General features: G+C 36.0%; 2 protein-coding genes across 3 annotated transcripts; one reads left to right on the top strand and one right to left on the bottom strand.

The window, feature by feature from the left end:
- Positions 1-24,744: 24,744 nt before the first annotated feature.
- On the bottom strand, positions 24,745-72,168 carry LOC150084080 (ubiquitin-conjugating enzyme E2 S). Of its 2 annotated transcripts, none has more exons than XM_090375023.1 (4): positions 55,384-55,392; positions 50,802-50,949; positions 35,283-35,473; positions 24,745-25,674 (listed from the first exon to the last, which is right to left on the bottom strand). In XM_090375023.1, exons 1-4 carry the CDS (start codon positions 55,390-55,392, stop codon positions 25,366-25,368), a joined length of 657 nt encoding a protein of 218 aa, XP_090231149.1. In that variant the 3' UTR covers positions 24,745-25,365. The 2 variants fall into 2 exon arrangements, with proteins under 2 accessions (XP_090231149.1, XP_090231148.1); XM_090375022.1 differs by lacking the exon at positions 55,384-55,392 and adding an exon at positions 72,036-72,168 and having other exon boundaries at positions 24,748-25,674.
- Positions 72,169-72,402: 234 nt separating this feature from the next.
- Arl6IP1 (ADP-ribosylation factor-like 6 interacting protein 1) lies at positions 72,403-118,615 on the top strand. The gene is made up of 6 exons (XM_090375021.1): positions 72,403-72,521; positions 99,512-99,642; positions 108,693-108,812; positions 112,769-112,886; positions 113,138-113,222; positions 118,162-118,615. The coding sequence occupies exons 1-6, from the start codon at positions 72,468-72,470 to the stop codon at positions 118,275-118,277; spliced, it is 624 nt and encodes a 207-aa protein (XP_090231147.1). The 5' UTR covers positions 72,403-72,467; the 3' UTR covers positions 118,278-118,615.
- Positions 118,616-120,570: the final 1,955 nt, after the last annotated feature.

Genomic DNA, 120,570 nt, shown 5'->3' with positions numbered 1-120,570 from the left:
TTCAGTAGGCATGGCAGCTGTTGACTTCTCCACAATCATGAATTTGTTAGAAACATCATTTTTAAAGGAAATGTTTTCAAGTTATTTTCTATATCAAAGTCAAGTATTTATTCAAACCATGTTTACAAAATGGAGGGAAATGTAGTGATACCACTTATTTGCATTATCTTATTATTTGTCTAATTATTATTTTGTATGGATAACTTAATGCTCCTTTCCTTTGTAAAAACTCCTAGCCATTTTGGGCTGTATTAGTTTAAGCATTATATTCTTATTTTTACAAATGAATTGTAAAAGAAATTCAGGTGAAGTTCTTGCAACTCATCACTTCTGCAGTTTTGAGTTATCCAACTGGTGGTGAATAATACACATGAGTGTATTAGTGAATAATTATTCATTCATTCACTTAATTTATCAGTTATTCAGCCATGCAAAATTTTTTTTGATAAACAGAATTTTAAAAACTGCAAGAGGGTTCGAATTCTTACACTCCCAATGGAACTAAGGTATAATCACTAAATTTCTGGTGCAGAAATGTTACCTCAATTTTTGGTTCTTGATATATTGATACAAATGCCGAAGCTGCTCCAAAACTCATAGAGGGATAGTGATGTTCATTGAAGACGACTGTTCTGCATACTTTGGAATCTTTCATCTGTACAAAGGGCCTTCATTTTTTTTAAATTAAATTACATCATATTGTACACACATAATTTTATTATGAGGATGTTATTTTGTCCATTTGGTGCCAGTGTTAATAATTTCCTTAAAGCTTCCCACATCAGTGTTAGCAAAGGGCCTCTGTGCTTTGCTGAGTAGGAATCTGAATAGAATGAATAGACAGGGAAGCTGAATGTCAGGGTTGGTGTCATCTTCATCTGAATGACCACTCATCACATTAGTATTGTCTAATGAGTTAGCTAGAACTCAGATCTGAAGTTGGAGCCTTTTCTGTAAAATATTATTGCTCACAAAAAGACTTCATTATCAGATATAGTGCAATGGGAAGCATTATTGTGTTTTATACACACACACATATATATATAAAATTTGTTTTTAGTAACTAAACACTACATAATGTTGTTTCATATATGATAATGAATATGTGATGTGACAAAATGACTAACAAAATAGAACAGTGCATGCAGTATCTTATTGATATAAACAATCTTCTTCCTCACATTAATATCCATGGATGCCTTGACACCTCCGTAGCCAGGTGGGCAGGAGCAGCAGTGCATAGCACACGCTTCTTGATTAGACCGGGGTTCAAGCCTGTGCCCACCAAATACGGAGGATGCGGAAAGGTCAGGGAATGACCACCGCATATCCCCTTAGTTGCTAATGCTTCTATAAACCAAATAACAAACAAACCATGGATGCCTTGAATATCTGAGGATTTTTAATGATATAAGCAGTTTCTTTTTATATATATATATATATATATAAATGAATGCACCAACTTGCTACATTACACACTATATATAATTGGTATATAAAACTCTTATAAATATATTACCCAATTTGACTAGTAGCAAAAATTAACCAAGTGGTAGAAACTAGGATGTCCATTGACTCTTCCATCTGATTACTTTTAAAATTATGTAATTGCACACAAAAAAATAAAACTGAGACTTGAATCATATCACTCTAAATTATATATATATATAAATCATTGTCATATGATCTTCAGTGATATGAGGAAACATACTATTACTGGAATAAATAACAAAGTGCTCAAATGGATGGCTGCTTGAATTAATTTTTTTGATTTCCATATATCATTAAAGGTTTAATAATGATACTAGCAATGAACTTCTGAAAGTCATTATGTATAATCTTCAATTAAATATATGCCACAGGTCTTTTTTGCTAATTTCTTGCTTCTTCCATCTTGATGTTTTCTTTTAAGATTAAATATTTTGTTCTTATGGGTTCCCCCCCCCCCTAATTAAAATTCTGATTTTTGATGACTTGCTTCTGCAGTTATGTATCCAAAATTATTAAACTATACACGTGCATTTTATTGTATATACGTGCTACTGACAAAGTGAAATTCTATAGAAAACAGGTCATTTCAATTAAGTTAAATTTCTTTTTAACAATATACACTGGATTGTTTTTAAGGATAAAATGAGGGTGTCACACAAAATAATAATCTGAAATTACTGTACAGAACTATCAATAAAATATAAAACACAACTGTTATATTTAAAATTTTGCCAAATGGGTTATTAGCATTATCAGTGGCAAATGATGCAAGAGAGTGGCTTATACAGCATCAGCCAAAAAAAAAAAAATGTGAATCGCATGCATCTAGATGATGTGTCTTTAATCGAAACAAACTTTTATGGTGATGTTAGTATATGCAAGTTAGTTTTATTGCCATTCTGCCATTAAATGCTAATAACAAACTTCATGGTTTAGATTAAAAAGTTTGTTAAGTAACATGTTAAAATTGGGGGGGGTGTCAATATCATGAACAAAAGCCATAGGGTGAGGAGTGTTTTTTTTTTTTTTTTTTTTTTTTTTTTTTTAGGAACTTTTGTATATAATAATAATCTGGTTTATTTAACAATAGCTTGTAAATATATGGATGTTTTTAATAAATAGTTAATAAATCTTAAAATAGTTGTTAAATCCTGTAATGGCTATGATGTTACTTTTGTAAACTTCATTGGCTGGGTTGAGTTTACAAGGGAGAGAACCAAAGTCATAAGCTTAATTTGGAATGTACAAATTGCAGTGTACATATCACATTGTTTTCCCATGGTTAACTGTACAGATTATTTTTATTGTTTATCAGCTTAACAAAATAAGAATTAAAATAATGCATTATATAAGTTTAAAATGGTTTGACAGAGTGACTAATGGGGGTTATATTCATTTATACATTTTTGCCCACTTAAAACTGCCCGTGGGTGGTCAGAATTCATGTGGCAAATGATTGGTAGGGAAGAAAGTAGTTAAATTCTCCAAGAATGATTATTGGAGAATTTAACTACTCCAGATGATTTTATTAGATTAAAGAACATTTTGGATTTATTATTATTACTAAAATGGCAGTACTGTCCCCATTTTTATCAGCACAAGAGTTTTGTGTCACTGTGCAATCAGCTATGAAAGTCATTTCAGTTAACATTGTTTCACTAAATGTTCTTGTTCCATTGGAAACTATATATTCACCTGACATCATGGCATTTGTTATTACATTGTTTGCTAATGACTAAAGAACAACTCAGATTTGTGCAGCACAGTTGTAATGATATGAGCAGCTTTGGAATGTTTATATCACTATGTGCAGCAGCTGCACCCCATCTCGTTATAAAGTTTAGCAATGTATATTATTTGGCATGGTTGAGAGGGTGACTGAGACCAGCAGTAAATTTATACTATAGTTCTGTTACATTCAGATAGTATATTTATTTTATTTAATTTAGGAATGTAAGTCAAGAGGTGTGTGGGTAAGTATGCTTTTTTGTGAGAAAAATTATTCCGTTGTTATTTATGTTACATAATGGTGAACTTTTTGGGGCTGCGATATTTGTGCTTTTGCATGGAAATTTTGAGACATTTCAGTTAAAAATATAATGTGGAAAGTCCTGCTTAAAGATACTGCTTTGAGCAGTCTAGTTTGTTTTGAATACTTTGATCATTATGAGACGAATGTTAGCCAACCTTAGCTTCATTATGATATATCTTATTGTTGGGTCAAACCCTTCTTGCTTTGCCTTTGTGAGTGTGTCACACTTCCAATAACATCATATCTGATTTTTAATTTAATATTAATATGCTGAGGGAGCACTTGGTTTTAACAACAATGTAAGTTATAATTTAGGATATCTGTTGTATAGTATATATAGTTTGTAGGGTATTCACCTTGTGTTATTTAAACGTGTTCATTATTGTAACCATGATCAAAAGGTAAAACAAAATCAACAAGTTACTAAAAAGTTGTCATGTTTTGTGTTGAATGATTCTTCTGTTACTAGTTTAGCAATGTGTATTATCTGGCATGGTTGAAAAGGTGACTGAGACCAGGTAAATTTATACTGTACTGGAATTTTAAAACTAACACTCCTCACTCAGCATATGGCTTTTATCATAATTTCACTGTCAGCTTCTTAGGCTGACCTTTTGCAGTCAAAAATTAACTATTGGCATAAAACAGAAACTGGCACTTTGCAAACAGAGGGACTGACAGACTAACTTAATTACTTTTTTTTTTTCTTTCATGCTTAAATAATAATGCAAATACACTGAGAGTTATGCACAACCCTGAGTTTTTCAATTTCTATAATTTCCTTTTTTTTTTATCAGATCTCCAGCTTTCTTAACCATCCACGATTATTTAATTATTATTATTATTTTATTTATTTTTTTTTTTTTTTCAGATATGGTTTATATATAATCTTATTTTCCAAATCTGGACTGAAATTTAGACTACTTAAAAATTAAGCTCGGCCCCAGCACTGAGGAAGAGAACCAAATTTCTTTTGGAATAGCTCCAGAGCTTTAGCTGGTATCAAGATAGTGTACTGGAAATGCAGACCTAATTTTAATAAAAGTTAATATAGTTAATAGTGCAAAAAACATATCTGTTATGTTTCAGATTTTTCTGGGACTTCTTTTATTCTATGGATTGGTGTAATATATGGAAAAAAAATATTTTTTACTTTAAATGAAATGCCCTGCTATTTTATAGAATACCTGTATGTTAAAATAATAAGAAAGAAGAAAACGGAGCAACATTTTGAAGCATTGATATTTGCATTGGTAAAAAATTGCTGAGAGAGAGAGTGAGTCAATTAGTATACTTCTGAAACTGAGCAGTCTTGAAAGATGTCAATTTTGGTTGGTTGGGTTATTAAATGTTTTGAATATATAGTGTGATATATGGAATTTGTTAATGAGATTGCCTTACACGTTACTGTAAACATCATCCCTGTCAACAAGTGCCAAAAGGTTCTTTGCTTTTTACCTGTTGACACTTCATTCTTCAATAAAATGTCACTGTTTTACATTTGTATTCTTAGATTTAAAAAAAAAAAGTGATATTAACATAATGACTTAACTGGTTATCCTGCATCATTTCTGAAACCAGTTGTCCTCTTTTCTTTTTTTTTCCTTCTCATCCTATCCTAGGCCACATTTCTAATTGATTATTGCATAACTGTAAATAACTTTTAGAACAAAATTTCATTTTATAACCCTTAGCTTTAATTAAACAGTTTTGAGAATCATTTAGTCAGTCCAGCAATGGCTTTATTAACATGTTAGCTAGCATTGTAATGAAGTTGTGACATCTGCAAGTGAGGAATTAAACTATTCTGGAGGTTCCGAAATGTAGAACAAATAAGAATGCAGTCTTTCTGAGAAGGGAAGCATGGTGTGGCAGACCATGTCAGAGATGCTTGGGAACTCATAGCCTTTTGACTTTATATAATTTTGATTTGCATTTCAATGTCATCTGTTATAAATGCGCAACTTATAACTGCATTGACAAAAACATTTATTTCCTTAACTTTAAATTTAGAAGATATGCAAGAGTTTTTATTGTTTGCATATATGTAATTTAGAAGAATCCAGAAGGTATAATTTTGGGGTTTACTACTTATTTCAAGAAGAGTTCAAATACTAGTTAACCCTGGTCTGGTCTTTTAGAGGGACTAAAATTTGATAAGTTTCACTTGTGAACTTTTAGTCAGAGATCAGAATTTCTGAAGTACAGAAATTCTGGGTAGGCAAAGAGAAACAGACAACGGCTTGTTGTCTTCTTTAAATTTCTGTAATGGGGAAATCTTGTTATAGAGTTTTAGTTGTATCTTAATATATTATGTGTGTGGTTTTTTTTGTCAATTGATAAGCATAGCCTTAACCATGTCTTCCATTAAAAAGTAGTGTTTGCTAGATTACTGTGCAGTCCACAAAATTTCATATTTTGAGTTATACAAAAGGTAAATGAAGTATATAGATTAGGTAGTTCCCAAATTCATTAGTCATTTTTAGTGTATCATTAAATGAATGATGGCATGTAATGGATAAGAGATGAGCTAAATGAATAAGGTTGATGTAGCAGTTTCTAGTGGGGCCTTATCACTTAATGATATTCTGCCATGAAATTGGAAATTTTTCTTAGAACAACTGGTATGCCTTGATCACTTTATGTGAGAACTGCCCAAATTTACTTCTATTGTATCTCACTCACAGTTGGACTTATTCATAAACTCTGTAGTTTAACAGTTGACAAATCCTAAAAATAACTTTTTTATATTCACTTGAGCACTTTTATGGATTCTATTACCAAGCACCTCCAATTATGTAGAAAAGAAAATTGCAAAACTTGACTAACTTCCATAAAGTGGGGTTTGGTATAGGATGTGCCGGCTGCTGAGATTATGGATGATTGAAAGGAATTTTGCTTTTTCAACAAAAAAAAAAGATGTGAAGTTTCAAATAAAAATTAAAGTTTTAGTATTCCTTAAGTATGGTTGAAAGCCCCCCTACTGGCATACTTAATTGTTATTTTTTATTATTATTTATTATTTTTTTTTTTTTTTAGAAGCATTGCCATTTTAAGGCTGTTTTGGAGTAAAAATATAAGTTTGATAAATAAGTGTTGATTTTACTTTCATTTTCACTCCCCAACTAACAATTGACCTTAGAGCATTTAGGGAAATAGTTTTTATAGATAAAAGTCTGTTTGTTATTTCTAAATTTTCCATATCTAATATAGCATTGAATAAATTTTTAGTTTCTTATTTCAGCAGACCTGATAGGTGTGCAGAATTCAACAATGCTCCTGAATCAGAAAAGTGATTAATATTTACAGTTTATTTCCTCACCTTTTAAAAACTTTTTTATGGGTGAATATCTAAGTTTGATAATGTAATAATTAAAAAAGAAAAGTGATCATTAGAGTTTTATGAAACTGAATCGTTTTTAAACTTCCAGATTCAAAAAGCATAGGAATGTCCATGAAAATATATTTTAAGAAGCTATTTGATTGGATTAGAAATTAATATCGATTATGTTTAAAGGAAGTTACTTGTTCCTGTATTTTTGATTAGATTTATTCAAAACTATTTTTGCTGAACTACAAACAGATAGAATTACCCCATTTGAATATTTTTAAATTCAGCAGCATGGGCTAAAACTTTTGGGGTGAGGACTGTTTCAAAAATAGGAAGGGAAGTGGCTTTGTTTCCTTTATTTTTTGTCTCCCCTCCCCATGCAAAGAATTAGTGCTTATACAACTGAAATAATTTTTTTTGGCATTTTGAACATAAATTGCCCCAGGCAGCACTCTGGACTGGAGAGTGTCAACTCGATGGAATTAACTGAAGCTGACAGTTCTACAAAAGTATTTAAGGGATATATATTTAATTTCTCCTGGTTAAAGCCTGTTTTGTTACTACTAAGAATTGATTTTTAACTAAAAATTCAACAAAAAAGCAGTGTTTGCATTAATATGCTTGTGACAAAATTTGTCACAGGGGGGAAAGATGGTTTACTCGCCTTGGTGGAAAATTTAGGGATTTGTAAATTTTACATAAATATTTACTTTACAAAAAAATTGCTAAAAATAGATATACAGCTAAATTTATATCTGCTTTATTTTCCTGTTATGGTGGTTATGCTGCTAATGCATTATTAAGCTGGTTAGTACAGTTAGGAAATTCATGACTCAACTCCATGAAGACTGAGAAACATGAAATAAAGCATATTGCTTGTACAGTTATTGTTTTTCTGAATAAACATAATCCAATTTCACTCTGTTTCAATATCACTGTGTGTGACTAAATATTGTTGATTAGTAGTTATGCAATTATGTTTAAAATACAGTATTGTCTAATATGTTTTTAATTATCTTTATAGCAACGGTTTTTGCTCAGCTCTGTATTTCTATTGAAGTTTGAAAATAGTCATGCTGTTTCTTCAGTCAAGATTAAGATTAAAATCTTGACTGAAGCTTTGAAATGTAATTGCTTAATTTCACAAATATAATTTTATATTGAAAATAAATGTTATTTTATTTGCTGTAACAACAAAACACAAATATGGAATGCATCAAGAAGTCATAACAATTTGACCAACCTTGAATCATTTCTTTAGCAAGGCCAGTGCAACCATTTTGATTTTTGTTCCATGTATATTTGTACATTGTATTATTAAACAAACTCTAGCTTGTGATGTCTATTCAACTTTTATAGGACTTTCATGAATTTTCAGCTCTTTATACAGTATATTCCGGCTTGGACAACTTGCTGAAAAACACTGTTATTCAATTATATAATGTCATAATTAAAAATTAATTCATTTAATATCCAAAGACTATTCTCATCAGTCTTTTTTTGTAAACATAGTTTGTTTGTTTTTTTATTTTATTGGACAGTACTGGTCTGGAAGACCCCAGTTTATTATTATTTTATTTTTAAAAAGTTTTTGGCTTATTGAATTTTGCTTTGAAGTGTGAACCTTGAACCAGGAGTTAGCATTTGATAAATATTTTGCTGAGGGGCTTAGCTTAGACCACATATTAATGCTGGGCTAAGTTTCCACCTAATAAAGTGAGATTTAAACCAAGAAAACGACACAATTTCAGTTTATTCTTATATAAACAATGATGGCCGATTGAATTAGATATGAAGTTTTGGTTTCAACATTAGGTGCTTTTTATTTTTTTACCTCAACTGCATTTTCTTATAATGTGGAAAAGTTTGCTAGGCTGCTTGCTTTTTACCTTGCAGAAGTTCAGTTTTTTTTTTTTTTTTTATCCAGCAAAGAAACCATAAAAAAATGCTTAATTTGCAAACTTGATGTATCAGTGCTTATTCTAAAGCCCTTGTCAATCTTTTATTTTGCAAATTACTTGATAAGTGATATAAAGTTCCATAATCTGCCTGGAAAAACTGGCTTAAACAACAACAAAAAAGTATATTTTTTTTATTAGATTGTCACCTTTCTATATTTATTTTTATACTTATATTTCTATACTTATTAATAGAAAGAACTGAGCAGTTTTTATGATATACTAGAAAGTAATGTAATAATTATGCACTAGAAACTTTTTATTTACATAGATGATGTTGGCCCTCAGTGAGGTGGGGTGACTGTGGCACTTGTTACTCATAAAAGGTCTAAGTTATGAAAACTGTGGAGTGATATGGTCAGCGAGGACTGCTGACAAACATGACTTTCCAGTTCATCCCAGAGATGCTTAGTAGGACTGAAATCTGTGGCTGGGCTGGCTAGGGCAAATTCATGATGTATTCCTCAAACTACTTTCACACATTTGGCATGTGGGGTTGTTACAATGTCATATTCCTGTCCATAGAAACAGGCAACCTTACTAGGTGTACTGTGGTCTAATGCACCTCCCCACAGAGCTGTGGTGACAAGAACATGGTTCAAAGGGCATTCCACAGATTTTACCACTGTGGAATGGCCTCCCCATTCACTGGACATGAACCCTGTGGAGCATCTTTGGGATGCTGTGGAAAGGTCCATTCGAGCTTTGGATCCTCCACCCAGGAATGCAATGGAATTATGGACGGTAGTACGGCAAACCTCATTAAATCAAAGTTGTAGGGATCAAAATACATCTTTTTCAGTTTATGATATACTGCAGAATTTTCATTAAAATCTATTTGAACAGACATTCATGAATATGGTAAATTTCTCTCACACATGATTGATAACAAGATTGCTACGTATCAGTTTTGCTACCATTATACAATTCAATGCATACGAGCTGTGTAAAAACAATTAGCACTGTTCTCATGTATAATTGTACACTAGAAGCACAGAATTCATGGGGGTTCCTGAGCAACATGATGCTGTCACCCCTCTCACTAGTGGATGAACCCTCTGCTTGGCAGGTACATAGGCACACTGCATTCATGTAGATGGTAATTCAATGTCAGTATGGATAAAAGACATGAGTTTAACTGACTTTGAAAGAGGGATGGTAGTGGGTGTCCGATGCATGAGTCACTCTATTGTGGAGGTGGTACAGAAATTGAACTATCCCTGTTCAATAGTATCAAGAGTATTGGGAATACGCTGTTTCTGGAATAACATCTCGTGGTGCTGTGGGCGGAGAAAGGTGGCCATTGACATCTGTCTTGCATTGTTTCAGCAAACTGGAGAGCAACAGTGGTAGAAACCGCTGACTTCAACAAAGGAGGTGCCAGAAACATGCCATCGGGCGATCATTGGCCACAATAGGTTATGGGAGCCACCAACCCACCAGAGTCCCATTGCTAGCACCACAACACACTGACTCTACACCACAGCTGGGCAAAAGAACATCAGCACTGGACCTTGGATGATTGAAGACTGGTCTCGTTTCCAGTTATTTCGAGCAGACAGGAGGGTGCATATCTGGTGGAAACCGCACGAAGCTGCGCACCTGTCATGTCAACAAGGAACTGTTCAGACAGATGGGCAGTTGGTAATGGTCTGGGGTGTGTTCAACTGGCACACGGGACCTCTGGTACGTCCAGATTCATCTCTGAACGTTCCAGGTTACATGCAGACCCTGTGCATTCCTTCATGGTCATCATGCACCCACAGAGCTGTGGTGACAAGAACATCGTTCAAAGGGCATTCCACAGATTTTATCATTGGAATGGCCTCCCCATTCGCTGGACATGAACCCTGTGGAGCATCTTTGGGTTGCTGTGGAAAGGTCCATTCGAGCTTTGGATCCTCCACCCAGGAATGCAATGGAATTATGGACAGTAGTGCAGCAAGTATGGATGGAAATACCATGGAACGTTTTTGTGAACTAATGGATTCAGTGCTTTGCCGTGTGACTGCCCTTATCCGGCCAAAAGGTGGGCCTACCTGTTACTAGGCAGGTATCTCATGATTTCTGTACATACCACCTAAAGAAAGAAAATCCATATTTTTAAATATCTGCTGTTTAATACTTAACAAGTGTCATGTCTTTTTCCTTTTGTTTCATTGTTATTACTTTCAGTAAACTTGCTTTTACTACACAAGCCAGTGATCAGTGCATCATTTTAGAAAAGCTGATAGTAGGAGACAGAAAAAATGCCCAATGGCTTAAGTACAGCTGAATTTGAAAGTTGTCCCCCTCCCTAAAGTACATTATCATTTTTAATTATGCATGTTTTCAGACACTTGAAGTGTTTTAGATTGTTTTGTATTATTGGCAATCTGTATTTTTTTGACACCTTCACAGTGTGAACTGTAATGCAAGTTAGTTATGCAAATTTTTATTTATACTCCAGCATGACCAAGTCAGAGTTTACAATAAATCATGAATATTTAATAGTTGCAGGCTTGAAGCACATTACTGCACTCCCACTTGTGGCTAAGTCCTATGTAATTTTGCATGCAGTTCTTAGGAAACCAAATAGAAATAAATTTTGTAATAAGACCAGCAAATTTTTATTATAACAATGTAAGGTTGTGGCAGCTTTTGAATATACAAGCTAGTCACAAGTTGCCAGACCCAATTAGTCTTTGAATTTTGTTACAGATGTATTTCAAATAACCTGTACTAAAATGCATAAAGCCCTGTATCTTTGGTTGGAGACCAGTAAAACTTCTAATTACATTTTGAAGCATTTAAACAAGGACAACCCAAAATGTTTGTCCTAAATCCAAGCAGGAGCTTAGCAGAGGCACATTCATTATATCAGTTCACGTGTTCATAGTAGTCTTTCTTAAACTGAATAACTTGGAAAAATTCACAATCTGTGAATAAATGTATTTATAGACACAGAAATCTTTTCCAAGCAGGTGTATTCATCTTTAGCATATTCCTCTGCAAATGGACTCTTTCAACAAGTTAATGTATCATGTCACAAGGCCAGAATTGCATATACAGTAGAGCATTGAAAATCCAAACATCAATAATCTGATTGAGCCAGCATTTCTTTTTTTCTCCTTTTCTTTTTTATGCTGGTGCCATAAAATAATTACATTAAGCTCTGGTTATTGTGATCATGTTTACCGATTTAATTTTGATTCTATTAAACGATAATTCTAATAAGCGAAAATTGAAATATTATCCACAGGCTATGAATATGAAGATATAAAGCACAAATTTACACCATTTTTTTCTCCCTTACCAATTAACAAAATTAAAATCAGAAGAATACCCACAGGTCAGTAAAATAAAAATAAATTTAAACACATAGTTTAATTAATTTACATACAATACTAACTAAACAACACTTTGTAATCTGTTATTCAACACACTAATCTAAGTCAGGCGCGCGGGTGCATAAGTACACGTGCCTTGAGTGACCGGGGTTCAAGCCCGTGACTACTGAATACGGTGCTGTTTCTTGTATTCTGTCTATCTTGTGAACTCCTCTGAGCGTTTGGTCGTCCCGGAGTATAAACAGAAAATTTATTTTTAATATTTCTGTTCACTGACATTTTGATTGGGGGGGAGTAGGGATATAGTGTGTTCCTGTCTAACAGCACCAGGGGTTTTCCCCATCTCGTTGCTTTCATTGTGGGTGTTACAGTTCACTGTAAAGGCCAGAGATTTGCAAGTGTAGTGTTATGTATCATTGTTCTTCTGGGCATTTACACGCTAGACCCCTGCTGGGGGCCCATGTTCATACTATGCATCGTGGAGACAGACCAGGTACCCAGTAATTTTAAATTTTCACTCTGGCAGGTCTTGTCACCTAATTTCCTGGGATTTCAGTGGCTAGGTCCTTGGAAAAAAAAAAAAATGGGGAAAATGCTGGAATTTTGGTAAAGCCGAAGAAGGTTTAATTTTTGTGGGACGTATGCTGACAGTTTAGGCAGAGCAGGGAGGAGACCGAAGATGGGGGAAAAGACAAGTATGAGGGCGACAGAGAAGGCAACTCCAAAAAGTCAGTGGGGTAGGCCCAGACTCCATAAGGTATGTTCGTGTCAGACGGCACCTGGGATTTCTCCCATCTCCGTGTGTGTTCGCTGTCTCGAGGACAGTACAGTCAAGCCAAAGACTTGAAAGTGTGGACCATGTCTGTGCAGTGTGATGTGCCCATTGTTTGTCCGGCTTATTGGCCGCCAGGCCCCTAGTGGGGCCCGATGTTGACCATACCTCGCCACGTGGAGGCTAGCCAGGTGTGTCCAGTATCACAAGTTGCTCTGGCAGGTCTTGCCACCTAGTTTACCGGGATTTCAGTGGCTACCACCTAAAAAAAAATTTACAGTTTGACATTAATGCTTTATGGGATTCCTGTTAGGAAATCGCTGGTTGGGATTGAATGCTAGAGAAATGTATTAAAAGGCTTAATAAGTTGGGCAAAATTTTGATGTTATTAAATTTAGACTTGTGAGGGCTATATGCTAGATAAAAGATAATAGTGTTGTCAGAGATTTACACGAAACCGGTAGAATTTAGATGATTAGAATTTGATGGCATTGTTAAGGAGTGCACTCAGTCGGTTTAGTGAGGGGGAAGAGAATAAAGACGGGGGAAACAGAAGAATAGGGACGATAGAATAGACATCCCCAAAGAGGTCAGTGGAGACAAGCACCACCAGGCAAAGTATGACCTGTCTCCTCCCTCCCCTGTCTTGGGATGGGGTTTTAAAGGGAACTGAGTTAGAGTGCCCAGTTCAGATCGCCAATGGCATGTCGACAGCAAAGCAGCAGTATGTCTTTGTCGGTGATGGTTCTCATGTCCATGCACAGTCGAATTTGGTAAGGTCAAGTTGCCCATCCTGCTCTGGGGGTGGGATATGTCAGCTGGAACCCACCAGGCAAAGGAGTGGGGGAGAGACTTTTTTTTATGTAAACCCCAAACACGAGAGGCATTAGAACCTATAGTACTTAGTGCAGTGCTTGGGTTGGAGGTTGAGAAGACGAAAGAAGATATTTGTTGACATCGGACTTGAACTTCTGTAGACTAATTTTCAGGAAATACGTATGAAGGAAGGTTGTCCAAAAAACAGCAGTTGAATGAATAAACGAGGAAGATGAAAAGTTGGTTCTGTGAGTTTGAAGCTGGACAGTAAATGGATGTTGGCAGCATATGTTCGGACTGTTTTGAAAGAGAGAGCAGGAATTATAGAAGCCAATTCAGAACAGTGCCCATGGAAGTATCTGTAGAAGAGGCATACAGCAGAAACAGTACGTCTATGAGACAGTGAGTGAAGAGACTCTGTTAGAGATGAATCATTAATTAACCTAACTGCCCTCTTCTGAATGGAATCAAGAAGCTGAGAGAGGTTTGGGGGGGCACCACCCCAGATGTGGGAACAATATTTCATGGCAGGGCGGATTTGCAATTTATACAGAGTGAGCAGCTGTTTGGAAGAAAAGTAATGCCGAGAGCAATAGAGAAAACCAAGTTTATTAGATGATAAGGAAGCAATATTTGTAAGGTGCTTGTGCCAAGAGAGATTAGAAGTCAGGGTAATCCCCAAAAGAGATATATCATTTTGCCTAGGAATCGGAGTGTCACCAAAAATAAGCATAGGAGCAGAAGAATCCTTTTTGCAAGATATAAGACAAGACTGAGTTTTAGAAGGGTTGAAATCAACTAAGTTGTCTTTGCCCCACTGGAGAATTACCTGAAGATCGGCATTTAAGGAATTGGTAGCAGATTTTCGAGAAGTTGAAGCTGATTGAGCAGGGCAAGGTTCTCAAAATGGAAAGTGGAATGCAATGTGCTATCATCATCAAAACTATGGATAGGATTTCCAATCAATGGAAGAAAGTCGTTAATATACAAGAGGAAAAGAGTGGGGGAAAGACTGAACCTTGGGGGACACTGGCATTAGTGGAGAAGTTAGAAGACAGAGCCATCTACCATCACCCTCAGACATTTACTTCATTCATAATCTGCATTCTCACTCTATTTGCATTCTTTGTTTTTTTATTACTTTTTCTTATTTTATAATTTTTCCCCAAGTTATATATATATATTTTTTTTCTCGCACTCATTCATCTTTTTCTCACACACCAGGGGGGATGCAATGATGTGTAGTGTAAATTTAAATACTAATTAAAACTAGGATTAGTGTGTACTTAACTGTAGCATTTATGGTTTGTGTTCTTTTTCTCACATGCTTGCTCTTTTATTCATTCTTCTAGCTCTCATCTCATTTATTCGATTCTTACTTTCTCCACTGTACTCTCTGGGCACTACAACTTACTGTTATTCTTCAGTTGTGGTGCAGGCCTAGCCGCAAGTTTTTTTTTTTTTTTTGCAGGGCAGGGGAGAATGCAGTGATAGTGTTTATGTGGTTAGTAAATGTTTGTTGGTTCAGTATATATAAAGTAATGTAAGTTATTTTTAACTTTGTATTCTTTCGGCCAATTGCGTTTGCTCTTCCACTCATTCCCATTCTTTCTCCTTCCCTCATGCTAGATTACTCTTTCTTTCACCAAAACTGCCATTTATTCCCTTTTACCATAATTCCTAGTTCACGCAGTGCCCAATCTATTCATTCTCATTCATTCATTCTACATTGCATCCCTATTGCTACCAGCTTACTGATATTTTTCAGCTAATCTGGCTGCCTGTACATCTCCCTGCCCTATGTGGTTACTTATTTGGTGTGGGGCCCAGGTTCCTACACATAGCAGGGTAGTCCTGGGGAGTCTTGTCATGTCACGGCACAGAATACTGCTATCATGACAGTTTTTAAGTCATCGCTGGGCGTGGTGGGAAACTTGGGCAATTTTAACTATTGATTATTGTTTAATTGTTGGGGGGCTGAATTGCCATTCTTTGGATTGTTCTGCGCATTTTGAATACTTTCCTGTGTGAAAGATGTAAAGGCTTTATAATTTTCCTCTTCTATGATAACAGGTGTTCTTCTCCCCTGGGAGGAGGGCCAATCTGCGCTATTAGCTCTTTCTGGGGATGTCTGAGAGGACTGTGACCTCCTCTTTGTGCAGGAGCCCTATAGAGGGAAAGAAGGAATCAAAGGATATCCAGTAAGTTACAGGATTGTCAGGCCGCCGTGGTGGTGTGCAATCCCGACCTTGTAGTTACAAAGTCTATCCTTCTCGCATGGAATGTGTGTAGAGGTTATTGGCCCGGCTGGGCGAATATATTTAGTAAGTTTATATTGCCAGTTCCGAGAGCCCCCAGAGTTGTACCTAAGATACATACAGTCTGTAGTGAACTCTTAGGTAAATGTGTAATAAAAAAGGTAAAGTGCAGCCATTATCAACCCACTGCAGGATGGAAACCGCCTCAATTCATGTTGAGGGAAATGGACCATAATCTGCCACGCTGGTCCAGTGCAGGTTGGCAGATCGACCGTATTCAGCAGTCAGGGGCTTGAACCCCGGTCTACTCAAAGAGCGTGTGCTACTGCACTCCGGCTCCTGACCACTCAGCTACGGAGGCCTTAATACTTGGCATGGATTCCAATGCGAGTTCTGTACTGTGGTATAGTCAGGAAACTGATGTAGGGGCACCCTCTTTGAGGAGGGGCTATTTCTAACCAGGCACCCTCTTTGAGGATTGCCTGGTTAGAAATAGCCTGGAGATTACGAATCGGCCGCACAACCAGAGTACCTTTTCAACCGCAAATGTTGAGTCAAATATTGATGTTACAATATGTAGTGTATCAGCCATAGACACGGTACAGAATTGGTGTGTGCGGGAGGGGTGGTCGACGAGTGATCACCGGGTAATTACGTTTGAAATAGTTGGCAGAACACAGAGCCCGATGGAAGAAGTGCCGAGTAGGCTTATCAGGTCTGTGAACTGGCAAAAATTTTGGACTTGTATCCACAAACGAATACAGGAAGGGAGAGCGGAATTAACCAATGGTGATACTCATTTTAAAGCGAGTTTGTTGACTAGGGCTTTAAGAGGATCTTCGTGCAGGTCGATGGCTAGGAGGGGTAGGCATGCTCGATCGGTGCCTTGGTGGAGTGTGGAACTCGGACGCTTAAGGAAGCAAGTGAATAGTGCTAGATGGAGATGGAGCAGGATAAGAGGTGGTGGACCTAAGTTGGTGGCGACATACTGTAGAATTTACAAGGATCTCAAAAATAGATACATGTATGAGATGAGGAAAGTGAAAAAGAAATCTTGGGAAGATTTTGTTCAAGTGGAAGGCAATCAGGATCCTTGGGGCTTTCCATATAAATTCGTAATGGAATGCTTAAAAATTGAGACAATCACCTCGATCCACACAATAGAATCAGAAACATGGGAAGAGTCTATTAATATTGTGTTGGATGCCCTGTTCCCTCTTGATAGTGATCGAGTGGACACACCGAGCCAGGTTTGTACCACAGAAGCAAATGCTAGCTATCTCAGTCAAGAGGTAAAAGAAGCCTTTACGATGGAGGAATTAAAGGCTGTACTTAAGGAAACCAAGAATCGGAAGGCTCCTGGTGAGGATCTTTGCCGAGGTTCTGAAGTGGTTTTCAGAAAAATATGCGCACTTCTTATTGTCTATAATGCATGTTTGGTAGAGGCAGTTTTTCGGTGCTGGAAATCGGCACTCTTGCGAATATTACTAAAATGCAGGGGACCTCAGGTCATATAGACCAATAGCACTTTTTTCCAGTGTTAGGGAAAGTGCCGGAGCACTTGATGTTATTCAGAATAAAAGCGAGATATGCTACCATGGGGCTTATGTCGTCAAGGTAGTATGGATTGAAGATGCCATCTCTGATGCTTTGAGGTGTGTATGAGGCAGTGAGTGTATGTGATGGGAGTGCTTGTTGACTTTAGAGGGGCCTTTGATTCTCTCTGGTGGGAGAGTATACTGACAAGATTGAGGATGATGAACTGCCCACAAAATCTCTATGAACTGATGAAGTTATTTCTCAGACAGAAAGGTAGTAGTCAAGAACAAGTTCAGTTCTGTGGAACAGAAGATTGAAAGAGGAGCACCTCAGGGTTTTATTTTTGGCTCTGTAGTGTGGAATTTTGTTCTTGACAAAATACTTAATGAAGAATGGGGAATTACTGAGATTTTGGCTCATGCAGATGATGTGCTTTTGCTAGTTCAAGGGAACTCCAGACTGGAGCTTGAAAGGGAAGCTGAACGTGCAATAGAGAAGTTGGATTTGTAGGCAGATTTGAATAAGTTAGCAATATCTACAGAGAAAACTGTGATAATGCTTTTAAAAGGAAAACTGAGTGCCAATAGATATCCTGTTGTGAGGTTGAGAGGGTGTTCTCTGAGGTATCAGACACAGGTTAAATATCTTGGGGTTATGCTTGAGAAGCTTAGCTTTGTGTCCCATGCAAAATATGTGCGTGAGAAAGTTAAAAAGATCTCCGGCAGAATCCGAAGAGTGGTTCGCCATGAGTGGGGTTTGAGAGGGAAAGCTCTCAGACTATTGTACCATTGTGTGTTTGAGCCAGTGATCACATACGGTTGTGGTGCATGGGGTGAGGTGATTAACCACTGCTTTGTGCATAGGCATTTGAGTGCAGCAGAGATTGGCAATACTAGCTTTGACAAGGGCTTGTAGAACGGTGTCCAGGATGCATTGCAGGTCTTATCAGGGAAGTTTCCCATAGATCTGGTTGTGGCCAAACGGTATTTACTATATAACACTAGGAGGAACCGGCCTGTTGAGCTTTTTGGAATGAGTTCCTGTCCTGAGGAAGGACGTAGTTATGGTAAAGGTGATATAAAGAAAGAAGGTAAGCAACTATTGGAAGAGATGACCCAGATCTGGCAGGCCCGCTGGACATGCTCAGAGTACCTGCAGGTTCATCCCTTGTGTGGAGACCAGAAGAAAGGAAGAGTTGCCCTTGCTAGGAGTGCATCAGACCATGGCGGTAATAGGTCATGGGCTTGGGGTTCACTTGAAGCAATTTGAATTGTGTGAGCATGAGAGGTGCATTTGTGGTCAGCCTGAAGATAGTCAGCACATAGTGTTTCAGTGCCCAAGATATGATGGGCCTAGTAGATTTTGGGGTAAAATTGGAGGTGTACTTGACCTGCACAAGATCTTCAGAGACCTAGGTTTTTATTGCGCATGGGAGATGACTTTCATCAACCGGTGAAATACCACCGCTTTGCTTATTGGAGGCTTGAAGTGGTGAAACCCATGTTTAGTCTCTAGAGCAAAGTTTCCAGCATCCCCCTCACCCCATACTTCTCCTTCAACCCATGCACGGTACTAAGTGCTATAGGTTTTGATACCTTTCGTGTTTGGGGTTTTCATAAAAAAAAATATATATATATAGATGAGATTTTTAGAGTTAGAAATGTATAGTGGTGATATACAAGTGATGTGTACAAAGCTTAAGAATTGTTTTTAAGAGTTTAAAGGTATATGTAAAAGTTTTGGCTTTATGGTAAATGTATATACTTTAGAATTTTGAGAGGAAGATTGTATAGAGCGTTGGATAGTAGAGGACCCACCTCCACGTGGTAGGGGCAGAAACCCCTATCACAATAGCTAACTGTGTTAGCTGGTGGAGGGGGCCAAATGTATAGAAGCTAAGATAGTTTTTAGTTAATTGTGTTCATGAGCTTTTTCTCAAAAAACACTAGTTGATATGATGATGTCCGATCTGGGAACAGTTGGCTTCTTGTTTCTTTTCTTAGAAGCGGGAGGCCTCGTGTCATCAGTTACCTCATTCTGGTTTGGTTTCATCTTGGGTGTGGAAGGGGGCAGGCATGGGCTGCCAGTCTTGGTTAACAGCAATGACCTCAAATTCTACGTCACTCATGCTGAATGCCGATAATCGGGTCTGTCCGGATTATCGGGATGTTGGATATCCCACTAGATAAAGCAAGTCAAAAGCTGAAGAATAACACCCATCACAAGTCCATAGCACTATCAGGCATCAATCTGAAAAGTTTGCAGGGTTTTGGGCTATCCCTGTTGGTCACATGTGCTCCTGAGAAGCCCAGTTGAATAAATTCAGCTAGAGCAGCAAGACAAAACTCATAGTGTACTGGTACGTCAGGAGTGACAACAGTTCAGATGTGGGTGTGGCTAGCTGTGAAACTGCTAGAGGGCTGCATGACTTTACCCAAAGCAGGAACAATGCCAAGGTCACAAAAGTCTTATGACAAAGAAAGCACTTCAGGTCAAATGTAAATCAGCGTTATTGTTTGGAGCTACACCAAACAAAGGCTCAGAGAGTAACATTACACACTATCAAAACTTAAATGTAAATAAATAGTACTTATCTTTATGAAGATTTCATAAAATCCATCTAGGCTGTAGCTAATCATCTAAGGAACATAGCAGTGCACACATTTTACAAATATGCCATTTAAAAACACTTAAAAATTACTATAAAGCTGGAGCTAAATCACAGACGGCTAACACCTAGGCCACAGGGCAGTCTGATCTCTTGAGGGGAGGAGGAGGAGGGTTGTAAAAGCTAAAACAGTAAAGAAAAAGGATATTCCATCAATAAGAAAACATTCCACACAGAAATTGCACTTTCAAAGAGAAAAGGCGGGTCTTAGCAAAATTTTACGAATGTAGTTGACCAAAAACAACGGAAAAAATTGTAAGGTTCACTTAAAAACTTGATTCAGATGGTGGAAAAAAAAAAAAACTAAGATCATCCAATAAGGATGCCATTTATTTGTGGTTTGGTTCACACACAGATGAAGATTACAGGAACCTATATCTGCACCTTTGTTGTGTGAAAAGGTGCTGGATTTTAACAAAAATTTAGGCAGTCCCTCAGATTTTAAAGGCAGTGTTTTTAATTTCTAAACTTTTTTTAGTCTCCAAAACAGTATTACAATAAGTTTGAAAGTCCGAACTACCCCTGGTCCCAATTAGTTTGGTTATCGTTCCTCTGCTATAATTGGCTCCATCTACATGAGTGAATTCAACATACTGTGGTTTTGTCCTGTTACCAGATCTCAATTCAGTTGATGTGATAGAACAAGCTCTCCTGAGTAGAGATCTGCATAAACTGGGAAACAATTGTCAACATAGACCAGCATCCTTGTGACATGTTTTCAGCACCTTGCTAAGTCAAATACAGAAATCTTTGAACAAGCCACAGCCAGTTTAGGATGTTTGAGGGAAGAACCTACACATTAGGTGTACCTAATAAAGTGGCCACTTTACGTATGATAAAGGGTCCTTGCTATATTTATCGTATTGGGGAAGGGATTTAAATTAAAAAATAAAACTTATGCTGACTTCTATCTGTTCAAAAGATTACACAGAATTATTGCAGTTTGAAGCAATGTCTCTCTATAGCACACTCACAATCCACTTAGCATACTGGTCCTCTGATCATATCTTTGCTGTGTGTGTGGAAGAGCCATTTAAGGTGGTTCTAGCAGCGTTAGAGGTCTTGCACTAAAATTCAATAAATCCACAGGTTTATAATATATCAGTATGGACAGTGTCTAGGTTATGGAGAAGTCTAACAAACATCTAAGGTCAGGGAGAAGCTTATTTTCAATTTCTACTTTGTATTTAATGTTTTGCAACCTCACTAAGCCATATGTTCCCTATTAACAGAATATCAATTACAAATCTGGCTCACAGCTTTTGGGAAGGGGAGTTTAGGTTAGAATTCTCAAAGTTGAACAAATCTTAGCAAGGAGAGGGTAGAAGTTCCCTATGCTGAGGCTTTATGTGCAAAAATCAATTCTTATGGATTAAACAACAGTAAGATATTAAATGAAAAACCATTAAATCAATGTTTGAAAAACTGTTCAAGTTTGCTAACTCAAAAAAACTGATTTTCACAACCAACAATGTAGTTACCACTAGTTTTCTAACTGAAAATTTTAATTGGCTTTTATTTGAATTTTTTTTAATTAGTAAAATAGTCGTCAAATTAGTAATGCCCACATGGTGCAAGGACACCTATGGCTTACACTGCACCAGCCAAAAAAAATTAATAATAATAAAATGAAATAACAAAAATACATAAAATAAAATAAAAACTAATTATAAAAATTAATAAGGGAAAAGGAAATGGACAACCTATGCATTTCCCTCCTACCTTAGGTAGATGGTAATTATCCAGCTGACCTTTGAATTTCCCCAGACTGTTAGCCTCTACCACACATGTAGGTAACTTAGTCCAGTAATTTATAACTCACTGGCTAAAATAAAACTTCCTGCAAACTAGTCTAAACAACTCCCCCCCCCCCACCCATAACTTGAAATCATGGCCCCTAGTTCTAGAATCATTTATAACCATGAAAATTTCGTCCTTATTCATTTTGCTTATGTCTCTCAGAGCCTTAAACACCTCAATCAAGTCTCCTCTAAGGTGCCTAGTTCCCAAGCTCTGCAAACCACATATTCAAAGTCTATCCTCGTATGGACGCCCTTTTGCCGATATCAACCAGGCAAGTTACCCTTTCAAGAAGAACAATGTCTTTCTTTAGATGCGGTCTCCATACTTGAACACAGTATTCCAAATGTGGTCTAACAATAGCCTTATATATAATGGGATTATGATGTCCTTACCTCTACTAGTGATTGTTAAATCATCGATAGGACCCCATGGGTCCTGTTTGCAACCAGTATACAATGCTTGGAGAACTTCATATCTTACTATTGTAATACCCAAGTCCCTTTCCTCCACTACCAGCTTTAGTTCAACTCTGCCAAATGTATAAGTTATTTTGGGGTTACTGTTCCCCAGGTGCAATACCTTGCACTTTGCTGGATTCTGTCATTTTTCTGACCATCTCTGAAGTCTATCTAGGTCATTCTGAAGAAGCTCTGCTTGATGGCAATCATTTACTCTACCAATTTTTACATCATCTGCAAATTTAGACATCACGCCCTCTATCCCTTCATCAATGTCATTTATGAAAATCAAAAACAACAATGGTCCTAATACTGATCCTTGGGGGACCCCACTTCTTACAGCAACCCAATCTGAGGAATAACCATTTATTACAACCCTCTGCCTCCTGCCCTAAAGCCACCCTGCTACCCAAGGATTTTCCGTGATTCCAACCTGTTCCAGATTAAAAAGTAACTGCTTATGTGGGACTCAGTCAAATGCTTTACTGAAATCCAAATAAAACATCGAAATTATTCCCCAAGTCCAGCTTAAACACCTCAATCAAGTCTCCTCTAAGGTGCCTAGTTCCCAAGCTCTGCAAACCACATATTCAAAGTCTATCCTCGTATGGACGCCCTTTTGCCGATATCAACCAGGCAAGTTACCCTTTCAAGAAGAACAATGTCTTTCTTTAGATGCGGTCTCCATACTTGAACACAGTATTCCAAATGTGGTCTGATAATAGCTCTTGAGTGTCAAAATAGCTAACCAGATTAGTTAAACATGATTTTCCCTTTACAAAACCATGCTGGGTATTCTTCGGGATTCCATTTCTATCTGGGTAATCCTGAAGTCCACCCTTGATCATGGTCTCCACGATTTCCCTACTACTGAAGTTAGACTAACCGGCTGGTAATTTCCCACTTCACTCTTAGAACAGCCCTTATGTATTGGAGATACAATGGCACTTTTCCAATCCAACATAATCACTCTCGAGTCCAGTGATGCTCTCATAATTAGCCTCAATGGTTCAATGCACTCACTTGCCGCCTCCCTTAACATTATAGGATAAATGCTATCAATCCCAGGAGCCTTACTGGCTTGTAGGCTCCAAAGTTTTTTCATTAAATAACCATGTTGTGAAATTTCAACAATTGAGGAAGGATGGTTTCGGGATAGATCTGCAAAAGTTTGCTTCAGCCAGTGGGTTGCTTGTTAAAACAAATTTCCATCTGTTATAGTGGCAAAAGATGCAGTAATGATATTTTCTAAAAATAGTTAAGAGACCTCTAATAGTCTGTCTTTGGACTAGTAATGGGCATAATCGAATGATTAATAATTGATTATTGAAATAATGTCATATGCAAATTAGGCGATTATGAAATTGACCAAACGGAACTGTGTGTGTGTATACACACAACTGTATATATATAAAAAATGACCGAATTGAACTGTTTGCTTAGTGGTAACAGTATTTTATCTTTAGATTTCATAACATCAGATTGAATCCCTTCACTGCCATATATATATATATATATATATTTTTTTTTTTGCTTGGTGTTGATTTCATAATTACATATAATCAATTTTGACCATCACTAGCTCAGACATTTGCGAATATCCCACCTCAAATCCATTTTTTATAAATACCATTTATAGAATGAATTTACGAGTTCTATAAATACCATAATAAAAAAATATTTTTATTTACATCCAAAATAATTATTTCCTAAAAAATGCTTATTAAAGTGGTCGGTTTTCACTAATTATAGGAGCGTTGAGCACAATTACCAGTAATAACATCTGAAATTTAATTGGTCAAATATGCATTGGAGAGAAATCCAAATTTTCAACAATTTCAGGTACAAAGAATTGGCAAAATTAAATGTAGCATTTCACTCCAGTACTGAACTCCATAGGAATTCAGTACCATAGCGAAGAAATCTTTAATTTCACACACTAGAACTTTATGATAGTAAAATACTAGTTTGTGAAATGCTACAAAAGTTGTGTGCCTGTAGTCAGAACCACAAGTAATCTGATAAGCAGTGGACATTACACATGTTAGTTGATTGAAACAGTGATTTACTTTGGAAACAGAACACTGTCTCAAGGACAATAATAAATGTCTTTCAAATAGTTCCCTTGCACCATAAAATATTTCTAAAAACTAGTGCCTAGCAAAACTATGAGATTAACAGACAGAAAATGTGTGTGGTGAGGGTATTAAAAAATCAAGAAAGCAGTTTTTTTTTTTTTTTATTCCTGCCATACAGCATAGGGTAAGTTACAGGTATGACGTATTGCACAGGCCATAAGGCAATCGTTAAATATTTTTAGATCAATTCATTAAACTACATTTTAGCCAATATTCTAAAGACTGCCTCAGACACATATTACACCCAAAGAGTTCCACAACATAAAAAAAGTAAAAAGTATACGAAGAAAAAGTATCTACTTTAGACACACGATATGTACAATTAAAATTTTACTGATAAAAAATATCTATACAACCAAAAATGAAACCAATACACGGATTTTACAGCTTCAGAGATTAATTCTGCAACAAAAGGCTGATGATTTCCAATGAATTGTTACAAAGGATTCGAGATTTTATACACAGTAATTAGGTAGACATTAAACTGCTTGATGACAACGTTAATTCCCTGGACTAGAAAGGCACTCTAGGACCCAGTGGCTGTTATTTTATGGTTTCCTTTTATCGGTCTGGGATATAAGGGCAACTATCACAACTGTTTCATGCAAACAAACTGTACATCAGAAAAATCCACATTCACTTTTTTTTTTTACACATGTGTACAAATGCTGCACAAAATAAAAAAACCATATGCAGCTACTTAAATACCATCTGTTCTGTAACTGCACTGGTTTTTACCATTGCAACAATAGTAATAATGCTATAATGATCATCATAACCGCTTCAGAGTCCTCTTTTTATCTTTCATTGTTTTTGTATTTTTTTTATCCGTATTACTTTTATTCTTGTCTCCTGCATGTTTTTTAGCCATTGGCCCATCTGCTTTAAGCAATGTGGTAGCATTAGATGATGTGGGATCAGCTTCTAGTCCTTCCTTTGTTGGTTTTGGAGGTTGTGCATGAATTTCAGTCATCATACGAGCTCTCTGACAGTAATCATCATAATGATCTAGAAGCAACTTGCCTGCTTCTTCATTTAAGGCAGACTCTGGATTGGGAACTATTAGCAAGCACTTGATAGTCTGAAAAAAATTATAAAAAATTTGAATGAAGATATGATACTAAGGTAAATCTTATTACAAAACACAGTCAGCGTCGGTTATAGTGATCACTGGTTATTAGAATCAGCTGCTCAACAGAATTTCGAAGAACCGATCCAAATCAATAAAATGCACTACACTTTCGTTTACTAGAATCACATTTTCTGTTATAAGAATCAATTTTGAATGCCTCCATGATATTTTTCTAAAGCACATTTCTGGAGGTAACAACCATAAAACAATTTGCAGTTTTCAGTTTATTGGGCTTTTCTGTTAGTGCAATAAACAGGTAGTAAACTTGATCTTATTCATTTGCGATAATACTGGTAGCTGAAATTCTGTGTTTTCACGTTATGGTGAAATGTGTTTCCCTTTGCTGAAATCTGCTCTTCATTTCTATATCTAAACTTCATCTCATTTGCGTGTGTTGTGTTAGTGCGAATTTGTGTGTGCTGTGTGCTTTGTTATTGATTAAAGCTTATCTTTTTTTATTTTGTTTTAAATTTTACTACTAAAAAAAAAAAAAAAAAAACATCAGTGAACAGAAAGAGTAAATTTGAGTGTAAAAGATAAATTACAAATTATAGAAAAGTACGATAAATTAAACTTAGGCAATATGTCTCAAAGGGAAGAGGCAGTAAAATTAGGAATGCCTCAATCTTCTTTATCAAAATTGTTAAAATCACGTCACACATTAAACACTAATGTGATTAGTGAAACTAGAAAAAGGAAGCGTGAAGGGAAATGCCAAACAGTAGATGCTCTGTTCGTTTGGTTCAAACAGGCCAGCTCATTTAATATGCCAATCAATCATAGCATTCTTCTTCAAAAAACTACACGAAGAGTTTAAGGTGACAGACAGATGGCTGACGAGATGGAAGGAGAGGCACGATATTGTTTACAAAAAACTTCTTGGAGAAAAACAGGATTCCGATGGTTCTGCAGCTGATACATGGTTGAAAACCTCTTGGCAAACTGTTAAGCACTTATAATCCTTAAGACATTTTTAATACATATGAAACAGGGTTGTACTACAGGGCTACCCCAGACCACTGCATGATTTTTAAAAATTCCTCTGCATCTGCAGGAAAGAAGGTCAAGGACAGGATTACAGTTCTTTTTACGTGCAAAATGATGGGAACAATCAAGATGAAGTCGTTAGTTATCGGCAAGAGTAAATCGCCTAGAAGTTTTAAAGGAGTAAAACAGCTGCCTGTTGAATATGCCAATAATACCAATGCTTGGATGACAGCTTCTTTATTTGAAGATTATCTTCGTAAATGGGATTTGAAATTGGAAAAGAAAAACAAAAAAATTGCATTGGTTTTGGACAACTGCCCAAGCTCATCCAAAGTTGACTTTCAAAAACAATGAATTAGTTTTTCTACCTTCAAATACCACATCATTGATTCTAACCTCTCGACCAGGGAATAATAAAAAAACCTTTAAGACCTTTTATAGATCAGATATGAGGCGAAGAATCATCCAGCACATAGATGAAGGTTTGGGAACATCATCTGATATTGCAAAGCAGACAACTGTTCTAGATGCACTTCATGTGGCAATGAGTGCCCGGAATGAAGTTTCCAAAACCTGCATTAGCAACTGTTTCAAAAAAATGTGGATTAATTATTCACGATGGACAACTAAGTCATGATACTGATCACATTGAAAAGTTCGAAGACATGGGTGAACAAGAGTTTAATGATTGGATGGACATAGATGGTGATTTACAAGTTACTACAGCTTTAACAGATGAAGAAATTGTCCAGTCCATTATGGATAATTTTGCCAAGGAGGAGGAAAATGAACCCAAACGAATTCCAGTTACAAAACGGGCAAGCTCATGAAGCTATAGCAGTCCTGAGGAGAGCTTTGGAAGAAATTGGTGCAAGTGATCATGAATATAGACTTTTATACGATATTGAAAAATCTATAAATACTCTGTAATGATAATTTAAAGCATTCTAAAATAAGTGACTATTTTAAATTATAATCGTATTACAAATTGTTATGCTTAATTAATATGCATATTAATTAAGCTATGTACATAAGTATAAATTTATTTTTATTCTGTTCAGAATGTAAAAATCAGAAGAATATTCCATTTTTTACATATTTAATTGGTAATAAAGTGTAAATTTGTGCTTTATATCTTTATTTTTATAGCCTCTGGATAATATTTGTTGATTTTCGCTTATTAGAACCAAAATTCAATTTGCAAACATGATCACTATAACCGGCGCTTACTGTATATACATAATAGAACATATTGGGGGGGGGAGGAAGAGTTAAATGTGGATATTCTTATAAACTATAAGGGCATTGGTAAAAACTTAAATTTTTTTTTCATTGTTATTGCTGTTCATAACCACACGAGAGAAAACAAAAAATAAATAAAATTATTACTGTTCCTGTCTAACACGCAAAAACCAAGTCAAATTTGGCACTTGACAACTATGCTACAAATATCAAAATTTTCTCTCTCTCTCTTTTTTTTTCATCCGATTCATACATACTTTTACATCAGCCCACCTTGTAGCACATTGCCATTCTCATTTTACGAGTTAACTGCCAAATGTGAGTGTGTACACACTCTTGAGGTGTGTTTTCCCACTAGCAGTTGGTTCTATAAAGTGAGTTCCTTTATGGAATTTTGGAAATTTGTAAAACTGACAACTTTGTACCTTAATACTTTTAAATATCAATTTGTTCTTATTTTTATTGTTTGTTTGTTTGTTATTTGGTTTTTAGGAGCATTAGCAACTAAGGCCATATTGCTCCGGGATATGTGGTGGTCATTCCCTGACCTTTCCGCATCCTTCGTATTTGGTGGTGACAGGCTCGAACTCCAGTCTGATCAAGAAGCGCGTGCTACGTACTGCTGCTACTTCCCACCTGGCTACGGAGGCGCCGTTATTTTTATTAATCCAAATCCAAAATTTTGAGTGAAACTGTCAAAACTCAGAAATTAATTTGCATATCATTTAAACTATACAATATCGGTGTAGATAAACCATAAAATTAAACTACATACGTAGTGTAAAGACATTGTTTTAATTATGTCCCATATTGTGGCTACCTTCAAGGGATACCAGGTTTTGCACTACTTCGAATAAGTAATGCTTCTCTAACAGAGAGACTACTGTTATTTATTCTCAGTGGGTACCACCACCCAGATGGCACTGTTTCAAGGCTTCTTGGCCTATCATCAGTGGGTGGGCAGGTACCCTGGTAATGCAAACATGCCATCACAGTTATGAAGTTAATTCCAGAATATGAGAGATGCCAAATGGTGAACAGCGTGATACTGTATTTAAAGACTAAATGCAGAAGGCATAATTCCATATGGGTTTAAATTAACTATATAACTAGTGTAAAGGCATTTTATGTGTTAACTATGGTGTGTGTACACCAATATTATATAGTTAATTTAAACCCATATGGAATTATGACATGTGCACTTAAGTCTTTAAATACAATATCATTTAAACAAAAAATAAAATAAAATAATTATGTAAAGAATAATAACTTTTTTTTTTTACGAAGTAATACCTTCTTATATAAATTTATGTATCACTTGATCCAACTTGCGATCAGTTGTTTTTGTTTTTTTTTTTTTTTAGAAGCATTAGCAACTAGAGCCATATTTCTCCGGGGATATGCGGTGGTCATTCCCTGACCTCTCCGCATCCTCCATATTTGGTGATGGGCTCAAACCCCGGTCTAATCAAGAAGCGTGTGCTACGCACTGCTGCTCCTGCCCATCTGGCTATGGAGACCCCTACTTGTGATCAGAACATTTCAGCATATGCATATGCATATTTTCAGTATTATTGTTTCATCTCATTTTATCTTATATTTGCCGCGTTAACTTTAATTATGTATTTTAATTTTACTATCTAGTTAATAAAATTTGCTATTTATTTGCTATTTGGCTTCTATTATTAAAATATATACTTGGATAATATATAGTACATCAAAGAATTGGAAGATTTGTTTTTATGTGAAACACAAAGCACCTGAAGTTTGCTCATCATTGCAAGGCCTTAACATGTTGCCCCCTCAAGATTTTGTGTGGATCACGCCTGCTGGCAGTTTGTCCATAACAGGTCAGGGGTTGGGTGCCTGTGAGTCTCATTTTTATACATTGAGTAAAACAATAATAATAAAAAAAATCAAATACAGTAAAATCTCACTTTACAATTTGCAAATATTACAAAAGCAGACTGGCACTCACATGAAGAAGTCACATAAAATAGTAATATTTCTCTATAAAATGTTTGCTAAATTGTCTTGTCCTTTAACACTTTCATTGCATCCTCATGCAAATATGCAGCTCCGGATTTTTAATCTATCCTAATTTCGAAACTTTTTCTTCCAAGTTGACGGAAGAATAACCAGATATGTTCATCAAGCAACCTTCACAAGTGGCTGATTAATTCGATCATAGTGAGAAGAAAGCCTAAAACTGTCTCTGCTGTTTGTTTGTTATTTAGTTTTTAGGAGCATTAGCAACTAAGGCCATATTGCTCCGGGGATATGCGGTGGTCATTCCCTGACCTTTCTGCATCCTCCGTATTTGGTGGTCACGGGCTCGAACCCGGGTCTAATCGAGAGGCGTGTGCTACGCGCTGCTGCTCCTGCTCACCTGGCTACGGAGGCACCTCTGTCTCTGCCCTTTTCAATCCAGATCAACTGAATACTGGGTCAAAAAGGTCATCAGAACAGCAGCCAAAGTGTTAATCTGCTTTTCCAACCAGGAGGATTTAAACTGCATAGCAATTATCTCAATTCTCATTGCAGGACAAACGTTTTCCAAGTATCCTCCTCAACGGGTGGGATACACAGACTAATAAATTAACCAGAACCGCAGGCAGAGGTGAAGGTGATTCTTGCACTGCTTCTATTGGAAAATGCAGCAGCCTGGAAAGCAAGGTGTCAGGGATTTTGGGCCCTGCTGTGGGTCATCATGGAACCAGTGAATACATGGGCTGAGTAAGGGTAACTACAGGTAAGAATGCGTGCATGTATACTTGCATGTACACTAATGCCAGGAACATTGTAAATAAATGATGAATATGAAGTACTGATTAAGTCATCAAATACAGACATTGTAGGGAAGGGATAGCAAAGAGTGTCATTCAGACATAAGTGATGCTGAATTTGAATATGGGGAGTACAATGTAGGAATTATTCGCTTAGTTAAGAAGAATATTAAATTTAAGGCAGTGCAGTGCATCCAGCTGATTTACATGGCTAGTGCAATGTTGAGTCAGTTTCATGTGATATAAGCATTGGGAAATCTACCCAGAGCAACTTATCAACCATGTAATACTACACTCAGCATAGTGGAAAATAAAAAAGACCTGGGGGAGGTTAATTGTGCAGTCAGATATGAAATTCTCTGAGAGGTGTAGACATGCTACTGGAACAGCTCATGGGGGTTAATGATATACAGAAACTTTGCTAGCAAGGATAAAGAGGTGCTATCCCTTTGTATAAGGCCATGGTTAGGCCGCATCTTGAGTATGGTATACAGGTCTGGACACCTCACTTTAGGAAGTGATGTAGGTCTGCTGGAATGGGCAAAAAGAACAAAAGGGTGATCTAGAAACGCTTCAGTTCTGCAAATTGCAACTTCTGGAGACTAGGCACCTGAAGAGTGATCTGAATGAGGTGTTTAAGTCCTTGAATGGATTGAGTTAGCTGAATGTGAATGGCATTCTTACTCTAGCTGAGACTACACATGAGGAGGCAAAAATTTAAGTTGAGGAAGGATGGTTGTAGGATAGATATGCAGAAGTGGATGGTTTAAATTCAAGGAAGAACAAAACAAATTTTTGGAGGGTATGGATGGGTGAAATGTTTAGTGTGTGTGTTTTTTTTTTTTTTTTTTGCTGCTATATAAGCTTGCTTTCTTGCATTATTTGCCACTACTACTACTACCACTACCCTTCTATTTTATAACTTGCTTTTGTGTGGCACTGAACTGCTTTCAAACAAATGGCCTCACCAAAAAAGGTCATTTGTTTAAAAGATGATTCTGCTATGGCAGCTTGTTTTAGGACTAACTGGTCCCTCATCAGATAGCAGGCAACTGCAGACATGTTCTGATTTTATTACTTTGTCTCATACACACTTGTTCTCACATTCATTTGATTGAGATCTCTTAAAACAACTTAAAATCAGAACACATTTTGAATACCTATAGAGTGGAACTTTAAAAAATCCTTCTATTTTATTACAATTATAAAACAGACACTGCACAGAAGACTTAATAAATCCTGTACAAACTGACAGGATTGCTCATTAGGCCAATCCTTTTCTCTTTTCCTTTTCTCTCAAAAAATAGCACAACTCAAAAAAAATCAACAAAAATTTAACCTTGTATCCACAATGGACTAATATTTTCAAATGAAACAGTGAAGGAATAATGTGTATTCTTCGTCAGGGTTTCTTTATTAGAGTAACTAAAGCTTGTATCATCTTTAAAACAAATACAACCATATTTACTCTTTTTAGCTGACTCTTACAGCATTCCTCAACACACTTATAAAATTATTGTAAGCTTTTTTGATTCTTTCCTCATTCCAGCTGCTCTCACTATATATGTAATAAGCATCACTCGTACTTAAATGTCTGTGATTAACTGATTCACAAAGTAGCAAGTGAGACTAGTTCATGTATTATTAAACTACAGGATTACTCCAAATTCAAGTAAGTTTTCTCTTTTTCCCTTTCTAAAGTTCATTTTACAGCATAAAGGGAACTAATATTTACTTTTAGTAGTTGCTTTTATTTAAAAACATTCAATAACCCAGGGGCTCACATCTGGTGACTATGGGCTTGGCACACCCAAGGTCCTGAGCTGGATATCATCATTCTTCTCTTTCTTGGTGATTCCTTGTTACTTCTCTCTCTCTCTCTCTCTCTCTCTCGGTAACTCAGAAATTTTTTTTTTTTGGCTGGTGCAGCATAAAGCCTCAGGCTTCCTTGCTTGCATCATATGGCTAATAATAATGTTTCCAACTAACAAAGCATCAATAATTAGCAGTAAATGCTTACGATAGACAAATTCTCTACACTAGTATAATTACATAATCTGCACTTGTCTTGTCCATGTGAAAGCACAATACAAAATTTAGCTGATTTTCAAAAAGCTGCTAAATTGCAGATGTCTGGAACTCAAGAGTGAGAACTCTGGATAACAGTAAAACTAAAATTTTGAATACATACCAATGTAAACCATATTGTAACCAGCAAAAATTATGTATAGGACAGTTGAAACAAGTAAATTTTAATCTTATTTTATTTGAAAAAAAAAACTAATTATTGGGCAGCCCGATACTAATTCAAACTAAATATTTATTCATTCTCTTCATCAATATTACTAACATCAATGCTTTTTCTTAAAAAGCCATTTTTCTTGAATTCGTCAGGAGATAAAATTCACAAACCAATAATGGAAAATGCTCTAAGTGGTAATTATTTTAGTTTTGCATTTTTTTTTAAAGTTCCCTTAATCTAACATGTGACAAATAAAAAACTAATGTATGTAATAATGAACGTGCCTTTCTTTGTGTTTTGTAATAAAAAGGGAATCAAAATATGTTATTGCAATACAGTCGATTCCGGTTATTTGGGACACATCGGGACTAGTGCATTTTGGCCCGATTAAGCGGCTGCCCCAGTTATCCGAAGTTTCACGTAAATAGTTAAAAATACAATGTACCCCCCCCTTTACAATTGGTTCACTGTACAATCAAATCACGTTATGACGAACTCACCATAGTAAAGTACCGTTCACTATACGATGTGTAGTAAGCGCCGGTCATTGTGATCACGTTCGTGAATTGAATTTTAATTCAATTAAACAGCGATTGTAATTAGCGAAAATAGGATATTAAGCACAAATTTACTCTTTATTACCTTACCAATTAAAAAATTAAATGATACGTGAAATTCGGAAGAATGTGCGTGAAAATCGGAATAATTAATACGCAATGTAATATGTACATACTAACTAAACTAGTTGACATTTCTGTTCACTGACATTTGTGGGTGGGGGTTAAAATTTAAAACAGTAAAAAGATAAGCAATCAATAACAAAAAACATGGCACACACAAATTGCAAGTAACACAATATGCGCCGCAAGTGAGAACGGAGTAACGAGTTACAAAGCTTTAAAAATAGAAATGAAGAGAAGATTCTGAAAATTATTTTTTTTATATGATTGAAGATTCCATGGAAGTGTAAACACATTTCACCATAATAACCCACAGAATTCCAGCTGTCGGTATTATCGCAAATTCAATAAGATTGAGTTTACTATCCGTTTATGACAGATTGCACTAACAGAAAAGCCCAATAAACAGGTGACTGCTAATTGTTCGTTTTATGGTTGTGACCTCCAGAAATCCGACCGAACTACGTGGTACGGTCGGAGACAATCGCAGGGTAATCTCCAGTACTGAGTTCTCCTGCCCCGATTAAACAGCATTTTGTCCCAATTAAGCGAAGTAAACCCTGGCTATTTTCTCGATTGGTTTGTTTTGTTAAGATTTGTCCCAAATAAACGGCTGCCCTGATTAACCGGTGGCCCAAATAACCGGAATCCACTGTATTTACTTAATTTATTATTAATTTTATGTTGAAATAGTGTTCTGCACCACAACAAAATACATAGTATTATAATACTGACTGCAAAAAAAACTACTGTAGTTGGCAACCACTAATGTCCCTATTCTAAACAGACTAAATATGCCAGTTACTAGAGTTTTGCAATTATCAAATTGCATTAGGCTTATCAATTAGTTCTGGTTGACATGGAAATTTACATTATCTTTTCAGTCTGTCGAGTTACTTCCTGATTATCAGATTACAAATATTTAAGACATTAAATATTTATTTTTATTGAATCCTTAGCACTCAGACAGGGATACCCGTGATTCTTTTACTGTTTGGCAGGCCACAAAATTCAAGTGTTTGAGAATATCCACAGGGCCAATTTTTGCCTCCTTGGCCACCACTGTGGTTCCTCCAAAACTTTCTTTCGCGTTATATTTCTTCTTAGCAGGTATTTGTATTTGACCATTAGATTGGTACAGTGTAGGATTTTTTGGATGTTTCAAGGTAACAGCTGTGTCATTCTTGAAACAGGATATTAGGCCACCATTCTCTGGGTGAGTGCAGGACCCTGTTTTTCCAGTATTTTATTTAATATTCATTTACTTATTTTTTTTTCATTATTAATAGCTTCAACATACACTAAATACTAATATAATTAAAAATTTCAAAAATATAAAATGATGATAATAATAATTTGTCTTTGTTTCCAAATTTTTTAAAAGACAGTCCTTATAACAGAGGGGCATCGTTAACATCAATTGTCTTCTGGTGACATTACCAACATACCATACTAACTCTACCACAACCCAAAAAGTTTTAAAAATACTAGTACTTAATAAATTTGAGATAATGTAGTGCTTTAAATTTTATTCATTTTTTAAATTATCTATCATTAATTTTTTTTTATTTATAGTCTAAAAATTAAATTTCTATCATTATACTGAAATTAAAATCTTACCAAAAGGATATGTTTCAAGCCAAGATCTGATTTCCAATCCTTTTTCAATGTGTTCACACAGATTTCTCCATTCCTGGCTACATTAGGATGAAAAATCTTGGTCACAAAGTATCCTTTAGGTGGTGCTGAAGGAAAATCTTTACCCAAAACTAACTTTACTCTAAATACACCACCAGCATATGGTGTCCCAGCTACATTTTAAAAAGCAAATACAAAAATTTGTGAAACATCTGACATAGCAAGAAGGAAAAAAAAAAAAAAAAACAAACATGTTAAGATATTTTCACAAAGATACTTAAAGATTGTAATAACAGCCATTACACCACATTAGTTTCAAACATTAAAAACTTAAATATGAATAAAGAAAAAGGGCAAAGTTTTTTACTAGTTTATATATCATGTTAACCTCCAGACTACTGGAATAACTTGGAATATTAACCAGTAAAAGTAAAATTTCCTGACCACTGCTTGGAATAGTCTTGAACCCCAACCATTTATGGGAGGAACTTTTTTTCTAGGCCTTTCCAAACTATGCTGAGTTAATGGATCACAGATAAAAGTTGCTTTTTAAGATCAGAGCCACTTGGGAGCAGCCCTGAAGTGGCTTTGATTGCAAAAAGAAAGCAAACGATTCTGCAGATGTTTGTCACTAGAATTAAAATAAAAAAAATAATAAAAAAAAAAAAAAAAAAAACTGGCGTATATGTCTGTTATTGTTCTTCTAAATTTGTACTTTGAAAAAGAAGGGGGGGGGGGGAGGATGTCATTTATTTCTTATAACATACTTTGAATGAATAAGCTAATGGTTAAACATTAACAATATGTAAGAAATCACGCTTTCAATAGTTGGAGATACAATATTCGATAGTAACAAAGTAATTAATACGAGGCTGTAATAATAACAGAAAACAAAACATTAAATGAATCAGGCACCAGTTGTTTATAATGTAGATATGAAGAGAGAATAAAGAAATGTGGCACAAGTACATTTTAAATGTAAGCTATCTTGCTTCATACTGCGATGAATATGGATGTCAGTTATCCCAGTAACTGACATTATCTCTCAACAGAGGTGTCCAAAATTACAATATGTCCTGAGAAGACCAATGAATAGAACCAAAGCTTTATTTTTTTTTACTTTATTGATAATCAATCTATTCTTGATTATTAATTTTTTGATCAGCGATTGTGTTATTTTCAATGGCTGACTGGTTAACAGAGAATAATTTATCTCTGAATCCCAATGAATATAAAATAATTTTTATCTTTAAAAAAAAAAAAAAAAAAGTCCACATTAGTCCATAGACTTTCACAGTAACCAAATTGTGCAGTTAATGTGCAATTTGACCAAGCAACTACATACAAATGGCTAAATAAAAACAAACAAGTAAGATGTTCAGAATACTGGAGAGGAAAAAAAAAAAAAAAGCCTATGATTTCACTGACAGTTTCTATTAAAAATATTTAAGATTACAGTTATTTCTTTGGAGTATTATACAGTGCAGTACTCAATGAAACTGAATTAAACAAACACACATCTAATCGAGGGTTTAGTGTCAAACATTAAATACGAAATCATTTTGTAATTAACCAAGAAAGTCATTTGCCATTTTCTTGGTTTATGGGAAATGTGTTTATAGCCTAAGCTAACTTGTAAAGTACTAGAGAGATACTGCTGTGTGACATGATATTAGAGCTGGAAAAGGAATTAGAAAATGTGAATTGGAATATCATTGGCTTGGCTGAAACAAAAAGAAGAAATGAATCACTTAAAGTTTATCAAGTGGAAATCTGCAGTATACCAATGGAAACAGTGAAATTAGTGAAGGTGGATTTGGGTTTCTGGTCCATAAAGATTTAAAAACAACATTTTGGAATTCAAAAGTACATCACAAAGGGTGTCAAGACTACTCAAGATTTCTACGAGGTACAAGTTAAAAGTTATAATGATTTATGCACCAACATCAAGCCATGATGATGAAGAGGTTGAAGAAATGTACACCGAAATTGAGTCTTCTAGATGAGCAGAAAACCCACTACACTATTATTATGGGGGACTTCAATGCTAAGGTTCAAAAAAGACAAAACAGTGCAGAAAGGGGAACTATAAGAAATTTTGGAATTGGTGAAAGAAATGAAAGAGGCGAAAGACTTGTGGAATTTGCAGAATCTCAAGGATTGTCAGTAATGAACACTTTTTTCAAGAAAAGGGTGAACAGAAAGTGGACATGGAAGAGTCCAAATGGATTAACAACTAATGAAATCGACTTCATCCTCACTAACAGAAGATATATTGTGAATGATATTACCGTCCTGAATAACGTAAATGTTGGAAGTGATCACAGAATGGTAAGATGTACACTTGATAAAGATGTAGGAAAGGAAAGGAAAACACTGACTTGAGTAAATAATACAAAGGTCTTTGAGATAACAGAGGAGGACAAAAAGCAGTATGTTCTGGAACTTAACAAGCTTGAGCTTCTGCAGACTGCTCAGGACCAAGATATCGACAAGGAATATTACAACTTTCTGAAAGTGATAAAGCCCAAGAAACCAAACCTATAGGGAAAAAGAAATCCAAAGAAGAAAAAATTAGTCAAGAAACACTTGATATGATGAACCAAAGGTGAAAAATGAAGAGAAAGATAAATACTAACAAGGAAAATATTGAGTATACTGAGTTATGCAAAGCCATTAGAAAGAGACTCAGAGCGGACATAAGATTTAACACAAGAAAAGTAGAACAAGCATTAAAGGAAAACAAAGGATTTAAATCAGCGGCCATGAGCAGTAATACAGAAAGACAAATGATACTGAAACTGAAGAATAGCAATGGTGTACTTATAAACAGCAGAGAAGGCATAATTCAAATAGCAGAAGACTACTATAGAGAATTATACAAGGAGCAAGGGAATGATGCCAGCAGTGGGGAAGATGGATTGCAAAGTAGCAACACATACGACATACCCGATATTCTTCCTGATGAGGTAGAACAAGCATTGAAGAAAATGAAGAATCAGAAAGCCCCGGGGGAAGATGAAGTTACTGTAGAGTTGTTAAAATTGGGAGGAAGAGATAATACAAAAACTGGCAAGGCCCTTCACAAAGTGCATTAGAAAAGGTGTGACGCCTAAGCAGTGGAATAATGCAATCATAGTTTTGCTGCATAAGAAAGGAGATAAATTGGAAATTATAGACCAATTAGCTTGTTATCCCACATCTACAAGTTGTTCACAAGGGTCATTACTAACAGATTAGAAAGATACTTGATGAGAATCAACCGAAAGAGCAAGCTGGCTTTAGGATAGGATTCTCAACTATGGATCACCTTCACATAATATCACAGCTAATGGAGAAAGCAAATGAATATAAAACACCATTATGCCTGGCATTTGTGGATTATGAAAAGATATTTGACTCCATACAGCATAAGGCAATGTTTCGGGTGCTGGAAAGACAAGGCATAGATACCCCACATATTATGATTTTGAAGAAAATATATGAGAATGCTACCTCCTTTATTAGACTAGACAAAGACAGTAGCAAATTTAAAATCAAGAAAGGAGTTCGACAAGGAGACAATATCTCCGAAGCTGTTTACTGCTGCCCTTGAGGAAACTTTCAGAAGATTAGACTGGTCACAGAAAGGAGTCAATGTGAACGGAGAGTACCTAAACCATTTAATTTGCAGATGACATTGTAGTCATAAGCCACGGTCCAAAAGAATTAGAGGAAAATCTTAATCAGTTATGCACAGTTAGTAAGGATTTTGGACTAAAGATGAATATGGCCAAAACAAAAGTAATGATGAACAAGTATGCCACAGAAAGGAAAATTATGATTGAAGGAGCAGTAATTGAAAAGGTGGAGTCATATACTTATCTGGGACAAGTTATTAGCTGTAATAATGATAAATGGCTGGAAGTCAAGAGAAGAATAAATTTTGGATGGATAGCATTCAGGAAATATAGTCACATACTGAAGCGCAATATCCCAGTTTGTCTGAAATGTTAAATAATGAATCAATGTATACTACCCACCATGGGCACTCACCATGGGAAACTTGGGCACTCACCAATGTACACCGCTGAGAACTATACAGTGAAGAATGGAACGAATTATATTGGGAATCAGACTGTTAGATAAGAAGAGAAACACATGGATTAGGAAGCAAACTCAAGGACATTCTTATCAAAACTAAAGAACTAAAATGGTCTTGGGCAGGACACATAGCTCGGAGACATGATGACAGATGGACTAAGAAAATAACAGAATGGTATCCAACAGGAGCTAGAAGAAAACCTGGAAGACAAAGGCGGAGATGGATAGATGAAATTCATGAGTTTGTGGGTAGTAAATGGATGGCCAGTGCTCAAAACAGAAAGAACTGGAAAGTTGCTGGAGAGGCCTTCGTCCTGCAATGGATTGAAAATGGCTGCTGATGATGACATGATATGCATTGCTATTTGTATAAAGTAAAACTAAAGTTGTCTCAAAACAAAAATTCAATTTTTTTAGCTAACGTCATTCGACACTAAACCCTAGTAATGTAAGTATTGCTGCAGGAGAGGGTGCTAGAGAAGCAAAAAAGTGTGATCTTGGCAGTCTTGCCAACCCAAACCAGCTAGCCTCACGCTGCTTTTTTGTATAGATATTCTTTATGCATTGTCTAACATCACTATCAGAAACCAAAGAATGGAACAACAGATCAACATCAAGTTTTGTGTTAAACTGGGTAAAAGTCCCACTGAAACAAACAAAACATCATAAACAGCTTATGGGGATGATGCTCTACCCAAAGCACAAACACTTTGAATGTTTAAGAATTTTAAAGAGGGCAGAGAGGATGTAACAGACAATTCTTGAAATGAATGACCAACCTATGGCCCAAACTGGCAACACAACAAAGTGCTAGCATAGCAACAACTTACTAGCAAGCAACTGCTAATTAACACTGGGAATGCTAGAAAGTGAATTTAAATGTGAAAAAGAAAAATTTGTTCCACACTGTTTATGCGATGAAGAAAAACTCAGATGGCTGGATGATTACAAAGATTTTGTTCACAGAGCTGAGTGTGCATCTGGTTTCCTAAACAGCATTATTACCGGAGGCAAGAGCTCATGCTTCCAGCATGATCCTGAAACCAGAGGACGCCAATTTGTTAGTGTTTATGACATTCATAAGAATGTAATAGCAGAACAAAATACCATCACAGCATGAATGCTGTAACAAGTGCATTTGGTCCCTTGGGGTCTACTTTGAAGGAGACAATTAAGAAAATATTTTCATTATCCATTTTCCTTTATTTGAATTCAGTCTCATTACTTTCTTGCCACACTCTGTATGCCATAATGAAATTTAAAAGAACCAAACAGAAAATTAACCAAATTTGTTCACTGGGAATACCATTGTTATATGTGGACAGAAACATCAGATAGATATGAAGCTCATAGGTGCTTGCAGTCTTGGAAATGGACCTGGGAATCCATGTGAAAGAAGCAAGACATAACAATGCATGCATACCAAATCCCTTGTTCCCTCCTTATTCCATCAGAATGTCTGGTTCCAGTTCAAATATCAAGAAATTATGGTTTCTTTAGTGTGAACTATTATAAGAGTTTACCCTGTAATGACTTTTTTTGGTTTTATTAAATAAGCATGTAGTTTTTACAAGCAGCAAAAGTATGATTTCTCAAGTGGCAAATATATATTTATTTTATGCAGAATAATCTGAATCAGCAGAAGAGTTTATCCAGTAACACACCATGGCTGATTTTTTTTTTTTTTTAGGTGTATTCACATTAGCATTAGTAGAGGCGTATGATGCAAGAAAGCAAGCTTATGCAGCATCAGCCAAAAAAAAAAAAAAGAAAACATGCTCCCATTTCACCCCTCTGTTCATTTCAAATACCTGTCCAACTCGGACTTAAATTTATTTAGGCTATCAACCTCCAACAACAAAGGATGGAAGTCTGTTCCACCAACCAACCAACTACCCGCTGGCTAAAGGCAAACTTTCACACATCTATCCTACATCTGTCTTTCCTCAATTTAAATTTATGCCCTCTCAGGTGATTATTCTGAGCAAGAGGAAGAATCCCATCAGCTTTGAGCAGGCTCAAACCATTCAAGGCTTTATACCTTGCAGGCTAGTCTCCAAACACTAATTTGCAAAATTGATGCCTTTCTTCGTAAGAGAAAACCGTTGTTCCATTCATTAATCTTGTTGGCCTTCTCTGCACTCGTTCCAACAGCTCTATATCCTTCTTAAAATGAGGCCTCCAGACCTGTATACAATACTCAAGGTGTGGCCTGACCATTGCCTTATACAAGGAGATAATCACCTCCTTATCCCTGCTAGAAAAATTCCTGTTTATCATTGACAAGACACTATGAGCTACTCTTGAAGACCATCTGCACTGCTCAGAAAACTTCATATCTGCCTGCACAATTACCCCCCTGGTCCTTTTCGTTCTCTACCACTGTCAGTGTAGTACCACAGAGTTGATACGTCACTCTGGGGTTACTGCTTCCCATATGTAGTACTTTACATTTGTTAATGTTAAACTTCATTTGCCACCTCTCAGCCCATCTGCTCAACTTTTCTAGATCCTGTTGCAGCAGTGTACTGTCATTAGTGTCCTTAACAACCCTGCCAACCTTTGTATCATCTGCAAACTTGGACATTAAGCTTGATATACCATCATCAATATCATTAATAAATACAGAAAACAACAATGGACCCAACACTAAACCTTCAGGGACTCCACTAATAACATTAGTCCACAATGAGCAGCGTCCATTGATTACCACTCTGTCTTCTCCCACTCAACCATCCCTTGTCAATGATATACAGGAGGTGATTATTCCCTTGTATAAGGCAATGGTCAGGCCACACCTTGAGTATTGTATACAGGTCTGGAGGCCTCATTTTAAGAATGCCGTAGAGCTGTTGGAACAAGTACAGAGAAAGGCAACAAGATTAATGAATGGAACAACGGTTTGCTCTTACGAAGACAGGCATCAATTTTGCAAATTAGTGTCTGGAGACTAGCCTGCGAGATGATCTGATTGAGGTTTATAAAGCCTTGAATGGTTTGAGCATGCTCAATGCTGATGGGATTCTTCCTCTTGCTCAGAATAATCACCTGAGAGGGCATAAATTCAAATTGAGGAAAGACAGATGTAGGATAGCCGTGCGGAAATTTGCCTTTAGCCAGCGGGTAGTTGGTTGGTTGAACATTCCATCCCTTGTCGTGGAAGTTGATAGCTTAAATAAATTTAAGGCTCAGCTGGACAGGTATTTCGAACGAACTGAGGGATGAAGTGGAAGTGGGTTTTTTTTTTTTTTTTTTGGCTGATGCTGCATAAGCTTGCTTTCTTGCATCATATGCTTCTACTAATGCTAATTTCCCTGTACAGTTTCTTATTATACTCATCAGAGTCATTAGGCCTATAGCACACTCCTACTCTCAATGCTTATGTCACACAAACTGACTCGACATTGCACTGTCCAGCGATGTAGACTGGCTTCACTTCCTTGGATTTTGTGTTTCTTAATTAATTAATAGCATAATCCCTCCTCCCTTCCTGTACACATTGTACTCCCCAAATTCCAGTTCTGCATTCCTTATATCTGTGACACCACATCTTTCATATATCCCAACAATATCTGCCTTTGATGTTTTGAAGTGCTTATCATCTTTGCCACATGTGCCTGACAGTCTGTCCACCTGCATGGATGGATGGATTTTCATAAAATTTCATATTTAAATCTGTTGAACCATCCTAAATTTCATTAAAATTTGATGAAATCAGGCAATTATTTCTTTCTTTTTCCCCATATATCACATAGGCTGTCCATACACTGTATATGGTAGCTGAAGCACTAGATATTGTTTATTTGTTGCCAAGTGCAGGAAGGAATGGGAATATTGTAGATGCACAGAAAAGACATGTTCTTAGTTTAAGCAGTGTCCATATCAAAGTTGCGACTTTTTGATAACCTTGTTTCTTGTTATTAGTTTACCAAACATATAAATGATGAATTCTTACTATTTGTTTATCATATTTAATCACAGCAAAAAAAAAGAGAAAAAAAGTTAAATAAGTGTTGTAGTTCAATTTTTATTCAAGTCCAGAAAGAAGTGAAGTACATTCAAAAATGTTGACTGCATACATGATATGAGAAACTTAGCTATTTGTTTATTTTGTTAAATTCAGAAGATGCATGAAATACGTGTTGCATTTAAGTTTTTATTACAAGTCCAGGAGGAAATAGAATATTATAAAACGTTGTGAAGTATGTACACTGAAAACAAAAACAATTGCTTTATTATTAGTTTATCAATTAATAGGCCTGAAGCAACAAGATGATTATTTATTTTTCACTTCTATTAATCACAGAAAAAGTAAGTCCAATTATTTTGAGAAATAAAAATCTAATGTGTCTGAAGTGTTTGTTTGTTGTTGTTATTTGGTTTTTAGGAGCATTAGCAACTAAGGCCATATTGCTCCGGGGATATGCAGTGGTCATTCCCTGACCTTTCCGCATCCTCCGTATTTGGTGGTCACGGGCTCGAACCCCAGTCTAATCAAGAACCGTGTGCTATGCACTGCTGCAGAGGCACCGTCTGAAGTGTAAAGCACTGCATGCATTACCTAACTACTGTTTTGACAAGTTTAGACTGAAATACTACTTCAGTTCATGTTTACTAAACTGGAATGTTAATTAACAATGAACACTATCTTCAGAAAGGAAGTTATTTCATCTTTAATTGGGCTGCATTCAGAAGTGAGAAGGCGACTGGTTAAATTTGTAAGGTGATCCCATCTCCCAACACACCAAATAACAATACTGATAACAAATATAGCATCTTCAATTTCACTAAAGAGCTTATTTTTAGGGGTTTATATGCCACATTAAACAGGTTACATAACATTTTTGATTTTATCCATGATAATTACTAGTAATACTTGTACCTTGTCTGCTATAATACCATCTTCCATGCTGGATTTTTTTTAAAGTTTGGATTGAATAAAGACATCTGTGAACAATTCCACTGATTTAGAATTGTTCTTGGGTTTTCCAGAAAATGGAGTCTATACCACTATTTTCCAAAAGCTGTGCTTTGATCATTTCTATATAACAAACTGATTTCCAGAAACCTGGGTACACACTGTTCCTAATGGCCTTTAGGCAATAGAGCTGATGCTGTAGAAATCACAAATTAAAAAGGATTAAGAATTAATCCCTTTCGCTTTTAAGAGCTAAAGAGATTAATTCTTAAGAGCACAAATTAAGAGCTAAAGCATTCCACAATTTAGTGGCAACCGTAAAACCTATACCGCTGCCTCTACTGTAAGGAGAAGTCACGCTGATCAACTGCTATCTATGCATCCACAGCCATTGGCAAAGATTAAGGCATATTCCCAATGTGGACACTGGCTCTGGTCAACCTGTTTTCTACTGTAAGAACCCTATTAGAGAATTAGGAGAGAGTGTTTTTCCTTGATCCTGGAAATTCATCTGTTGTTTCACAGAAATGAGTCATCCACATTCTCACTAAATTTCACCTGTCTCTGTTTACATGGTAGGTAAAAGCAGTCCCTAAATCAGTTTTGTTTTAGCTGCTGTGCAAGCAATCTTAAAACGTCTAACAGAAATTCCTTGAGTGTAGTGGAAAAAGTGGAAGTGCTTAATAGTGCAGATTGGGAGCATTAAAAAAAAAAATGAAATCACTTTAAAATTTGGTATCCCTGCCAGTAGTGTGTCAACCATTCTGAAAAACCATGTTTCAATTGTCAAATGTTTGAGGAAACAGGACCCAGTTGGAAGCCTGCAAAATTATGCCTGTACAAAGATGTAGATGAAGCCATTTTTAAGTGGGTGAAATTGATTCAAGACCAAAACATGCTGATATCAGGGCCATTAATAAAAGAAAAGGCTATGGAGTATGTATCTTTTCTGGGGCATAAAACATTCTAAACTAATTCTGGTTGGCTGGACAAATTTAAAAAGCACCATGGCTTACTTGAAAAGGTTTTTTTCTGGTGAAAGTGGGATTTTAATCAAAGAAGACTGTACCCATTGGAGAAAAACAGCTTTGAAAAAAAAAATATATGGAGGGCTACAGGCCCAAAGACATATTCAACATTGATGAAACAGGTCTATTTTTTAAATGTTTGCCAAACAAGACACTGATTTTTAGATGATAAATGTTTAGTATCATTGTCTAACATCACAAGGATAGAATTAGTCTTGGTTAGTGCAAATATGGCTGGTAATGAAAAATTGAAGCTTTTGGTAATAGGCAAAAGTAAACAACCCCCATGTGTCAAAGAAGTCATTAGAGTTGGACTACAACTACAATAAAAAATCTTGGATGAAAAGTGAAATTTCTGAACAGTAGATTTTAAATTTCGATAGAAAGATGATGAAAGAAAACAGAAAACTCACGTTGATTGTCGACAACTGCCCCCCGCCCACTTTCACTTGGTAATTTCGAAACTTATGTGCGAAGCTTGTTTTCTTCCCTCTAAATACCTCATCTAAACTGCAGCCAATGGACCAGGGCATTATCAAGAATTTGAAAATGCATTACCGAAAGCACATACTGAAAAAAAATTATACTGAGAATAGAAACCAACCAACCTATAGATTCAGTTAAAGATTTGCAGATGTGCATATTAGAGTTGGCAAAAGTTTGGAGTCAAGATGTGACGTAAACAACAATTAAGAATTGTTTCGCAAAAGCAGGGTTTAATATTAATTCACTGAAAATTAAGTTAAACATTAAAAACACAAAAACTGGTCAGATTGTGCTTCTGCCACTCATTATCCTGTCATAAGTTCAGTTTCATTTAGGCAACCATCCCAGGCAGAGATGTCAGTCTCTTTCCATTACTGTATTTCACACTAAAGTAATAATTAATATTTTGTAAAAGTTCACCATGTCTAAAAATTTCCTTTTTGATATATCAGTGGAATTTGATAAGAAGAAACAAGGATTACTTTGGATATGAAACTTGACATTATTAAACGGTTTAATAATGGCCAAAGCTAGACAAGCATTGGTATGGGGGTATGCCTCAACGAGTCTACGGTACAACTAATTCTATCAAAATCTAAGGAATACATAAAACAAGGTAAAATTGCATCAACATCTTTTAGTATGAAGAGCACTAGGAACAGAAATCCTATTTTGGTTAAAATGGAGAATCTTTTAATAACTTGGCTGGAAGATTTTGGATGAAATGGAGTTGGCAGGAAGATTGCAATCAAAAACGGATTCCAACTGGTACCAACAACAATGGTAAAAGCACAGCCTGTTTTCATCGCTCAAAGAAAACAAATTCAAAGGGAATACGATATTTTCTGCTAGCAGAGGGTGGTTTGAAAAGTTTAAAGCTTGAACTGGAATATATAATGTCAAGTTAACAGGGGAAGCAGCAAGTGCAGATAAAGATGCAGCCACCAAATTTCCTCCATGTTTTAAAAAAATAATCGAGGAAAATGTCATCTAGAACTTTCTTAGCTAAAAAAAAAGAAGAATCACAACCTGGTTACAGTCTTCAAGGACCACTTAACTCTTCTGTTGGGAGGAAACACTGAAGGCGATTTCAAATCGAAACATATGCTTATTTATCATTCACTTAAATCCAAGGTCTTTAAGAGGTTGCAACAAAGCATCATTTCCTGTAATTTGGCAGGCAAATAAAAAGTCATGGGTTAAACAAGCTTTGTTTGAATACTGGTTTAGGAGTTATTAAAAAAATAATCTTACATTAAAGCCCTCTTAGTTCTTGACAATGCCCCTGGCCATCCTACTGTGCTAAATGACCTGTGTGAAAATGTAAAATTTGTATTTTTACCTCCGAACACTACGTCTTTGCTACAGCCAATGGACCATGTCATAATTTCAACTTTCAAGGCCTATTATCTATGAAGAACTTTTGTGCAAGCTATTACAGGGGAAGGTGCAATTTCAATGACTGAATTTTGAAAGAATTTTAACATTAGGCAAGCTATTGAAAATATTTGAGTCATGGCAAGAAGTTACAGCTAGTACAATGAGGGCTGTCTTATCTTCTGCCTTACTGCACAAATGACTTTTGTGGTTTTGAAAATCAAGTTGACACTGTTATTGAAGAAATTAGCATCACTGGAAAGGATCTTGGGTTTGAAAAATGTTGATTGCCCTAATGGCAGGATTTGCATTCACAGCCACTCACAAGGATTTTATATAATTGGAGCAACAGTGTTCTAAGGAAATTTCGTTAAAGGAACTCGAGAAGACGTTTCGAAATTTGGAAACTGTTAAACAATAAATTATAGATTTAGATCCGAATGTGGAAAGAAGCATACTAGTATGCCGAACCCTAGCAAACAGAATTAGCTGCTATCATAAATTTTATGAAGAGAAAAAGAAGGCTATAACTATTCAAACAACGCTTGAAAATTATTTTTCTAGAAAGTAGTATATCCATTTTCACTCATTTCTTTAATAAAGGTTTTTTAGCTTACTTGCTTGCTTTCCATTACTCTTTATATTTCTATCTACGTACCCAGTTAAAACGTATTTTAAAGGCCTAAATTAAGTCTTCTGATGAATGTTCCAAAATATCATGGATAAATTACAATTTTTTCCATTGGTTTTTAACTTCGATATATGTGGTTTTCAGATATATGGTACACTCGTTGCACGAATTAATCACATATATCGATGTTTGTTATTTGGTTTTTAGGAGCATTAGCAACTAAGGCCATATTGCTCCGGGGATATGCGGTGACCTTTCCGCATCCTCCGTATTTGGTGGTCACGGGCTCGAACCCCGGTCTAATCAAGAAGTGTGCGCTACGCACTGCTGCTCCTGCCCACCTGGCTACAGAGGCGCCCACATATATCAAGGTCTACCAGTATATACAACACTGGTGTTCAAAGAAAGTGCATCATCAAGGAATTTCGCATTTCTAACCTTTTTTCGCAATAGTACGTTACATTATTGATTAGCATCACAAATAGAAATATAAACAAAAGATATTTATTAATAGTTAAGGCAAAGCTAAGTGATATTTGATGAGTACAAAATATTCCAAAATGAGCATTTGCAACCTTTATACAACAGTTTTGGTAAACACAACAATTATGGCTGAAATGTTATCAGAAGCCCTCAATTTGCTTTAGTTTATCATTTTAAATGGAAAACAAAATGAAAAGTTCATCAGTTGCAAGCTAACATTTAGTTAAACTGCTTCTGGCCCTGATGACAGCAGCACACAGTGGAAGCATTTACAAGATTAATTTGTTAACATAATCAACTGATACTTTGTGGTTCCAAACACGAATTATGGCTTCCTGAAGTTCATGAAGGGTCTTTGGTTTCTTTCTGGCAACTGCAGATTTCACACGATGCCAACAGTTCTCTATAGGATTCAGGTCCGGGCTGTTTCCTGGCCAGCTAAGAGTTGTAATAGACCGTTCTTCAAACCATTTTTTTCACCTATAACAAATGTGAACACATTACTGTCGAACCTCTAATGCAGAAATGAAGCTAAAGTAATTACAGAAGTGTAGTTACACTTTTCGCCCGATGACAAGGAGCAGAGTCGTCCTGAAAGATGCAGTTACTTGACAGGTTGAAATGGTCTTTGATGGTTGGCAGCAATTTGACTTCCAATACATCCGGGTATCCGTTGGCATTTACGGAACCTTTTATAAACTGCAGGTGACCTACTCCGAGATACGATATGCACCCCCATATCATTTGGCTGGTAGGGAATTTCACTGTAGACACCATACAGTCTGGATGGTATTCTTCATGTCTACGGCGAATCGTTTCTCTCCCATCAGAGCCATGCAGGTTGAATTTCTTCTTATCCGAGAAAATAACTGACTTCCATGCTCGGGGATCCATTTGACATGCTCCTTACACCAAATCAATCGGACTTTTTTCATTTTTTGTGTGAGGAGGGGTTTCTTTTAGGACGATGGGCTACAAGTCCATTTTTGAACAGGTGTCTTCTGACTGTTACTGCACTTGCTACCACTCCTGTATGTTCTTCCCATTCTCTTTTCAGTTCAGACAAAGAAGCTTTATGGTTTTTAAGGCATAAGTGCTTCAAAATGCAGTCGTGTTTTGGCATAGATTCGTTTGCATCCTGTTCCTTTTTTCCTATCAGCAGAACCAGTATTCTTGAGTTTGGAAAGAAATCTACTCACTGTCGACTGATTACAAGACACTATAAGCAATATGACGGGAAGAACATCCTTCCTCACATAAAGCAACAATAGCACTCTTTCTTTGTGGCGTCAACTGCACATAACTCGCCATCCTGACACAAGCAAGGAATGACTGCAATTCTTGCAAAGCATGCTTATATAGCTGATGCAATATTACGTCATCACCTACACATATCAATCATATCTGATGCAATCTGTAAGAAATATTAAGGGGTGATGCACTTTCTTTGAACACCAGTGTATGAATAAATTAATTGTTTTAAAATGTCAGAAAAATTTATTCATTCCCACTTATTTCTGATTTATTTCCCATCTTTTACTGTATTTCTGAATGTTGAATTAGTATTTTTCATTGTTGAAAAGATCATGTTTCTTTATAACAAAATTTCTGTTTAACAATGATCAATTTTGTTATATAGAGGTCCCCGACCGTATTTAGGAGTAGTTATGCATGAAATGATCTCATGACAGTATAGAGGCCACTAGACAGTACACCGTGTTCTATCAGTGATAAATTGGAAAAGGATGGGCTTTTAATGTTGTATAAAGCAGGTGAGTAACTTGTCAACTACCACCTAGACTCATGCACAAACATGACAAAATGCCTATCTGTTATGGTTATTGAGGTTCAACGACACAGTTAGTGGTGTGCCCTATTTTGTTTGTTTGCTAGTTTAAATTTCCAGAAGAAAAAACAGCCAACCCAATCCCACATTGCTCTTTGAATCATTTTCAAATGAAACTGATTTTGGCATTCTAATACAAAAGTACAGGGTTCCTTTCTAAGTGAATTGGGAGGAACAAGTTAATCCAGCCATAGAAGCCCCCAGTGTCTATGAAATGAGCATTACCAGTGCTTATAGCCCAGTGAACACTTGTTCAAACAATTCAGGTTCCAAAGCTTGCATACAGTGAATGATACAGGAGCTCTGAAGGTTTCAACAAACAAAATAATTTCCAGAAGGGTAGATGCTCAATCCAGTTTTTTTTTTTTCTAAGGACAAAACTTCTACAAATGCCACCCACTCCTCTGCATAAGGATTATGGCATAATTCTTATGCATAGACTTATGAAACTGTTCAGAGAGAGAGAGAGAGAGAGAGAGAGAGAGAGAGAGAGAGAGAGAGAGAGAGAGAGAGAGAGAGAGAGAGAGACTAAATTTCCACTGAAACCACATTTGATAAAAGACAGGGCAACTGTTTAATTTCCTCCCTAAAATTATTAACAGTTATTCTTCAGCAAATTAGAATTTTTTTTTTTTAATATTTATCTCACCTGGTCCCTCAATAGTAGCCTGGATGTCTGTCACATCTTCTTCATTTATGCGTACTTTTATCCCTTCAGGAGGAGTCGAAGAAAGCTCTGAAAGCTCCTTAGTAACTTGTCGGATCACTTGAGGAGAAAGATTCTCCACATTGGAGCTCTAAAAGAAAGGAAAAAGTTATAATTTTAGATTTTTAAATCTAAAATTAATAAAAATTTCAGTAATTAGGATAAATCAAGATAATTTCTGATTATTAGCATTACTCATATGGCCAGGAAACCCTGGGCTTCTGCTGCACCAGCCAAAAGGGAGAGAGAGATAGGCTATTTTGTAATTTCCTCCTCACACAGGTATATATCTACAAGCTGACCTTTGAATTTCCACAAGTCTCAACCATCCACAGAGGCAGTCTAAACCCTATATATTGAATTTATGGCTCCTGGATCTTGAATTATAACAGTGAAAATTTCTGCTTCATTCATTTTATTATTCCCTCTCAGAGTTTACAGACTGCAGTTAGGTCCATATCCTCTAACATGTCTAGTTACCAAGCTCTCTAGCTCACATATTCAAAATTGTTCCTCATATGGACTGCCCTTATGCTGTTCTCACCAGGCAAGGTGCCTAACTTTGGACCTGTTCAAGAAGCTCAATGACATTTTTTTTTCGGTGCAGTTACCATATTGATACATTATTCCAAGTGTGGGCTAACAATTGCCCCTTCCATTTCTATCTGAATGAACCTGTATTGCACTCTTAGTCATCACTTCCATTATTTTCCCTACCACTGAAGTCAGACTGACCAGTTGGAAGTTGTCCACTTCACCCTTAGAACCACCTTTTATATAGCAATACATTGGCACTTCTCCAGTCCAAAGGAATCTTTCCCAAGTTCAATGATACCTTCATTATTAATCTTAACAGTTCAATGCACTTGCTTACTACTTCCCTCAAAATTATAGATATGCTAACAAATGCAGAAGCCTTACTTGTTTGTAAGTTGTTCTAATACAGGGTGTTCTGTTACTTCAATATTACTAATTTCATGTTTCCCAGCTTCACTCACACAGTTTCTCCTTAATATGAAGGGCCTTTCATCTATAAATATTTATGAAAAGTAATTGTTCAATTCATCAGTATTAGTAGGGGAAAATGATGCAAAAGAAAGCAAGCTTATGCAACAGTAACCAAAAAAAACCTGTAACATCAAGAGAGAAACATCTTTGCTTCTCAAATAATGAATAATTTGTTCTTAGTTCATGCAATTAACTATCCTTTTTGCTAAAAAGTTCCAGTTTTGTGCATTAAAAACTACCAGGGGGGAAAAAATTAAACATTCTTCATATTACTAGTATTGACTATACAGTTCAAGGACACAAGGTTGTGATGATCTCCAAGGATCCAATTGACACTTGTAGATCCATCATGAAGATTCAAATTGAGTAGAAGTCCAATCCAGGAAGTAGATGTCTAAATCAAGAATTGTGGTCACAATGAAGAAGTCAACTTTTCCTCAAGCCTGAACAGTCCCAACGGTATAGGGGAATACTTCAATCAGTCTCCACATACAGTCCCTGGAACCACAATAACACCAAAGCACCACAGGTCATCAATCGAAGGAAGCAACCACCACAATGCAATCCAACAGGCTCATTGTGATACAATTCGAGGAAATCAAACATTTATTGTAACAAAAATAAATAAAAAAAAAATACTGTCAATGCACTTCCCTCCTCCCATAGATATGAATTCAGCTGTCCTTTGAATTTCCCTACATACCAGCAAAGCAATTTATTCCAATGATTAACAAGGTGAAGGGAAACTTCCTGCAATCTAATCTACAACTCTTCCCACTTAATTGAATTTATGCTCCTTGAAGTAGAACAAATGAAGGTAAAAAAGTTTTTGCCTTCATTTGTTTTACTATATCCTTTCAGAACCTTATAAACATCAGGCGGATCCATTTTAAAGTACCTAGTTACCAAGCTCTGTAGTCTGTATTTCAAAGTCTCTTCTCATATGGGCACCCTTTTACCAATCTTGTCAGATGCACTGAATTAGTTGTCTGACAGCACCAGGGGTTCCCCCATCTCCACATCCACTATGAGTCTTTGATATCTTTGTATACTTGTTTGCAGATGTTCATCCATCATGCAAAGTTAGCAAAACCATTCACACATCTGTTGTGAATGCTCTAATTCATGTTAATTTTAATAATGTCCAAAAGCAGAAAAATAATCCATTTTATTAAGTTTGTTGCTCCAGTCAGTCAGTTGATATTTGGGTGTGTAGTAAAGACTTGTAAATCAAATAAAAAGTGATGTAAAGCACCCTGCATAAACTCCGAGTTAGGGTTAATAAGCTTTGTGACTATAAATTTTGATGTAATTCTAGAAAATCTTATGTATTAATAATAATGAAGCATTGATAACAATTGCCAACCAATATTTTATATAAATTTCAAGCTAATAATTTTAGGGATGCATAAAAATAGCAAAATAGATGAGCCTGACTGAAAATTTCCAGATAACCTGTAGCATTTAAATGTTTCTCCACTTGTATTAAGGAGACCAATGTACACAGGAGAATGCTCTCCATATCACTATACTAAGAGTGGGTTTGGCTATGATAACCATCTGTGAAAAGGCACTACAAGTTTCAATTCTGAAATGCTTCTTTGGTTACCACTGTTGTAATGAATTATTTGACTTACTGTAGCCTTTCTGTCACCAAACAAGTTTTTTCAGGCTCCATCTTGCATCAACAAGCTGTTCCTGACCATAGGATCACCACTGGCTTGGACCATTGTGTGAAACCCCCAACAATGCTGCAGTTTCTGAGATACTCATTCCAGAACAACTAGCATTAATTACCATGCCATGTTCAGAGTCACTTAAATCTCTCTTTTTTTTTTTTTTTTAAACTTTCCACTGCTAGTATGGTGTCTGACAGATGCTACTTTTTAAAATTTGTTATTATTTTTAAGAACTAGAAATGAAATCAAATTCTCCCATGTACCTTTGACCCAGTATTCTCTAACCAGTTGCAAAATAGATGTGCGAAAGTTTGCCTTTAGCCAACAGGTAGTTGATTGTTAGAACAAACTTCTATCTGTTGTTGAATTTGACAGTTAAAATAAATTCAAGGAAGAACCAGACAAACTACTGGAGGGAATGAATAAGTGAAATGGGAGGTATTATGCTTTTTATTTTTTGCTGATGCTCTATAAGCTTGCTTTCTTGAATCATTTGCCACTACTGAAATTAATACTGTAAACATCTCTTGCTTGGTTTATTTCTTTATCTTCAATCATATTGAGAAGTGTTGGAAACTTCCACACAATACTTCAAGTTTGAAAATAATAATATTGTAATAGTATTCACCATACAGTGCAAGGAAGTCACAGGATTTTGCTGCACTGACAAAAAAAAAAAAAAAAAACCACAAATTATATGCTTCCCTCCTCCCACAGGTAACTATCCAGTTGAACTTTGAATTTATTCAAACTGTTAGCTTCAACTAACTGTGAGGGAAATTGTTCCAGCAATCAACGACTCACAAACTAAAAGGAAACTTCCTACAATTTAATCTAAACCTCAAGCCCTGTAATTTGAATTTATGGCCCCTAGTTCTGGAATTTTTAAAACAGTGAGAATTCCACCTTCATTTTACTAACCCCTCTCAGAGCCTTATAAACCTCTATCGGGTCACCTCTGATGTGCCTGGTTGCCAACCTCTAAGCCCACATAATCAGTCTTTCCTCATACAGTCCAACAATCAACGACTTGCAAACTAAAATTCAATCTAAACTTAGTCCTTCCGTCAATCCCACCACGCAAGTTATGCCTCCATAGCCAGGTGGGAAGGAGCAGCAGTGCGTAGCACGCACTTCTTGATTAGACCGGGGTTTGAGCCCGTCACCACCAAATACGGAGGATGCGGAAAGGTCAAGGAATCACCACCGCATTTCCCGGAGCAATATGGCCTTAGTTGCTAATGCTCCTAAAAATCAAATAACAAACAAACAAACAACCACGCAAGTTGCCCATCTTTGGACCCTTTCAGGAAGCTCAATGTCTTTTCTCAGATGAGATCTCCATACTTAAACACAGTATTTCAAATGTGGTCTTACAATTGCCTTATACAGTGGGATTATGACCTCCCCACCTCTACAGGATAATGTTCAATAAATCATCGATAGGAAACCATGGGCTTTCCTGGCTGCCTGTTTACACTGTTCAGAAGACTTCATATCTGCCTGTATAGTAACTCCCAGATCGATCCCTTTCCTCCTCCTCCTCCACTGTTTTTAATTCAACCCCACCAAGTGTATAATATATTTGTGTGTTGCTGTTCCCCAAGTATAAAACCTCGCATTTAGCAGCATTAAAACATAGCTAACACTTCTCAGACAAATTTTGAAGTATGTTCAAGTTGTTCTGAAGAAGCACTACTTAGCACTGATCATTAATGACTCTGCCAATCTTTACATCATCTACAAATTTTGACATCATGCCTTCTATCCCTTCATCAATGTCATTTATGAAAATGAGAAACAACAGTGGTCCAAGAACCAAACCTTGAGGGACCCACTCCTGACATTACACCAATCTGAAGAATATCCATTAATTACAACCCTCTGCCTTCTGCTCTGCAGCCACCCAGCAATCCATCTTAGAAAGTTAACAGTAACCCCAACCTGTTCAAGCTTATACAGTAACCTGTCATGGAGGACCGAGTCAAATGCTTTGCTAAAATCCAAATAAACTATGTAAAAATTGTTCCCTAAATCCAGCTCATGAGTAATTGTGTCAGAATAGCCAACTAAGTTAGTTACACATGATTTACCCTCAACAAACCATGTTGTGAATCCTTCAGAATGCCATATCTATCTAAATATCCCTGGACTGCACTCAATCATTGCCTCTAAGCTTTTTCCTACTACTGAAGTCAGACTAATCAGTCTGCAGTTACAACTTCACTCCTAGAATTAGCAATATATTGGCCCTTCTCCAATCCAAAGGAATCTCCCCCAAGTCCAAAGATGCCCTCATAATTAACCTAAATGGTTCAATAAATAATGGTTAAACAAAATTAATAAATATCAACTGATAAAATTTGTGCTATCTGCAGCATTTGTAAGAGTATTCTTTTTCAGTGGGAACTTGTGCACCATGTAATGTCATATTTAGCAATAATGTATTTCCTTTATAATTTACAATGTCTTTTATTTGCAATTACAGCACTAAAAGAATGTTTCAAATTTCAGTAAAGCTATGGTTATAGTCAGAGTGGCTCTGTGTTAGCTGAATAATCATTCTAGAGTAAACAACCTATAACAGCCCAATGAGCAATAAAGGTACCAGTCTGAATGTTGAGATAAATGGAGAGGGATGGGGATTCTGGAATTTTTTTTTAAGAAAAACAGCACTGGCCTAATATCTTCATTTCAAGTGAAGATAAGTCTACATTATTTTTATGCTTATTTATTTTCAAATGACTAATTACATGCATTTCCAACTACTTCAAACTGAAAAATCACATCTACATAGTACAGTACAGAAATCAAACATGTTATCTTTTCCAGAATTTACAGTTAAGAGAAAATCTTGCGTGTTTTATTAAGCTCGTGCAAACGGATAAGTTTTTCTGGAAATTTTTACCATCCTCTTGATTAATTAACATATTAAATTGTGTTTTACAAATATATTAAATAGTTTTAGTCACGTTCATTTGTCTATTTTTTTAAAATTTAGCTAGTGATTTTGTAAGTTATGACTCACCACTTGTACCACTATTGTATCAACGTTTTGACACAAATATCGATGCACGTAACCAGTGCCAGTGGTGCAGAGGAATAGTAAGGTCTTAATTATGATAAGTAGCTCGAAGGTTCTAATCACTTGTTGGACATATATCTGTTGTGTTTAGCTAAGGATATAACTAATTTAACATTGTGATCATTACAATATAGCGTAACATATATATTGAACTCCACAGCATAAGGTATAATTTAAAAATAGACGGCATAATACATATCACTGCATTTAGGAATCTATTAGCTTAGTGTAGAATTGTCAATTAAATTTATTAATTTTTGTTGTTAATCAAATTGTATTTAATGGAAATAGTGCCCCAGACTAGAGCAGCAAAGCAATGGGCACAAAATAGTGAGCGTACTCTGGCACAGGGGAGAACCGAAGGGGGCAACTCTAAAATGCATAACAGCATAAAAAATTGTGCAACTTGTGAAATGTTTGTAGACTTTCTGGAAGAGGGCATGATCTAACCAAGGAGTATGTTTTTGTGTGTGCTAGGTTCAGAGTGTGAAGAAATTAAGCTGGATGACAACTCAGCATTCTAATGGGCCTTTATGAGAGTTTGAAGAACAGGATGAATGCCCAAGAAGTATTGAAATTGGGGGATCCATCAGGCTCTCAGCTGCCCACATCAACATAAGAGCTTACACTCAATCATCAGGCAAAACAGTAGCAATCTTCAAGACAGAATGTGCTGGCCAAACAGGAGCTATTGTTGGTGACTCCAACAATGGCGGGGAAATATACTGCAAAAAGGATAGGTGGTATAGAACCAGGGTAGGTCTCCCAGGGGCAAAATGTTATGACGTTATAGAGCAGATATCTTTTAAGGACACAAAGGTGATACTATTGTACACTTTGGTTCTAATGACATCAAGAGTAGGAGATTTGCAGACTTACTTAACAAGTAGAGTGTTTCCTTGTTAGTAAACACTCTACTTGTTAAGTGTATACACTTAAATACTTTAAATGTACACACTTAAATAGAAAGGGTGCAAGCATATTTGCCAATGCTATCGAGGCAGTGTTAGGTGGGTTGGAAAACTGCTAATTTTTGGGGGGAAATAATAGATTAACAGTAACCACACGCAGAGGTGAAAGTGATTCTAACACTGCTTCTATTGAAATGAGCAGCAGGTGAAAATTCCCCTGGAAAGCAAGGTGCAGGGGAATTCAAGAACTGCTGAGCCTCATCGTGGAACAAGCAAATACATGGGCTGTGTTAGGTTAACTAACAGTAAGAATCGGTGCATGTCACATAAATATAAGTAATGCAGAATTGGAATTTTGGGAGTACAATATAAACAGAAAGGATGGACAGGATAGGAAGGGAGGAAGGGTTATGCCGTTAGTTAAGAAACACAAAATCTAAGAAAGTGCATCCAGTTCGCATTGGTAGAAAGTGTAATGTTGAGTCAGTTTGGTGTGACATAAGCACTGGGAAAGTAAAATTCAGAGTAGGAGTGTGTAATAGGCCTAATGACTCTGATGAGTAAAATGAACAACTGTACAGAGAAATAAAGTGGGCCAGTAAATCAGAGTGTATTATAATGGGGAATTTTAACTTAAGAGATATTGACTGGAACTTGTGAATTGATCATTCACACACTAGCAAAGCTTTTATGAATTTATTGGATGATTGTTTTCTACAGTAGCATGTTAGAGAGGAAACCAGAGGGAGTAACACACTCTTAATCTGATTATCAGCAGTGATTATTCATGCCTTAAGAATCTGCAGATTAAGAAACCACTAGGTGGCAGTGATCACAGTGTGCTGATATAGAATTTACTTAAAGATTTAACTACCATTAGAGGTAGAGAGAAGGGTTTTTGCAAAGGTGACTACAGTAGTCTCAGACGGTTTTTAAATTCTATACAATTGGACCAACTGATGATGTTACCAACAGCAAATTCTAAATGGGAAGCATTCAAGGAAGTAATCTTGGAAGCTACTAAGCTTTATGTCACTCTGAATCAGATCAGTCCACTTGATATTGATGGTTCGACTGTTGATGATCCTGCTCAGGCAGTTGAGAAACTGAGTATTTTACATCTACATTCACACATCAGGAATTCTCTAAGAAACTGAATGGCAGAAGATTATCGAACTCTAACAGGGAACTAAATGATTTTGTAATAACTGAGAGCAAAGTGAAGGAGAAATTGTTGAAGTTAAACATAAGAAAGGCACCAGAGGTGGATGGGATTTATCCAGTTATATTAAAGGAGGCAGCAAACCCTTAGCCATAATTACGAGAGCATCCTGGGATTCAGGAAAGTCCCCACAGACCAGAGATGTGCAAATGTATCTGCATTTCGCAAAGGGGATCAAAGGGTGACACCAGTAATTACAGACCTGTTAATTTAACTTTGGAGTCACTGGTTAGAGAAGCGTTCCAGGATCTTGTAGAAAAGACTGCATAATTCAGTCGCAGCATGGGTTTGTAAGGGGAAGTCTTGTCTGACCAATTTGATTGGATACTACAATATGGTCACAAAGGAACTGGATGCAAAGAATAATTTTGATATCATATACAGAGAAGGGCAACAAAGGGTTACTGTTACCAAGAAAGGCTTAAGTTCTGCAAACTGCAGCATCTGGAGACTAGGCACCTGCAAGGTTATCTGATTGAGGTGTATAAGGTCTTGAATGGTTTGAGCACACTCAATGCTGATGTGATTCTTCCTCTTGCTCAGAGTATGTACCTAAGGGGGATAAATTCAAATTTAGGAAAGACTGTTGTAGAATAATGTGTGGAAATTTGCTTTTAGCCAGCAGGTGGTCTGTTGCTGTGGAAGTTGACAGCTTAAATAAATTCAAGGAAGAACTCGACAAACTTTTGGAGCAAATGGATGGGTGAAATGGGAAGTTTTTTTTTGGGCTGATACTGTATAAGCTTGATTTCTTGCATCAAGTGCCTCTTTTGAAACACTACATATTTCTCTGTAATCTTACTGAAGGAGAGTTAAACAAATTTAGCTTTACACAAAAAGATACAGTTTAAAGTACTAAACTGTATCTTTTTGAACTGTCTTAAAAATTTGCAGTGAAACCAGAGTTAATCTTTTTTTTTTTTTTGTAAAATGGATGGACAAAAGGGGTTAAAAAAAAAAAAAATCCACCATCATATACCTGAAGTTGGCAGTAATATGCTACTCATAGAACTATCATCAGTTAAAATTCCCACCCATGGTCTTTTTTCAACAGTTTTGTTAACAATTTGTAATTATTTCTGGAGGACACTTAATCCCACAACTGTTATAAATGCATTTGTAGCAGTCTTGGGATTAAGAGTTCCTTATTGAAGTAATTAGGTCACTTTGAATGACAAAAAATTCCTCATCGGCTATTCTACTAGTCCCAATTTCAGGGGTTGTACTCCTCAAAGCCATGAATGAGAAACATTTTGGGAAAGACCATTAAAAACAGAATAATAAGGGTTACTATAATAATTCTTGTTGACACCAACCAAACAGAAAATGCAAATTTTTTTTTTCTGTTTGTTCAGTGTCAACAAGAATATTGTACATATTTCACTTCTGACCTCTACATAAGGACTAACATAGTTTCTAAGCAATAATGCAGTTGTTTTTCTTTTTTATTTATTTCCTACAGAAACAAGAGGTTGTTGTTGTTGTTCTGGAGGCTTAATGGCACATAAGCTGCTAAGGCTATAATGTGCCTATTCACTTATTTTATTAAAACATGAGTTTTCCCTAAATCAAAAGAAAATCTGAAATCAGAAATAATTGAAAAGCCCAGTTTGCCTGAGAAAGTCAAAAAATTCAGAAATATTTGCCTTATCACCAATGAGATTTTCAAGAGTTATTGGTTTATGGAGATTAACCAGTGAGATCAAGGATGAAGTTCTGGCTTGTTTATAATAGGGGCAGCCAATAAGAATATGTTTTACTGTCAAATTATTAGAACAATGTGTACATTGTGGTGGATCATCTCCTGTGAGTAAATGAAGGTGGGTCAGATGGGTATGTCCTATTCTTGCCCTTGAAAGGACTACTTCTTCTTGTCTCGATGTACGGATACTGGACTGCCAGATTTTTGGATCATGTTTAAACTGAAAGAGTTTATTATTAGTCTGAGAGTGCCAGAGTGCTGTCCATTGTGATATGCAAGCAGCATGAACTGTTAGTGCATAATCTGATGCTGGAACAGGGATATTGGTTAAATCAAAAGTAGTTGGATTTTTTGCAGCTTTATCGGCCAGTTCATTGCCTAAAATACCAGAATGGGATGGAATCCAGCAAAAAGTGACCAGTTGGTTGCGTTTTTTAATTTTCAGTAATAAGCTTCTGATTTCATTAAGAATAGGGTGGACTTCATCTGAGGAATTACATAACGACATGATTGAGCTGAGGGAATCAGTGTAAATAACTGATTTGAAGGAACTGTCTGAACAGAGATTTTCTAAAGCTAGTTTGATTGCATATAATTCAGCAGAAAATATACTAAATTCTGATGGAAGGGAAACTGATACAGTTGTATTCGGAAACACTGCAGCTGCTCCAACATTTGAATTAGATTTAGAGCCATCTGTATAGATTGGGGAGAAGTCAGTATATCTTTGAGTGTGAACTGCATGAATTTGTTTGACATTTGATGCTTGCAAAGTATTCTTTCTCCATTGACAGAGGTAAGTGTCACAGGTTGGAAGAGGAGGAGGAGTCCATGGTGGCTGAGTACATGTGGCTACTTGTTGTACGGAATGGACGGAAATATTCCAAACTTGCTCCAATTCAAGAAGGCGAAGACCAGCTGGCTTTACTATGCTAGGTTTGTTTCTGTATAAGATTTCAAATGGTGGGTTGAAAAGGTATGACTGAACGGGATGAGAGGCACAACTTTGTATCTTTACAGCATATTTGAGTAACAGTGTTTTCCTGCGTAAAGCTAGTGGGGGCTCGTGAGCATCAATGTAGAGACTATGTGCTGGCGACGTTCTGAATGCACCAATTGCAATTCTCAAAGCACTGTGCTGAATTGGATCAAGCCAGCGTAATACACTCTTTCTGGCAGAATCATAGACAGGAGCACCATAATCGAGACGGGATCTGATTAATGCCCTGTATAAACGAAGAAGCGAGGTACGATCTGCACCCCATGTTTGGGCAGATAAAGCTCTGAGTATGTTTAACTTTTTTAGACATGACGTCCGTACATTTTTAATATGGTCTAGGAAATTTAACTTGTTGTCAAGGATTAATCCAAGAAATCTGATGTTGCTGGTGACTGGGACAACGATGTTAGAAATTTGAAGTTCAGGATCTGGATGGAGTTTGCGTTGTCTACAGAAGTGGATGGCAACTGTTTTCTGCTGCGAGAGCCGATAGCCGTTGAGGCTTGCCCATTGTTGAATTTTATTAAGTGATATCTGAAGCTGTCTTTCAACAGACCTCATGTTTTGAGAATGACAGGAGATGGAAAGGTCATCTGCATAAAGGTAAGTCTCAACTGTATTTGGAAGCTGCTTAGTGATAGAATCTATTCTCAGAGCAAAAAGAGTGGCACTCAGTACTGATCCCTGTGGAACACCTTCTTCCTGGATGAAAGTTGTGGAAAGGGCATGTTGGTATCGAACTTGAAATGATCTAGTATGTAAGAAGTTCTCAATAAATATAGGGAGGTTGCCTCGTAGTCCTAGAAGGTAAAGATCACTAAGTATACCATACCGCCAAGTGGTATCAAAAGCCTTCTCTATGTCTATTGAAACCATTACTAGATGTTCACGTTTGACAAAAGCATTACGGACGTCAAATTCAGCCTTGACCATAAGATCTAGGCATGACCTGTTTTGACGAAAGCCATATTGACTATGGCTCATTAGCTGTTCCGACTCTATGATCCAGACGAGTCTTCTGTGGATAATTTTCTCAAGAATTTTGCTGAGGCAGCTTGAGAGAGATATGGGTCTATAGCTATTCGGGTTGGATGGATCTTTTCCAGGTTTCAGGAATGCCAAAACTGTACAGTGATGCCAAGAAGCTGGAAAAACATTTTCTAAAAATATGCGATTGTAAAAGACCAGGAGGCAGCGCAAAGCTTTGTCATCAAGATGTTGTAGCATGACATAATAAATCCCATCTGGCCCGGCAGCACCATTGCGGGCAGTTTTAATGACATGTAAAAGTTCAGAATATTGCAGAGGTTTGTTATATGGGAGAAGACGGGCAGTTTGAAAATGAATAGCATGCTTTTCGTCAGTGTTTTTAATTCTTTGGAATGAGGTAGGATAGGCTGTTGCTGCTGAAATTTCGGCAAAAGTATTTCCCAAAGCATTAGCTATATCTACTGGATTAGAGAGATCTTTCCCATTCCAAGAGAGGATTGGAGAAGGTATGGTAGGAAACTTACCAGACAGCTGTCTAATTTTTTTCCATATTATTTTGGAATCAGTATTTCTGTGAAAACTAGAGGCAAAACGGATCCAGGATTCTTTCTTTGCTTGCTTTTGTATGAAGCGTGCTTTTGCCCTTAATTTCTTATAGTTAATAAGATTGACTGTGCTCGGACATTGCCGAAACAAATTCCAAGCTTTATTTTTTGCTCTCTTTGCTGTGGTGCATTTGTCATTCCACCAGTAATTATGATGTTTTCGGCCCGGGGGATTTGATAGTGGTATTGTATTTTTAGCCACATTTAGAAGATGCGACGTGATGTAATCTGTGGCATCATCAATATGTTGGAGGCGGATTTTTTCCTCATCAAGGTCGATTGACGATTGAAATTTTGCCCAGTCTGCTCGGACAAATTTCCACTTTCTGCACGGTTGAATTGAAGGAGTCTTTGCTATCAGAAAGTTGCATACTATTGGAAAGTGGTCACTGCCCATGGGATCATTTATTACATTCCACTCTATGGTTGGGACTAGTACTGGTGAACAAATTGTGAGGTCTATTGCTGATGTGTGTCCTGCTGGGAGCTGTACGTGTGTCGGTGCACCAGTATTGAGTATACTGAAATTTAGTGCCTCTAAAAAGCTTTCAATTAGTCGGCCACGTCTATCCAATTTGGGAGAACCCCATAATGGGTGGTGCCCGTTAAAGTCCCCTAATATACAGAGAGGTGGAGGTATCTGTATAAACAGGTCTTCAAGATCTCTTAAAGAGTAAGAACGGTTTGGTGGTAGGTAGATTGAGATAAGTGTTATTGCACTATGGAGAGTTATGCGAACAGCAACAGCTTCTATTTCAGTTTGGATTGGGATATGACTAGTTGGGATCTTCGAGTTTACTAGGATTGCTACCCCACCATGGGCAGCATTAGCGGTATTTCGATCTCTTCGATAAAGGCAATAGTTCTTTATCGAAGGAGAAATTTGTGAGGTCAGGTAAGTTTCCTGTAGACAGAAGGCAGCTGGAGAATATCGGTTAATTAAGTATTGAATATCGTCAGTGTTGCAACGAAAACCTCTGCAATTCCATTGTAAGATATTGTGGTTCATTTAGGTTTAGTTGAGGATGATTCATCAGACTGTTTTTTGTTTGAGCACTTTTTCCGGTCTTTTTTTGGGAAGCTGGGGCGCCCAGTATCCATAGTGTCATTTGCATGAAGTTCTAGTATGGGTTCCTCAAGATCTGAGTGTACATCTACTTCCATACTATTGGTGGATGATTCAGGTTTCTTGTTGTCTTTGGTAGTTTTTAATTTTTCTTTATCATGCGAGACTGTCCGAGTATCAGTTGGGATGCTGATTGGAGTGTTGGTCGATTCACTGGTTTTAGTTTGATGTGTGTCTTTTCCTGAATTAGATAGTGTATTTTTAACCCAATTAGCCATAGATGTGCTGGGGGGTATTGATACATCTGTTTGTACTGCTGTTGAAATAAAGCTTCGAGTGTGAGACGCATATGAACGACTGGGCATGGTCAACATAACCTGTCTGCGTGCCTCAGGGTATGTGACTTTGTGTTCAATTTTATATTTTTGAATTTTCTTCCCTGTTTTCCACATTTCACAGGATTTTGAAAATGCTGGGTGACTTTCTTTGCAGTTAGGGCAAATGGGACTTGATGCTGAACAGTCCGCTTGTGTATGTTCCTTGGAACCACAAATAGGACAAATAGCTTCTCCTCTGCATGCTTGTTGGGAATGTCCATATTTTTGGCATTTAAAACAACGAATCGGGTTAGGAATATAAGCCCGAATTCGGCAGTTTAAATAGCCAGCTTTTACTGAGGATGGCAAATCTGGGGTACTGAAGGTTAAAATGATTGACCTAGTTGGGACGAGATTTCCATCTTTTTTGGTCATTATGCGTTTGGCGTTGGTTACTTTTTGATTACTCAGTTCTTTAACTAATTCCTCTTCTGATATTGTAAGTAGGTCCCATTCGGTTATAACGCCTTTCGAGGAATTTAAGGTGTTGTGCGGAGTAATAGATACTGGCAGGCCACCGAATGTCGTTGTTTTGAGCAGCCACTCGGAATGTTTGGAGTTGGCTGTTTCAATTAATAGGTCTCCAGATTGCAGTCGTTTAACCATTTTTGGAGTTCCAGCAATCGATTCCAGAAATCTTTGGATGACGAATGGTGATAATTTGCCTACAGGTTGGTTGGAGAGAGAGTGTATCACCAGAAAGTTTGGCATTTCATTGCACTGAACTTCTCTTCGGAGCCTTTTTGCTTGGTTCACGTCTTCATCATTAGGTTTGTCTAGCCTTGAGTGTGAAGGCTCTAGAGGTGGATATTCATTTTTATCCATCGTTGCTCCTTTTAGCCCTGGGGGATAACTTTTCCCCCAGATTACCGGCCCCGCCACGGGGAGGCAGGAGCAGTGCCGCTCGGAGGCCAAGCGGTTGAAGTGTTAGTTGGTTAATAAAACAAGAAATATAGGAAAAAGAAAGGTGTGTTTCCTTTCTGTGTTCTAACTTGTGGTTTTCAAGTATAGAACTAGTTATAAAAGAAAGGCTTTTGCTAGAAACGTAGGAACTTAAAAGGAAATAACTTCAATCACTTTAGAAGAGCGCTCTATATATCACCAGAATATCGCTTGGCCTCGAAATACGCTTGGCACCCGGGGCCAGAAACAAGAGGGTTTTGTTTATTGGGCTAATTCACAATGTACAAATATGTGATCTAATTTTGGTTGTGTGTATACAGATGCTAAAAAGAAAATATTTTCTCTGTTGAACAGAAGGATGAATATCAGAAGGATGCCTTGAACAATGGGTCCTGTCAAACAGGATTGTACTGATTGTATATATATATATATATATTTTTAAACCACAAACACATGTGCACTGTATGACACATACATGTGCCAGCAGCAGTGAATGTGTTAACAATGGAGAATGTTTTCACAGGGATGGGGTACACTTAAATGGTACAAGAATATTTACTGATGCTATCAAGGCAGGTTAGGCATGCTAGAAAAAAGCGTTTGGGTGGATACTTGTTGTTATTTGGTTTTTAGGAGCATTAGCTACTAAGGCCATATTGCTGCGGGATATGTGGTGGTCATTCCCTGACCTTTCCGCATCCTCCGTATTTGGTGGTGACGGGCTCGAACCCCGGTCTAATCAAGAAGCGTCTGCTACGCACTGCTGTTCCTTCCCACCTGGCTACGGAGGTGCACGTTTGGGTGGATACACAGACTAACTGATCAATGTCAACTGGAAGCAGAGCAAAATGGATTCTTGCAGTGCTTGTATTTGGGAATGCAGCAGCCTGGACAGCAAGGTATGGAGGATTACAAGACCTGCCAGGATTCCTTGTGGTACCAGAAAATATATTTGGCTGTGTTTAGGTTACTAAGAGAAAAAATAGGCATAAATATACTTGCTTCTACACTAATGTCTATACAAGTGTGTTCACAGGTTGCAAAAACTACTTATTCTACCTGAGATCAACTACACTATATTTCCAATTAGAGGCCTTTAAGGATTCCTCCTGTTTCTAGGAGGATCTGAACCACAAAATGAATGACAAATAAACTCTCTATACTGTTTTTGTCAAAAAAAAAAAAAAAAAAAAAGAATGTTAGATGTAAATTTCATGATTACAATGGGAAAATAGTGAGAAGAAAAAAAAAATTAGCAATTAAATGTTATTTAGTAGATGAAAATATGTAGACAAACTACAAGATTTAGAAGTACTTTTTATATGCTTAATATTGCTAAATAATATCACATATACCATGCATTTGAGGGCAATAATATTACCTTTTAACAATAGTAAGCATTTTTTTTTTTTAACTTCAGTTACTGCTTTTAAAGACGACACAAGATTGACTTTAACACTAGAGCCATCTTTTACTATTAATGGTAACTTAGGAATCGACAAATAATTAAATATGTCACTTCCTTGATTGGGTTGAGATATAAGCTAGTTTGTAATCAAGTCACAAAGAAGGTTAGGCAGGCGAAGGCAGATTACGAGAAATCTTTGGCAAAGGATGCTAAGAAAAACAGCAAGGACTTCTTTACTTATATAAACTCTAAAAGGAAGGGGATGAATCAGATTGGTCCACTTGATATCGATGGTTCGACTGTTGATGATCCTGCTCGGACAGCCAACAAACTGAATGAGTATTTTGCATCTACATTCAAACGAGTTATTAAGGATTGAAAATGGCAGAAGGTTATCAAATTGTAGCAGGGTGCTTAATGATTTTGTAATAACTGAGAGCAAAGTGTAGGAGAAATTGTTGAAGTTAAACATAAGAAAGGAACCTGGGGTGGATGGGATCTATCCAGTTATATTAAAGGAGGTGGCAAAGGAACTAAGCAAACCCTTAGCCATAATTATGAGGGCATCCTTGGACTCAAGGGAGGTCCCCACAGACTGGAGATGTGCAAATGTATCCCCAATTCACAAAGGGGGGGATGGAAGGGTGACACAAGTAATTACAGACCAGTTAGTTTAACTTCTGTTCCGGGTAAAATAATTGAGTCACTTGTTACAGATGCATTGCAGGATCATGTAGACAGACTGCAGCAATAATTCAGACACAACATGGGTTTGTTAAGGGAAAGTCTTGTCTGACAAATTTGATTGGATATTATGATGTGGTTACAAAGGAACTGGATGCAAAAAATAATTTTGCCCTATACTTGGATTTCAGGAAAGCTTTTGACACTGTTGCACATGGAAGACTACTGTACAAATTGGAGCAGAATGGTATTAAGGGTAAGTTGCTACAATGGATAGAAGTGTGGTTGAGTTGGAGAAGACAGAGAGGTAATCAATGGGTGCTGCTCTTTGTGGACTAATGTTATTAGTGGAGTCCCACAGGGTTCGGTGTTGGGTCCACTGTTGTTTTGTATATTTATCAATGATATTGATGAAGGTATATCAGGGTTAGTGTTGAAGTTTACAGATGATACAAAGGTTGGCAGGTGTGTTACTGCAACAGGATCTAGAAAATTTTGGAATAAGATGGGCTGAGAAGTGGCAACTGAAGTTTAACATTGACAAATGCAAAGTACTGCATATGGGTAGAAGTAACCCCAGAGGAATGTACAAACTGTGTAGTACTACATTTAGGGTGGTAGAAAATGAAAAAGACCTGAGAGTAATTATGCAGTCAGATATGAAGTTTTCTGAACAATGCAGACAGGCTGCAAGAGCAGGTCATGAGGTTTTGTCAATGATATACAGGAATTTTGCTAGCAGGAAAAAGGAGGTGATTGTCCCTCTGTATAAGGCAATGGTCAGGCCACACCTTGAGTACTGCATACAGGTCTAGAGGCCTCATTTTAGGAAGGATGTAGATCTGCTTGAGCATGTACAGAGAAGTGCAACAAGATTGGTGAGGGGAATGAAGGGATCCTCTTACCAAGAGAGGCTTCTAAGTTCTGCAAATTGCAGCGGCTGGCGACTAGGCACCTGCGAGGTGATCTGATTTAGGTATATAAGACTTTGAATGGGTTGAGCACCCTGAATTCTGATGGGTCTTGTTCAGATTACGAACCAAGGGGGCATAAATTGTAATTGAGAAAAGACAGCTGTAGAATAGATGTGAGGAAATTTGAATTTAGCCAGTGGGTAGTTAGTTGCTGGAACAAACTTCCATCTGTCGTTGTGGAAGTTGATAGGTTAAATAAATTTAAGGAGGAACTGGACAAACATTTAGAGGGAATGGTTGTGTAAATATATATATTTTTTTGGCTGATGCTGCATAAGCTCACACACTTGCTTTCTTGCATCACATTCCACAATTACTATTAATCCTTTCGCACTACATTTTTCATTCTCTTGTCTGTTTTGCATCCAGTCCTTTTATTTGGTTCCTTGTCTACTAATTAGTTTAAGTTTTAACCTTCAGTTATCTGCACCCTTAAATAGAATGATTACCTTTTACTCATGGCATCTATTAGATACCATATTGTTTCATCATAAATTTTTTTTTTGTTGAATTGTAAACTTTCTTTTATTCGTTAGGATTTACATAATTTATCTCATTCATAACCACTTGAAATTTCTTGTGCTATAACTTTGTTTTTTCCCCATTCATTCTTCTATTATGCCAGAGTTCCATTAATACCCAATTTTCAACCTACAAATGTCATTTTCCGGAGTGAAAAAAAAAAGGGGGAGGACAATGGGTAATGTGAAACAAAGGTGCAACAGTAGTAGTAGTAGTAGTAGTAGTAGTGGCACATGATGCAAGAAAGCAAGTGTAGGAGCTTATGCAGCATCAGCCAAAAAAAAAAAAAATCACACCATTCCCTCCAAATGCCTGTCCAGTTCCTCCTTAAATTTATTTAACCTATCAACTTCTACGACAGATGGAAGTTTGTTCCAGCAATTAACCACCCGCTGGCTAAAGGCAAATTTCCGCACATCTATTCTACATCTGTCCTTTCTTAATTTGAACTTATGTCCCCGTAGGTTGGTAATCTGAACAAGTGGAAGGATCCCATCAGAATTCAGCGTGCTCAACCCATTCAAGGCCTTATAGACCTCAATCAGATCACCGCGCAGGTGCCTAGTCTCCAGCCACTGCAATTTGCAGAACTTAAGCCTCTCTTGGTAAGAGAATCCCTTCATTCCCCTCACCAATCGTGTTGCTCGTCTCTGTACACGCTCAAGCAAATCTACATCCTTCCTAAAATGAGGCCTCCAGACCTGTACGCAGTACTCAAGGCGTGGCCTGACCATTGCCTTATACAGAGGGACAATCACCTCCTTTTCCCTGCTAGCAAAATTCCTATATATCATTGACAATACCCCATGACCCGCCCTAGCAGCCTGTCTGCACTGCTCAGAAAACTTCATATCTGACTGCACAATTACTCCCAGGTCTTTTTCATTTTCTACCACCTTAAGTGTAGTACCACACAGCTGGTACGTTTCTCTGGGGTTACTTCTACCCATATGCAGTACTTTGCATTTGTCAAGGTTGAATTTCAGTTGCCACTTCTTAGCCCATCTGCCCAAATTATCTAGATCCTGTTGCAGTAGCACACTGCCATTACTGTCATTAACAACCCTGCCAACCTTTGTGTCATCTGCAAACTTCGACATTAAGCCTGATATACCTTCATCAATATCATTGATAAATACACAAAACAACAGTGGACCCAACACCGAACCCTGTGGGACTCCACTAATAACATTAGTCCACGAAGAGCAGCACCCATTGATTACCACCCTCTGTCTTCTCCCACTTAACCATCCTTTTATCCATTGTAGCAACTTACCCTTAATACCATTCTGCTCCAATTTGTACAGTAGTCTTCCATGCGCAACAGTGTCAAAAGCTTTCCTGAAATCCAAGTATATGATATCAAAATTATTTTTTGCATCCAGTTCCTTTGTGACCACATCATAATAACCAATCAAATTTGTCAGACAAGACTTTCCCTTAACAAACCCATGCTGTGTTTGAATTATTGCTGCAGTCTTGTCTAGATGATCCTGCCATGCATCTTTAACCAGCGACTCCATTATTTTACCCGGAACAGAAGTTAAACTAACTGGTCTGTAATTACTCGTGTCACCCTTCGATCCACCTTTGTGAATTGGGGACACATTTGCACATCTCCAGTCCGTGGGAACCTCCCCCGAGTCCAAGGATGCTCTCATAATTATGGCTAAGGGTTTGCTTAGTTGCTTTGCCGCCTCCTTTAAAATAACTGGATAGATCCCATCCACCCCAGGTGCCTTTCTTATGTTTAACTTCAACAATTTCTCCTCCACTTTGCTCTCAGTTATTACAAAATCATTAAGCACACTACTACAATTTGATAACCTTCTTCCATTTTCAAATTGTAATAATTCCTCACGTGTGAATGTAGATGCAAAATACTCATTCAGTTTGTTTGCTATCTGAGCAGGATCATCAACAGTCGAACCATCGATGTCAAGTGGACCAATCATATTCATCCCCTTCCTTTTAGAGTTTATATAAGTAAAGAAATCCTTGCTGTTTTTCTTAGCATCTTTTGCCAAAGATTTCTCGTAATCCGCCTTTGCCTGCCGAACCTCCCTTATTCATCCACCCTTCAAAGGTAAATGGAGGGATAGTTACACACTAATCATGAAATATGGATGCCATTGGACTCCAAACATACAACCTCTTGTGGTTTGTAGTAAACAGAACTGAAGACAGAAACATCATGCAGAGAAAATTAGTGAGGAAAGGAATGTAGCAGGATCTGATCCCACTCCAAAATTCTGAAGAACAATATTTAAAAAAAAAGGGGTGACATCTGTCAGATGCTATGAGGGACAGGATGTAGTCAGGCAGGCCTGTTGATAATACAAGCAGTTGTCTGTTTCCATATTACTTTTTTTATCTTCTGGATTTATTAAATCCAGTCTATTTGTACACACACTGTAAAAAAAGTGCCTTACACATCTGTTTTGCACACACATAGGTTTAAAATGGATTATATCTACTACTTTATAAGTCTAAAAGATTTTACGTTTACATACGCAATGCTATAAACCTTCGGTTTCCCTTCTTCCAGAATGAATTTTTGAGACATCCCAGGTAACAAGTTAGATTTTCTGAAACGTGCTATTATCGGTATATTTATGAAACAAAACAAAATGAAATAATTTATTTAAAATTGATGTCCCAATTACTACTAACATTCTAATAATCCATTCATGCACAGATATGGGAAGGTTCGATTATAAATTTTATTTATGAAATATTCCAGAGATTTCTTAACTAAAATAAGAAAAAGTCCATGAGATCGAAACTGAGTACCAAGCAGAGGCTGATTTTTACTAATAACGGGTAAAGAAAATTACTAGGGTATAGTATAATAGCATGGATATACCAGCTTACTCCGTTGAGTACGATGAACGTTGATATAATATAAATATCGGATGTAAAATGTAAACACAAACTAATGGATTGATTAGTATAATCATGCGTTAACTGCATTAGAAAGCATTCATTCTTCAACTGCCATTAAAAATAATTTATTCTGATATTTTCATAAGAATACTCACACTTGACATTTTCTTCGCTATTCACGTAAGATGTGCTGACGGTAAGCTGTTAACAAATTTGAGAAATAAAAAAAAAAGTCAAGTTACCCTGTACACCTAAGCCTACCACAACTTTCGCTAACCGTTAGCATCTCATACCTTCAAAAACTGACAAATCACAATTCTAATCTCGAACCCATATGTAAAAGAAGTTTATAAAATTGTAACATCGAGTTCAGAATGAACTTCTATTGTTTACAATTACATTATTAACTGCAATGCTAAAAATTTGTCTTTATAAATTTTATCAGATATTCTAGTCATTTAGATATAGTTTTCATAAAAAGGATGAAATGGAAATACAGTATAAATGCAGGGAAATGACAGGCTATGATCTTTGTGATTCATGCTATAGTCTCAGTGACGAGATTATCAAACTGAGAAACTTCAGAGATGGCGGAAGACAGCGAAATAATCGGTGAGGGTGTTTCCCGGAGTTCTGAGCAGGTAAATTATGTGAAATTCCTGAAAGTCAAAATTTTAAGGATGCATTATAATGTGTGTAAATTATTTATGTGCCTGATACAGCTTATTTAGACAATGGATCCTGTATTAATGTAGGCTTAAATTACTTCCTATTATGACTGCACCTATTATGAATAAAGGTTATGGGAGCTTTCGACATTTTAAATCAATTTATCTTATCAGTTTGAAAAGCAGGTGCTAATTTATATTTTATTTAAAAAGCATTCTTTTCATAATAGGTTCCTAGATAAAGCAAGATGCCACAAATTTTCTTTGGAAGTGCAGAATCGCTGATGAACCTCGCTAGATATGCTTGGGGGTGGGAAAAGATACGAGGCGTGTCTAGATAGAATGTACTGACCCAACCCCTCCACAAACCCCGTAAATATAAAAAAAATATATATATATCAACAATTTCCATTACATATTAAAATGATTTCTACGTAATGTCCAAACTAAATACCAATTTTTATAACTCCTGATCCTTTAATCAATTCTTGAATTTTCACTTGTTCGTCATTGTCTAACTTTTTTTTATAGCCACATGCTGCTTCAAATGCAAAAAGAGATTATTATTAGCCATATGGTGCAAGGAAGCCTGAGGCTTATGCTGCACCAGCCAAAAAAAATTTGAGAGAGATCCTGAGCTGGATCTCTCTCTCTCTTGAGTGAGCCCTTGAATCAAGGTCAAGAAACAGTATTTGTATGGAACAGTGTCACAAAAGATCACCCAAAGAATCTAAGACAACTTCAGCTGGCAAAGTCATGGCAAGTGTCTTTAGGGGATTCAGAAGATTTTCTGCCATCTCATTCGACAGTTAATGCCCAGAATTACAGCAACTTGCTTTGCAATTATGTGCATATAACAGCTTACAAGAAATGCTCTTTAGCTATCAAAGTGGACATATAATGTATGTCCACATAGGTTGAATTTGACAACATTGCACTGGAGCTTGTCTGTTGTGTTTTGTTTCTGCCACTCAAAAAGAGATGGTAATCACTATACGCTAACTTTTAAGCTATATGGCGGGTAGCCGAGGATTGCCCAGCGAAATTAATAGTTCTTGTATGTGAGCGAGAGTAAGATGTTGCATTATTGTGAACATGGGGAAACAGTAGCGTAGCTATCCTTTTTCAGGCCCCTATTTAAAATTGCAAAAAGAGGAGACAGCCGAAGACTCCGGGCGAGGAGGCAAGTGCCTTGCCTGCCTACATGTTAGCTACGCCACTGATGGGAAATGATGTAAGAAAGCAAGCTTATACAGCATCTGCCAAAAAAAAACTTTCCCATATCATCTGCCTATCCTCTTTGAGGGTTTGTCTAGTTTTTTCCTTAACTTTATTTTACAACACCGGATGGAAGTTTATTCCAACAATCAATTACTCTCTCGCTCAAAGCAAATTTTTGCACATCTCTCTTGCAGCCATGCTTTTTAATGTCTGTTTGAGAAAGAGTAAGGATGCTGTCAGCATTTAGTTCACTTAGCCCATTTAAAGTCTTGTATGCATTACTTTGGGTCTCTTTGCAGATGCTGGGTTTTCAAGCACTGCAGTTTGCAGAACTGAAGTCTTGTGGTAAGAATACTTTGTTATTGACTAACCTGGTTGTTCATCTCTGCACCTGTTCCAAGAGCTCCATATCTTTTAAAGTGAGGCTTCCAGAACAATGTGCACTACATAAGACATTGCCTGACCATTACCTTACGTAAGGGGATGGGATAATCAGCTTGTTTATGCTGGCAAAGTTCATGTATATCATTGACAAAACTGCTGTGGGCTGTCCAAAAACAGTCCATCTGCACTGCTTAGAGCCTCCAAGTCTTCATTCTCCATTACTGTGTGTGTAGTACCAAACAATTGGCATTAGTAGAGGCATACAATGCAAGAAAGCAAGCTTATACAGCATCAGCCAAAAAAACCCTCCCATTTCACCCCTCGGTTCGTTCCAAATGCCTGTCCAGCTAACATTTTATTCAGACTATCAACTTCAACAACAAAAGATGGAAGTCTGTTCCACCCCCTGGCTAAAGGCAAATTTCCACACATCTATTATACAACCGTCTTTCCTCAGTTTGAATCTATGCCCCCCTCAGCTCCCTTTGTGAATTGTGGGTACAGTACATTCAAAAGGGATGGAGTGAAGAATTATGCTATCATATTTATGTCTACTTGATAAACTTGATAGTTTATCAAGTGGAAATCTGCTGTACACCAATGGAAACAGTGAAAGAGAAGATTCTGAAATTTTATTTGTTTTTTATATGATTGAAGATTTCAGTGAAGGGGAACTCATTTCACCACAATTCTGTAATGTGAAAACCCACAGAATTCCAGTTATCTGTATTATCACAAATGCAATAAGATTGAGCTTACTATCCATTTATAATAGATTGTGCTAACAGAAAAGCCCAATAAACGGGAAAGTGCAAATTTTGTTTTATGGTAGTGACTTCCAGAAATGTATTTGTGAAAAATATCACAAAGGCTTCCAAAATATGATTCTTATAATGGAACATATGATGAAAGTGTAGAGCAATTTCCATAATAAAAATGACCCTTGAGAGAGATAAATAGCTTAGTTATATAGCAAAATTTTCAACTTCCAAGGTCTTGGAACAAATTACCAAAAAATTATTGGGTTCACATTATGATATTTTCACAATTCCTCCATTTATTCCTACAGGATGCAAAATACGGTTCCACGATTTTAAAACTTACGTAAAGTCAATTCTGTAAGTTGAGTATTACGTAAGCCAGAGAATGGCTGTATTAACAACTAATACATTAACTACTAAACACAATTAAATCATCAAAAAACTACTCAAATACAAAGAAAAGTCACCTCGTCAGTTCTGGCATGGTGGCTCGTACACTTCACAAACTCCAATTATAGCCTTATTACATCCATCCTTTTCCAACCCATACAACATTTTCATAGTCAGTTGCTCCATTGGGGTTGAACACGGAATAACAAATACATAAAAAAAAACTTAAGAGCAGCACAACGGTGACAACTGAACAGTAATGATGAAACAAAGCAAATGATAATTTTGCATTTACCACTAAAATCAGAAGCAAATTTGCTTCTGATTTTAGTGGTACCCATAATATGGAGATCAAGTGCACACAGAATAACAAATAAAAAAATTCAAGAGTGGCACGATGGCAATGACTAAACAATAACCGAGCACAGTAACAACTAAACATAACGAAACAAAGCAAATGATAATTTCGCACTTTCCGCTAAAATTGGAAGCAAATTTGCATCCAATCAAACAATGAGAAAGGCAAATTTTACATTGACAGTAATTAACCAATCACAGAGCTCAACCAGGCAATCGCTCCGTATTTTGTTTTTAATTTTTTTTCTGTTTACTTGTACATTTTCATGTACACGTCCATTCAGCATCAATAAACAATGCTTATCAGCTGTGTTCACAAATGATTGCAACAAGTACACTGTATATGATTTCAGAATTATTTTTTGCATCCAGTTTCTCTGTTACTGCATAATCATTTCCAATCATATTGGTCAGTCAAGTTGCCCTTTAGCACATCTTTGCTGTGACTTTATAACTTCATTTCTGGCCATGTTGGTTCCTTCGAACAGAATAATGGAATGCCTGGTTAAAACTTGACTTCTATTCCTTGGAACAGAAGTCAAACTGACAGATTTGTAATTACTCATATCACCCATTGATCTCCCCCTTTGTGAATTGTGGGTACATTCAAAAGGGATGGAGTGAATACTTATGCTGTCATTTATGTTTACTTGATAGTTTATCAAGTGGAAATCTGCTGTACACCAATGGAAACAGTGAAACGACCGAAGGTCGAATTGGCTTTCTGGTCCATAAAGATATAAAAAACAACATTTTTGGAATTCAAAAGTACATCAAGGGTGTCAAGACTAATACTCAGGATTTCTAAGAGGTACAAGCTAAAGGTTATAATGATTTATGTGTCAACATCGAGCCATAATGATGAAGAGATTGAAGAAATATACACCGAAATTGAGTCTTCTAGGTGAGCAGAAAACCCACTACACTATCATTATGGGAGACTTCAATGCTAAAGTTGGAAAAAGATAAAACAGTGCAGAAAGGGAAACTATAGGAAATTTTGGAATTGGTGAAAGAAATAAAAGGTGAAAGACTCGTGGAATTTGCAGAATCTCAAGGAATGTCAGTAATGAACACTTTTTTTTCAAGAAAAGGGTGAACAGAAAGTGGACATGGAAGAGTCCAAATGGATTAACAACTAATGAAATCGACTTCATCCTCACTAACAGAAGATATATTGTGAATGATGTTACCGTCCTGAATAAGGTAAATGTTGGAAGTGATCACAGAATGGTAAGATGTACTTGATATAGATGTAGGAAAGGAAAGGAAAAAACTGACTAGAGTAAATAATACAAAGGTCTTTGAGATAACAGAGGAGGAGAAAAACCACGTCACCTCTTACTTTTTCAAGAAAGAGGTGACGTGGAAGAGTCCAAATGGATAAACAACTAATGAAATAGACTTCATCCTCACTAACAGAAGATATATTGTGAATGATGTTACCGTCCTGAACAAGGTACACGGTGGAAGTGATTGCAGACTTGATGTGTAGATCGAAAAAACTGACTCGAGTAAATAATACGAAAGTCTTTGAGAAAACAGAAGAGAAGAAAAGGCAGTATGTACTGGAACTTAAGAACTAGTTTGTGCTTCTGCCGACTGCTCAGGACCAAGATATCGACGAGGAATGTTACAGCTTTCTGAAAATGATAAAGCTCCAAGAAACCTATAAGTAAAAAATCCAAAGAAGAAAAAATTAGTCAAGAAACACTTGTCATTATGAACTGAAGATGACAAATGAAGAGCAAGATAAACACTAACAAGGAGAAAATTGAGTATACTGAGTTATGCAAAGCTATTAGAAAGAGACTCAGAGAGGACATAAGAAGATTTAACACAAAAAGTTGAACAAGCATTAAGAGAAAACAAAGGATTTAAAACAGCTGCCATGAGCCAGTAACACAGAAAGACAAATGATACTGAAACTGGAGAATATCAATGGTGTTCTTATAAATAGCAGAGAAGGCATAATTCAAATAGCAGAAGACTACTATAGAGAATTATACAAGGAGCAAGGGAATGATGCCAGCAGTGGGGAAGATGGATTGCAAATTAGTAACGTGTATGACATACCCAATATTCTTCCTGATGAGGTGGAACTTGTGTTGAAGAATCAGAATGCCCCAGGGTAAGATGAAGTTACTGTACAGTTGTTAAAATTGGGAGGAAGACTTCACAAAATGCATTAAAAAGGTGTGATGCCTAAGGAGTGGAATAATGCAATCATAGTTTTGCTGCATAAGAAAGGAGATAAATTGCAAATTATAGACCAATTAGCTTGTTATCCCACATCTACACTACAAGTTGTTCACAAGGGTCATTACTAACAGATTAGAAAGAATACTTGATGAGAATCAACCGAAAGAGCAAGCTGGCTTTAGGATAGGATTCTCAACTATGGATCACCTTCACGTAATATCACAGCTAATGGAGAAAGCAAATGAATATAAAACACCATTATGCCTGGCATTTGTGGATTATGAAAAGGCATTTGACTCCATACAGCATAAGGCAATGTTTGGGGCACTGGAAAGACAAGGCATAGATACTCCATATATTATGATTTTGAAGAAAATATGAGTGCTACCTCCTTTATTAGACTAGACAAAGACAGTAGCAAATTTAAAATTGAGGAAAGGAGTTTGACAAGGAAACATCTCTGAAGTTTACTGCTGCCCTTGAGAAAGCCATGATCCCAAAGAATTAGAGGAAAATCTTAATCAGTTATGCACAGTTAGTAAGGATTTTGGACTAAAGATGAATATGGCTAAAACAAAAGTAATGATGAACAAGTATGCCACAGAAAGGGATATAATGATTGAAGGAGCAGTAATTGAAAAGGTGGAGTCATACTTATCTGGAACAAGTTATTAGCTATAATAATGATAAATGCCTGGAAGTCAAGAAAAGAATAAATTTTTGATGGATAGCATTCAGGAAATATAGTCACATCATCAGCCATTTTCAATCCACTGCAAGATGAAGGCCTCTCCAGCAACTTTCCAGTTCCTTCTGTTTTGAGCACTGGCTATCCATCTCTGCCTTTGTCTTCCAGGTTTTCTTCTAGCTCCTGTTGGATACCATTGTTATTTTCTTAGTCCATCTGTCATGTCTTCGAGCTATGTGTCCTGCCCAAGACCATTTTAGTTTAGTTTTGATAAGAATGTCCTTTACTTGAGTTTGCTGCCTAATCCATGTTTCTCTACTTATCTAACAGTCTGATTCCCAATATAATTTGTTCCCTTCTTCGCTGTGTAGTTCTCAGCTTCTCTTCCATTCTTTTGGTGAGTGCCCAAGTTTGACTTCCATGAGTCATGGTGGGGAGTATACATTATCTCATTATTTTAAGTTTCAGACAAACTGGGATATTGCTCTTCAGTATGTGACTATTTCCTGAATGCTATCCATCCAAAATTTATTCTTCTCTTGACTTCCAGCCATTTATTATTATTATTATTATTATTATTATTATTATTATTATTATTATTATTACAGCTATAACTTGTCCCAGATAAGTATGACTCCTCCTTTTCAATTACTGCTCCTTCAATCATTATTTCCCTTTCTGTGCCATACTTGTTCATCATTACTCTTGTTTTAGCCATATTAATCTTTAGTCCAAAATCCTTACTAACCGTGCATAACTGATTAAGATTTTCCTCTTAATTCTTTGGGATCGTGGCTTATCACCACAATGTCATCTGCAAATCGTAAGTGGTTTAGGTACTCTCCGTTCACATTGACTCCTTTCTGTGACCAGTCTAATCTTCTGAAAGCTTCCTCTAGGGCAGCAGTAAACAGCCTCGGAGATATTGTCTCCTTGTCTACCTCCTTTCTCAATTTTAAATTTCCTACTGTCTGTCTAGTCTAATAAAGGAGGTGGCACTCATATTTTCTTCAAAATCATAATATATGGGGTATCTATGCTTTGTCTTTGCAGTGCCTGAAACATTGCCTTATGCTGTATGGAGTCAAATGCCTTTTCATAATCCACAAATGCCAGGCATAATGGTGTTTTATATTCATTTGCTTTCTCCATTAGCTGTGATATTACGTGAAGGTGATCCATAGTTGAGAATCCTGTCCTAAAGCCAGCTTGCTCTTTCGGTTGATTCTCATCAAGTATTCTTTCTAATCTGTTAGTAATGACCCTTGTGAACAACTTGTAGATGTGGGATAACAAGCTAATTGGTCTATAATTTCCAATTTCTGATGCAGCAATAATCTCCTTTCTTATGCAGCAAAACTATGATTGCATTATTCCACTGCTTAGGCATCACACCTTTTCTAATGCACTTTGTGAAGAGCCTTGCCAGTTTTTGTTATGTCTCTTCCTCCCAATTTTAACAACTCTACAGTAACTTCATCTTCCCCTGGGACTTTCTGATTTTCTTCAATGCATGTTCTACCTCATCAGGAAGAATATCAGGTATGTTGTATGTGTTGCTACTTTGCAATCCATATTCCCACTGCTGGCATTGTTCCCCTGCTCCTTGTGTAATTCTCTATAGTAGCCCTCTGCTATTCAAATTATGCCTTCTCTGCTGTTTATAAGTACACCATTGCTATTCTTCAGTTTCAGTATCATTTGTATTACTGCTCATGGCTGCTGATTTAAATCCTTTGTTTTCCCTTAATGCTTGTTCTACTTTTCTTGTGTTAAATCTTATGTCCTCTTTCTAATGGCTTTGCATAACTCAGTATACTCAATTTTTCTCCCTGTCAGTGTTTTTCTTGCCTTTCATTTGTCGTCTTCGGTTCATCATGACAAGTGTTTTCTTAGACTGATTTTTTTTTTTTTTTTTTTCTTCTTTGGATTTCTGTTTCCCTATAGGTTTCTTGGGCTTTACAACTTTCAGAAAGTTGTAATATTCCTCATCGATATCTTGGTCCTGAGCAGTTTGCAGAAGCTCAAACTTAAGTTCCAGTACATACTGCTTTTTCTCCTCTTCTGTTATCTCAAAGACCTTTGTATTATTTACTAGAGTCAGTTTTTTCCTTTCTTACATCTATATCAAGCGTACATCTTACCATTCCGTGATCACTTCCAACATTTACCTTATTCAGGATGGTAACATCATTCACAATATATCTTCTGTTAGTGAGGATGAAGTCAATTTCATTTGTAGTTAATCCATTTGTACTCTTCCATATCCACTTTGTTCACCCTTTTCTTGAAAAAATGTTCATTACTGACAGTCCTTGCAGTTCTGCAAATTTCACAAGTCTTTCATTTCTTTCACCAATTCCAAAATTTCCTATAGTTCCCCTTTCTGTACTGTTGTCTTTTCCAACCTTAGCATTGAAGTCCCCCATAATAGTGTAGTGGGTTTTCTGCTCATCTAGAAGACTCAATTTCGGTGTACATTTCTTCAACCTCTTCATCATCATGGCTCTATGTTGGTGCATAAATCATAATCTTTAGCTTGTACCTCTTAGAAATCTTGACACCCTTGGTGATGTACTTTTTGAATTCCAAAATGTTGTTTTTTAAAATCTTTATGGACCAGAAAGCCAATTCGACCTTCTGTCTTTTCACTGTTTCCATTGGTGTACAGCAGATTTCTACTTGATAAACTTAAAAGTGATTCATTTCTTGTTTCAGCCAAACCGATGATATTCCAATTCACATCTTCTAATTCCTTTTTCAGCTCTAATATCCTGTCTTCACCGATGAGTAATCTTACGTTATAACAGGCCAAGTTCAGTTTCCATGCATGGCAGCCTGGTCGTACCCAGAGATTCTTAGCACCCTCTGCTTCCACTCTGATCCTCTCGCTGCCGTACGAGGGAGAGTGAAAGCTGCTGGGGACTGAGGGCCATTTGTATTGTTGTGCTCTCATTGCTGGAGGGTTTGGTCTTTTCCTCTTCACGCTGACCAGGTGTTTAAGAGAACCACTCTGCACGTTCGTTGCCACCTAAGTGACGTAACAGGACTTACCATCGAGAAGGTGTACATGAGTAGATTTTAGGGAGGCAGACCAACCGGACTTCTCTATCTTCTGTAATAGAGATATTGGGTTCATCAGTGTTTTAGGCTGAGTGTCTGATATCACAGGATACCTGTTCCCCTCTAAGCCCCATAGTCACATACTGAGGAGCAATATCAGTTTGTCTGAAACATAAAATAATGAACCAATGTATACTCACCAAAATAATGGAAGAGAAGCTGAGAACTACATAGCGAAGAATGGAACGAATTATATTGGTAATCGGACTGTTAGATAGGTTAGATAAGAAGAGAAATATGTGGATTAGTAACAAACTCAAGTAAAGGACATTCTTATCAAAACTAAGAACTAAAATGTGTCTTGAGTAGGACACATAGCTCAAAGACATGATGACAGATGGAGTAAGACTAACAGAATGGTATCCAAGAGGAGCTAGAAGAAAACTTGGAAGACAATGACTGAGATGGACAGGTGAAATTCAAGAGTTTGTGGGTAGTAAATGGATGGCTATTGCACAAAACAGAAGGAACTGGAAAGTTGCTGGAGAGGCCTTCATCCTGTAGTGGATTGAAAATGGCTGATGTTTTATGTCTAAAGGATTGTTTGCCTCTATTGCTGTCTATTAATATAACTGGCTAGATCCCATCCATCACAAGTGTTATTCTGTTTTTCTTAAAGTTTGCTTAAAGAAAGTTATATTCTTTTCAGTGGAACTAACTGCAAATTTCTTTCCCTGAATGATTCAGATTTAAAATTTATAGTTATTTTGCTTAAAACAATATTTCTTCCACTTTCTCTCATTTAACACAAAATCACTTAGTTCCTTGTTGGAATTTGACACACAGAGCTAAGTTATTTTTGTTATAGTTTTAACATTATTTACACTGCTGTTTTATAGCCTAGATATTAAAAGAATACTCTTAGAAAAAGCTTTAATCACTATCATTTAATGCAGCCACGGCAGGTTATACTACTAAGAAGTAAAACTTCTAGATGGCAGTGATCATAATATATTGATGTAGGAGTTGGATTTTGCTTTCATAGAGGTGACTATAGTGGTCTTAGACAGTTATATTCTTTGCAGTTTGTTGCAAATCATTCAGGGAAGTAATCATAGATGCTACTAAGCTTTTCATACCAACTAAGAGGAATGCTTCAAGACAGACATAAGTGGTTGTCAAACAGTCTGGTGAGACTAGTGACAGGCAAAAAATTCTTGAGATTATAAATTATGTGGGTACACAGAAACATCCAGTAAGTACAAACTTTGTTTACAAACCAATTTCTAGGGGGGGGAATTAAGCAATCTACGACAGATTATGAGATGCCTTTGGCTAAGTATGCAAAGAAAGGTAGCAAATAATTCTTTGCTCCTTGTACAAAAGGAAAGGAATGAACCACATTGGCTGACTGGATACAAATGGCATGACTTAGTCCTGTTTAGATTGCTGACAAACAATATTTTGCATTTATATTCACATGTGAACTACATAGGGATAGGAATACCAGAAATTAAAACCATGTTATAAGTGAGAGCTACATGATTTTGCCATAACTGAGAAGAAATTTTTAGTTAAAAGTAAATAAGGCACATGGGGATGATGGAATCTGTTTATATTAAAAGAAACAGCAAAATTTTATGCAAACCTTTAGCTATAATTATGAGAACATCCTTGGATTTAGGCCACGTTTCTGTGAACTAGAGAAGTCCAAGATCTTTCATACTCAGAATGTTGGGGGGGGGGGGTTAAAGAGTGAGGGTAATTGCAAACCTGTAGGCTTAACTTCTGTTCCAGGGAAAATAATGGAGTTGTTAAAGAATTAATGTAGGATCATCTAAAAGGTGTGGCAATAAAGTTCCTGGACTGGCACTGTTGCAGTAATGTTTAAGTTTGAAAAACACAAGTGGTATGTTATAGTTCAGACTTCCTCCAACAGTGCCAGTAGGCTGACAGGTTACAAGTAACAACCAGTTTTATTAGTAACATTGATATTCTGTCACAATATTGCAATGGACAAATATCAAATTTTGCTTTAAACTGAAAATGTGGAACAGAAATGTATGAAATATTAAAAATTGCTTATGGTGATGAAATGTTAAGCCACACCAGTGTGTTTGAATGATATAAGCATTTCAAAGGTGGATGTGAGGATGTTCACAATGACCCAAGAAGTAGCAGTCCATCGACCTGTCGATGGACTGCTACTACTTCTTGGGTTTAAGGACAGAGGTGCAAAGGGTTGGAAAACTGAGGACAGATTGTTGTTTGAGCCTCAGAATGATGGCTTATGAGTTGGATATGAATAAGTAGATTTGTAAAATTCTGCATGAAGATATAGGGAACTAGGAAAGTCAGTGCAAATTTGTGCTGCACAGCCTCACGGATGAGCAGCAGCAATGAAGAGCATTGTCATGCGAAGGCTTCATCCAAACTTGTCAAGACAGTCCTAATTTCCTTGATCATATTGTCAGTAGAAAAGATTGTTGGATGTTTCTGTATTGGCTCAGAGACAAAGCATCAGAGCATACAGTGCCTTCAAAATCATCAAAGCCCAAAACGTTCTTTACCTAAGACCACGCCAGGATCAAGACAATGGTGATCATGTTTTTTGACAAACAGGTTGTGATTTGCAAAGAATTTGTACCTGAAGGGGCAAGAGTCAATGCTGCATTCTATGTACATGTACTTCAATGGGCTTTGAAATTTCTAGGTTAGGCTACAGTTTCAAGAGAAAGGCAGCTGGTTCTTGTTGCATGACAGTGCTACCATGCTCTGCACTTGTTGGGTAGACTTTTCTGAAGAAAAGTAACATTGTACAGATCAACCATCTGCCCTACTCTCCTAATCTACCACCAGCAGACTTCCATTTTCCCAAGGTGAAAACTCTTCTCGAAGAAAGATTTCAAGATGTTGAGGATATAAAGAAAAATGTAACCAGGAACTGAATGTCAACTCTTTGGATGCCTTCGCTGACTCTTTTCAGAAACTTAATAAGGCATTCTATCAGATGGCGATTACTTTGAATAAAAAAAATAAAAACATTTTTGAGCTCCTTGACTTGGTGTTCTTCTTATTGCACTAGTCTGGGAACTTTATTGCCACACCTGCATTGCCCTACTGCAGTATACCTGTAGACAGGAATGTAGTTATACTCTAGCCACAGCATGGATTTGTTAAGGGGAAATCTTGAATGGCCAATCTCATTGGATACTGTGATGTGGTGACAAAGGAACTAGGTGCAAAAAATGATTTTTACATCAAATACTTAGATTTCAGAAAAGCTTTTTTTACTGTTGCACATAGACTGCTGTACAGATTGGAGCAGTAGTGCTAGGTGCAAATTTCTGCTATGGATAGGGGGATATTTGAGTGATGAAAGTTGTGGTTATTGATTCTGCACTGCTATTCTTGGACTAATGGTACTAGGGACCTCTCTTGGGGTTCAGTGCTGAGTCCCCTTAGTGTTTTTGGTATTTATTAATGATATTGATGAAGGCATCTCACTTTTTTCTAAGTTTGCAGATAATACAAAGGTTGACATCAATTAATGACAGGAATCAAAGCATACTACTGCAACAAGACCTAGAAAAATTAGGCAGAAGTGGCAATTAAACTTTAACATATGACTAGCAGTAATCCCAAAATAACATAGCAATTAGTTAGTGCCACACTCAAGGTGGTGGTGGAGAACAAAGAACTAGGTGTAATTGTACAATCTGACATGAAGTTCAGTGTAAACAGGCTGCTAGGACAGCTTGTGAGCTTCTTATACAGAAATTTTGCCTGCAGGTCAAGGTGGTGATTATCACAGTATATAAAGCAGTGGTTAGGCTTGAGTCTTGAGCACTATATGTAGGTCTGGAAGCATTTTAAGACAGATGTGGAACTGTTGGAATAGGTGCAGAAAAGAGTAATTAGCATAGTCATGGATAAAAAATGGAAGACTGCAGTTTTGCAAGTTGCAGCACTTGGAAACCAAACACCTTCAGCAAGACCTGGTTGAAGTTTAAGATTTAAATGGATTGGAGTACCTAAATGCTGTGGGTATCTTATTCTTTCTCAGACACATAAGGGGACATAAAGAGAAAAAGCATGGTTGTGGGATATAACTGATTGTTGGAATAAACTTCTATCTGCTATTCTAAAAGTGAATAGTTTGAATAAATTTAAGGCAGTGATGGACAGATTTTTTTTTCTTTCTCTTAGTCTGATGCTGACAAATGTTTTCAGATGGTGAACCATGCTTTTAGTTCTGAATGGTTTGCCTTTCTTCATTTATACATGTTACTTCTGGCATAAACTCAATCAATAAAACACTTTTCTGTTGATTGAATTGATTTGTTCAAATTTCTTTAAGGTGTGCCTATATACTTTGACTGTAGTAATTGGTATTTACCCTCTGGCATGTGACGGCTAACCCAAGTTTTGGCACTGATCACTATTCTGTTTGTGTTTAACAAGGAATCATCCTCCTGCTCTATGTAAAAACTTATTCCAATTGGAAAATTGTTTGCCTCAAATTCTTTTAGCTCTCTGAATCAAACTGTGATTGATAATAGGTGGTCCTCTCCTTTTTTTTTTATTTTCATTGTGGATACCAGTCCACTAGACTGGTATCCACAATGAAATGTGCATATATCCTCACAGGTGCCTCTGAGTATGCCATGAGTTATTCTTTTTAGAATAAAGATAAAATATAATTTAAAATTGGATAGTCCTCCCTTCATTAAATACATAGTGCCACTTTGCTATGTTCCACAGGTTCATAATGTATTTTACATAAGTCTGCAGATGAATATTGGCAGGGCAAACGTGCCTGGCATTCAAAAATCTGACAATGGAATGAATCTTGTATTTAGTAGGATTTTCAATAGGCATGTTTGTTGTACTGAGAAACAAAATACATTCAGTTACTAAACTGACTTGCTGTGTTAGCAAGTGCAGTGTAGTACAACTTGGTCATTATTGCAACTTCCCACTTGTTTGCAAGGTTGCTGTCTGTACTACATCTTTACTTTCTGGATGTTCTTTGTACATTACTTTACAAAAGCATATCTGCTTTAGTAAAAGTTAAGTAATGTCTAAAACCTCCCCAACTAACTGTATCAAATGAACTTGCCATCAAATCATTTAATTCTTGCATCCAAGTTAGGTACCTCAGTCATTACACCCTAACCTCTAAGGAAATAAAAAAAAAAATAAATAAAGGGGTTAAAAATCCATCAGAACAATATGGAAGAAATGGACCTTTGGCACACAAAAAAGTCTCATTTAACAGTTGAGCTAACCTGGTGTATTGTTGGTAAGATTTCAAGTAATGATGCATCAGCATTCAGTTTTTTTTATCCATTAAAAGGCTTAAGCACTGCAATTGACAGATGTTAGTCTTTCTTGATAAAGAGTGCTTCTCCCTCCCATGCTAATCTCTTCGCCCTTCTCTACATTTGCTCCAACAGATTCTCATCCATGAGATTTCATGCCTATATGCAGTACTCAAGATTAAATTTGCCCTGTTGTCTTATACAACCAGATAATCACCTCTTAAGTTTATTTTGAGGACTAAAGTAAACCAAATCACAATTCTGTGATTTTCCCCCAACACACACACACACACACACACACACACACACACACAGGGACTCATGTTTGGTGAGTATGGGCTTGGCACACCTGGGTCCTGAGCTGGATATCATCATTCTTCTTTCTTGGTGATTTCTTTCTCTCTCTCGAATTTTTTTGCCTGGTGCAGCATAAGCCTCGGGCTTCCTTGCACCATGTGGCTAATCTTTTTCTGATGAAGATGAACAAATTTTTGGGTTTTAAAAAGGAACAATGTACACGTGTGTAAATATGTTATTGGTTCGTCTTTCTTACTCTAAGCACATGCCTTTTTAATTCAAGTTTTGGATCTTATAACCTGGAATATAAGTAGCACTTTAAAACAACTTAGTGCTTCAAAGGTTAACTTATGTGCTGGAATATATGTGGTAACACACAATAAGCAGTATGAACTGGATAAAAATTGGAATTTAATCAACTTATAGCTTAGTAATGGGTGCACAGAAAATTCAGAAGAAGATATTTTCCTGTTGTCTTAAACAAAGTTAACCTTACAATTTAGGATCTCACTTTCAGTCAATCATTTCTTTAATATGTCAAATTAAGTTTTGAATCCTTTGCAGGATTCATTTTTTTTAATATGATAGGACCCAATCTTTGCATTAAGAAAATCCACAAGAATAGCACTGAATTTCTGTAGCTATTTTTCCTATAATCACTTTCATATGCCATGATAGTTTTTTTTTTTTCCTTTTTTTTGTGAATTGACTTTGCTACAAATCCTAGATGTTTAGCTTACTGCAAGCTGCCATATATGCATGTTGATTCTTTTGGTAAAGCATACCTCTTCTCTGTACTACATTTATTTGCTGCTGAGAAACCACTTTACAGGGGAGTAACAGTTTTCCATTTATTTTTCAGGCAATAGAAAACTTGGTGTTTCATAATGCTAGATTAAAATGCCACTTTCAAAATTTACCAGTAAAATGAATGCTGTACCTTTTTTTTTTTTATGCAATTCCCATCATAGTGGCAAAGCCAGTAGTTTTGATGATCCTTCAAAAAAAAAAAGACATTTAAGAAAACTTGCAGGTCAAATGAATTTTTAAAAAAATTCAGTATAAAATATTCATAAATGCTTGTGCTATAGACATCTTAAACCTCATATGATTTAAAATTCTGATGTATGAAACATGCTAAAAAATAATGACAGTAAATTATCTCATAGTGGTTGATGTGAATTTAAGTATTCCTACAGTGGATTTTTTTTTCTTTATCTGTATTCTTGATTGCATCAGGGGCATTGTCCTGATGAAAGCAGTGTATGTTAAGGTTTGTTGCTCCATAAAGAATGTTTTTAAAACTGTGGATGGTGAGATTTTAAAATATTGGAGATAATATAACTCCACCACTGAAAAAGTATGCTTTGCTGGTGCCACTACTCTGCCAGGCTTGAGCTGAAGATAATGGCAATGAAATCACTTGTTAGTTGACTTAGAATTGAAAGCATTACTGTTTGGTTTGGTCCAACTTGTCTGACATTGGATTCATTTAAAGCTGTCCAGAAATTGGATGGGATCTGGATGTGATACTTATGCCTTAACCCAGTATTGGGTGTGCTGGTTGTATCACCTCAACAAAAAGATTAATCTATTAGGCTAGTGTTTGTACAAATTTTAACATTCTTTCCTACAGTATGGTATTGATTTCTTTAATTATTATTTATATCAGGATTGGAAAAGTATATCTATAAAAATTAGTCCTTCCATATTGGTGCACAGAGGTGTTTAAGGCTTTGAATGGCTTCAGCAAACTCAATGCTGATGAGATTCTTGCTCAGACTATGCACATGATGATAGAGCATAAAAATTGAGGAACGATGGTTGTAGAATAGCTGTGCGAAGTTTGCATTCGGCAAATGGGTGGTTGATTGCTGGAACAAGCTTCCATCTGTTGTGGGAGTGGACTATAGTTTGAATAAATTCAAAGAACTGGACAGACTATTGGGGGGAGCAAACTTTTTTTATTTTATTATTTTTAATGTGTTGTGCATCTAATTAAGGAAAATCATCCTGTATTGTTTGATTGAGTTTTGATTTCATCTTTGATTTGTATCACTGCTTTTAGTAGTGTGGTGATTTGATAAGTTGAGTTGCATAAAAAAACAGATACATTTCTGTGTGTTTTTCATGATTGCTAGAGGGATAAATGAACACTTATATTACAAAGTAGATAAGAAAAGCAAGAGCCTTGAGGAATATGATTTTGGCCACTGAGCTTTGATCTTTTTTTCTGTAGAATATATGCACAGCCAGCACAAGCTGAAAGTGACATCCTTGATATGGGATTGGATGGGCTTGGCACTGTACTCACCATATCTGAATCTGATTGATTGATTTCTGGTGGACAATGTGGTTACAGCAGTGGTTTTCAACTTTTTTTTTTTAATAATGGAACCCCTAAGTAATTTATTTTATTTTGCAGCACCCCTACTCAATTTTCTGCCTGTTACATCTGATTCTCTCTGTCTGAGTAATATTAAAAATATGTTATATGATATTTATTACAATAATATAATTATAAAAATTACATTTCATAATACAAATTATATATACAGTATATAATTTTATTCTTTATATAGAGGTACTAAGTAAACATCAATTATAGATCAACACAAAATTAAAAAGATACTGTACTCCTTTTTTATAATGAAATGTATAAATTAAAAAATAAGTTTTTAAGTAACTTAAACCCAAATTACGTGGCACCCCTGGAATGTTGTTTTGGCACCCCATTTGAAAACCACTGGTCTACAGTAATAATCTACAAACTCTTGATGAATTGAAGGAAAGAGAGAAGTTACAATTGTTGGACTTCATTTGATTTCCTCTAGTAGCTTGAATAGCACCCTATCCTTTGTCTGATGACATTAAACTTTCCAATGCAATACATCAAAAAAATGCAGGTGTTTAAAATTGTTGTGCCCTTTCTTGAAGACTTTGTGTAACAGGTTTATATGATAACAAAATCATATATAATCATAACTCATTATTGAATATGAAAACAGTTCTGTACCAAATGCAAACTGAGAATAAACCAAACTCGATATTCTTAAAATATTGAGTGATTTCTTCACCTCCATAGGTTGTTTGATAAATTGCCCTTGTGTATAGGGAGAATCAAGTTTGGAATTTTTTTTTTTTAGCCTTTTGTTCCTCTTCATATAATCTTAAAATTCTGTAATATTAAAAAAAAAATAGATACTAGCTGACCCTCAGTATTTTTGGTGACATCTCTTGGGAAATATCTCATTGTTTGTATATCCCTACTTTACTGTACTAAATACAGTTGAAGCTCTTTATAGTGACCCTCTTTTTAACATCCCACACATTATATCATCTTATGTGGTTGGTCCCTGCCAATTTCTCATTAAACTAATGCTATTTTATGAACAATCGATACAATGACTTTTCTCATTTCCTGCCTGGGGGATCATTATATAGAGCTTTGACTGTAACTTGTTTACTATTGCTGTAACTTGTAGCACGTCGCTTTCTTAGAAGTGCTGCAAATATTTTCTATAATAGGAGATTGTTCCTAACCAATGGTATAACTGCAATCAATAAATTACACCCTTGCAATTTATTTATGTACCAATTACAGTGATGTTAGTTTTGAGTTTTATTAAATGTTTAGTAGAGTTAGAGCTGTGTTCTCCTTTAGGTCATCTTCCTGTAATTGATGTGAAAGTCAGGTCTTCCTTTCCTTAACTTGGAAGTGGTGGTAGGTCACCTAACAGTTGCCCATCTTTTTTAATTTTTGTAAAATGTTGTGGGTTTCTTCCTCCATTTTGTGGTTTTTCTTTTAATTCTGCTTGAACAATGCCAATATTTCATCTTTTCTTAATGGATTGCAATGCTTATTGTATGAACTTTAGTACTAAAGTTTTTTTTTTTTTTTTTTTTTTTTTAAATAAATTTTGCTAAAAATGACAAAACTTAGTCACAAAATGGAAGCATTTTATGACTCTTGGTCACATCCGTTTCTAGTTTAATAGACCCTTAAAGTGAGTGAAATTTCCAACTGCGCGTGCATTTATATATTTCTGCTTATTATGTATGTAAATATTAACAATACTTAAATAACTTGCATATATACAATTAGTTACTTCCATTTTTTGACTTATTTCAATTTGGCATCCTGCAGAGTAGCAGCTGTTTTGAGAGAATACTGAGTTTCATATTATTGCCTTTATTAGTAGTGGCATATGATGCAGTGCAAAAAAGCAAGCTTATTACATCAGCCAAAAAACCTTCCCATTTCACCTATCCATTCCCTCCAAAAGTCAAGTTCTTCCTTGAATTTATTTAAGTTAACAACTTCCACAACAGATGGAAGCTGGTTAAAGCCAAAATTGCCACACATCTATTCTGCAACTGTCTTTCCTCAGTTTGAATTTATGGCCCTTCAAGTGTGTAATCTGAGCAAGAGGAAGAATCCCATCAGTGTTGAGCTTTCTCAAACCATTCAAAGCCTTAAATACCTCAATCAGATCACCTTGCAGATGCAGAGTATCCATACACAGTAGTTTGCATAACTGAAGCCTTTCCTGTTAAGAGTGCCCCTTTGTTCCTCTCACCAATTGTTGCATTTATTTACCTGTTCCATGATGACTCCCAGCAGTCCTTGAAATCCCTGGCACCTTGTTTTCCAGACTACTGCTTGTTCCAATAGAAACAGGGCAAGAATCAGTTTCTTCTCTGTGTGTGGCTGTTGATGTATTAGTCTGCTTATCCTCCCAAGCTAGCAGTGTTCCAACCCACCTAACACTGCCTTGATAGCATCAGCAAATATTTTTGCACCCTTTCTATTCAAGTGTATCCCATTGCTGTAGAAGCAGTCTCTCCTGTTAACAAGCACAGACCTCACTGGGAAAATTTCTATCCCACAAGCCTTGTGCAATCTCTCCTGGGCTGAATTGATTGTCAGGGCTCTCATCATATACTCCCTCCTATCATGTCTGGGCAGAAGTGCAGATTAACACTTTCAAATTTAACCCTAACTCAACTTTTTTCAACATTGTCCTGTACTTTTTAAGTACGTCCTCAGATCTCCTACTAACATCGTTAGCGCCAAATTGTACATCAATATCACCCTTTGTGCTCTTAAAAGATATCTACTCTACAACGTCATCAACTTTTTTTTCCCTGGCAGACATACCGTGGTACTATTCTACCTATCTTTTTTGCACAATGTTTCCCTGACAATAATCACTGACAACAACTAGTCCTTGTGGGACCAGCACATTCTGCATTGGGTGGTTGCCACTGTGTTGCCTGATGATCAAGAGTGGGCTTTGGCATTGATGGTCCCCCCTAATTCCTTTAAGGGCATCCACTCTGTTCTTCAAGCTCTCATAAAGGCCTGTAACAACACTGAGTTGACACCTAATATTCTTACTCTTTACATCAAGCACACACAGGGACATCCCTTCCTTGGCAATATCATGTTTATGCTGTGAAAACAATAGTAAATCTTTCAAGAACAACTAAGATAAGGTGGAGGTGTTTATTGACCTAGTAGAAGAGATAAAAACAAGTAACCTGAAACTGTAAACAATCAGCCTTTGTTTTGTACTGTGCCATTCTTCAAGCAGAATCCAAATATAGTAGAATGTTGAAAATCCGAACGAGCCAGCATTTTATTTTTTTTTTATGCTGGCACCATTATTGTGTTCGTGAATTGAATTTTGATTATCTTAAACAGCAATTCTAATAAGTGGAAATCGGAAGAATATTATCCACAGGTTTTAAAACTGATGATAGCACAAATTTACACCTTTTCCTTCCTTACCAATTACAAAATTAAATGATATGTAAAAATTGGAAGAATGTTATCCACAGATTAGTAAAATAAAAATTTATGCTTATGTGCATAGCTTAATTAATATATATATACCATATTTGACGGCATATAAGATGCACTTTTTTTTTTCCAAAAAAATGCCTTGAAAAATCACCCTCACATTTTTGGATGACGGGATACCCTAGGGTACTTTTGGACTTGCAAAGCTGTTTGGAATCAGTTCCAAGAAGTTTCGAAAGCCATGGAACTCAGGAAAAGCCTTAGAAGGTGATTGAAGCTTCAAGATTCTTCTCCAGATTTCTCAATAGTTCACTGGTCCTTTAAATGGTGGCACAACTGGCAGGCCAGTTAGTTCTGTGCGGGCTTTTGTGATGTTGAGTGTATGGTAGTGTACTTTAGTTGTGTGTGAAGTGACTACAATGAATTGTAATCATTGTGGGTGACTGAAATAAAATAAAGAACGGTGATTGAATTGTATACCAGTTGTTTTTAATCAGAACCCAGTTGCATAACAATATTGCTTAATCTTGACATTTGACATTATTTTAAAGTATTTTACCCTCAGAAAGTGGCTAGAGGAGAAAAGAGGTTGAGTTACGCTATCAGATATAAACCAAATGTAACATGGTAACAGAGCACCAGAAAGGTTTTTGGGCCACCATCCTACTGAAAAAATGGTACGTGTCTGGCGGAAGCAAGAAAAAGAACTTAAAGCTTCTCAAAAAAAGTAAACATAACCTTTGTCCTGCCCCATGTTGGCCAGAACTTGAAGGCGTAAAAACGTGGGTAGTAGGTGAAAGGAATTTAGGAAGGTGTTTCTACCAAAATGATAATGCATAAGGCCAGGATATTAGCAGAAGGACGAGGAATTCCAAATTTTTCTGGAACACAGGGTTGGTGTTACCAATTCATGCAAAGGCATGGTTTATCAATGTGTACAAAACCATCAATTACACAAAAATTACCAGCAGATTATGAAGAAAAAATACTGGAATTCCATAAATTTGTGATAAAGGCACAAAAACAAACTTCTTTTGAAGTCGTCCAAATAGGAAATATGGACGAGGTCCCACTAACTTTTTGATGCACTATCCAACAAAACTGACTATCAAAGGGTCTAAAACAGTGTCAATAAAAACTATCGGGTATGAGAAAACACATTACACGGTACTTTTGGCTTGCTGTGCTGATGGTACAAAACTACCACCATTTTTAATATTTAAAAGAAACTCCACCTAAGGAAAAAATTCTAGAAGGTGTATTTGCTCGTGTTCATCCAAAAGGATGGATGAATGAATTTATGGCTCCAAAAAATATGAACAAGGTGTCCAGGTAGTCTCTTAAGGAAACCATCTTCTGATTTGGGACCAGTTCAGAGCCCATAGAACTGAAATCATTAAAAAGAGGGTAAGGGAATTGAATACACAGGTAATTGTCATTCCTTGTTGACTGACAAGCCAGTTGCAGCCTTTGGATGTGTCCATAAACAAGCCATTTGAGCAAAATATGAAAGAACAATGGAACAAATGGATGAGAGAACCCACAGGAAGAATGAAGAGGCCCACCATTGCACAGGTGTGTGAATGCGTTAAGGCAGTAGTTTTCAACTAGGGTGCTGCAACAACATTCTTGGGGTGCTGTGTAATTTGGGTTTAAGTTCCTTAAAGTTAATATATATGTATTTTTTTAATTTGTATATTTATTTCATTATAAAAAGGTGTACGGCATCCATTGTGGTTTTTTTTTTTTAATTTTGTGGTGATCTATAATTGATCTTTATTTACTACCTCTATATAAAGAATAAAATAATTATATGGGTATATATTAAAAGGTTGAAAACCACTGTTAGGTATTTCTTTTGGCCTAGGGGTGCCGTGAACAGAAAGTTTGGGAACCTCTGGGTTAAGGAATCTTGGAGAAATATTAGTGGTAAAATAATTATAAAGTCTTTCAAGAAGACTGGAATTAGTAATAACCTTTATGGCACTGAAGACACTTATTTCAAGACAGTGATTTTTTTTTTTTTTTTGTTTTCAAAATTATTGAACTTTCCCTTTGTAGAACACTAATGTTTTTTACCATTAAAAATGTAAGACAGTAAAAATGGTTTTTTTTTTTTATCAGTCTTTTTCATTTTCAATTCTGGTGGTAGTTTTGCTTCATATAAAATATTTTCTAATGTAGCTAAGATTCTTTTAAAATAATTTTACGACCTCATCCCTTGTATCATGAAAGCAGTACATTTTAACTTCTAATCCCTGCCACACATCTGTAGCTTTCAGGAAAAGCAGGTGAACAATCAAGAAAATGCTTTTGCTATCAGGCTGTACAGTTGAGAGAAAGGAGCAATCCAACCCTCTATTATAAAGTTTTGTACCTACAGATGTACACGTTATTGGTGTTTAATTACATTGTCCAAACATTTGAAGTTTTCCCACAAATGATCATATAATCTGTGTATAGATGCAGTACTGCTTTCCGTAAATAAATTGAGTTTTGTTTACACCTTTGTCAGTCAAGGGTTGAACCGTGATTTATTTTTTCATGTTTCAAAAATGTAGATTTTTTTTTTTTAGAAGTTTGAGTGAAAAAGAATGAAATTCTAAATGTTTATGCACTTAGTGCCTTTCCTAAGTATAGTCAGAAGTTGCATTAAAACTCATTTCACAGCCTCTTTTCTGCAGACTTTTAGAGAATATAAAATTTCATGAATTAGGAGCAACTGAGAATGACAATGTGAACAGGAAAAGAAAAAGATGTGGAATGAATGAACTTGTGAACATTTCACGAGTGCTTATACCACAACTGCAAGATTTAAAATAATTATCCTATCGGTAGAAATATCCTATGTGAAAAGGCAAAGGAATTAAGGAGAGACAACGTTGTGGAAAAAAAAAAAAAAACTTTGTGGAGGAAAATCAGATTCATATGTAGGTTCAGCACAAAAATTAATCTTAATTTATTAAGGAATTTTGTCCTTACTGTAACATCAACTTTGAAACTGATGTTTATTTTAGAGAAATGCCTGGGCATACTTTATTATTCAGAAATTGAACATTTGACAGCTGAGGGAATAAAGCAGAAAGAAAGTTACTGTACTTCTTACATGCAATATGACAGGCACATTGGCATTTCTGAAGGAATGGGACAGAGAATTATCACAAATCAGTAAAAAAAAAACTCAACTTTGATAACTGTGCAGCTCTACATAAAACTCGTGTTTCTTCCAGTGAATGCAGCATCCATAGTTCAACCTTTTAGATCAAGAAATTAAGTTTTCAAAACATTGTATGGAAGTGCAATGCAGCCAAAATATTATTGAAGAAAGTAACAATGCTCAAACTAAGAACAAAGCAAAAAGAGTTAACTTACTAGATGCAGTACAAATGATGGAGTGTTTTGGGATTTAATTTCCAAACAAATCAAAAACTTTTCGTAAAGCCAGATTTTTTTTTTTTTTTCAGCCGTGTGGTGTGATAAATATTGAAGAAAGTAATGCAGTGCCAACAGAGTATGCCAGAAATGTTTAATATTACACAATTTTGACAAAATTTGAATCTTCCAACAACTGATGATCTGTCAGTAAAAGGAATTATACCAGGTAAACCTGGTACTGAGGAAAATAAATTTTGATAAAGATATTGTGGTCCAGAGTATTATGCCGATCATCAGATAAATCTTTTGAAGTGAGTGCATTAGAACTTGAAGGGAGAAAAATGAAGGCTACCAATTCTTGTATAGATTACAAGAACATATTGAAAATTTAACTGCTAAGGATTTAAAACAACAAACATTGGAGAAAATTTTTAATTAGGTCAATATATTTGTGTTCTTTGGGGTGTTTTTTTTTTTTTTTTTGACACCAAAATCAGTTTGTTTATATTGTAGTTGTGTGTGGAGTTCTATATATGTACTATTACTGGTACATATTACCAGTAATAGTACATATATAGAACTGATGATATATATAAATAATAAACAAAGATTTATAAGATAAACAACTTTTTTTTTTTTATTTCAACAAAATTTCCATTTAATGTTATCAGTTTTCTTAAACCAAATGTGATCACGATAAGCAGCACCCACTTTATATATATCAGATGCTGTGTTATTTCCATTTTCTAGTTTATTTCAAATTTTGTATGCTTAATGGTGTGCAAAATACAACAGATATTTAATTTTATAGTAGCAAATGCCTGTGGGGATGTTTTGTATAACCACTAAACAAAAAATTGTAAAGGTACTACACCTCATAGGTGTCTCACTCAGCTACTCTGAAAACTAAAATTATACTTCAAAAACTGGTCTAGAAAAGCAATATCTATATTTAGGAAGGTAGAGAAGGTGTCAGTTATTTTCCTTTAACTAAAAACTTTTTTGTTACACCTGTCAGATATAGGGCATCTGCTGCTGTTGTGCAATTTTAGTGAAGTATGGTTATTTTGTGTAATATTCTTGATTTGTGACTTAGAAATCAGGTATATATACTATATTTAATTAACCCATTTATGCTTAAAGTCAGGATTTTTTTTATGAATTTTAAATTCCTTATGAGAAATAAGGACAATTAGAACCTAATGACATGAGAAATGCAGTTTTATTCATAAAAATATGGTTTACAATGAAAATACAAGGTGTCTTATATATAGGATGCTAGGAAAATACCTTACAAAAACAAATTATTTTATTTTAGTGTTACTGAATACGGTAAGTCTTGAAGCAATTTACATGTAACTCATACATTTCTCACGTCTTGTTTTCAGGTGACAATGCACACATGTTTGATTTTCTCTAGGAACAATCTAATGTCCATGCATATCGAATCAACTTTCATTCAAGTTTTGCTGTGGTATTCCTTGCTGGCCTTGTTGTGGCCTATTGCAATATCACTCTAAATAAAATCTAACTTATAGTTCTACGAAAACCCAATAAGCCAATTGCAAAATTAAATATACAACAGATGTGTATATTTAATTTTGGAGTGGCAAGTGTCTGTGTGGGTGTTTAAATACCTCTAAACAGAAAATTGCAAAGATGATTGCATTACACCTCATGTGTTCTCACTCAATTACTCTGAAAACTAAAATCATACTTCAAAAACTGGTCTAGAAAACAATAGCTACCGTATATTTAGGAAGGTGGAGGAAAGTGTTGGTGATTTTCCTTTTAACTAAAAACTTTTGTTACACCTGTTGGGTGTAGGGCAATTGTTGCTGTTGTGCAATTTTAGTGAAGTACAGTTCTTATTTGGTGTAAAATTCTTTATTTGAGAGTTAGAAATCAGATATATATGCTAATGAAATTATTCTTGTAGAGATAAAATCCATTATTCTTCATTACACCCTAAAATCTTTTTTATTCAGACCTTGGTTTTTCAGTAATAGTTTTGCAGTTAAGAATATAGCATATCACAATTGGCTTGTATCCAAATTTCTGCCTACTTTAAAGAGTTAACAGTTGTAAAAAACAATAAAATAATATAATCGGTTTAAACTCCATTTTGAATGAGCTATCAGTAGAAAACTTGCTGCTTATCCAAATGTGAATAGTGCCTTCTGGTCTCTGGCCAAAGCTGTTAGCTACAACTTTAATCCATAGTACTTCCACTTTTGTTACAACCTAATGTGTCTATTTCATCTTCCCTTTCCTCCTCCATTTGGCATCCAGTTTTTCTAACTCTTATGTGAAAGTTCTTGGCAAAGCACCTACCATACTAAACACATTCCACTCAGTGCCACCCCTGGTCTTCCAATAGAAAGATGTTATAATCTTATTGCTAAGAGGCTCCTGATGACATTTCTCCAATTGTTTTATGGTATACATGTATTATATAATATAATAGTGATAATTGAAGTTTTTGCCTATCACTTATAAAGTATTTATTATGCCATCAACAATCCACTGTCACTGAGGGTTATCACTTATATACTAGCCTTTCTACTACATTTCTTAATAACATCCATCACTTGAATACAGCTTCTCTTTTATTAGCCATTTTTTAAAGGTGAAATAAATTAAAAATGATAAAAAATGAAGTGGAACACTGGAAGAAAAGGTGACTGTAAACAGATAAATATCATTTTGAATTTTTAAATGATGGAGGTTAATTTTATTATTGTTTTGTATGTATTTATACTGTCTGGTGAAATATAATAAAAAAAAAAATGTATGCCAGGTTGCTTGATAATAAGCATTATCTCTTAATGTTTTTTGTTAGTAATATAAGTAGTCACCAATCTGTGGTGTGTGAAGGAGTGAAATTGAGTTTTGGAATTTTCATTTAAAAAATTGAGTTACTAAATTCGGATGCATATTTACAAATTGAAAGCCTTTGATCTAATTTTAAAAATCTGATCTTCTATTCCTTTTGTGAAGCTCTGAATTCCAAGTTTTTGTTACTTTCTGTATATATTTTTTTTAATTTGACAAGCATTAAAAATACTAATATATGAAATTTTCTTATTTTTTAGGAGATGGTGAAACAAGTTAAGAGAAACTTGGAAGGATGGAGGGAGGTATTATTACCTATGAACTCATTCCTTATGTGGGAGAAGCCCTTCTATCCAGGAATTTTGGCAACAGGTGTTACTTTCTTTTTTATGTAAGTAAATTGTGTTGGGAATTAAAAATCATAATCCTTCTTAAATTAGCTAATATTTAAAACTGGAATTAAAATGTGCCTCATTGATACAGATTTGAATTCCATAAGATTATTAATTACTTAATGAACCTTGATTTGTTAAACAGTGCATTGTTCTGCATATTATACTATATTCTGCAGGAATCCTGACAGGGTTATTGCCATTTGTCCTGCAAAATGTAGCATTTGGTTTGTTTGCATTTCCTTTCAGAGCACTCAAATCTTTATATTGAAATTGTAGGTTACAATATTGTTAACTCTATTTAGTAGTTACATAGCTTGAATCACAGTTCACTGAAACATGTGCACACTGCACTCATGCTTGACCATTCAGCCATATAGAGTGGAGGCCCCCAACACCTGATGGTAATGCATTCCACAAAACCTCTTGTAAGTTGAAACCAATAATACATTGATTTCCTGTAATTCGTTTCCCAGTAAACATGACATGGGTATCTTTTTTTTTACATTAAAATTTGTTTTATAAAGATTATTTAATAAATAGTCTTAAAATAAAACAAACAATAAATTAGCATTTAACTTAGATTTGACGTACAGAGCTGATGACATCAGTGGTGGGACTATATCAGGTGTCTTTTCGGTCTTTTATTACCACTGGCAAAAACTGTTCAAAGTGAGACTGTTTTTTGTAGCTTCCTGAAGTAAGAAATTATTTCGTTTTTCCATTTTGCACATCATGAGTTCATTTGTTTTTAATATTGGGGTGTTTTTTATCACTTTGCTTAAATACTCCCAACAAGAAAAGTCTTCAGCTGACACTTTTTAGGTGTCTTTTTCTTCCTCTCCAGTGTCACTGTCCATAATTTTCTCCAACTCTTGTAGCTCCTCTGTTGTTAGCTCACACCCATGAGTGTCAATAAGTTCATCCTCTTGGCTAACCTCCAGACCCATTGATTTACCAAGAGTGACAATATCATTTGTCAAAGCACCATCACCTTCAAATCAGAGTTATGAATAATTAAAGGCCAGATGTTTTTCAAAGCTGAATTTAAGCACCTGATGGAAACTTAATTCCATCAACTTACAATCAGCCTCACACAATCCAGCATGTTGAACTTCAACCTCCAAAAATCTTTGAGGGTGACAGCATTTTCACCAGAAGTCACTGCAAAGCAACTTGCAAACATTTTCATGGTGTAGATTTTCTTGAAGTTTGTAATCACTTGCTGGTCCAGTGGTTGAAGAGGAGTGGTGTTAGGTGGCAAAAATTTGACTTGAACAATGTTGAGATCATGGCCTGGCACATCCAGCAGGAGCAGTGCTTTCACAGGAAGCTTATTTTTCTCAAGATAACTCTTCACTGAAGGACAGAAAACTTCAAGCTCCCATTCTTTGAAGACATATCCTGTAACCTAGGCCTTCTTGTTACTGTGCCAAAATACTCCCGGCATGCCTTTGTTGACCTTTTGTTTATATATTCTGAGGGGTGTTAGAGTGATATACAAGCAAAAGGCTTCAGCTTAAAATCTCGAGGCATTGGTACCCAACAGGAGAGTATCTTTCATAGGCTTATGCCCAGTTAAACTATCCTCATCCTTAGTGATGTACATTCTCCTGGCCATTCACTTCCAGAAGAGGCCTGTTTTGTCAATGTTAAAAACCTGCTGGGGAAGATAACCTTCCTGATCAACAAACTCTTGGAGTTTGATTTTAAAGGTCTCAGCTGCTTTTTTATCAGCACTGGATGTCTCCCCAAGCCTTTCAACACTTTTGATATTCACCTTTTTTTTTTTTTTTAAGCACTCAAACCAGCCTCTGCTGGCTTTTAAAGTCTTCAAAGCACACAGTACTGTCACTGGTTGATGGAGCTTTAAGTTTTGGATCACATAGATCTAAAACAATCATACGAGAGATGTTTTGGGCACCATGCATTGAACAATAAAGATGCTAATTGTTTGAGAATAATTGTGTGGGTGATGTTCTGTGCCCTACGTGTCTGAAAATTTTTGCCCGTGTATCTTTCCAGCTATGCCGGAAAGCCATCAATATCTGCAAATATCATTGGTCCTTAACCGTATCCCCGTCCGCTGGGGTACGTACCAGCCCCAACTGGGTTCAGCAAGTTAATTCTATAATTTTTACTCTAATTACAGAGCTGAAACTCGCTATAGTTGGAGCTAGAACTGTTTTCTTGAATTTTCCCACTTAAATTTTCAAAATCTTCTATTGAATTTCATGCAAATGACAAAAATGTGACATCAAGTATGCAATTTTTTAGGCCTTTTCAATTAATTTTTTTTTACCCCCGCCCTAACCAGCCTAGAGCTTATGAAACCAGACACTTGATTCGTTTCTTGGTGCAAAGCGCGCAAATTTCTTTTTACGGAGAGGAGCAGTTCTGATAAACAACTCCGCATGAATACGAGCGAAGCGTGGGAAGTATATATCACGTCACCAGTTCAGCTACATCGAGGCGGTAAGGGAGAAGTGTAAATAAACAAAAGACGAACAGGAGCTACTGTTTTTGACATAAGAAGCAATAAAGCCATACAGTACCAATAACAGTTTATTGAAGGTGAACAGATCGTATATTCTATCTTAAACGTGTCTTGCTCCTACGAACAGAAGATCAAGGAAATTCATCTGTTGGAAATGGGAAAAACTGGTGTACAACTGATAACACTGCAATGCGCATTTGATAAAAAAAAAGTTTGCTTTATTGTAATTATTTTTAGTAAACAATATCGGAACAGCAGTTTCCTGGGTTTGATCTAGCAAAATTTCAAGAAAATATAGCTGCATTATAAACTTCGAAACTGGTGCATCAAAAGAAAGAAAAATCATCCGCTATGAATTTCTTTCTTGAAATGTTTATTGTTCACATAACTGCAATATTTGTAACAATACAAAGCTAACAGATTACAACTAACGGCTGCTCAAAAAGTATCGTTAGAAGATATTTGCTTGTTATGCTCTGATGTCATCGCAAAGGGAGAAATTCTGTTTTAGTACAGAAGCCAAATAAATTCACTATCCACGGTCATAATGCTGTTCTGAACTGCAATAAACAGAAACTCCGCTGACAAATAGACTTGCTCCCCATCACTTTTATTGTTTTACTGTGGTTTTTGGCAGATGAGTCGGTGACTGCTAAGTGCAGTGCGTTTTCTTGTATTCTCTCTCTATTTCGGGATCTCTGACAGTGTGGTCATCACGTAATATAAACAAAAAATTTATTTGTTGGAATGCTGCCCATCAATTATCAACTCTTTTACCGACCTTCTAATGTATGTTGTGTTCAAATAATCCACTTTGCAAAATTCGAAAGTGCTACATCAATTAGGAGCAAAAACGGTTTCCCCCAACATAATGAATTACTTTATAGGTATAATAATGATTTTACTGACTGGAAGAAAGTGTCCACAATAAAACAATTGTACAAGGCAAAAACATGCAGTCACTCAAAGGATAAGCAATACAGCGATGTTTGAAATTTATAATGCAGTTCACTAGCTAATATTTCCAGAGGAATTATTCTGGATTTTTTATCAAATGAGCACCAGACCAAAGTCGAACTAATTAGTAATTCCACATCCTAGGATGAACTGACTAGTTAGAACTCCAGCATCTGTGATGAAACGTCGTGCACACAGATATCATTTGCTACAGCAATAATGTAAAGAAACGAAGCAAAATATTGTAACAGAGCTATAATGCAAAATAATGTTAGAAAGTAAAAATGCAAAATATTATTCTCTAAAACAATTGCAGTTTCGGCATCCTAGGATGAAGCTGACTTAGAGCTGCAATGCTGTTTTTTTTTTATTATTATTTATTTTTTGTTTTTGTATGGGTGGCTCCTAGAACAAAAGTTCATCTCGTCCTCGTTGCTCTGTTCAGTTTTTACGCATTGTCAGGGTAAGGCCAGTGTGTGTGTCGTAAAAAAAATCATCCCGCTTAGGAATATCCCATGTTGGATGAAGACAAATGAAAAGGAAGGCAAGAGAAATTTTTCATCCCACACGGGAGAAAGTGACAGGAAAGAAAAACCGTTTGTGAGCTTATGTGTGTGTTCTGTATTGTGATGTTGTATTTGGGCATTCTGGCTCTGGAAGCAGCGATCACCTGGACGACTGCCTCCAGGTACTCGTCCCTAGCAGGAGGGCAAGATCTCCCCTACTAACTGCACGCCCTCCTCCCTGGGGAACTACTAGTAGTGGCATGTGATGCAAGAAAGCAAGTGTATGAGCTTATGCAGCATCGGCCAAAAAAAAAAGTTTCCCGGGGAGGAAAGAAAAACTTGTATAAGATGAAGAGAGGGAAGGAGAAAAGAGGAGAAGCACTATCCCGGCCCAGTGAAGCCCCAATCCAGGATGGATTGCTAGAACAACAAGAAAAAAATAATAATAAAATAAATGAAAAGTTAGTGCTCTGGACGTTTGAACGTTTGACAATCTCTTGGCCTTCTCCCCACCAAAAGGGTATTTTTTATTTCTCTCTCCAGGGTCAGACTAGAAAGGGTGGACTCCCTCCCCTAAGGAGTTTTTTTTTTTCCCTCAAGTGAAAGAAGGGAATTGGAACTTTCATGAAAATGAACCCTGTTTTTCTTCATTCGGTGAACAGCTACTCTGTCAGCGCAAGAGAAGTGAAATTACATTTGCAGCTCAGAATGGAATTCAAACATTGAAACACATGACATTTTTATGGTGAATTTTTCGGGCATTGTGTGATAATGAAAATTCGATTTTTCTCTGGAAATTTTTTGATGATATCAAATGCATATCAAGGAAATATTGGAATATTCAATAACAGTTACTTAAAATTTCCCAATCCTCACTACAAGTAATGGATTGTTCTCACAATCTGTTACTAGCTGCGCTTTTTTTTTTTCTCTCGTTTGTACACCAGGTGAGATGCATGTGAAGTTCCTTTTGATATCAGTTTTCGAAGTTTATAACGCAGCTATGAATAGAAATATATTATTCTTGAAATTTCGTAATAAGATCAAATATACATCCATGAAACTGCTGTTCCGATTTAGTCCTCTAGAAACAATTACAATAAAGCGTGTTTTTTTTTTTTATGAAATGCGCATTGTAGCGATCGGTTTTACGACAGTTTTTTTTTTCTTTCTGTTTCCAGTATAGCTTCCAGTAGATGAATTTCCTTGGTTTTTTTTTTAGTAGATAATACCTATTGAAGAAAGGAAATGCAATATTTTAGTTTTTCAAAACCAATTCGTTGCAATTCTTTCGTACAACAATTATGAAAAGCAATCAAGCTACTGTTGTGAGTGAGCCATGCAAATTAGTGTTCGCAAGTAATGATGCTCAACTGTTTGTTTTCCACGAAAGTTGTTTAGTTTCATTTTCTCCTTGGATCACCTTGGTAACGTTAATGACGTAAGCTTGACCAGTCAATTATCTCTCTGCGTGTGTTGATTCGTTTTAGCCAGAGGCGCAGAGCTGATGTGCGAATTTTTTAACTAATGAAGTAACAAGTTTTATTTTCAAAGCTTGGATCTTGTTTTGCCGACATCAAATTTAATGAATTGAAATGTGATTGTACGTTTTTGCTGTTTTAGAGTGAATTAATAGTTTTTGCCGAACGCTAAAGGTAGGAAATCAAAGAATATACTTCTGTTTATGTATATTGAGAGTTTCAATTTGGAAAATTGAGTAGAAATTATGCGGGGGGAGCAACTTTCATGTTAGGGTTAAAAATTAAACAAAAACAGGGCGGACTTTGACCACGTTAAAATAAACGATCATATGGAAGGTATATCGGTTCCTGGGAATATCAGACGTCGGTGGCATTGTAAGTTGGGGTCCCACTGTACGGTCTCTAAGTTCTCTCTCTCTCAATAAATTGTAACAAGCTGTAACTAATACTTATGGGCCAATACAGTTGCTAGAGTAATTATGCATTACAACTATGTGTATAAAATATTTTCTATAATATAGAAGATAATTCAAGCAGACAATACCAAGCTGGACTTAAAGAAATGCAAGGGATAATAAAAAATATATACATACATAAAACCCACAATCTAGATGACTTCAAGTGGGTCCAACCACCACATATCTCCGGAGCAATGTGACCTTAGTTGCTAATGCTCCTAAAAACCAAATAACAAACAACAGTTATAGGGCTAAATGTTATCTTGCCTGTTTGCTACTAAATTATAACAAAATTAAGTTTAAGATTTGGACACTGATAAACAGGCAGATGGCAATCAGAAACAGATAGCTCTGTTAATTATTGGTAGGCTGGAGCAATGTGGCCTTAGTTGCTAATGCTCCTAAAAACCAAATAACAAACAAACAATTATTGGTAGGATATATTGAGAGGGTTAGCCCTTGAAAAAGTCCCTTTCGATCTATCTCTACACCAATAGTTAACTACATAATCATCATTGTATTATATTTTATTGCTAATTATGTTTATTTCCAGGGTTTGGCCGTGTAGGCCTACATGGACTATTTTTGTCTTTATAAGTTATTTTGTCATTATGGCCTACTGTATACTATTGTGTTCATATACATGTTCAGCATCTGTATAGTACTTATTGTGCCTTTACTATATACAGTGTGATTCACTACCAGTGCGACAAACTTGCAGGAGATGTAGGGGGCACAAAGATGAATCACATAGCATTGCAGGATCCGAAATGCCTTCGTCATGCGGTAGAAGACGTTGAAAGGGAGGTCAAGTGAACAGCGATCCCGCTGGGAGTCAGCATTTGCGAACTGTTTCTGTTGAAACCAAGTAGCAAAAGTCCTCCGGAGTGGATAATCCGCAGGCATCCAATGATTGGATGTGTTGCGGGTGATATGAACTCATTTGGTTTGTTGACAGTATCCTCCGTACAGTGGATTGGGAAATACCCAATTGTTGGCCTGTCGCTTGAGTACTCGGATTGCCTTCTGCAAGATGTAGGACATTCTCCTCATTGTCTGGCGTCCTCATCATTCGCTCTAGATTCATGGTACCTCTCGTGAAACAACCAGTCTCACGTAACCACCTTCTGTGCACACGTGCGAAAATCATGATGAGGAGCACGCCTGTGCAGGAAACATTCCTGGTAAAAGTGCAGAGCGGCATGCTCGTTACAGTCCGTAGCGCCATATGCTAGGTGCATGTTGGGCAGTTCAATGTTTGAATACTCGTCCATCCTACTGCCTTGGGAACCAGTTGGCAAATGCTGACTTCCAGCGGGATCGCTGTTCACACTACCTCCCATTCAACGTCCTCTACTGCATGACGAAGGCATCTCGGACCCTGCAATGCTATGCGATTCAGATTCGTCTTTGTGCTCCCTACACCACCTGCAAGTTTGTTGCACTGGTAGTGAATCACTGTGTGTGTGTGTGTGTGTGTGTGTGGCTGAAATATAGGAAGAAACTGTTTCCAACTTTTCCAAGCCCAGATTAATATATATATAACTAAAATGTCATTAAGAAATAATTTTTTAAAAAGTGCCCTAATTTAAGATGCAGTTGCCTAAGCACTGTTATACTTCAGAAATAATGGTTAAAATTTTAACCATTATTTCTGAAGTTTAATCTTGTTTTTATTTTCAACTGTTAGTTTTGCTTGTTAATATTTTCCAGTTTGAATACTATGAAGTGTAGTTCAAAACAGGTAACTGAAACAAAGGAAGTTATACAGGTCCTGATGTGGTCGTAAAAAGAATGATTTATGCATTTGCACCTTTTTTCTTGATTGGGGTATCTGGCTGCAGTAATTCCAAATATGCAAGTCTGGAATTTCTTGAATTGTTCATTTAATAAATTTGTATGAGACTAGTAGTATGTGCAGCTAAAGCTGCAATTTTTTATTGTTATTACAAATGCAATTTTATTGCAAAACTTCATTGTATACAATTTTTTTTGTGTATTGTCCTTCATAGTTCTGAAACTATCCCTGTCCAATATAGTGGGTTCTATTTTGATGTCAGCAGCAGAAAGCACACTGCTGCATGCGACAGAGCTTACCATGGCTAAATATCTATCAGAACAGATAGATCCACAACTTTTCAAATGATCAACAAGTACTTTTGCTATTACCATCAAGTCCCAGGCAGACTTGTTAGTGGTAATAGCAAAAGTAAGGTGAATAGGAAACTTTTTTTTTTTTTTTTTTTTCTTTTGAAGGTGAAAGTTAAGTATGTAGTATAGATTCAGTGAGTCTGAATCAGTGAAGGGGAAACACAATTTCACCATAATATTGTAAAAACCCACACAATTCCAGCTATCGGTATTATCGCAAATACAATTAGATCGAGTTTACTACCAGTTTATAACAGATTCCACTAGCAGAAATGCAACTGGAACTTGTTCTTATTGTTTTATGGCTGTAACCCCCAGAAATGTGCTTTAGTAAAATGTGAGCTAATGAGGTGTTAATGTCTCTGCCTTTATGGTGTTTATTCAGTTGCTACACACACGCACGCAGCAATGTTTGCATGTATCAAGCATGCCTCCTCATTTTGTAATTGTGCTTTATTCTCTAAAAATGAGTAAAATAATTAAAAGGTGTGAAAAGGAAAAGCAATATCGATAGACACAGGCAGACTGGGTCAAAAATTCTTACCCAGGAAAATTTTGTAGTAGCCTAATACTAGCATTTATGGCCAAAATCACACTTCTGGCCTCTGGCCCACCAGTGTTTCCCTGGTAAGGCTTATGGCCATAATATGAAATTGTGAAAATACTTTGAGCAAAATGAAAGAAAATGTGATATTGCATGTGCTACGGGTCTAAATGAGGTAATGCCGAGAATTAGAAAGCTTTTTTTTTTTACAAAGCTTTGCTCTGCCAAAATGCTTGATTTAATGGGAAAACAGTACCTAAAAGAATTACATAAGTAATGTTTCTTGGCTTTTTCAATTAGGTTAAGCATTTTGGAGGTGTAAAAAACTTTTTACCATATTTAAGTTTTTTTTTTTATTTCATTGTATTCAGTTCATGAGAATTTCAGAATTTTTTTATTTTTTTTTTATTTGACATGGTGCAGAATTAGTATGATCATGAGTTATCTTTTTACAGCATTCTTTGGTATACTGAGCCATCTGTACTGACAACACTGTCCTTGCTAGGCATTGTGGCTTGCTTGTTGGATTATTTTGTACCAATTCTTAGTTCAAGCCTATTTGATTCTAACAAATGGTAAGTTTTCTTAATGTCCACTCTACTTTAATATACTTGGACTTTTTTTTAGTTGGTTTAATCAAATGTAACGATATGCAACTGCAGTACTTATTTAGTCATCTGAATGTGGCACTGCCACATTACATTGATAAGTTGGGTATATCTCTTTATATAGTAATGTCAATAAAATGGACTTTTGAACTGTTGATTGGGTTTACAGATGTTAACCCAGTCACAGAGTAATAGGATATAGTTAGAGGCCTGTGCACTCTGGATTCATTATGATTAGTTATTAGAGTGAGACTGAGGACAGAATAAATGACAAGTTTAATATTTAATTGTAAAACACATTAAATACATACAGTACAAATAGAAACCCGCTGTGATAGGTTTGGGGTAGTATGGGATAAAGGTGTTCACAGTGGAGTCATTACCTTGAATGTTCCTGTTGGTCGCCATGAGGTCATGTGTCTGGTGGGATAGCCACACCTTTGCAAGATCTGCCTTGACCTTAATGATCTTTGTGTGTCTCATCTACAGAACTAGTGGGTCCAGGCAAGTGTTAACAAGGTTTGTGCAGTGCCAAGAAGATGGCTGCGTGCATGTGCTGACCAATAGTTGGTAAATTGGCCAGCACACACATTGGTTGCGGAAGACGCTTGTCTTCAAGCGCATGCCCTCACGTTGGACAAGGGTGTCTTAAGTATGGTAGGGTATTGTTAGACTAGTTCGATAGTGAATTTTATGAAAGGCAACAGAGAATTGAGGTGGTCTAAGAGCCGGTTGTCCGGTAGCAGATGTGTTAGTTCAGTCACGGCAAACATCGCAGTGGAAGAATTAATTAGAGGGTCGTGCATTTACATATGTACCAGATCCCGTTTGCCTTTTGGTGTCGCTACGTGGATGATGTGTTTGTGGTTATCCCCAGAGATTTGGGCGACCGGCTCTTAGATCACCAACTCTCTGTCACCTTTCATAAAATTCACCATCAAACTATAGTCGGACAATATCCTACCATACTTAGACACCCTTATCCAACGTGAGGGCACACGCTTGAAGACAGCTGTCTACCGCAAAACAATGCGTGTGCAGCCATCTTCTTGGCACTGCATGGACCTTGTTAACCCATTCCTGGATCCACTCTGGTTCTGTGGATGAGAGGTGCACAGATTGCCAAGGTCATGGCAGATCTTGCAAGGTGTGGCTATCCCACCACTGCCCTTGACAGGTGTGACCTGCAGACACATGAGTACATGGCAACCAACAGTTGACTGCACCGTGAACACCTTTATCACATACTACCCAAGCCTATCACAGCGTGTTTCTAGGGTCCTGAAATCATATATATGGGATAAAGTGTGTACAGCTCCTGGGCAGGAAATTGTGATCCCTCATCTGTAGAGTGAAAACGTCGGTTCCCACCTAACTACAAAGTGGACTAATCTACCGCATTTCTTGCCATGACTGCACTAGCTGCTACATTGGAGAAACTAGGAGGCGGCTCGGCAAACATCTTTCAGAACACGAAAGAGCCATTGCAGAGCACGCCTGGTTGGAGTCATTGAACATCATGTGTTCTAATACTTCAGACAACAGAAGCAGTGGATGTCGTGTTCACCCTATTATTGAAGCACCCATTCTTATGGGTGACAAAAGTTCACACACAACAGGCTTCAACATCAAACAGTTAACTACTACATTATGCAGTTCACTATATATGACTGGCACTACGTGGCCTTATGTTCTAAGTTCCTAAACTGTCAGTTTGACTGATGGTTACCATAATAATCGAAAGCTATTTGTACTGTATGTGTTTTTACAATTTAATATTAAACTTGTCATTTATTTATTCTGTCTTCTGTTTCACTCTGTGCTACATAATAACTCATCAGAGTAATGGGCTTGGTGTCACTCTGACATAAGAGGATGGAGAGTTTCATTTTGGGACATGAAATGAATATAGGATGGGTATGTAGGAATGTGCAAGGGGAGGTGTCTGAAGAAAAGGTTGCTGAATGTTCTGAGGAATCAGCAGACACCCCCACAAAGTGGAGGTGTGGAAATTTCATTTGGCTTGTAAAGGTAGAACACCTTTTTGTCTTATTCCACCTTTGCAATCAAGCTTAGACCTATATGTATAGGCACTTTGGCAGTAGGGATAAAGTAACTGTTCCATTGTATAATTAGATGGTCAAGCTACATTTTGTTGGAAAGGGTGAAAAATCTTCTTCTGAGAAGAACAAGATTATTTTTGTATGTGGCACCCTCATGCATATGCACACAAAAAAGAATTGGCTGACTCGAGTAACGTGCCGAGATAAAAAATATCAGTATTTACCTTGCTCATTAACGATATTGGACAGTCCATTGTTAAACTATCAAAATCTTAATTTTTTTTTTTTTTTTTGAGATTAAAGGATATTTTAACTATTACCAGCATACCAAAACAATGCAAAAAAAAAAGCACGAGATGACAAATTACTGCTCTTTCTCTCTGACTTATGACCATCTTGCATGTGAACCAAGCTCCATAAGATAAATACTACAAGAATGCCCTCTTATAGATATTTAAGTTTCTTCAGATATTTCTTTTTCAACTGATCAGTCAAAAAAGGATAGTTTTCTGTATATTTGCTGAATGAGAAAAATGGTTACAAATTGAAATAATTCAAAAATGAATAATTGCAAACTTTTGCACTATCCTGAAGAAAGACATTAGTTCTGTTTTTGTTCTTTCTATGGTCCTTCAGCCTCTCAGATTCGTTCCTTAAAATAATGCTGTTGATAGTTTGAAGGTTGCTTCTGTTCATGCGAGATACAGACCACCACAGCCATTAAAATACTAGTTTCCCAGTGGGATTTCTTGGTCAGTTTGTGTTTTTTTTTTTTTTTTTTTTCCTTTTAGCTCTGCCTGTGCCCGCTTTCAGCAACACTCTGAATTCTGTGCAAAAGGTATATTTACTGGGGATTACCTCTTTTATTCTTTGCTGCAAAAGCATGTCACAGATTTTTTTTGCATTAAAAAAAAAAACTTTGAAAATTAACACATGTAATTCAACTCTGTTCCAAATTCATTTATTAACATCCTTTATGTTTCAGATTCATTGAACTGAATCTTTATTTATCCCTTCTGCTCTTTTGGAACAACCTTCCCCCTTATGAAATTTCCTGAAAATTATGATCTGTTGAAATTTAGATCCAAAATCAGTGTCATCCTCTGTCTTATCTCCTATATGGTATTAGTGCTATAGGTTTTGTTAGCTTTTGTGTTTCAGGTCACCATTAAAAATGCAATATGGTCTAATTCCTCATTTTTGTATCTCTTGAACTAGATCTTAAATTTGGTAAGGGGGAAAACAATGCTATTTATATCACTGGGGAGTGGTTACAGGACCAAGAATGGATTCAACAACAATGCATCAAGTGTTTAACTATCTGTTGAATAAAAGTTTCATTTCCAGGCATATTTTTTAAATATTCCTCATAAAAAGTGGGGAAGCTGAATAAAGTTTTATATAGTGCTTATACCAAATAAATCTGTTTAATAAAGTTGTCTTTATTGGGTTAACACCTGTTTTTTTGTCATTGAACTTTTTGATGTTAACTATGGCAAGGCACCTCCGTGGGCAGGAGCAGCAGTGCGTAGCACACACACACTTAATTAGACCTGGGTTTGAGCCCGTGACTGCTGCATATCCCCAGAGCAATATGGCCTTAGTTGCTAACACTCCTAAAAACCAAAAAACAACTATGGCAAGCAGTACACTCTTTCTTATATCGTTTTTGTAGTCTGTAATACTGTTAGGTTTTTCTTACAGATAAATTTAATGAAGGTATATGTGATTTGAGAGTGTGCATCTTATGTTTCTTAAATAAGTTAGTTTTTTATGGGTATGCTGGAATGTTTGTTATTCTAAATAAATTGCGATTGAGAATTATTTCATCATTTTTAAGAACTATAATGATTTATGTAGGACTGGTACCCATGAGCGCGGATATGAAGAAATATGCAAAGGTGTTGTCCGTACTTATCTCTACATTCTGTATACCTGGGACTCTATGAACCATCTGAAAGATACAAAACCAAAAGTGGTGAGTATTTTAAAGCTGTATAAAGGGAATACTTTCTACTGTTTTTCTCTCTCTGTCACAAAAAATAAATTTTTTACAGCTATTGTGTAAGCTCTGGCAAGTTAAACACTACTCTGGCAAGCTTGAGGCCAATTGCAGTCTTATGTGCTAACTGGAATAGAATTAAACTGAAAATTTTAATTTTCAAAAAAATTGTAATCTTTATACATAAAAATAAAACAATTTATATTCTCTTAATTTGTCCTTTCAAGTACTTTGTGATTGTGTTGGCTACACTCATACTGATGGCATGGATTGGAAATGTAGTAGATAATCTTTTCCTCACATATCTTGTAGGTGAGTAGTATATTTTGTTTTTACTTGTGATAGTAATGAGTAAAATTACTGTATGCTAGAAAGTTAAACTGTCTCTTTTTATATATATATTTCTGCTGCTAATCAAATTTTGCAGTGTGTGTTTAACCAGCTGAATTTGATTCACATACCACTAAATACTGCCATTTTAATTCCTGCATGGAAATTTGAACAAAATTCATAGAACCTGTGCACAGGTTTTGATTTTTTTTGAAGTTGACAGAATTAAGTTTTTCAACAATTTATTTTCCCTTTCAAATCCTCTTGTTGATTTTGTAATTTTATCAATATGCTTTTTAAACTTTTCATTAAAAAAGTTCTTTTGGTAACTTAATTTCAAGTCTTTTTTTTTTTTTTCCCTCTAAAATTTCCCAGGATGTGTGTTAAAACATACCAACTAAAGTAAATCAGTTGAGAAAGCTGATTTACAACTATACTCCTGCTTCAACTAATGTGAATAATGCTTCTGGAAAGGCTTACATTAGTTGAATAATTGTTTCCTAAGTACAGTGTTTTAATGGAAAGTTACTCCTTAGGCTATAAAGAAGCATATTTTTAACTGAAAATTATAAAACTTCAAATGGAAAAATTAGTTAAAGAATCATTAAACTAATTACATTTAAATGTCTACCTTATTTGCGCAGGTCCATCTCAATATGGGGAAGTAGGATTTAAAATAGCCAACCCAAAGGAAAACATGGATGTCACAGAATTGGAGCATCAAGTCATCACCATGTACAGTTTTCATGAATGTATGAAAGCTGTATATGGTGATGCCATCCCTTTTGGATAGCAGATAAAAATTTGGTTAAAGTAATTTAAAGTGGGACAAAAATCAATAGATAATTCCTCCCACTTGTGATAACCAATAGAAGTGACAACTGCAGAAATGCCCAAAAAAAAAAAAACTAGTTATGCTGGTAGATGTATTGAAGTGTCTGCCAGTGAATACAATATTTCTGAGGGGTGTCAGTGCTGACCATCCTCTGAACTCTAGGACATGTTAAAGGTTAGTTCTGGGCTGGGTGCCAAGAATCCTCACATCTTCAGAAACAGTTCAGGACCTCAAATTTGTGGGGGGAATTTACAAATGCATGATTCAAATCCACAAGGGTTTCTTTCAAGAGTTTTTTTTTTTTTTTTTTTTTTTTAACTGGTGAAATTGTGAGTTTATCACTGGTCTCCAGAAACAAAACAGGAGTCCATACATGGATTACCACCACCCAAAGAATTCAGGACTCAATGCTATTGGAAGATTAGTCTCACCATTTTTTGGTAGACTTATGTGCCACATAAGGAAACAATCACAAACTTCCTTATGTGGCAGAAGAAAATTGCTACTGTTTGCAAAAGCTTAAGCGGTTCCATGAAGGAAAAAAAGAAAAGGATAGGTGATATGAGGTGTCTTGCTTCATCACAATGTTCTTGTACACAAGGCCCAAAATGCAACTACTGCTTTGAGATATTGTGGATTTCAGAAGTTACTCACCTGGCTTCTGGTGTTTCTGCCCCCATTTCAGAAATCTAAAGGAACACCTGCATGGACATCAATTTTCAAGTAATAAGGATCTCAAGAAGGCTGTAAAATGCCTTTTTTAAAGGACCTGAGAAAAACCATGGCTCATACTTGATAATTGCTTTCATAATACAGCTCACCCTCCTAATTAGTATGCTATATATTCTGAAAAGCATGCTATAGCATGTACATTTTCATATAATAGTTGGGATGGGTTCTATAAAAGCTATAAATTTTTAATACTTATCTGATTTTCAAACTTTTTTTTAACAGTACATATTATGCTATGATTGATAGATATATTAAAACTCAAAAGTTTTATTAAAATAAAAAATGCATGGACAATTTTTTATTTTGGGTAGCTAATTTTTCATTTGGGGTGCACAGAATCTCCTTTTTTAAAGAACTGATGTAAGGTTGATGCAGCTTTATTTATTTTTTTCCTTAGCTTGTCTACTTTTCTTTTAGTGTCCAGGTCCATATCATAAACCATTTTCTCCAAACAGTTAATCCTTGTGGTTAGCATAGTTGGTAGGATCACTGTGCTCCCCACACTAGGTGGAAAAGACCTGATTTCAAGTCCCATCAATGATTGAACAAATATTTATGGGTCTTTTTTCACAACATGGCTGAGTTGGTCAGTCTGGCAAGGGTGGCATGGTTTTCCAGCAAAAACATGCAATTTACAGACAATATATGCAGAGCAATATGACTTTAGTTGCTTGATGCTCCTAAAACTCTACTACTATAACAGTTAAGTTGGCTTTTTGAAAGCATGCTGAGAATTCCTTCATGGAAATTTTCAACTGATTTTGTTTATGGTCTGCATCACTGGGTGCCAAATCGGCATAATTTCTATTAAAATTTTCACTTGATGAAAAATTAATCTGTTATCTGCTGCAATTTCATTAAATCCTGATCGATATTAGTTAATAGTAGGCCCTAAATGTTGCTATGCTACATTGGTTCATAGGTTTTAAAAGTGCTGTTATTAGTAGGTAAAAATGACATATTTTTATATGTGCATGTGACACAAGATTTGTTCACAGGCATTACTTTCCAGATTGTTTTCTTTGTAATTTTCCACAAATGGCATAAAGTTATTTAAACTATTCTGTAAAGATATCTTATCTGTGCATTTTTATTATTTCATTATACTGCAAGTATTTTTGACAGTATCTTTTAAAATCCTTGGATTGTTCACACAATGCATCAATAATGGTTTTAATTTCATATCACTGTTGGTATACAGCCAAGCAGTGAAGTCCAACGATCCTTAAGAGGTTTAAACTCCAAAACAGTCCAGTTTCATCAGGGTTGAAGACTTTCTTTGGAAAGTAACCACCTTCAATGTTTTGAAATTCTTTTGCAAAGTCATTGCTGCCTCCTTATCTGCACTTGCAACTTCTCCATGCAATTGCACAATTTTAGTTCTTCATACAAAGGCTTTGTTTTAATTCGAATTAAAGCAGTGCTAAACTATGCACCCATCTGACTTGGTCAGATAACCATGCATACAAAAGTTTCCATGTTGTGCATTAATGAAATGTGGTTTTAATTTTCATAGCCATAATAGAACAAACTGATTTTGCACGTGCTTTGATTTTATCATATTTGCAGCCAATTCTGACAAATTAAGAGGATATATGGTCTACTTTGCTTTCTAGTCCTTGTTCAAACTTAACTTCTGTTTGTTGATTTCGTTATTTATTTTTTTTTTTTAATTTCTGTTTTTGCACTCATGATTTATAATCAGAATGTATGTATGTGTGTATATATATATATATATATATATATATATATATATATATATATATATATAAATAGGAACCATATTTATATTTTTACACAAAATATAATGCAAAATATGTAATATGTGCTCACACACAACCATAAACTGAAGTGATACTGTGAAAGAGTATAACATGGTGTGTGGATTTTGTACATATTCATGTAACTTGAAACATGCATTGAGATAATGCTTTAGAGAAAGATGAACTGTAGTCTGAACTCTGTAACTTGTACATAAATGTTCAGTAAGCTCTTTGGCAGTTTTGTGTATCTTTGAGGATGGCCCACTAGGTTTGCTATATTCCTGCGCAACATAACACGGGTGTATATATGTACATACACACACACACCTACCTTGCAAGTTGACTCCTTATACTTCCCCAAAAAAGTGCATAACCTAGCAATAACTGTATTGCTAGTATATTGGCTGGGAAAATCAGTTACAATGAAGCTGTAAACACTCCCAGATTATATCTGGATGTAGAAAGCTCTTTAATATATAGCTGCTAATTATAACATCTCTGATTTGGGGGTTCATGTTCTTAGTGGGGAGAATTAATCAGACTTCTTGTGGTGTTAAATAATTCCATTTTTAGAAGTTTTTTTTTTTTTTTTTGTTAGATTGATGAAATTCAAATCTTTGTTTTCTGATAATTGATATTGTATTCCTTTCTATAGTGTATGTTTAAGGTTTGTCTTCTGCTCTCTACATTGCCCAGATAGTGCTGGGATGTCTTTCTCTAGCAAAATTTTTTGGTATTAAAATAGTTCTTTTTATTTTGATTTGGTAAAAATTGCTTATTTCATTATGTTATTGAATTAACATATTAAGCTTTAACCATGAGTGAGTCCTGTTGAATACATGAGCTGTTTTTCATTTGGTTTACCACTTCAGATTGAGTTAACCTTGGAAAGAAATCAGTCTGTTATATTAGGTTGTAGCTGCAAAGTGTCTTTCTGCCAAGAAATAGTTGGCAGAAAGACACTTTTTTTCGGTATAAACTCTTATTTTTTTTTTCATTTTTTTTTAAAAAATGAAAACATTGTGAAATGATATATCTCCTTGCTTCACTTTCTCATTTCAAAAATCAAAAGTGAACTGGAAAGAAAGATCAAGTTATTAATTTGGGATAATATTAAAACTACCAAGGATTATAGCCCTGAGACTTGCAGTTATGGACTAAAAAAGATATATGTAGAGCTTTTTTTTTAATAAAATATCTTTTATTTACTAATGGTTAAATTCTACAATCATAATTTCTGTACTGTTTGTATAATTGAAGTTTCCTTAAATTAGTGGCTCTTTGTAATCACCTGTGTGGGTTGTAATTTCATGATCCCTAGGGATTATTAAATTGTGTTGAGGTGTGTCAACATCTTTTAATAAATTTAGAGCTAACTTTTGACCATTAAGAGAATTGGGGAATGGTCACATTTTGGCTTTATATTGGGAGTTGCCAGAACTACAAACACTAATAGCTATATTTAAGAAAAATAATCATTCTTATAAATTAATTAGTAAGGATTGATTATTTCACTGTTTAAACTTAGTTTCTTTACAAGTTTTATTTTTAAAAATTTATTATTATTAACTTTATTTTTTTCCAATTTTAGTTCTCCTGTTGGTACTTCTACCTGGTATGAAACACAATGGTATCCTTCAACAGTATGTCACAAAAACAGTACTTGCTATAAAAAATGCTGTTGGGCAAAAAGATAAAAAGAATTAGTTGCAACCCATGTGTATCATGCAAAATTTTTTAGATAAATCTCATGATAGCTCAACTTCAGTAATAATTGGCTGCATACACCAAAGCAGATGTGGTTGTGAGAATTTACCTACAGACTTATGCACCAGAATTCTCCACAGTGAAATTATTTACAGGATACATTGGAAAATTTGTATAGCTTGTGTCTGATAGAGAATTCTATATTTATTGTGTTCTTAAATTTGTGTGAGTAGAATCTGCTGGGTTGTTTTTATAATGTAGTCTTCTCATCTGGTCATTGTAACGTTTTATTTATGTTTATATTTGCTACGTTCTCTTCAAAGTTGTTTCAGTTGTCTTTTTTTTTTTATTGTAAAAATATTCTATACAATGAACCAATCAATTTAAAGCATTTTTAGACTTCTGCTTCTATAGCGCTAGCCATAACTGAAATACTTAATGTAAATATAGAAATATAGCTTTCACCCAAGAAATAAAAAATAAAGAAATGAATAACTCAAAATATATCCCACACTTTGGAATTTGATGTGCCTTGTTCACTGGATAACACTGATTACAAAAATCCAAGCTTCGTTTCTTCTGAATTTAATAAGTGATGTGGCATCCATATATTCAGGGTTTGAAATTTTCCACTTATATATTATAATTTACTGTATATTGATGATTTTAAAAAGCTTGATGAACAAAAGTTCAGAATGGACTGTTTTCTGTCAAGCTCAGCACACATTTCCTGCTTTTATTTGACTTTAAAACAGTATTTCCTTGCCTCTACTCTCAATAGCTATGCATGAATCATTTAGCATCCTGAATGGATGTGATTCATTCTGACTTAAAATTCAAAGTAAGATTGGAGATAATTTACATAGTTTTAGCTCCAGCTCACATATGCAAAACTTTACTATAGTTTGGTTTTCAAAGTATGCTGTTTGTTTTGTTATCTTTTCTATAACTATGGTAGAGAATTAAGAAAAGTTGAGGTGTGTGTGTGTGAGAACAGCTAGGATATTTAAAATCTTGGGAAGGTATCAAATAATTGTTTGGATAGTAAATATTCGGTAAAGGAGTTAAGAAAAGAATGTCATATTTAGTCTTTTCTGAATTTCTATTTTTAAATATGTATGAACGTCGTATGCATGTATTTTATGATTCAGGTTATATATCCTCATGTTCATTTCTTGTATCACCTGATCTTTTACAGGCCTTTCTCTGAATTTAAATGTCATATATTTACTCTTTTCTGAGTTTTTCAAAGATTTTCTTAATATTAATCTAATGACTAATAAATCCTGTTTCCAAAATATGTGGTTACACATTTTGTTATTAAAGTGTAGATGTGATCAGTAAGTTAATGATGATTATTATTATTATGTATTAAAAAGCCAATTAGCTTCAAATAAGTATGAGCCAAAAATACATGAATAGATTTTAAGTGAACCATCTGAAGGTCCTGCCCATAGCTATCAATAGTTGCAAATAAGGTATTGAGACTTGTCAAATTTGTATGTTTTACTAGTCATGTCTGTAAACATTTTCTGCTGAAAATAAGTTTTTTGCAAATGTCAAGCCAACAGGTTTGTGCTTATTTTTTTTTTAATAAAAACAATTAGTTTTTTCCAAAGGATTGATAAAATGTACTTCCATGAAAAATGTCATTTTATAGTAACAGTTTCTTTTGCTGAAACCTAGAATTCTGAGGTATAAAGAATGTCTGATAAATACATAACTAGACTCAAATAGTTTTCTTCTCTAGTTTTACTTTTACAAACACTAATTGGTTTAAATATTTCAAAAACACAAAGTAATAGTAAATACTTATTTCAGCATTTTGTGAATATGTTAGTATATCACTTGAGGAGTTTGTTTTTTTTAGATAGATATAATCTACTTAAAAGGAATTGCTGTATAATTTCTTGTGTTGCATCCAATAATACAAATGTAATTGAGTACAATTGATTGAATCCTTAAATCAAGATCTTAAATGTGATGATGTAATACATGGACTGCAAATGAATTTTAGTGGAAATGATTTCCTAAAATGAAACCTCAGTTTTAAAACTGAGGATCCTCTTTGTTATATTTATGTTGTTTCCTTTGGTTCTTTATTTTTATTGATAATGCTCTGTCTGTGATAATATATATATGCAGTGTAATATTGTGCTGAAATTTTGCATTGCAACCCTTTTCAAGTAAATTAAGTTATTGATCTGAGTTTAATTCTATTTTAGGGCTACTCTTTCCATTTGAAAAACCAAATTTTAATTACAAGCCAAAAATGATAGTCTTGTTTTTGTTT

The sequence above is a fragment of the Mastigoproctus giganteus genome, chromosome 6 (assembly GCF_048544385.1).
Source record: "Mastigoproctus giganteus isolate SK-2022 chromosome 6, ASM4854438v1, whole genome shotgun sequence".
Taxonomy (NCBI): domain Eukaryota; kingdom Metazoa; phylum Arthropoda; class Arachnida; order Uropygi; family Thelyphonidae; genus Mastigoproctus; species Mastigoproctus giganteus.
The sequence above is the reverse complement of the archived record's forward strand: the minus strand, read 5'-3'. Positions and strand labels throughout refer to the sequence as shown.

Excerpts from the sequence above, each read along its gene's own strand:
- LOC150084080 (XM_090375022.1), bottom strand. Across the intron at positions 35,474-50,801 it reads GGCTACTATTGAGGGACCAG|CTGGGACACCATATGCTGGT; the intron begins GTGAGATAAATA and ends TTTAAAATGTAG. Across the intron at positions 25,675-35,282 it reads GCTTGAAACATATCCTTTTG|ACTATCAAGTGCTTGCTAAT; the intron begins GTAAGATTTTAA and ends AATTTTTTTCAG.
- Arl6IP1 (XM_090375021.1), top strand. The coding sequence starts at position 72,468 with ATGGCGGAAGACAGCGAAATAATCGGTGAGGGTGTTTCCCGGAGTTCT. Across the intron at positions 72,522-99,511 it reads TTTCCCGGAGTTCTGAGCAG|GAGATGGTGAAACAAGTTAA; the intron begins GTAAATTATGTG and ends CTTATTTTTTAG. Across the intron at positions 99,643-108,692 it reads GGTGTTACTTTCTTTTTTAT|CATTCTTTGGTATACTGAGC; the intron begins GTAAGTAAATTG and ends ATCTTTTTACAG.